The sequence below is a fragment of the Microtus oregoni genome, unplaced genomic scaffold, assembly GCF_018167655.1.
Source record: "Microtus oregoni isolate MIOR12 unplaced genomic scaffold, Mior012 000012F_ref0000307, whole genome shotgun sequence".
In the NCBI taxonomy this organism is placed as follows: domain Eukaryota; kingdom Metazoa; phylum Chordata; class Mammalia; order Rodentia; family Cricetidae; genus Microtus; species Microtus oregoni.
In genome coordinates this window covers 54,136,618-54,277,943 of record NW_024543071.1, presented here as the reverse complement: position 1 = coordinate 54,277,943, position 141,326 = coordinate 54,136,618, and the positions used below count along the sequence as shown (strand labels likewise).

At 51.8% G+C, this 141,326-nt stretch overlaps 5 protein-coding genes and 1 long non-coding RNA gene across 6 annotated transcripts; 3 read left to right on the top strand and 3 right to left on the bottom strand.

The window, feature by feature from the left end:
- Positions 1-5,870: 5,870 nt before the first annotated feature.
- Positions 5,871-36,630, bottom strand: Tpcn2 (two pore segment channel 2). Its single transcript, XM_041661683.1, has 25 exons — positions 36,532-36,630; positions 32,863-32,927; positions 31,991-32,067; positions 31,446-31,623; positions 30,348-30,464; positions 27,288-27,394; positions 26,498-26,573; positions 22,900-22,999; positions 22,053-22,118; positions 20,517-20,581; positions 19,924-20,024; positions 19,398-19,479; positions 19,170-19,256; positions 15,015-15,134; positions 14,826-14,885; positions 13,785-13,913; positions 12,800-12,849; positions 10,660-10,759; positions 10,005-10,076; positions 9,380-9,453; positions 8,933-9,014; positions 8,726-8,808; positions 8,129-8,210; positions 7,322-7,416; positions 5,871-6,448 (listed from the first exon to the last, which is right to left on the bottom strand). The coding sequence occupies exons 1-25, from the start codon at positions 36,587-36,589 to the stop codon at positions 6,370-6,372; spliced, it is 2,205 nt and encodes a 734-aa protein (XP_041517617.1). The 5' UTR covers positions 36,590-36,630; the 3' UTR covers positions 5,871-6,369.
- A 20,917-nt stretch (positions 36,631-57,547) lies between these two features.
- Positions 57,548-67,090, top strand: Mrgprf (MAS related GPR family member F). The gene is made up of 3 exons (XM_041661554.1): positions 57,548-57,764; positions 60,763-60,877; positions 65,277-67,090. Exons 2-3 carry the CDS (start codon positions 60,830-60,832, stop codon positions 66,258-66,260), a joined length of 1,032 nt encoding a protein of 343 aa, XP_041517488.1. The 5' UTR covers positions 57,548-57,764; positions 60,763-60,829; the 3' UTR covers positions 66,261-67,090.
- A 9,720-nt stretch (positions 67,091-76,810) lies between these two features.
- On the top strand, positions 76,811-77,773 carry Mrgprd (MAS related GPR family member D). The gene has a single exon (XM_041660766.1). The coding sequence runs from the start codon at positions 76,811-76,813 to the stop codon at positions 77,771-77,773; it is 963 nt and encodes a 320-aa protein (XP_041516700.1).
- A 19,525-nt stretch (positions 77,774-97,298) lies between these two features.
- On the bottom strand, positions 97,299-122,308 carry Ighmbp2 (immunoglobulin mu DNA binding protein 2). Its single transcript, XM_041661720.1, has 15 exons — positions 122,075-122,308; positions 120,784-120,953; positions 118,785-118,974; positions 118,529-118,626; positions 115,754-115,917; positions 112,673-112,873; positions 111,075-111,222; positions 108,688-108,862; positions 105,427-105,609; positions 105,066-105,184; positions 104,299-104,393; positions 103,426-103,549; positions 101,793-102,641; positions 98,987-99,156; positions 97,299-98,053 (listed from the first exon to the last, which is right to left on the bottom strand). Exons 1-15 carry the CDS (start codon positions 122,158-122,160, stop codon positions 97,850-97,852), a joined length of 2,976 nt encoding a protein of 991 aa, XP_041517654.1. The 5' UTR covers positions 122,161-122,308; the 3' UTR covers positions 97,299-97,849.
- An 83-nt stretch (positions 122,309-122,391) lies between these two features.
- Positions 122,392-131,778, top strand: Mrpl21 (mitochondrial ribosomal protein L21). Its single transcript, XM_041661721.1, has 7 exons — positions 122,392-122,544; positions 124,248-124,305; positions 126,244-126,329; positions 127,759-127,922; positions 129,179-129,231; positions 130,122-130,225; positions 131,574-131,778. The coding sequence occupies exons 1-7, from the start codon at positions 122,445-122,447 to the stop codon at positions 131,636-131,638; spliced, it is 630 nt and encodes a 209-aa protein (XP_041517655.1). The 5' UTR covers positions 122,392-122,444; the 3' UTR covers positions 131,639-131,778.
- Positions 131,123-140,707, bottom strand: LOC121454401. The gene is made up of 2 exons (XR_005975232.1): positions 140,566-140,707; positions 131,123-132,128 (listed from the first exon to the last, which is right to left on the bottom strand). It is a non-coding gene; the product is annotated as an uncharacterized LOC121454401 (long non-coding RNA).
- Between the last annotated feature and the right edge of the window lie 619 nt (positions 140,708-141,326).

Genomic DNA, 141,326 nt, shown 5'->3' with positions numbered 1-141,326 from the left:
TTGAGGCTCTTGGGGGCAGCCTGACTCCCATCATGAGCTACCAAGCTTGTCACCAGGAGAGGGGGAGGAAAGGAGAGCTTCTCCCATCCTGCATCCAGCACGAGTCTAGTGAGACCACCATGGATCAGTTCCGACAAGAGTCCAGGGTTCAGCCCATTTGGGCCACACAGCATCAGCAGCCTCTCTTCTCTCTGGCCTCAGTTTCCCTATCTGGAAAACAAGGGTTCTGACCTTGGTTTCTTGGGTACCTCCATACAAAAGGATGCTCTGGGTGAAGCTGTTGGTGCAGAATTGCCATCCCTAAGTGCACCAGGCCCCTCCCTCAGCCCTGTCCTTGTTCTCTTCAGTGGCAAGCAGAACTCATACAAGACTACCAGGGTGTGTGGGGTAACATAACCCCTGCTGCAGAGCCTGGCTAATCAGCCTGGCTGATCCTGGGCTCTAATCACAAGTGAACAGTTTGGTACTGATGGCTCCCAGCCCAGGGTAGGAGGTGCGGAGACAGTGGACCCCAGCATCCCCCTCCATCAAGAATGGTAACAGTCCACCCATTACCAAGGTCTGGAAACCCAGGCACCACCTGCAGGAAGTCCCTGATCGAGGCTGGGCTTCTCTACCACCTACCGCCTCCTCCAGAAGAGGGACAGCTAGGAGACATGCTCTGAATATCTAAGACCAAGGCAGGAAGCAAGTGGACCCAGGCCGTGGCCAGCTCAAGCACGCAGCTTCAGGTAGTGGATGAGCCGTGGGATTCAACCTCTACCCAGAAACTTGAGTCCCTCTCTGCCCCTGCACAGGACATGCTCCAACCAGGTTCTCCATGTACAAGTGGGAGGCTTGAACACAGATCCTCGGACAAGGCAATAGAGAGGACGGTTTCCTGCTAGGACTGCGCTGACTGGGGCACAAATGCCAACCTCACTGGGGAGGGGCCCACAGCAACACTCTTCCTTGATGAACCATTTGCTTCGTCTGACCTCTGGGGAAGGGCCTGAGTTAACTGTGCCTCTCCGAGTCTGCTTTGAGAATAAACCCAACAGAAACTGTGGACGTTCCTTCTGTTTGCTGAAAATAAGCAAGAGGCAGAGGAGGGGAGCCAGGTACACTCCAGGAAGGACCCCTGGGCCACCTCCTCAATCACAAGTTCTGAGGCAGGGTCCTGAACAATGCCCACACAGTCCTCCTCTTGGTGACTGCTAGGCCTTGGACTTGGGTTTGGTTAGGTAGAATGTTCTTGGCCTGTCCTCTGTGGAAGACAATGCATGTTAGCTGTGCTCCAAAAGAAGAGGCCACAGCTGGTGCTGGGACTTGATTGGCGGAGTACTGGTCTAGCATGCATGAAGCCCTGGACTTGATCCCAGCACTACCTACCTAAGCTGGGCTTGGTGGTACAGGGCTATAATACCAACATTAGAGGGGCAAAGAAAGGAGGGCCGGAAGTTCAAGGTGAGTACAAGACCAGCCTGGGCTATATGAGAACCCCTACTTCCCATTAAAGGCCAAAGGTACAGGGCCGAGGAGGAAGACCTGGCTAACCTAGAGACAGGTGCTGCTGGGGCCCCGGTCCCTGCATGGATTAACCAACTGCTGTAGGGCAGGTGCCCCACAGGTGTGTGTCCTACTCCTGCCTGGTGAGGCTCTGACTGAATGACCCAGAAGAAAAGCTCAGGCCCCAAAGTGTGATTAGAGGGCAGGGCAATGCCCGCCCGCTGCCCCCAGCGTCTGCTGGCCACTTTGATGTGAGGCGAGTCACCTGAGCCCCACGCCTGCTCTAACTTTTAAGAGCAGTGGTGTGCCCAAGCCCCACGGGCTTTCTTTCTGAAGCAAGGTGCTGTTCTAACCTGTGAATAAAAACCGCCAATTATCTCCAAGGCTGGAAACTCAATCCGGGCTGGTCTAGAGAGAAGCAACTGCATCTAGGAGGAGCGGACCAAGACCACATCAAACGCCCTGCTCCTGGGCCCCAGCGACAGATCAGGCATCGGTCCTGGATCCCAGCCAGCCACCGAGAGGAAGATATCAGGAGGCAACAGGAAGATGCCCAGTGGCCACCATCTGCTCCCACAGGTGACACTTCTGGAGAGAACAGCAGGATTCCTGCTCCAGCTAACACTGCTCTGACCCCAGGTGCAGCGGATGATATACATACTCCAACCCCCACCAGGCTACCCTGACCCCATCCAGATGCTGCCCCGACACTCTCTCCTGCCACCACCTCTGTTCCACAGCCCTGGTCAGTCACACACCACCACCACAGGAACACCCAACCACACCCTCCCCAGAATGGCCAGGTCACCCCCCCCACACTCCCCAGGAGGGCCAGGTCACCCCCAGTCACACATACCCCCAGGAGGGCCAGGTAACCCCCCAGCCACACCCTCCCCAGGAGGACCAGGTCACCCCCAGCCACACACACCCCCCAGGAGAACCAGGTCACCCCCAGCCACACCCTTCCCAGGAGGACCAGGTCACCCCCCACCTCAGCAGTAGACTCAGTACCAAGCACACGATCTGTCCACACAGCCACCCTTGGAGGAAAACAGAAAACTTAGCCCAGCTCTGAAACAAAGCTGCCTGAGGACCCAACCTCGCTCCCTGCCCAACACCTCTCTTGTTCCCCTTTCTGTCCCATGTTAATGTTCAACGTGTCACAATAAAGCCAAACACATGACCACGCATCAGGTCCAGAACCCAAGGCTCCTTCTCCCCAGCCCTATCTCCCCAAGAGATGAGTCCATCCTTTGGTCACCTTCTGTGGCACTTGGGCAGGGGTTCTCTTGTGGCCAGGATTACTGGCATCTCAGTAGCCTCAGGGTACGGCTCCAGGATGGACCCAGTCCCACCCAGGACACCAAGATCCACATTAAGTGATCCAGTGAGTGTTCTCATGTCAGCCTGCACACTTCAAACCACATCAAGAGGACATCTGCAGCTCACCCTAGCTTACTCAGTGCCCGCCGTACGCCGTGGGGCAGCAGCAAGACCTGGGCATAGTCAGCCTTCAAATATTTGTGACCGTGAGCTAAAGCCAGGGCAGAGCACCCAGTCACAGAGACCAACTGCACTGTTAACACAGACAGGCCGAACTACCAGCAGCTCTCTGGAGACTCAGACCAGGGCTCACAGTGTCTCAGCAACGGGGGTGCTGAGGTGAAAATTCCCAACAGGAGTGGAGGCTCACACAGTGTCTCAGCATGTGGGGTGCTGAGAGAGGAGGACTGCCCTGTGTCAATTAACAACAGTAATGATAATAAGGAAAAGATAAAACAGAGAAGGCTAGCGTCTTCTCCCAAGGTGGGGTTTGTTTGCGTCACAGAATTGCTCTATGTAGCCCTGGCTGTCCTATGTAGACCAGGATGGCAGCTCAGAGATCACCCACCTCTGCCTCCTGAATATTGGGATTAAAGGTGGGTGCCACCTTTCCCATCTGGTCAGAATTTAGAAACGCACGTGATCCCATGGCAACAAAGCAGCTGAAACCTCCCTGTAATAGTGCTGGCGTTTCTAGCCACACAGCAAAGATCTGGAGCAGTGGTTTTACAGTTCCTCATGTTGTGGTGACCCCCCGCCATAAAATTATTTTATTGCTACTTCATAACCATAATTCTGCTGCTATGAATCGTAATGTAAATATCTGGTATGCAGGATGTGTGATATGTGACCCCTTTGGGGGGTCACAATACACAAGTTGAGAACTGCTGATGGAGACAAAGGTTCCCAAGGCCACCTTTAGAGGCTGATGTGACCCCCCAGGATGACACTTGGGGTAGCTCTGCAAGGGAGGGGGTAGGCAGTGGGCAGTGACAGGAACCAGTAGCAAGTGTTCACTGCTTAACTGTTTTTGAAAATGCTCAGAGACACACATTAAGGAGGGTAGCAACCATTGGGAGAAAGAAGAAACCAGAAGATTCCTTGTGTAGGGCTGACCCTGGAAGTGCTAGGCTGGAGAGAAGGCTCAGCAGTAAAGAGCGCTGGCTGCTCTTCCAAGGACCTAGTGAGGTCCCAGGTATAGCCTAGAGGGCTCGCAAAAGTCAGGGAGGCAGAGCCACACCGTCACACAAGTCCTGGCAGTGCTTACAACATGACCTGGGATTGGGTGCCAAGGACTTGCAGGAGCCCCTGGGATCAGCTACTGCCCAAGATATCCAGTGTAGAAAATGAAAATGTCTCAATGTTCAGGTCGCAAGCACTAGCTGGACCTAGTCACCCAGGTGGATGTGGTCTCCACGTGTCCTCAGGTGCCCTCATTGTCTCCCAGTGTGCACTAGACATGTCTGACAACTCACCCCAGTGCACTACAGAAATGTGAGCAGTCCAAACTCAGGGTTCAGGCCAAGGGTGCCCACTCTACCCCACCATGAGCTCACTGTTGCCCTGAGAGGCTCAGCCTCCCGTGCCTCCTGCTGACCCCAGGATACCCTGGCCATAGGGACAAAAGGCCCCTAGTGGGACTCAGACCCTAGCGCCAGGCTCTTCGGCCTCAGTCACCCCCCACTCCCACCTTCTCTTTGGACAGCCATCAGGGCTATGACACCAGTTCTGTCTACGCTGCGTGCTTCAGGCTCCCAGCTTTTGTACCCAGTACCAAAAGGTGACCACAGAAAGCTGGGGGGAGTCCGCAGAGCCACCACGATGGCACCCTGAGAAGCGCAAGCCCACACTCCTCAAACAGGTTGCCCCCATGGCCATCCGTGCTGCACAAAGCCCCCACAAGGCCACTGGTGACTCGCAGAATTTGAAATGGACAGGACAGTGAGCCGAGGCGGCCCCCAGAATATCGCTGGGGTTCCTCCAGTCCCTCTGCACACACTCCAGCGATGTCATCTCAGCTACCCTTACTGCAAGCAGGGTAGTCTGAGTGGAAATCATCTCCCAGCACCCAGCTCTGCCCGATTAAAATGACCTGCAGGGTAGATTTCTGCACAAAAGCAAGGGTGGTGGTACGGGGTGGACTGGGCAGCACTGGACAGCAGAAGCAGAACCAGGGCACTGCCATCCACCCAGCAGGCACCAGACCAGGCTTACTCTGAGGTGCTGGCCGGGAAAACCAAGGAGCAGCCTCTGGGGAGTCCCAGAGGCCACCAGGCATTGGTAGCATCGGCAGAGCCCATCTCTCCAGCAGGTGGCACCCAAGGCTTAGAGTCAAGGTCGGGAACAGAGACACCACTGCCACATGTGGCCCATCTGGTCCAGCTCAGGACAATTGGGTATGTTCTCCAATCCGGCCTCCTGGAAGGGGCAGGTCTCAGACTGTCTTCAGGAGTTCCAAAGGCCCCACAATGAGGATGTCAGGAAAAGAACCAGGATTCCCAAGTCACCCCTGAGCTAGGGTACCCTGAGCCTCCTACAGGGAGCCAGCACCTCTCTCCAGCACTCACCGCCTGAGCACTGTGCTTTCCTGGCTTTTTTGAAGATTCCTCAATTACACTTCCCGCAGATTCCTCTCCCAGACCATGGGAAAATCCAGAGGCTCACAGCCCCAAAAGAGTAGTACCCAAGCCCCAGATTCCTTATCATTGCCCATGGCAGACATCACTTGGAGCCAGCCTGTCGCCTGAAAGATCCCAAAAAAACTCTACCACCAACCCCCAGAGTTGGCATCTGAAATGAGAAAACCAAAGGCCAGTCTAGTGCCCTGAGTTAATGAATTCCCCTACCTTCCTACCCCAGCTCCCTCTGCCACAAATTCTGAGGACACACAAAACAGAACCACCTCTGGCTTAGACTTTGTGCACTAACAGGTACGTCTCACACAGGTAAGAGATCACGCCTCACAACCTGATGCTCTTGTGTGGTCCACAAGCTAAGCAAGCCTACCCGACAGCCCCAGGACAGAGAGAAGCAAGGACAGAATAAGAACAAACTCATTCTTTACAAAACAGAAAATGATTGGCATTGCGACCCCCAGGCATACCCGATCACATTCACAGACACTGTGAAACAAAACGGTGACATTCTTGACATGTGAAACCACCCTGATGCCCCAAAGACCTGCCAGCTACCCCCCACAGGCCCTCTGCAGGCTTGGGTTCACAGAGGCCACCAACGCTGAAGACACAGATAGCCTGTTGGGGACAAGGGGAGCTGAGGCCTTCTCACTTCCTGGGCTTTGAGGTCCCTGCAAAAATCACTCTCTTTCCTTAGTAAGTCTCACCAGAGCAGCTTGGGAGAGCAGCAACTGGAGGGAGGCTGCCCTGCAGTGACGACCACGGCCTGCCAAGGCCACAGACTGCACCCACGTCCATCCCCAAGTGGTCTGCCCCAGGCACCGTCTTTTCTTGCTTGGTCTCTACCAGCTGCTGCCTCCACAGCATGGGCCCTAGGCCAGCATCTCTGTCCTGCCACCCTGGCTGGGAGGCCGTTCTGATGTCACCTGTACAGCTGCAAGTGCGGGTGCTTGTGCAGCTTCTCCATCAGTTCCTCCTCCTTGGGCTCTTCTAGGATGTCCCTGCAGAGTAGGGACAATCACACAAAAGCTTCAGAGAGAGAGATGTGCCTGGGTCTCTCAGAGGCTGCAAGCCAAGCCAGCAGGCATAGTCTACGAGTACCCAGGACTCAGTCCCCAACCAGAGGGTACTTTCAAAACAGTCTGTGGCAGGGCAGGGGGACATCAGCCTATAGGTCCTGCCTCAGGGAGATGCAGATGTTAAAACCTTCGTGTGCAGTGATGAGCACACGAGAGGAGGCTAAGAAGGGTTCAATGTAGAGAGTACCATGTACACAGCCTGGACTCTACCCTGCCCCAAAAAGAGTTAAGTGAAAGCCTGGAACCTTCAAGAGTCCTTCTCACACCCGCTGCATGACTACAGCTGGCACACAGCCAACGCTGGTGAAAGGCCATGGAGCCCATGACAGATGTCCTATGCAAGCAGAGGACAACCTCCATGATGTCACAAAAGGAGAAGGTGTGGCTCCTTCAGGCCACCTGGCTGTGTCCCATGGCATCTATATGAAGCTATAAGACACGGGAGGGTAGATGGTCCCTGCTACATGCTAGACCCCAAGCAGAGCAGAGTCCACGACCCTGGTGGAAGCACAAGTGTCCACAGTTGTGTTAAGCTGTGAGCATCTCTTGCCAGTTCAGCGGCAGCCCAGGGGACTGGATGGAGGCTCAGCGGCAGCCCAGGGGACTGGATGGAGGCTCAGCGGCAGCCCAGGGGACTGGATGGAGGCTCAGTGGCAGCCCAGGGGACTGGATGGAGGCTCAGTGGCAGCCCAGGGGACTCAGTGGAGGCTCAACCCAGGGGACTCAGTGGAAGCCCCTTCCCCCACCCCTGCCCCGTCAGCTCCATGCCTGGAGGCACATTCCCAAGGCCCACACCTGAACATGAGCTCCACAGACATCTGATAGGTGGTCTGCCGGGTACCAACAAGGAGCTGATTATGACTTTGAGGGTCCCATCTGTGGAGAAAGTTCTGGAGCAAGAGGAAAGATATAAGTATGGCACCAGCTTTGGAGCCAGAACCCCATTGCCCAATCTAGAGTCACAGTACAGTCACTGTAGGGAGCAGCTCACCCTGGACATCTGGATGCAGAGCCTATGAGATCCACACCAGTGAAATAACAAGATGCCCGACTCCATCCTCAAAACAGCTTGGGGTCCTGAGAACCCCAAGACCTTGTACTTGCTAGTTTTATGTGTCAATTTGACACAAGCTGGAGTCATCAGCTGAGGGAACGCCTCCATGAGATCCAGCTGTAAGCCATTTTCTCATTTAGTGATCAGTGGGGGAGGGCCCAGCCCATTGTGGGTGGTACCATCCCTGGATTGGTGGTCCTGGGTTCTATAAGAAAACAGGCTGAGCAAGCCACTAAGCAGCACCCTCCATGGCCTCTGCATCAGCTCCTGCCTCCAGGATCCATGCCCTGTTTGAGTTCCTATCCCGAATTCCTTCAGTGATGAACAGTGATTTGAAAGTCTAAGTCAAACCCTTTCCTCCCCAACTTGTTTTTTGATATTTCGCTGTAGCAATAGGCACCCTAAGACAGATGAGCCAAGACAAGCAGCTCAGAGGCCCCCAGCCAGGTTCCCTTCCGCCTGTAGTCTTGGTCAGTAGTGGGACCCACCCACCAAGACGCTAGACAGCTCAGTAGCCAATCTCAGGCCTGGACAGAGATATCAGGTACCTCCAGAAGCAGAGCCAGAAACAGGTTGACCCAGATGACAGAGGACACCAACCACCATAGCACAAAATACACTGTTGACCACCTGTGAACGACAAGGAGGCCAGGACTCATTTTGAGTGGGGTAAGATCATTCCAGATGGTCAAACAGCTCCCAACGCACATCAGTAAGGGCCTCATCACACCCTGCTGCTAACTCCAGTGTAGAGTGTAGTAATGTCCCCATAATGCCAGGACTTGGAGGTGCCAGAGACACCAGAGAAGCCTAGCATGAGGTGAAAGTTAGATTTAAACCCAGGCTGCTCTGCTGAGCTGGTCAAAGTTCTCCAAGCTATGAGCTAAATGAGTTACCTCGCTGTTCCCCTAGGACTCCACCCCATGGAAATCCCCAGAAACCCCAGGCAATAATATACACCATTTATTTCTCTCACACTTGCACCCCCAGAGTGCATGAGCCCAGGACTCTGGCTATCTCCCAGTGTAGTGTGGATGAAGGCTGAAGCCTGCCAGGACACGGCTTGGCCAGCCTTCTAAGGTCAGGGACTAGTTCCCTCCACAGTCTGCCCAACTCAGAGCCAGCACTGGGGCAGACAGACTTACGGGCCTGAGTAGCGCCGATAGGCGTCCAGGAGTACCTGCCAATTGTTCACCACCATCACGTTCCACAGCGTGATCAGAGCAGCCTGTGGGGCAGCAGAGGTAGGGTCCAGGAAGGCCCAGGACAAGGCACAGGAGGAACCCAGGGAACGGGCAAGACAGAGGGGTGTTCCAGGTGAGCTGGACCAGGGGACAAGGCAGAGGACTCACAGCAAAGTCATCAAAGTTGTTGGACCAGTAACCTAGCTGCTCGAAGCTTCCACACGGGGCTGAGCTGTTGTTAGGCACCAGGCTGGAGACACAATGTCCCTTGGTTAGAAGCTGTAGCCAGGGGCCTGCTCAGCCAAGCACTGGCCCATTCTTCAGCCCAGCATGGACTATTAGGTCCCAGGGGAAAGGCAAAGGAAGATGCTACTTTCCAGCCACACAGGGAGAGTATATAACATGACCCAAAAGGCCCCCATCCCTGCAATCTTTGACTCCAGGTTCTGAGGATGGCACTCTACCCCCAGTCCCATTGCAGCACCTTCATAGCCTAGACCCTCATGAAGGGGACCCTCAGGAGACCCAGGACAGGACACCTACAAGAGATGTTTAAGGAAAAGGCCCAAAGAGGTGCCCATAGGCTAATGGCCTCAGGCACAGTCAGTCCCTTACCTGCTGTTGCCAGGAGGCACAATGACACCTCGGAATAGGTTGATCCCAATGATGGCGAACACGTAATATACCACCTGGAGGAGGAGCTGCTGTCAGTATAGCCAAAGGAGGGGAGTCAGGGGAGCACACAGACGACCCTGTCCTAAAGATGGAAGCCGGGGAGATAGGAAGCACCAGGCTAGCTCTCCAGGAGATCTAGGTGCTTCTCAAGTTCCACAGTTGTAGGCCTGCTATCAGAGAGGACAGACCAGGCCATCTGGCCTCAGCCGAGGCCCAGAAACATCTCAGCTTCTGCCTGGCACACAGGGCATCAAGCCCTGAAATATGTCTACAAAGAGCATCTTTCAAAATCTCAAGCTTGGGCTTATGGGGGCTGTGTGGGCCCTGGTTAGGCCATTTGTGATTTTCTCACTGTTTCTTACTGTGGTGCAAGACCCAGGAGTTATGAGGGACTGGGCAGTTACCACAGGACCCTGGAACAGAGTGGGGATAGTAACCCCAGGTCCTCTTTGGAAGGAAGGGACCAAGTCTGGCATTCTGGCACTGCTGTGAACTTCACCAGAGCGAAGCCAGGCCAGACACATGCCACTTAAGACTCCACAGAGCCAACCCAGCCAGGACTTACCACCAGGATCCCACCAAATGCCCTCAGGTTCTGGATCAGGCCTAGGATGGTGCTGGCTACTATGGCCACTGGCTGTGGGTAGGAAGAGGGTTTAGTCTAACTCTTCCTGCCCCGGAGACAACAGTGCACTCCACAACACACACCCTCGCCCTGATTAGGAGAGCAGGGGGGACCAGCAAGCTACCCCATAGCGATCCACACACACTTGGACACCACCTCAAGGCCACCTACACTCCTACATACATCATACTCCCTTAGATGCCCACACTACATACATCCTGTACACATCCACCACAAAAGAAACCCTACATACCCATACACGTTCACACCCACACTCACACACAAGCTCACATATCCCCCAAATATGCCCAGCCTCCTGTGGGTGCTGAGTCACAGGTCCCTTTTAGAGCCGCATCCAGACCCTGTGACCACCCTCTGCCTGCCCGCCCAGTGAGACAAGATTTGCATCTCTGTGACCCAGAAGCTAAAAGAAATGGAAGTATGAGCTCTTGATCCAGTGACCCCACCCCAGCAGCTCAAGAACGCTAAGGGAGCTTGAAGGTGTGTTTTCTGGAGATGGGTGCCCCTGCCCCAGATCACTGTGTGTGTGTGTGTGTGTGTGTGTGTGTGTGTGTGCGCGCGCGCGTGTACATACCTTCACGTTTGGGATGATGCGTAGGAAACGGAACACAATCAGTGTGTTTACCAGCCGTGTCATGTCCCAGAGCGACAGTGGGCCATACTGCTTGGGCTTCCTAGGAAGACACAGGAGCCATGTTAGGAGGTCCAGGGGAACGGAGCAGCCAGGTAGCAGGGGCAAACAGACAGCAACAATATCTGTATGGACACTAGGCAGAAAAAGCTCTCAGGAGGTGGGAGACTGAGCCTGGCCACACCCTTCTCACACCTAGTGCCCAGGTAGCCAAAGCCACAGCCACACGGTAACTACAGCCATACTTAGCACAGACACAAACACATCCACACCTCCCAGCACTGTTACAGCCACAGTCACGGTCACACCTCCTAGAACAGTCACAGCCACGGTCACACCTCCTAGAACAGTCACAGCCATGGTCACACCTCCCAGCACAGCCACAGCCACGGTCACACCTCCCAGCACAGTCACAGCCACGGTCACACCTCCTAGAACAGTCACAGCCACGGTCACACCTCCTAGAACAGTCACAGCCATGGTCACACCTCCTAGAACAGTCACAGCCACGGTCACACCTCCTAGAACAGTCACAGCCACGGTCACACCTCCCAGCACAGTCACAGCCACGGTCACACCTCCCAGCACAGCCACAGCCACGGTCACACCTCCTAGAACAGTCACAGCCATGGTCACACCTCCTAGAACAGTCACAGCCATGGTCACACCTCCCAGCACAGTCACAGCCATGGTCACACCTCCCAGCACAGTCACAGCCACGGTCACACCTCCCAGCACAGCCACAGCCACGGTCACACCTCCCAGCACTGCTACAGCCACAGCCACGGTCACACCTCCTAGAACAGTCACAGCCATGGTCACACCTCCCAACACAGTCACAGCCACGGTCACACCTCCTAGCAGTGACAGCCATGGTCACATCTCCCAGAGCAACCCCATAGCATGAAGGCAGAGATGGTATTCAATGCCCCAGGTCCCAGATCTGCCAAGCTCAGTTCCGAAAGGACTAACAGAAAGCTTGTCCCAACCTCAACCTATTATCTGACCTTTGGCTCTGTCCCATCACTGACCCTGTCCCATCTGGGCCTATGACTTCTGGCCCAACCTCCTATTCTATGATCTAGTCCTGACCCAACTCTGGTGGTTGCCACTGGGCTCCGGTGTCCCCATGGCTTCTCTGAAGCCATTCTTGCCCCAAATGTCACCCTCACAACTCCCAAGGTGATGGGACAAAGCTTGAGGAGGGCTTGGCTCACATCAGAAACAGGATTACTGCTCTCTCACGGCTCCTGCCTGGCAACATGGGTGGACTGTCCCTGCCCATCTCCAAGCTATCCCAGCAGACACCCCAGAGGCAATTCTGCAGGTCTATGCTGAACCCCCAGCCCTAAGAAGTTTCTCCCAACTGTGTTACTGTCTAAGTCAAGGCAGGGCAGGGATCCAAAGTAGACAGAAGTGGCTACAGGCCTATGCTAGCCAAGTCTTGACTCATAGGAGCCTCTCATAGCAATCTAATGTGCCATCCTCGGCACAGAGCAGCCTCACCCACCAAGGCACCTTGCATAAGCCTAGCACCCATTGACTATGCCAAAAGTCCTCGGACCCTACCCAGAAGTCTGTCAGTAGAGTAAGAATGGGTCTCAGTGGACTCAAACAATGTCCTAACACCTCAGGAAGGCAGGGACACCCTTTTACAAAAAATAAACAGACACTCAGAGCACAGGGATGAGCCAAGGTCACATGCTGGGCAGGTACTAGCAAGGGGATCTTCCCACACTACAGCCAAGGGACCCAGCCCAATCCGTCTTTGACCCCAGACTCCCCAGACCTGAGTTGGGCCACATTTTCCATGCTGGATGGCAGGGAAGAAGGGACATGGCCACTTGTTAGAATACCTTACAAGGGAACACCACTGCCCAGCAAGCCACTGCAAAGGGGACTGCCTGAACGAGGAGCGGTGTCCATCTCTGCATGTCCCCCACTCAGGGCAGACTCAGCCCACAGTCCAAGAACTCTATGGTAAAATGGCACATGCTCTGTGTGGTACTGGAATCTGTCACCAGGATGCAGTGAGACAGGTCACTGCTCAGGTGGTATCCCCAGGTTCTCTGCAATCACATACCATCCTGAGTGTGGCAATCGGTATACAGCCAGAGTAGAAATCTCCAAAACCTAAACCACAGAGAGAAGGGGGCTTCGTCCAGCAGTGCCAACCCAGGCGGCACCTGCAGCAGTGCCATCCCAGGCAGCATGCAACAGAATCCCAAGACTTCAGTGCATCTCCTGAGCATGCAGTGGAACTCGAGAGCTCAGGCCTGGCCCCATACATCCAGATGTCAGACTTCTGCCAGCCAGAACACTCAGTCAGGACTTCAGAAGCCACTTAGTCATAGATGGACCAAATTTCCTGGCTCAAGTAAGTCTCTCTATGCATGTCCTCAGGGGCCACTGGTTCTCGAAATGTCACACACCAAGTGTGAGCCCCTCACTCCCAGAAAGTGGGGAAAAGAAAGTTCATGGAGGGGCTGGAGAGACGGCTCAACGGTTAAGAGCACTGACTGCTCTTCCAGAGGATCTGGGTTCAATTCCCAGCACCCACATGGCAGCTCACAACTGTCTGAAGATCCAGTTCCAGGGGATCTGCCACCTTCACACCAGTGCACATAAAATAAAGTAAACAAACAATAAGAAATATTATTTTTTTTTAAAAAAAAAGAAAGTTCATGGATTTTCAAGGGCATCCTGGGTAGCTGAGACCCCTGACACTCACTTTACAGGCTGCACTGTGAACCAGTGGCACTGGAGGGCTGCGCCAGGGGCTGCATTAGCTGCCGATAGCGCTGGGTCCTGCTGGACCTCCCTCAGGATGAGAAGTGGTAGTCCAGCCCCTGTAGCACTCGCACACAATGGGATCAAAGTTCCTGCATCCAATCGTGCACTTCACCCTATATCCCTCAAGCCAGGAGCCCCACTTTCTCCTGGGTAGTCCATAATACTATCTGATCTATCTATCTATACTACACTATAAACCCAAAGGGCCCAGACAAAGCTGCCAGCCAGGCTCACGCAGCTGCCAGGAGAGGTACCCCAGCTTGCACGGACTTTACCAGTAGGACGATGGTGAGGATGCCATCAAACACGTTGCTACAGTAGGACAAGTAGCCCCGCAGGCCCAGCGCGAACACCTTGCACAGCAGCTCCAGCACGTAGTACAAGATGAAGACGTAGTCAAAAATCTGAAGAGGCAGAAGAACCCAGCACCAGCCTTACCTGCTGCATCCCAGAGCTGATCCTAGGACACCAAGGCCTGTGGCCACAGCATTCCCCCCCACCTCCGCTGCTGCCCTTCCGGGACCCCGTCCCCCGTGCTTAGGGCATCGCTGGCATTTCTGCTTCTTGTTTTGTTCTATTTCTGAGGTCCACAGACACCCCAGGAATGTAGATCTGCACCTGACCCGCACCTCCCCAACCAATGGGCAATGAAAGGGAACATTCTAGGCCAGCTCTTGCCTGGGAAACCTGAGCTTGCAGAAGTTTCTCCCCAACAGGACAGAGAGCTTGGGGTGAGAACTCATCAAGGAAGATGGCCTCCACCAGGAAGGAAACACAAGCAACTCTTCCTCTAAAGGGAGTCATATAGACTCCCCCCCACACACACACAGGACAGACCGAGGGGAGGCTCACTCCCCAGGTGTACACAGTTCTGTTCATTCTGAACTGTGAGACAACCTCCACACAGGCACAAACAGAATCTAACATAAACAATAGGCTTCTGCTTAAAGTTCCAAGTGGAACGCTTCAATTCCCAAGGGATTTGACAGACCCTTTCAACATAAGAGATCACGGTTAATTCCTGGAGGCAAGGCCCAAAGCCTGAAGCCACACAGTTCATAGGACCCAGTCGGCACTGCAGCCCAGCTGGTCTCCTCTCTCTACAAGACCCAGGACCCTCAGTTTCCCACCCCTCTAAGCAGGGGCCCATGGGAGTCCCCACCCAGACACTCTGCCTATCTAACCAGAGCCTCCATCCCCATGAGGGATCTCTGCTCTGGACTCAGCCACTCTGTCTCCGCCCTGTTCCTCCTCCTCACTGCTCTGCCCCAGCAGAGCTGACAGTTCCACAGGCCAGCAGGCACCCTTGAACTCACCCCCAGGACAAAGTCATCACGTTCCCCAGGCAGCAGGTCTGAGTCCAGCACCAGGAATACCTGCAGAGCCACAGAGGAGGATGGCTTACCACTGTGGCCAGTCACAGTGTTAGCGGGGAGGCGGGCACAGGGGAAGGCTGGCTGCAGGAGAGGGCCTCCCACACCACCACAGGGTAAGCCCCCACTCACACAGATAGACAGGAGGTTTCCCAGAGCGATGACATTCCCCAGGTAGTCGAAGTAGCGGTGACTGAAGATGAACTGGACGCTCTGCAGAAACGGAGACTGGTACTGGGGCTTCGGCGGGTGCTACAAAGGGAAGCCACACTCTCAGAGCTGTGGTGAGGCAGGAGACATCCTCCTGCCTTACCTCCTGCTCTGACCCATGTAGCTTCAGAAGTAATCCCAAACACACGAGAGCCTTAGCACAGTGACCTTTATAGCAGCGGTCTTATATAGCGAAATGACCTAAATGTCTAATGCCCTGTATGTAACCATGACACATGAGTCATTTGAAATGTATGCTTGCAGGGGGAGGGGGCACTGGAAAGATGACTTAGTGGTTAAGGGGACAGGCTGCTTCTTCAGAGGACCCAAGTTCAATTCCCAGTACACACTTGGTGGCTTACAACTATCTATAATTCTAGTCCTAGAAGATACAACACCCTCTTCTGGCCTCTGGAGGCACCAGCACACATACGGTGCACAGATATGCATGCAGACAAAACACCCATACACATAAAATAAATAAAATAGTTTTAAAAACAAGATGCATGCTTGGGAGCTAGAGAGATGGCTCAGCAGTTAAGAACACTAGCTGCTCTTGCAGAGGATCCAGGCTCAGTTCCCATCACCACCATGGTACTTCACAGTCATCTATACTCCAGTTCCAGGTGATCCAGTGACCTCTTCTGACCTCCACAGGGACCAAGCACACAAGAGGTATATACACATACATGTAGACAAACCCCTCATGCACAAAAAGGCCTTGTTGCCGAGCCTGTCGAGCTGAGCTCTACCCCTAGGACCCATGTGGGAAAAGAACAGCTTCCCGTAAGTGGTCCTCTGAGTGGCACACACCTTTGATCCCAGCACTTGGGAGGCAGAGGCTGGCGGATCTCTGAGCTCCGAGCTCGAGGCCAACCTGGTCTACAGAGCAAGTTACAGCACAGCCAGGGCTACACAGATAAACACTGTCTTGAAAAACAAAAATAACTGAATAAATAAACAAATAACCAAAACTGCAAAGGCATACCGAATGGGCAGTACTTTGTGAGACATTCCTAAACCTGGCTCGCCAAGTGCTAGGACAACAGAACGACAACCCAGGGGCACTGTGGCCGTCCAGAGTGGACAGTAGTGGAGGGCGGCCTCACAAGACCAGTGTTTTCTGGGGTCCATGACTTCCTGTGGCACCCCTGGCACAGGTACAGGGAAAGAGTGGGAGGTGGCGCGGCAGACTGACGCAGCAAACCACGGGAGCAATGCGCAGCTGCTGCAGCTTCGGGTATCGTGCAGTGGTGTGGCATCAGGACACATGGTGACTCTGCAGACATGTAGTCCCGGCACCTAGAGCTTCAGCCTGACCTGCTGACAAGTGAGCTGGTGTGCAGGGGCTGGCTGCCCAGAGGCCCTTTAGTGCTCTGCACACCCTGGCCTCTGTGGCAGATAGCGTGGTCCCCGCAGCTCCCAATGCAGATGCTCTCACTTTGCCAATGGCCCGCAGAGCGGCACTGGCTCAGGCAGGCCAGAGGTCTGCTCCCCAGAGATCTGCGTCATCTTCTGCACAGGAATCTCAGCCACATTCTCCACCGATGTCTGGAAACCTTCCCCAAAGAGCTCTGGGCCACCTTCTTTCTACAGGTATGAGCCACACTTCTCCACGGAGGCCTGAGTCCAGCCGGGGAAGGTCCCCTTCTAAAGTCATCCTTGCTCGGGCACTGTCCCTCAGCCCCAGGGCTCTTCCTTCTCTACCCAGGTCTTTCATCACCTCTGAGACTTCCTCCTAGGGATGGGGTCTTGTTTACGCTCGCTCCCCTGTGGTTTCTGCCTGACTGGAAGCACACTGACACCTTGCTGAGAGAGGTTCAGCATCTCCATCATGTTCAAACTTAGCAGAACATAGCCATACACTCCTGAGAGCTGAACCAACCAGTGCCCACGTGACAGCGGCTGCCTCTGGGGAGGGAAGAGAGGGGGTTTTCTAGTCTTTCACATCTACAGTGGTGACTACACTCACTGAAGGACTTTTTGGAAGCTGCACAGCACCTGCAGCCACCAGCATGCACCCGGCGCCTGCAGCCACTAGCATGCACCCAGCCCTCTGCTGACAGGCAAGCAGATCACGCAAGCTGCCACAGCCCAGCCTACAGCAGGGCACCTCTCAGAAGGGGCTGCCCCTAAAGTTAGCAATCCCCAAATAACTGAACTCACTCACTCAGTTTTGGAGGGAAGAGGGACATACTATAAGGGCAAGGACCCAAGGCTCTCAAAACTTCCAGATTTGAGCACATGTCTCAAGACCCAATCCTAGTCTTCAAATCTTGGACCACCAGTAACAGCATGGGCCACAGAGCAGGTAAGTCACTGGGAAAGCTGAGCAGTCATACATTGCTTTAACTCCACTCAGCATTCTTGAGCAACGACAGTGAGTTTCTGTGAGTTCGAGACCAGCCTGGGCTACATAGTAAGTTCGAGGACAGCTATGGCTACACAGGAAGACTCCATCTCAAAGAATCCAGAAAGCAGCCGGGAAAGGGGCCAGAGGAGGGCTACAGCTCAAGTGCTAGGCTGTCCCCAACCTGAGCCTGCTCTACTGAGCCTCGATTGCCAGACACAGTCTGTGTGTCTTTCCTCGGCAGCACTGCAACAGGATGCCAAAATACCCTGGCAGCAGGAGAGAGGAGTCAAGTTTGACAGCTGCTATGCTCCCCAGAGGTTGGCAAGCCCCAGCATTGGGAGAAGGGGCAGCCCAGCAGGCACCAGGCAAGACTAAGGAACAGAACCTAGATGGAGACGGCGCTCTTGCCAGGTCTGACTGTACCTAGACTGAAGGACAGCCAACCCAGCCCGTATGGATTCTCACGGCAGCCTCCTGAGGCAGCAGACCTCCTATCCAGGCAGGGAACCACCACCTGAGCCTCCCAGGCTCTAATCGCTGCAAGTCTGCATCCAACAGCATTTGTTTCACACGCCCCAAATCGAGGGGACCCTCTGACACCTCAGTGTCCACCTGGTCCAAGCAGAGGGCTGATGGCAGAGTACATGCACAGTGCTCCCTGATGATACGTCACCTTCACCAGACTCCTGTGTCCCAAGGTGGGGGCAGAAGCAACACCCCCAAGGACATCAGCAACAAGTGCATGCCTCCTGAAGGCCTGGGGAGGCCTGAGGACAACCACCGTGATGGCGACCAGGTCACGTAAGCCAACAACCCTCCCAGGGCAGCTTACAGAGAGGCTGATCCTTCATGCGCCACAGAATTCTCCACCCAAGCCCAGCCCTACTCCTAGAGAATGTGATACATTTGTAGATACTGCCTCTCTGGGGTGACTGACCATGGAAAGGTAGGGTGTGGGGAGGGTTTTATTCCATATGACTATGTCCTTGTAAGAAGATGATTTGGGGACACACACAGGGATGACCACCTGAAGCCACCATGGGCCAGCCACACGGAAGAGGCCTTAAGAGGTACTGGGCCTGGAATGTCTCCGTGAGGTATTAAATGTCCGTTGCTGTGGCTAAGGTGTGTCCTAAGGCAGGATGAGCAGCCAGGTCACACAGCCCTGGAACTGCCAAGGCTTCGAGCAGCAGGACACATCTGACCCCACTTTAGCCTGTCCAGCCCGAGACCTGCCCTGGTCCTCTCAGGGAGGACTGGCAGGGAGAGTAGTCCCTCTGCCTGCCTGGGTACCTGAGCTATGCCCGGCAAGGCTGCTCACCCCAGAAACCCACACTGGCACGTGCAGACATTCTTGTCTTCTGACTGGGGCTGAAGTGGAAGCTAAGACTCCCAAGGGACAGTGCACAAGCGTCCAGAGTGAGAGGCAAAGGCCTTGGAAAGGGTTAGCATTTAGACCTCCCAGAGGAATGGCCAAAGGACTTTGTTTCTGACAGAAGAATGCTGTGGAATGTTCCTCTGGTCAGGCTTGCCCAGGCCACTTCCCCAAATGATAAATGTCTCCAGCCAACAAATTCAGCCCAAATTGTCAAGAGCCAAAGGATTCCCACTGCCAACCCAGGGACCCCAGGGCAGGCAAGTCCTGGCATGGGTCATTAGAAACAATGGGAAATGGAACCCCACTAGCCCAGACTGGACAGGTGGCACAGGCCAGACCTAGTTACCTCTTTGATCACACCCTTGTCAACCTCATCGAAGAGTTTCTGGAATTCATCAGCAAGCATCGGGCGGCCGTCATAGGAAAGCACCTTCTGCAGAAGAAAAGTCAGGTCTGCCACTGGCAATGGGAGAGCAATGCCCAATGCCTGGGCCCCTCCCGACGCGTGGGCGGTGAGCACTGGGCTGACGACCCACCCAACAAGAGCTGGGGCAGACCCAGGAGGAGCAGCAACCTGCATGATGGCCTCTTTGAAGATTTTGGGCAGCTGGGTTTTCTGAAGTACTCGCAGAAAGTCCTCAGGATTTACCCCAACTCTGCGGCAAAGAAACCCCACCACAGTGAGCATGTCCAGCACCAGTTTCTCCGGCCTGAACTTGGTTATGACTCCACCCTGCTGCATGCAAAGGAGACTTGGTGAGCTTCCAACATGGGGTGAGCTGAAGGGTCCTACAGGCCCCACCCGAGATCCCCTGGAGACGCCCCTGGAAAAGAGGGAAAGCAGGCTGTGCTGCCACTGAGCGGTTAAGCCCAGAACTTTCTCAGTGACACACCAGAGCTGTCTGTCTCCTTTCTCTGCCCACCTGGCAGTGTGGATGCCTGCCTTAGTAAACAGGATAACGGAAGCACTGACGGCTTGGCAGTTTACACAGCTCCAAATGGACTATCCAGTCTGGCGCCAGTCAGCAGGGGCTACTCGGGAAACCCCTAGCAAGCACCCAGCTCCCCTTCCCAGAAGGAGGACCCCACCCAGCACTCACGCCTCAGGGGTGGCTCCAGTCTGCCCTGCCGTGGATGCAAGGACTTCATAGGCTGCACGGGCCCCCAGCCGCCGCCGGAACAACGAGGTCTGTAGAGACTTCTGTAAAGAGGATGGCTCTGAACACCTAGCTCTGGCAGTTCCCACACACATCTCTATCCTCTTCCACCCTGCCCTGGGGAGTGGGCTAAGGGGGAGCCTAGGGAGCAAGCCCTTCACTCCTTGGGCACCACTATAGGGGACAGTCCTCAAAGGACAGGGCCCAGCCAAGGCAAGGCAGGGATGGCTGCTGACCACAGCTCACAACAGAAGCCTCCAAGACGTGCACTTCTTTCTGTGTATTTAGGGTGCAGATCAGACACCCCAGAAGCTGCACTCCATGGGTGTTTTCCTCTTGTTATGAAAAGGCAGGGTAGCCATGGCAATACCTGTGCTCGTGAAATGACCCATAGCAGAGACAGTGTGTCTGAGCTGGTCCACAAGCAATGACAAGCCGGCTCCCCGTCCCACAGGGTCAGGTGACTCAGGGCCCAACCCCGCCTTGGCCTCTGGGGCCAGCTCTGGCACAGCCCAGCAGGGCTCAGGGTGGCTCACCATCAGGTAGCCACGGAACTGATTGTAGATGATGGCCGTCAGCAGGTTCATCAGAAACAAGCTTCCTGTGAAAGTATAAAACAAGCACCTGACCAGAGGCCAGTGAGGCAGAGCCTGCAGCAGCTACGCCACAACCGTCCCCAGGCTCAAAGGTCTCAGCCAGCCTGGACATGGTGGCCAGGAGCACGAGATGAGCAACCATGGTCACATTCCCAGAGTTCCCTTCTGCCTGATAACAGGGGACACACACAACTCCAGACTCCTGCATCCGTGTCTACCCAATGGGGGAAGGCCAAGCATCCCGAGTCATGGATAGCAAGACAGACAGGGGCAGCAACAGTCACATATGGGGGAAGAGCAGAGAGGGCAGGCTAAGATGGAGCTGGGGTGGGGAACAGACTGAGTTAAGTTACAGGTGCAGGGGGGCATACGCAGGTGCAGGATGGGGAACTGGGGTGAAGCTACAGGAGTGGGCTAGACTGGGATGAAGGATGTGTCTGCGGTATCCAGAGGGGCCATGCTGAGGAGACAGGACAGAGCAGCGAAGTATATGGGGGGCACGGTGAGGTAAAGATAGCAGGGTGGGAAGCAGAGATGGAGCTACAGCTGGACAAGCTGAGATGAAGGATAAGTTGGGAGCAAGCTGAGGGAGCAGGCTGAGGTGAGAGTATGGCAGGACAGGCTGAGGTGAAGTCATGGCGGGACAGGCTGAGGTGGAATTACAGGGTAGGGACACACTGAGAAGTCAGGTGAAGGTGAAGGTCTAGGGGATGAACTGCGGTAAAGCTATAAGGAGAAAACAGGTTAAATTTAGTCAAGTTAAGGGGTGTGGGGGAGGCAGGTGGACGCTGGGGACTGGTGTGGCTTCGGACGACTCGTGGGGGCCGCGGGCGGTGGGGACCGGCGTGCAACACCGAGAGCAGGTCCCTGGCAAAAGAGGAGCCGGGTCCTGTTCCTGAAGACCCTTTTGAGGGGTGAGAGGGATCGTGGCCCCTGGCAGGAGCCAGGAAACAGAGTGAGGGCATTTTGTAATAAGAGCCCCTGGCCAGCAGGGAAACCTGAACCAGTTTTAAAAGACCCATTAGATAGCATCGATGGGAGGAGATGGGCAGGCACCAAGGCAAAAATTCACCTAATAATCTCAAAAACAACATGAAAACACCAGAACCCAATGATCTTACAACAGAAGGACTTGAACACCCTAACACAGAAGAAGTGGAAAAAATTGACTTTATGAAAGCAATAGAGTCCCTTAAACAACATGTGAAAAACGCCCTTATAGAAATGGATAAGAAGTATAACAAAAAGTTTGAAGAAATGAGTAAATACGTACATGATACCCTGGGAAACCAAGAAAAAACGATCAAACAGGTAATAGAAACAGTTCAAGAATTGAAAACTGAAATGGAAGCAAGGGGTGTGGGGGAGGGGAAGTTATAGGGTGCAAGCAGACGGAGGCAAAGTTCCAGGAAGAAGCAAGCAGAGGAGCATGGGTGAGTGCCCGCCTGGTGTTCACGCAGACCCACCTGCACTTACCTATCAAGGTGAAGAGTATGAAGAAGAGGGCAGAGACCCGGTTCTGGGTATATGCAGGAATCATCACTGAAACAAAGGAAGAGTCAGAGGTAAGCACACACTGCAGCAGCTGCCCCCACTTCCATCTTGATCCTGCATCATCTGCCTTCCCAGAGGGACTGAGGACTTCATGTTCCATTACTGGTACCCTCCGGGATAGATTTTCACCCCTTCACTGTGACCACACCCCAAGCTACACAGCTCTCCTCACAGAGACCGGCTTAGGGTCAGGTGCACAGCACTTCTGGGGTGGGAATTGCAGGTTGCCCTCAGGGGAGGTCTCCTAGAGACCAGGATAAAACCAGCAGATATCGGGCTGCAGCTTTTCCATCCAGGCACAGCCCACACTAGAGTACCCAACCACGGCCAGGTAAGACCTGGGATCTCCCACACTTGGTGCTCCTGCATGGCACACAGCTCACAGCAGGCCTGGGTGGTGAGAGGAAGTGTGGCCAGGCCCCAGAGAGGCAACGATAGGAACCACTGACCAAGGCCACCGCACCACATACTGCCACACACTTCCAGTGTCCCCAAGGAGTAAAGACAAAGGGAACCAAAAGAGAAAGAAGGGATTGGAAGGGACCAAGAACACAAAGGGGTGGGAGGAAAGGTAGAGGGAGACCCCAGTATCATATCCCCATGCTAATGAAAAGCGCTCATACACTCAAGACGGGTGCCATAACTCAGCATCCCAACTGGTCCTCCCAGGCCAGGCTCTCTGCCCCTCTGCTCCTTCCAGCTCCCACACTCCACACGTACCAGGCCAGGCTCTCTGTCCCCCGCCCCAGCTCCCACACTCCACACGCACCATCTGGGTTGTTGGAAGTCGTCAGTAGCACCAGGAGTGAGGTCAGCGCCTCTGGAAGGTTCTTGAAGTAGGTCAGCCTCTCCTCATTCTGTGCTTCATCCTAAGAGGAGATGAGGGATCCACCTGGACCTCTGTCCCCCAGCTAAGGTGTAGTCTGACACAGCTCCCCCTCAGACCCACAGCCAGGACCACACAGAGGTTCGGGGTGGAAGAGGGGTAAGCACCCCTGACCTGCATCTGCCCATCACTTCCCAGCAGGCTTTGAGCTCAGGGCCTGAAGGCACACACACAGGCTTCTGACCACCATGGCCTATCCAGAAGGAAACCCTGAGCAGCCTAGCTGAGCAAAGCAGCCTGGCAGCCAAGCAACAACATGAAGGACCAGTCAGCCTCCTTGAGCTGTGTGTACAGTGAGGAAGAGCTGGGGCGGGATGAGCAAAGACCCAGACTGGAAAGTGTGGCCTTAAGGAAGCTGCCACAAGGTAGTGGGGTGTCTCTAGTAATCTGGGTGGGACCCCCTGGGAGAGACTCACTGCTCCTGGTCACTCACAGCACTCAGATGCCTTATCCACACAGCTGTGGATGTCAGCAGGGGTAGTCATGCCTGGACTCCCAGCCTCTGTCCTCCCTGACACAGAGGGCAGCAAATACAGACTCCCCAACTGAGGGTTGTCCCCTAGAGCTACCCTATGTCTACCAAGCTGCAGACTCCAGCCAGAAAATGGGTGGCAATGCAAACAGGGCCGGTGACATATAGGAAGCAGACTTCATGCACACAGAACCAACTTTTTCCTAAAACAACTTCAAAGAAAAGTTCCTCCTGCCACCCAAAGGCCAGCTCTGCCAACAGCCCAGCAAGTAGCCACCTGATGCAGTCTCTCTGCCACACAGGCTCCAGGACAAGCATTAACCATAGAACCTACTTGTCTCATCTACAAAATAGCACTGCCACCCATGAGCGACCAGTGGTAACAGATGCCACAAATGACCAGAAGTGGGGGACAGGAATGTCACAAGTAGCAACAAGGCTGAGAGACCTGCTGGGCACGGGGAGGACCAGGGAGCCCTATATGGGTTCAGGACAGGACAGCAAACACCTTCAAAGACACTGCTCAGCTAAGGGATCCAGAGGATAAGCCATCTCCCAGGGACATGTCCAGGGACAGTATCAGAGGACTGAAGTAGCCCTCCAGGGCCTGAATCAATCCCCTAACTGAGTGAGCTCAGGGAAGGCTTCATGTTGGCTGAGGAAGGTTCTAGCACTTGCGTCAGTTTCCAGACAAGGCAACTAAGGTTGGGGGACAAGGGAATGAGAAACCTCCAAGGCAGGAGCTCCCAGCCTGGCCCTTCTCCCAGCAGGTCTCTTGCAGCAGCCCCACAAATCTACTCCTTCCACAGGCTGCATAGGCTCTTCTGAGCCATGGGCCTGCAGCAGCAGAGGGAGCACCCTGGCTATGGGAACCTGGTTCCTATCCAGCTCACTGCCAACACATGGCCACAGCCCTGATGGGGCACACAGCCCGTGAGATACAATGACAGCACTGATGTTAGGGAAAACATGCCCCAAATCTAGCACCATGTGGCGAGGAAGATGTGGGTATCAAGCGAGCCAGCTATAGACAACGCCTACAGACGGGCTCAGACAAAGTTAGCTACTGTGTCCTCAGCTATTAAAGCCTGGAGACACCAGGCTGGGCCATGGGGACATGCAGCAGGCTTTCAACTTGTTCCCTAGGCCAGGCTGGCAAGGTTGGAGATAACCAGGGACAAGGAACTCAGCATGGGTCGGTCCTACATCCTCCCCATTACAACAGAAGACAGGGAATAGGATGATTGTCAAGACCACGCGATGCTTGTCATGACCATGACAGGAAGACACCCTCAATTACACAACCCTCATCCTGCTCAGCCTGCTTCCCCTTCCCGGGGCAGAAACCCAGTCTGTAGGAGGAATCTTCTGGTACCACTGGATATAGCACTCTTGGGGAAAGGCCCCCACATTCACCTTGCGGTTGAGGCTCTAGCCACTGCCAACCCCCACACTGCCTGCCTGCTTAGCCCGAGCTCTGAGAAACAGCAGTGACCATAGTCATATGACAGTCACACACAGGTCTCAGGGGTGCGGAAGGCAGTCCAGTCCCTGCCCCTGCCCACCACAGGCATGATACATAGACCCAGGCACTCGCTAGACACATCATGCAGACACTTACAAACAGAGATGGAGACACACTACAACAGGGCTGGAGAGACGGCTCAGTGGTTAAGAGCACCACTTGCTCTCCCAAAGGTCCTGAGTTCAACTCCCAGCAACCACATGGTGGCTCACAACCATCTGAAATAAGATCTGGTGCCCTCTTCTGGCCTGCAGGCAGAGTACTGAGAATACTGTATACATAAAAAATAAATAAATCTTAAAAAAAAAATTTTAAAAAAAAGAGACATACTACACAAAGACACAGACATGGAGACACATCCAGACTTGTACATAGAGACATAGCCATATACATACATGGAGACATACCCAAGATATGCACACAGACACACCCATATACACACAGAGAGACACAAAGAAACACACTCATACATAATAAACATGGAGACACACCCAGACACAGACATGCATACTCACATACACACAAAGAGACACTCACAGACATGCCCACAGAGAGATGTCAACAGACACACAACACATGGGACGCAGGCAGGCAGGCATACAAATGGCACAAACAGACTCACAGACCTGCACATGCCACAAATGACTAAGGGTGGAAGACACGGATGTCATAAGAAGTTACAGGGTTGGGAAACCTTCTGGACACACCCACACTACACATCCTGAATCGCCCACAGACAAGAGTTTTCCAGAGAGTCATGCAGCCATGACAGGCACACATGTACAGAGACACTCACATGCAGGAACACACGGGACCACCCCAGCACCCCATGTTTGGAAGGCACTATCTTGCCTACTCCTGCCCTGGCAGCACAACTCCATTCTATCACTTCAATGTCACGAGGTGACCAGCTGTGATCACACCAGCCACCCCCCAACAGATGCAGAAATGCAGGATGGACCATGCTGGAGGACAGTGACCTGGCCTGGACTTACCCCTTGCTAGATGTGAGGCGAGACATACAGAACTCACAGGTGAGCAATCAAGGCAGATGTCCCCACAGATAGACAGGTAGACACCTCTCCATGGCATCAAGTTGCTAGGGTCAAAGTCTCAACTGCAGCTGGGCAGGGCAGGGGCCCAGAGTCAGAGGCCAGGAACTTAGCCAAGCATTGCTGGGGCTTAGAGCAGGCACCAGGAAGGGCAGCCCTGGCAGAGGCATAGTCAGACTGGAGAGGACTCTTCAAGCCACCCTCCGTGAAGAGCCTGTCATACAGGGACATGAAGAAGGTAACCAGCACAGAGGGCAGGGGTGGACAAAGGCTTCAGTGATGGGAAGTTTGGATATGCAGAGACAGCCCCTCAAGAGGCGTCATGACCCACTTCCTGGTCTGTCACCCTTGGTCACCCCGGCTACTCCAGACCAGGTAGGCTTTGCAGGACAAGGGCCTATGAGCCTCACCTATAGTCAAGGCCATACTCACCTTCTCACCAATGGTGAACAGCAGCATCCCAATAATGGTGAAGAGGCACAGGTGGATGGTCAGCAGCAGCCCGACACTGGGAGGAAGGGTGGTGCTCAGCCTGGCACGGCACAGGCCACACATCCCAAGAGGCATGACACCATCCTGCCCACGTCCTTGGGTATGAGCACAGTGCTCCCTCCTCTCCTTGGAGACACTGAGTATTTTTAGCCCTGGGATAGGGACCTGAAGCCTGGCCTACCCTGGATCCTCTGTTTGTGGTAGGATACAACCCGTGGGGCATGCCAGCCAGGGACCAGTACACAGAGGACAGAGGTCACTTCTATCTTTTGGGGCCAGACAGGCAGTGCCCTACCAGAGAAGGGGCTGGAAGCAGAGGAAGGGCATGGATAATATTTTTTCTGGCAGGAGCCAAGAGGACTGGGAGAGGGCTCGGGAATTGAAGCTCCATAGCACTGAACCCAAGCACTACAGGGCTTCCAGGTCAGCACAGCCGCAAACAGTGTAAGAGGCAGCTGAACTAAAGCTGCAGGTGCAACCAACCAATGGGAGACCCCAGAGACAAGAAATGAGGCATCTGCTCAACTCAGCAATGGGTGTGGTAGGTATGAGTCTATAGTGTCTGACCAGGTCTGACCAGGACCCCAAACACTGCCCACTGACTCCTGCAGGATGCTGGGCTGGGAGTACCCAGAGGGCTGCCCCAACCATACCCACATAGGAGCGGGCCTACCCTCTGATCCCTCTGGTCCCTCTGGCAAAGCTTGCAGCTTCCAGCCCCAGTGCTCACCTGGCCATTTCTGGCAGTGACCACCGTATGCACTTCAGGGTCTTCTTCATCATGGAGGAATTCTGGAGCAGGAAGAAGGGACGGAGTGACCGCCGTACACGCAGGGACTGGAAGACAAGAAGCCAGCCACTGAACCAGGACCACGCATCCCTTCCTTTCAGGGATCCCAGACCCTGGAGAAGGGAGTAAGTAGCCCTGCCAACCATTCCAGCCGTCCTAGGCCTGCTGGCCCCAGATGACAGCTCGCAGCATTCCTGCATCCTGGCCTGATGCCTCCCATCCCCTGCCCACTGTCCTGTTCCTCCCCATCACAGCACCTGTCAAAGGCCTATCAGCTGCCTCTTTCTAGCACCTGGTAACACAGGACAATGGCCCACGCGTACTCACACATGACAGCTCCCAGGGGACCTTGTGAGGACTTTCTGGTCCTCCTGGGGTGCACTCACACAGAAGCTTGGAACAGAATGAGAGGAGAACAGGAACCACAGCAATCAGAAAACTGCTCAGGGCTCTGGTCCAACCCGGATGCCCTGCCTGACTCCCGTGACTGAGAGGTCAGTGCCCTCAGCTCCCTGGACCACCACATACCACCCATGGTTGGCAGGCCAGAGCCTAGGTCTCCAGTCCTCTGGAGCCTGGACCACCTCCAGCCATACGGGGACACAAAGGTTACTTATGGTCTTGCTGGCTGTGTGGGCCTAGCAATGCCACAGACTAAGGATGAGAGAAAACACAGCCAGGCGACCATCTCCAAAAGTGGCGACACTGAGAATCAGAACCCAGATCCCAGAGTGGAAGCAAGCACCCGGCGATAGACAGTGCATGCAATCACAACCACTAGTGCCTGGCAGACCTTATGTCGCCCAACCCTTTCACCATGAGGACTTAACTGGGCAGAAGCCAAACCTGGTCTGGCAAAGCAGGCCAGGTGCCTGGCCCTCCCCATCAAGCCACTCGGCATCTGTGGGGGTGCTTCAAGAGGGCCCTGATAGCTACAGAGGTTCTGAGTCACACACAGCCACCTAACCAGAGACGGACCTTGTGTGACATGACCGCCTTAGGTGGGAAAGTCCCTTAGAAAGGTGGCAGGCAGGGGTCTGCTAACTGAGCATGATTCCTGAGAGCAGAGAAAGTCATAGAAAGAGCTGAAGGCCTGGGAACAAGGAGTTTAGAGGGCTGTGGGGACAGGTCCCTCCAAACAGGCACAGGGTGCTGAGGGGGTTCAGGCTCCAGAAGTGTGTAACCAGCACATCAACTCGGCAGGTCCTACAAACACCCTGAGCGTCTGACCTCAGCTACACATGAAGCAGCCACCAGGACAGGAGTGAAGGCTCTACCTGGGGACAATGAAACACTCACTCTGCAGAAGCAGAGCCTAGCACAAGGCATGGCTCCTGGTGACAGATGGCACTGTGCCCTTCCCCGTGTGGGACACCGATCCATCCCTGGACAGACAGCTATGCCAGTTAAGCTCTGTCCTTCTATCCACCCCCATCCTAGAGCCTGGAAATGGCCCAGTGAGCAGGTCTCACTACCTCAGTATGACACATACCCCTGGAAGGCAGAGGAACCCTCCTGTCCTGTGGCTACCAGATCTGGAGCCTACAGGAAGGGTCCAGAGTTTAAGGGTTCAGGCTCATGAAGCTGGGTTTCGGTGACCACATGGCTACATTCATCTTGCCGTGCTGGACCCTCTTAGTCTGGAAGTACCCACACAGCACACAGAACAGGACACTGCCACTCAGGCGTGATAAGGAGGCCCCAAGTCCTCCAGGGAAAACTATAGCTGCGGGGCCAGGGAGTGACTCAGCGGGGAACATCGCCCAGCATGCACAAGGCCCTGGAAGGGCTGACACAGCACTCAGCTATGGGGGAGAGGGAGAGGCAGAACTAGAGAATCTAGCTCTCGGGGTGAAGGTCTCAGTATCCACAACAAACCTGGCCAGCTAACAAGGACGAGGCACAGCGACAAGAGCAGGCTGCCGAGGGACATTATATAGACTACATAAGTTGCCAGGCCGCTCTGTGCCCCAACCCTGGCTCATTTACCGGGTGGACTCGTTCGTGCATCACAAAGAGCTTCTTCTCCTCACCTTCCTCCCTCCTGGCAGCACATAAGAACCCCGGCAGAGGCACAGCTAGGAACCAGCCAGGTGCGGAGACCCATGGGAAGCTTCAGTGAGAAATAATGGCTGTAGGGCCATCTCCCTCCTGTTCCAGGAAGGCATGGGCGCCTCTTCCTCAACAGAAGAGGAGCTGCATCTTACGGAGGGTGGGGGTGACAACACACAGGAAGTGGAAGGTGCCAAATAGCTGTAGAACTGTGCCTCTGTGCCCCTCAGTATCTGCTGGGTACAGAGGCAGGGACTCACCGCCCACCACTCTCCCACCAGCTCCCTGTAGGGCCTGGGGGAGGCTGCAGGCTGGTGGTGAGAAACAAGCTTTCCTCCTTCCCATCACTGGCTGTCCTTATCAGGCAGGACCCACCCAAAGGGCAGAGGACAAGCCAGCTCTGCAGCTGGGATTCCAAGTGTAGTTTCCCATCAGTCCTTTAGGCTCCACTAAGTCTTAGTCCCTCTATTAAGTTCCCACCCATCTTCCCATCACATACTAACAGATCCATGAAGGCCAAACCAACCTGCCCCTGCCTCAGTGCCCACACCACCCCCCAGAGTCCTGGGTGCTTCCAAGGAAGCACGGCACTGTGATCAGTGCTGAGGCAGTGGATGAGGCTTGTTAGGGCTGAGCTCAAACAGCTATGGGCACAGTGATGCCCTGGGATGGCTCTCTTATCAGGGACCTGACCAGGTGCGTTCACTGCAACCTGAAGGATAAGGAGTCACAGCAACTTCAACCCTGCTTCCAGGTCCTCTCCCCAATGGGTCACCACAGGGAAAACCTTGGCTGTCGAGCCCCAGTCCCTTTCCTACGATGGGGGAAACCAAGGCCCTCCAGGACATGAACAGCACCAGGCAGACGGACACATGGCTCAGGGCTCAGCTGCACCTGCACATCATACCCACAGGGCTGCCTCGGTCTCAGAGCTGACACACCACCTACCTCCTCACAAGCCAGGCTCAGTGAAACAATCCAGTCCACCACGGACACAACCAGCACCACGAAGTAGGCCAGCAGCCACAGGTTCTCCTGTAACTGGGCCTGGCCCACCAGGTAACCCTGCAAGAGACGGGGAAGGGTGAACAGCAAGCCAGGCAGACAGGTCTGTAGCCAGGCAGAGGACATCGGTGCACGCACAAGGCCATGGGCAACAGAGTGGGGGGTTCACAGTTCAGTCTCCGTGCCCTGCTGGCGGGGAGTGAGGAGCTGAGCAGGGTCAGGAAGCATGCATTCCTGCCAAGGCTGCTAGCGACTCACGGCTGTGACCCAGGGGTGGTACTCAACCTCTCTGGTTCCTCATTGGTATCACGGGTCCCACCAGCTTTGTTTATCTAAGCCACCGGTGCGTGCCGAGCAAACAAAAGAGCATTCAAGACAGGAGGACTAACGGACAAGCACCGTGTGGGCTTGACAGCCACTCCAGGAAGGTGATGCAGGAGTGGGGGTCCTGCCCATCCTGCCCTCTTGATGTTCCATCATCATGCCTGCCTCCAGAGTAGATAACAATCTCTGCTCTCTTTCACCTTGAGAATGCACTCACACCAGGTCATTTGGACCAGTGAATACCAAATTGGCTTTTTTTTTTTTTTTTGCATACCAAATTCTTGCCAGTTAAAACCTAGAGCTGCACCTGGTGGGCGGTGGTGGTGCACACCTTTAATCCCAGCACTCGGGAGGCAGAGGCAAGTGGATTTCTGTGAGTTCGAGGCCAGCCTGGTCAACAGAACAAGTTCTAAGACAGCCAGGGCTACACAGAGAAACACTGTCTCAAAAAACAAACAAAAAACAAAAAACAAAAACCTAGAGCTGCCCATCACATCATGGGCAAGGATAGAAAAAAACGAGAAACCACACTGAGCACACCAATCACACACACACACACACACACACACACGAATAGATATAAACAACCTAAGAGAGCACAACACACCACGCCTTCAGTCACGTGCCAAGGCTCCCAAGCAGCCCCACAATGATAGCTCAGGCCATCTGGACAACACCAGGAGCTTTGTGGGTAGGACCTGATACCACCCACCTCACCTTCACAGAGAGGTCAACCAGGAAGATCAGCATGCAGAGAGCCTCAATGGTCTCCGTCAGGCCACAGGGTGGCTGCCAGGGCTGGGAGCGGTAGCGCACATCTGCTGTTCTTGTGAATGATGACGGGAACTCCACAAAAGCCAGGGCCAGGATCAAGAAAATGGTGAAGCCCAGCACTCTGGGAAAAAGACAAACACTGTCAGTGGGTACAGGGCTGCTGCCTGTTGGGCCGGGACGCCAAATGGGAGGTGCACTGGGGTCCAGGGGCTAGAAGGCAGCAGCTGGCATTTCTTGGCTGGGTTTACCATACTTGGCCAAGTAACACAGCCTTGCCCAAGACTCAGGGGCTAGGCTGACCCAGCATTCTGGGGAGGAAGCCCTTACCACCACTAACTGTCTGGCCACAGATGGCTCCTCTGTGGAAGAGGGACCACGGATCACCTATGTCCACGGATGGGGAGCACGTTTAGTCCAAGACAGTGTAGGGTTGGCCCACCCCACCATGTAGGTCTGCACAGCCCGGTTCCACTGGGAAGCAGTCTCACCGTTGGCACAGGTTCGAGTAGTACCAGCGGTAAAGCCACAAGGAGCCAGCATCCATGCGGTGGTAGATGGAGCGGTACTGGGAACAAAGGGCACATGAGCATGAGACAGGCTCTCCCGCCACACAGCCACGCACAGAGCGAAATGAGCAGGGTCCTCCAGTGCCACAATACAGGGAAGGGACTAGGGTCTCTGGCCCAGTGTCTCCCCAAGTCTATACACAAAGAGGTTTGAGTTGGGTCTCTCCAGCACATCACACACAGGGGTGTGAGTGGATTCCCCCAGTGCTGCACACACTGGGCTTGAGTGGGGTTCCCCTCAGTGGCACACACATATGGGAGTCGGAGGGGTCTCCCTTAATGCCACATATGTGAATATGTAGCTCATACATATATGTACCCACAGTCCACTGACTGTACCCACATACCACACGTGGCCCAATCCAATGACCCAATCTCCCCAGAGTCAGGCCTAATCTAGGTGTGCTATAGCGAGTCGGTGTCAGCCCCTCACTGGGTCTCAGGCTTAGACCAGTGCAAGCTACAGAGCTTGCCCAGTAGAGAGAGCTCCTCCCTCAGTACAGGCTAAGGCTGTGCATGGAAGGCCAGCTCCACTCTTCAACTCTATCCATCCTGTAGGTATCTCCCAGACTTGGGCCTAGCACAGGGTGGCCCATGACAGGCTTCAGTACATACTAAATCAACGACACCATGACTCCAGCACTAAGATGACGGCCTCCATCAGAGGACAAGGGAGAGCTGGGTCCAGGTACCTGCCATTGTGTCTGTCTTAAATGAAGGCCCCTGCCCCAGGACAGTAAGGGACAAAGGACAGGGCAGATTCCTGGCCAGTAGGGCAGCCACTACACACACACCTTTATGGCATCTTCAATGAAGACCACAGCCTGGTCTATGCAGAGCTCCTGTCTGGCTGTGGCACCTGCAGGTAGAGGGAACACAGCAGGTGAGCAAGGGAACATGGCAGCCTCCGCTCTACAGGACAAGCACATAGAGGACAGGAGCCAGGGCCTCCATTCTGCAGCAGGTACCTGTCCAGGCCAGAGCATCAAGCAGGGGGAAGAAAAACACATGGCATGGGTGGATGACATCAGGCCTGGAGCAAAGGCAGCTCTACCCCATGACCACCGCTGCCCAGGGCACAGCACACACAAGGACACAGAGGCAGTAGTGACCTGAAGGACCCTGGCACCATACTCAGAGCCCCCGCCCCCATCTACTCACATGGAAAGAACAGGAATGGTCACCCTTGCCAAGTGCGTGCCAGCGGCCACCTGCTTAGCTCCCGGGTGGAAGCCATGTGGCACAGGAGCCCCTGGTGCACAAGGGGGCTCAGTGAAGGGGCTGCCATCATCACCCATGCCACCTACACCTCCTGTTCAACCAGAATCTTCCCCTCTGAGTCGGGGCAGTCTCTATTCAAGGAACACAAGATTTCACACCAAAATGGGGAGCTATGGCTAGAATGGAAGGTATCTGCTCACTCTCCCGCCAACACCAACAACCACAGAGCTCTCATTCCCCTCCCCACCTTCAGGACCGGGTGGCTCCCGAATACAACCCTGAGCAGGGGAACCAGGGGACTGCACAGCTCCAACAGTTCACATCACAGCATGCTTGAAACAGAGTGAACCATCCAGCTATCTCACTATGCAGTTCTGGGTTTTATAAAATCTGGCCTCCCGGGACCCGCGGGAGCCATGCCCTGCTAAGAACAGAGCCGCCACAGCAAGAAGCCCTGAGGCAGTGCACAGCCATGTACGGAGCCCCAGCGGCAGCCTACACAGTGTGCCCTCTCTAAAGAGCCACCTGCTCTAGTTGTTGGGGCTTGCGTATAGGGTCACAGAACAGAGGCAGTAAACCCCAGAGGATGACCGGAGATGTACCTCACTCCTGGCTCTGTCCTTATCAACCAGGATCTGTTTCCCCGCATGTAAGCCCATGAGGCTTATCCTAAAGACACCCTAACTGCTTCTCAGAGAGGCTCTGAGGGTTGTGGGTACTGGCACTCCTGAAACCTTCCTGGGATGGCTATGAAGAAAAAGCCATACTGCTGTGTTCCCTGCATGGCAGAACTGAAAACCAAGTGGCCCAAAGAGAAAGGCAGCTGAGGGCAGCCTGGTAAAGTCTGGAAGCCCGATCATGCCCTAGAGAGTGTAGCCTGGGCCTAGAGCCATGAACCACAAAAGTTTCTCAGACAAGACACTAGCCGAGGCCCAGAACTAACTATAAGGACTCATGTCCACTCAGACAAGCCATCACAGGTGTGGGTCAGCACCCTAGGGCTCTGTACCAGGGGCCACTTCATCTAGCTTCTGCCTGCTGGTGGGAAGGTTCTGAGTCTCGCTATCTGAGCTCACCCAGGAATGAGGGGCCTGAAGAAGGCCTGCCCACTCCCATCAGCATTCTTCCTACCTGTGGCTCGAGGAAGCTTGTCACAAGCTCTAGGAAGCAGGTCATAGGTTTCTGGGGGTCCCCGATGCCCCAGGTCCACACTGCACCACATCCCAACACTTGGGAACCCATTCTGTCCACCCACTCTGTCTCCTGCTGCTTCGCGACCCTGCCCCATCCGTGCCACAGATTCTGAACTTGACCCTGTCAAGGCCTGGCTCTCCAGAACCTCGAAGCCCATGCCCAGGTTGTTGTCTCTGCCAGAGGATCCTCTTCCAACCTGAGGGTTCAGAGACTCCCCCAGGGCTACTTGTCCTGCCCTGAGCTCATCAACTTAGGCAGCAATCACCTGTTGCTACCTATAACTCCAACCACGAGGGCCAGGGGACTTCTCCTGAGCATATAGGGTCAGATGAGGCAAAGTGAGGGACGATGACAGGGGCTCAATCACTGTGTCCCCCACAATACCTATGGATATCTACTTCCCGACAGCCAGGTCTAGGCTTTCTCTGCCTCTCACTCTAGACTCTACACAACCAGTCTGGACCCCTGCCTAGCATGTTGTATGACCTGGGCAAGTCCCTTACCTCTCTGTAGCTTCCTCTCAACCCTTTCCAGCAGGATCCGACGACGAAGTTCCCCCCTTTGCAATTAGCCCACAAAGTCTATAAGCACCCTCGTCCTTTCTCATACGATCCAGGAACAAGACAAAACTACTCTATGTAACATTTGGCAGAGGGAGGGGGGAACAGTCAGGTAGGCCTGACTCAGCAGGTCACAACTGCAGGAACCACTGGGGTCCTTGGGGAGGCCTGCAGCGACAGCTCCCGGCTCTGAGGGTCTGATTACAGAACAGCCAAACCCAGAGCCTGGAGACCATCTCTCACCCACAGGAAGCTGTGTGGAGACTAAAGATGTATTCTCATGGACAGCCCAGCCCAGGAGATGCAAACACCAAGAGCGTTGTCTGGGTTCTCAACAGCCTCAGCCAAAGTCACAGTGTTTGGACAAAGAGCCCTCAGGGTCTCTCATGTGATGCTGCCCCAGCCTTGGGTCTTGTCTCAACAGAGAAGACTGAATCTGTCACTTGTCCATTCTTCAGGGCCAGAACTTACAGACATCATGATGTTACCATCCTCGACATCTGTCAGGACCCACACACCAGACTACAGCATCTCTCTTTGGATGCCCAAAATGTGTCCCCCACCCCACCAGTCCATTACTACCCCCTTATATTGAGACTCAAGTTAAGCAACCTGCCAAAGTCCCACACCCAGAAAGGTCCCCAGATGCCCCCACACAAAGCAGGTGTCCCTGAACCATATACCTCAACACTTGGGATGGGAGTTGGGGGTTAGATGTGTGGTCACCTCAGCTTCTGACTTCCTCATCTCCATCCGTGGCCTCATTATTCAATGGCTAGACATGAGCTGTGGGCAGACAGGGACCACTGTGCCAATCTAGTCTGCTCCCAAACAGAAGAGGGAAGGAGGTCCAGAAAGAGAAGTTTAAATGGCCAGGCGTGCACACACAGGACAGTGTACTGGCAGTGACCACATCAGAGGGCAGGACTGTGACCTTAGGTAGGTCAGAGGTTGGGGGGGGGGGGGGCTCCTCTCCTTTCCTCTCTCTCTTGGCCTCAGTTTCCTCATCTGGAAAATGAGAACAAGAACCTTCTGTCTCTCAAGCATTAATCACCTAACCCTCTGAAGATGGCTGGGAGGATGATCTCACTCTCCCTGAGTTCACCAATGTCCCTGACCACAGGAAGGGAAGAGAAGGAGAAAGAGGATAAGCCCCCCCCCCTCACTTAAGAGGACAAGGAAGGAAGTTACCCTGGCCTGGGGACACCAGTTTCAGTCCCTAGCAGCCAGAGCAAAGTCACTCCCAGAAGGATATTCTGCCACTCAGGCCTGGGTACCGTGGGTTAAAAAACTCTTCTCTAAGCCTCAGTTCCCCCCCCCCCCCCCCCACCGAGGAAGACGGTGAACTGGTGGTGCAGGAACCCCCTCCCAGCACTGGATTAGTATAGACAAGAGGATCTGGAGTTCAAAGCCAGCCTGGCTACTTGAGATCCTGTCTCAAAAAGTTAGGAGAAAAAAAAGTAAAAATGAAAGTGCCACCTCACTCACCAGAGCGGGCTCCACTACCTCGATCCCTGACCAGAAGGGGCTGCGTCTCGGCCGCCATCCCACCACCCACACAAGCAGGACTTGGCCCCAGCACCGAGCCCGGCGTTCCGGAGAAGGAGCGACCGTTCTGTGATGACTTCCAGCGACAGCCAATGAGAACGGAGGGATCGTGCTGGGAGGCGGAAGCAACAAGCCCCGCCTCCAATGGGTGGAGCTCCGTTTTCTTCCAGGAGGAAAGGACAGAGGTGCGGGAAGCTGAGCCCTAAGGAAGTTTTTGTTTGTTTGGTTGGTTGGTTGATTGGTTTTTGTTTTTTCGAAATAGAGTTTCTCTGTAGCTTTGGAGCCTGTCCTGGAACTAGCTCTTGTAGACCAGGCTAGCCTCGAATTCAGAGATCTGTCTGTCTCTGTCTCCTGAGTGCTAGGTTTAAAGGCACGCACCGCCACTACCGCCCTGCCCCAAGGAAGTATTTTACCAGTGCAAATTACTGCTGTCTTCTTCCAGCTCTAGGAACGTCCAACTCTCTGGGCTGGACCCAGGAGTCTTGTTTTGTTTTGAGATTTCCTTGCTTGTTTGTTCGTTTTTTATTTCCAGGTCCTTATAACACGCCAACAAGCCATCTCCCTCTAGCTACTCCCAACCCAGAGGTGTTTAAACAAGCATTTTGCATGACTCTGACACACGTGAGTATTGTGTACAAGAGACTGACCACAGAGGTCACTACCACTACCACCCCCACCCCAAAGGAGTTTGTGTTTTCCTCTAAAATTAAGAAAAATTAATATAATTAAGGGTAAAATTGAAAACGTGAAGCTGGGCGGGGTGGCGGTGGCACACGCCTTTATAATCCCAGCACTCGGGAGACAGAGGCAGGCGGATTTCTGTGAATTTGAGGCCAGCCTGACCTACAAGAGCTAGTTCCAGGACAGCTAGGACTGTTACACAGAGAAACTCTGTCTCAAAAAACTAGAGAAAGAGAGAGAGGGGGGGGGGGGAAGGGAGGGGGGATGGAGGGAGAAAAGAAAGAAAGAAAGAAAGAAAGAAAGAAAGAAAGGGAAAAAAACATGAAGCTGGACATGCTGGAATCCAGTCACAGAGAGAAGAGGATTGATGCCAGTTCGAGAACAGTCTGCTATTAGCTAGTTCTGGAGGAGGGGTGCAGACAGAGACAGCTGTCATCTGTTGCCTGTCAATCTCAGAGGTCAGAAGTCCAAAGACAGAATGCTTCTCTCTCTTGGGGCCTCAGAAGGCTGAAACCAAAGTATGGCCACCATGCTGGGATCTTTCCCAATTTTTTCTTTTCTTCTTATTTGTTGCTGTTGTGTGATGTGTGTGATGTATGGTGTGTGTGATGTGTGTGTGGTGTGTATTTGTGATTTGTGTCACTGTGTGAATGTCAGTGCAGATATGCTCTTACATACCACACTGCACATGTGGAAGTCACAGGGCAACTTTCAGGAATCAGCTCTCTCCATTCCGAGTGTTCCTCTGGTTCCATGGACTGAACCTGGGGTGTTACCACACTTGCACAGTCAACACCTTTAACCAGAGGGCCCTGTCTTCAGCTGCACTCCGGGATATTCTTCAGAGATGGGGAAATCCACTTTGGACTCATACTGGAGACAGACAGGGGTAAGATCCATGCTCACTTGCTAGATGTATGACTGGGGTGCCTGGGGTGGCTCCCAGCTCCTCGGGTCACTATATCCATGCACAGACTGAATTCTGGTTCCAAACACACCACCTCCCGTTTGACACAAGACATTACAGCCCTCTGACTCACCATTTGCCCATTTCTGCAAGTTGGCTCCCTGAGGAGGGCGGTTAGGACACACCTGTCTTTTGTCCTTCTTCTTCTTGTTTGTTTGTTTTGGTTTTTTGTTTGTTCGTTTTTGAGACAGGGTTTTTCTGTGTAGCCCTGGCTATTCTGTTTTGTTTTTGTTTGTTTGTTTTTCGAGACACGGTTTCTTTGTGGTTTTGGAGCCTGTCCTGGAACTAGCTCTTGTAGACCAGGCTGGTCTCAAACTCACAGAGATCCGCCTGCCTCTGCTTCCCAAGTGCTGAGATTAAAGGTGTGTGCCACCACTGCTGGGTTAAGAAATCTTGTCTTGAAAAACTGGGGGGGGGGGGGGGGTAGGAGAGCAAGAAAAAAAAGAAAGGAAAAAAAAACAAAAACCCGAAAGCAAAACAGTTTTTCATAAAGTTTACCACATTCAAGTTCACGAGTCCACAGCGGTAGTGTAGAGCCATTCACAATACTGCGCAGGGTCATCCCGCTCTTAGACCACGTTCATCTCGAGATACTGACGTTCCACCCTGTCCTCAATCTGATTTTATAGTTTAATGGTATTTATTTAAAAACCATCTTGCTGAGTGGCCCAGGGTGGCCTCAAGCTTATAATCTTCCTGCCTAGATCCAGATAATCTCTGTCTCTTTAAAGTTTATTTATTTATTCATTTTGACTGTGTGTGTGTGTGTGTGTGTGTGTGTGTGATTTTTTTGCTGTTGTTTTTTGTTTTTCCAGACAAGGCTTCTCTGTTTAACCCTGGCTATTCTGGAACTCACTTTGTAGACCAGGCTGGCCTCACACTCAAAGAAATCTGCCTGCCTCTGTCTCCTTAGTGCTGGGAATAAAGGAAGGATTAACCTCCACTCTGTTGTTGGTTATTTTTACTCTTTACTCTTTAGGGACCCAGCACCCAGCTCCCAAATAATTCACACATAGAGAATTATTCTTTCTTTCTTCTTCTTCTTCTTTTTTTTTTTTTTTTTTTTTTTTTGGTTTTTTGAGAAAGGGTTCCTCTGTAGCTTTGGAGCCTGTCCTGGCATTAGCTCTTGTAGATCTTGTAGACCAGGCTGGCCTCTAATTCACAGAGATCCGCCTGCCTCTGACTCCCAAGTGCTGGGTTTAAAGGCATGTCTTACCACCAGCTGGCCGGAGGTTTATTCTTAATTATAGATGCCTGGCCTTAGCTTGGCTTGTTTCTAGCCACCTTTTATTAAATGTATCCCATCTACCTTTTGCCTCTGTACTTTTTATTTTTCTTCTGTATATCTTACTTTCACTTTTACTCCGTGACTGACTGTGTAGCTCAGTGGCTGGCCCCCGGTGTACTCTCTTTTTTCTTGTTCCTTCCTTGATTTCTCCTCCCATTTATTCTCTCTGCCTGCCAACCCCGCCTATCCTTTCTCCTGCCTTGCTATTGGCCGTTCAACTCTTTATTAGACAGACCATCAGGTGTTGTAGGCACAGTAACACAGCTTCACAGAGCTAAACAAATGCAACACAGAAGAACGCAACACATCTTTGCATCATCAAACAAGTGTTCCATAGCATAAACGAATGTAACACATCTTAAAATAATATTGTACAACACCAGCCAGCTCTTTAATTTTTTTAAAACCATCTAACCTAATGCAAACAGGATCACAAGGAGTAAGAGTCTTATGTAGTCCAGGCTAGTGAGATGGTTTAGCAGATGAAGGCACTTGGCACCAAGCCTGACAACCTAAATTTGATCCCTAGGACCCATATCCTATCCCATGTGGAAGAAGGAGAGAACAACTCCTGAAAATTACCTCCTGACCTCTACACACACACACACACACACACACACACACACACACAGCAAACAAAATAAATCTAATGGTTTTCGAGATCAAATTTTCTGGGTCCTGGAGAGGTGGCTGAGTAGCTAAGAACACTTGTTCTTTCAGATCCAAGCACCCACCTGTCTGTTCACAACCATCTATAACCCCAGTTCCAAGGGATCCAACACCCTCTTCTGATCTGAGGGCACTAACGTGTGGTGCACACACATGCAGCCAAAACACTCAGGCCCAGAAAATAAAGTTTAAAGATAAAACTGTCCCCAATAGGCCCAATGAACCAGATGCTCAAAGGAAAGAAATGTCAGCAAGAGGCTGGACTGTAGCTCGGTGGGAGAGCATTGGTCCAGGATGCATAAGCCCCTGAATTTGAACCCAGCGTCATCCCCCACCAACCCCCACCGCCAGGCAGCTCTGCCTCATTAGAATACACTCATGCAAATTGATTCCATGGAGCCCATCAGCACATGGGGTAATTCAGTTCTTGAAGGCTGGGCTGTGGTTATCCCAGGGCAGGTAGAAAGAAGCCATGATTTCAAGGTTTTCTGTTTGTTTTGATTTGTTTAAACAAGAGCATGCATAATAAAGCCTGATAAAAGTAAAAATTTATTATTAATTCGGTTTAAACCAAGTCTCACATAGCTCAGGCTGCCCTCAAACTCACTGTGTAGTCTAGTTCTCCTTGAATGGAGCCTCCTGCCTGCATTTCTGAAGTGCTGGAATCACAGGTCTGCCCTACCACACGGAGTTTACTCAGCGCTGGGTGGAACACAGGACTTAGCCACTGAGCCACCTCTCCAGCCCTAACTTTTTTTTTTTTTAAGGAAAGGGAAATGGGTTCACACAGCCTCAGGGAAAAGTCTATTGCAACTAAAGAAGGTCCTAGTTACTTCTAGAACTCCCAGAGACTGGAATGGAAAGTGGCTGTCTTTAGTCATCCTCCACTGGGGGCCGCGGGGCTCACAGAGGGGCTTTGTCACAGATAGGACACAGAAATAAACTACAAGGAGCTTTGTGGCACCACAAGAGGGCTCTGAGTCTGACACAGCGTGTCTTGTTCCTAGTTCAGCTAGAATGTCCCTGGTGTGCAGACAGACGGCATCCGGGAAGTCAGGCTTGGAGTTCTCACAGGCCGTGGCAGATTCCTACCTGGCCATTCTTCCATATGACTCTGCTAGCCTGGCTTAAGTGGGCCGTGCTGGCCACGGGGTTTGACCAGGGGTCTATACTCCCTGGATGCCCAATGGTGCCCTAAAACACAGTTCAATTCTGACACTGTTTCTACAGTAGAATCCACAAGTTAAACCTCAGTAACCAAAAACTACCACTTCCCATGCTAAGAGCAAGACTCCCTAGATTTCAAGGTAACTGGTTATAAACAGAGGGTGCCCACTACCCACTCTCAAGTTAAAGAAAAAAAAAAAAGCTAGAATGGCTAACAGAATTTTTTTAATATTTATTTGTTTATTATGTATACAATATTCTATCTGTGTGTATGCCTGCAGCCCAGAAGAGGGCACCAGATCTTATTACAGATGATTGTGAGCCACCCTGTGGTTGCTGGGAATTGAACTCAGGACGTTTGGAAGAACAGACAATGCTCTTAACCTCTGAGCCATCTCTCCAGCCCTGTGGACCACAGAATTCAGGATGCTATTTAACTGCATGCGTATGTGAGCAGTGCCCGAGGAGGCCAGGAGCAGCATCAGACCACCAGAGTAAACATCAGATCCCTTCAGGCTGGAGTCACACTAGTGAGCCACCTGATACAGGTGCTGGGAACTGAACTCGGGTCCTTTGCAAGAGTGGGAAGTGTTCTTAGCCACTGACCCATCTCACCAACTCCTACTGTTTGTTTTATTATAAAAGCACAGGCTCTGGCCCAGCTGGAAGGAAGAGGCCCAGAAGATGAGGTCTGGCAGGGGCCTGTGCTTTCTCAAGACACATCATCTTCCTGACACTTCCAAGGTTTCTTGATCAGACTTGAAGGTGTCTGTACCTGTTGTTCAGGTCAGAAATCAGGAGCCAGATTAACAGGAGACAATTGCATTTTATTATATTACAAAGCTGTGCAGCTCCTCTGGGCAAGGCCCTCTTCCACTCACACTCTGTAGTGGCTGGCTATACCGCATCCTTTCTAGACTGTACGCTGAAGGCCTGGTTCATAAGCAGCTCCCAACAAGACAGCCAGCTCTATCATCAGAGAGAGCCAGCAGGACCGAAGGACAGCCCTCATAACCTAGTCAAAGAAGCAATATCCGTCACTCTCCCTGTGTCCTGTGGTTAGCTGCAAACCAACTGCTAATCCCAATGGTGGGAACAAGACCACTACCACAACTGGAGCCAAAGTTGAAGCAAGCTTGATTTTTATTGGGGTGTACTCAAGAGCTGGCCAGCCACTGCCTCCTAAGTCGGGTTAAAGAGAGCAACCCCTAATCCACCTCTTGGGCCCCTTTTAAGGAGTAAAATCACCAGTAGTTTTACAGAAGGGAGACATGGAGCAATAAGCAAATACAAAAAAGAAAAAATCTTTAAATAAAAACATGTGGTCACCCACCATGTGATTAGGGAGGGGTCAGGGAGGGTCAGGGTATTCTCAAAAACAGATCCAGGTCATGGGTTGGGGAAGTTCAGCTTCCAGGAAAAAGAGCAACTCAGCCCTCACAGTGTATAGATACTTACATTTACCAATAGAGCATAATAGCTCCTGCCTTCAAAAGGGACTCAGGCAGGTTCCTCAATGTAGCCCTGGCTGTCCTGGAACTTGCTCTGTAGACCAGGCTGACCTCAGAAATCCACCTGCCTCTGGCTCCCAAGTGCAGGGATAAAGTATGTACCCCTACACCCAACCTGCGAATACATCTCTAACACAGGGGTTCTTGGAAATTGTCCTGGTCTATGTTACTATAACTGAGTGAGGCTGAGTAAATGAAGTTTCACTGGACACAGAGGCATCTCAATGCCACCACTCAGGAGGCAGAGGCAGGGGAATTGAGTTTGCTCATCCACACTGGAGGCCAAGGGGCCTGTCACTCCTGAGTTCCCATGAGGAAACTGAGGCCGGAGGGGCTCTGTAAGGCTCCTCGCCAAGGCTGGATCACTGGATGGACTGGACCAAGGTCCCGCAACAGCTGCAGCCTACCTCCTACTCAGCCCACAGCCCCAGGCGCAGCAGGCGAGCTGCCCCTAGCTCAACAGAAAGGGCTGTCCAGAGCCGCAGCAGGATGCTTCCTGTCACTGTGCAGGGCCAGAGGAGTTCAAACAGCCTGAACCAGGAGTTCCGAGGTGCAGATGAGAAAGAGGACCTTGCTGGAAACTCCCTTCCCTGCCCCCCAGGCATGCAAACAGACTGGAGATTCATGCTGGGACCCAGCCCCCCCTCCCCCGTTTCCCCGTGGGCACCACACAGTGCACCCTGCCACACCCACTGCACACAGCTGCACTGCCCGTGAGGTACTTTTGTGACCTGCGTCTTGGATCCTGCAGTGTAGAGAAATGACCTCTTGGTGGAGGCACTGGCTTGGACTCAGGCCCTCCGACACTCCTACCCTCCCAGAGTCCCTGCAGGAATCTTGCTTGCCCAGCCAGGGCCAGCCTTCTCTCCCAAGGGCCCTGGAGACCATGCCAAAAGTGGCTCTAAGTCAGAAACACCCCCTCAGACTCCCATCACTGCTGGGGTGTTACTCAGAGCACGCCCACCCCCTCAGTGCCTCTGAGTTTTAAAGGAACCCTCCAGAAATGGAACCAAACTCACCCCCAACCAACTTCACAAGTATTCCTAGAGAAAGGGAAAGCTTGTGGGATCCAGGGAGGCTGCACCCTGCAGGGTCCTTCCAAAGGGACCCAAGCATCCTCATGACCTGGACTGACAGACTAAGGTTCAAATCATGCCTGGTCCAGATGTTCCCCTCCCAGGTACACTGGGGCCTCCTGCACACTAGAGCTGGGTTTCATGAGTGACCTAAGCAGCAAGCATGTACCCATACGGATCTAAACAGGTAACTTTGTTTTTGTTCATTCATTCTTTCAGTTATATGAGCATTTATTGAGCACCTATCTTCTGCACGCTAAGAACAATCCCAACACACTGTTGAATAATAATACCTATACTCTGTTCAAGCAGAGTGGAACAGCATCAAGTGAATTCCAAACTCATTACTTCTTATCAAGTGGACAAGTTGGGGCCATTATCACCCCTAGTCTGATGCCTTGAGGACCCTCAATTCTGCATTCATAAACCGGGGAGTAGAGGCCTCAGTTTCTAAGCCTGTCCTCCCCGCCTCCTTCCCTTCACACCCATCTTGGGGCAAACAGTCATGAGAAGTTCTAAAATCATACTCTCAAGCCACATGCTTGTAATCCCAGCACTCTGGAGGCTGAGGCAGGAGGATTACCATGAGTTCCAGGCCTGGTCTATATACCAAGACTCTGTAGCAAAGAAACAAAATGGGGGTGGGAGGCTGAAGAGATGACTCAGAGGTTAAGAGCACTGACTGCTCTTCCAAAGGTTCTGAGTTCAATTCCCAGCAACCACATGGTGGCTCACAACCATCTGTAATGGGATCTGGTGCCCTCTTCTGGCATATAGGGGTACATTCCAGAACACTATATACATAATAAATAAATCTTAAAAAGAAAGAAAAGAAACAAAACAGGGACTGGGGATAGAGTTGGTAGAGCGTTTAGCTAACATGAAAAATGCCCTTGCTTAAGTTCTCAAGACCACATAAACCAGGCATGTGCTGGGAGGCAGAGGCAGGAGGATTAGGACTTCCAGGTCATCCTCAGCTACATAGGGAGTTAAAGTGCTACCTGTAGCACAAATTCTTGTTGGTTATAATAAATAATCCCCAGAGTCAGATATTAGGGGTGAAAGCTGAAGGATCAGAGAAGCAGAGCAGCCACTAGAGAGACCTTTCACATCTACCGCATCCTCACACTGAGGGGGCAATCCTGTCTACTAATCCTCAGTCTGCTGCCTCAGACTGCATCTGAGCTTCTGTCTCTTCCCACCTTATATTCCTCTCTTTGTCCAGCCATATCCTTTCTGTCTCTTCCTCCTAGTGCTGGGATTAAAGGTGTGGGACTCCTAACTACTAGAATTAAAGATGTGAGCCACCCCTCCCTGGTCTCTAGTGACTTAGCTCTGCCCTCTGATCTTCAAGCAAGCTTTATTTATTAAGATACAAACAAAAATATCACTATAACTACCCGAGACCCTGCCTCAAAAATAAACAGATTCCCTTCTCTAGTGCCCTGTTTCACTTCAGCCTTTAAACCACCCCCACAGGCTGCCAGAGATGATCCGTCTCCTGTATTTGGGGAGACTGAGACTCAAGTGTCCCCAAGCTTCACATGGTGGCTCAGCAGACACACTGCCTAGCCTATGCCTGGGGAGAGCACGTAGGCTGGGCATAGAACCCAAAGCAGGGTGTTGGTAGCAACCCATACATCCCTGACCTAAGGACTGACCCTTGCCCCTGATGACTGACCCCCTGGGAAAGCCAAACCCTTCCCAGGCCAGGCCTGGAAGTGCGTGCTATTTTGGGCTCCTTTGCCCATGACACTAGCAATGGGAATCTGGGGAGACACCCAAATGGCTTGTTTAGTTGGGAACTTGCTGATGTGATGGCTGCTGAGGGAGAACTGAAGACATGGGCATGTTGTTGGTTATTTCTTTGCTCTTTGGGCTCTTTACTCTTTTGGGGAGCCTGCCACCCAGCTCCCAAATAAATACACACAGAACAACTTATTCTTACTTATGAATGTCCTGCCTGCCTAAGCCTGGCTTATTTCTAGCTAGCTTCTCTAATCTAATTGTCCCATCTACCTTTTGTCCCTGGGCTTTTATCTTCATCCTTTAGACCTTTCTTTACTTCTCACTCCGTGGCTTGCTGTGTAGCTGGGTGGCTGGCCCCTAGAATTCTCCTCTGATTCTCCTTCTAGATTTCTCTTCCCATTTATTCTCTCTGCCTGCCAGCCCCGCCTATCCTTTCTCCTGTCTTCCTGCTTTTTATTAGACCAATCAGGTGTTTTAGACAGGCAAAGTAACACAGTTTCACAGAGTTAAACCAATGCAACGAAAAAGAACGCAACACATCTTTGCATCATTAAACAAATGCTCTACAGCATGCACAAATGTAACACATCTTCAAATAATATTCCACAACACAAGCATGTCAGAGGGTGAACATAATGCCTGGTCCTTAGTGATATGTGCAGAGATGCAGGGGTACCAGGTGGAGGCAGCTGTCCTAAGTGAGGCTGCAGGGGCAGCACCAGGCCCCGCCTGCCCGCAGGCAGGAAGCACTCAGGCCCCCTCAGACCTGGATGTTGCATGTAGCTCATCAGGGGATGCTCTCTCTCACATCCCTGTTTCCATAAGGCTTCCAGAGCTGAGCAACCCACAGCCTCTGCATCCTTGAGTTCAGATCCCACAAGCCTTGAGGGTCTGGGTATCTGAGGATTCTGGGTGGGTCTTTGTCAGATGCCCTTGGGTGTTTTTCATGTTAGTGAATTCTGTGCTTAGGGTTGGGATTTGCACTGTGCTTGTAAAGGCCAGAGGACATCTTCCAGGAGCTGTTCTCTCGTCCCACCCTGTGGTCTTAGGGACTGAACTCAGGGCAGCAGCCTTGGCAGCAAGCATTTTACTCACTGAGCTGTCTCTTTGGCACAATAATTCTCCTTCTAAGACCAACTTTTGCCTTTCCGTTGGGCCCTGTGTGTGACCCAGTGTGACCGTGAAACACAAAGCTGCCACAAGCTCCTACTGCCCTTTCTGACTGGGGGATGCAGCTCAGTGGTGGGGCACCTGTCTGGCACGTGCAAGACCTTGAGTTCCATCCCAGTCTATGACCACAATAAATTAAACAAACAACAACACCAAAGAGGCAGGTGTCAAGCCCATAGGGGCATAGCTCCCACAGACAGCAAGTTGGGCTCCCTCTGACCTGGTGAAGGTGTCGGGAGCCAGAGAATTTGGGAAGGAGATAGAGGTGTCTTGGGATCATGGGACCAAGGCTGCCATGGCTCCACATGTTTCTTTCCTGGATCTGCTGTGAATGTACTTGTATCAGTCACCGCACTGAGGACTTTCTCAGTACTGAGACAAAGCTTAGTGTAAAGTTTTTCCAGCCCCATAAGCCTCTCCGCCGACGCAATAATCCAAATCAGACCAAATCAAACCTAATTAGAAAAAGTCCAGGTTTAATGGATGCCAGCGCTCCCAGGTGGCCCTCTGGGAAAACACAGAGAGGGCAAGGAGAATCGGGGAGACCATGTGTTCGTTCTCGGGGGGGGGGGAGCAGTTTAAATAGCCTGTGGGAGTGGTCTGACCCTCTCTGGGGAGGGGGGTCACCATTTGGCAGACTCTCTCAGAGGTGGAGTCTGGCCTGCGGCAACTCCCAAAGGAAGGGGGCTTGGGGTGGAGCTTCCAGCCAAATGTCCCAGACTCCTTGGATAAAGGGGTGCCAGGGGGCTGGGTGACACTGCTAACCAAACACTTAGGGGAGGGTGGGTTTATCTTCCAGTGTGAGAGGGTCCCGTCTATAATTCAAGCCATTGTCTCAGAAGAATTATCATGTTAGAGAGATGACGGCTCAAATGCTTGCTGCCAGAGCACAGCATAAACTTGAGGCTGTTGGCTCGTGTCTGAGTGGACCACGGTGCAGAGAGCAATGGGTGTTGATGCTTAGTGGGTGTGGTGGCTTGAAGGAGAAACCTCCCCTCATAGTCTGGTCCCCAGTTTGTGGTGATGTTTGTGGAGGTTCAGGAAGTGTGGCCTTGTTGGAGGAAGTGGGTCACTGGAGGTGGACCCTGAAAGTCATTCCTCATTCTCTCTTTCTGTGTTGTGTGTGTGGTTCAAGATGTGAGTGCTCAGCTTCCTGCTCCTGCCACTCACTGTCTCTGCTTCAGCATCATGGACTCTGTCCCTCTGCAGCAGTAAGTCCAAACAAACTTCCGTCCATAAGTCACCTTGGCCACAGGGTTTTCTCACGGTGATGGGAGGTGACAGAACAGCTGGCTTTCTTCTTTCTCCCTTTTTATCTGGCCCCAAACTCTAGCCCATTCATGGTGTTGCAATTCAGAGCGGGTCTTCCTCCTTGGTGCCCTCCCAGATACAACTCCAGGCAGCCGTGGAAAGTGCTACTATATCTAGACTGTGGGAGGCTAACCAAAGAGGGGGCTCCACCTGCGGAGCTACAGAGCAGGCATCATGTGCACTGAGTGAGACTCCCAGTGTAGATGCTGTGGGTCACCCACAGCCCTGTAAGTAATTTCTTACCCATGCTCTTTGTTGTCATTTGGTCTTGTTTATTGCTTTTGTTTGTTTGTTTGTTTTTTGAGACAGGGTCTCTCTACAAAGCCCTAGCTGCCCCGGAACTCACTAAATAGACCAGGCTGACTTTGAACTCAGAGAACCACCAACCTCTGCCTCCAAAGTACTGGGATTAAAGGTAATGCACCATCATGTCCCACCCTCAGTCATGTCCTTTCAAGTATGCCCAATAGACTCACTGGTTCCCCAAGTTAGATTAGGTGGTGTCCTGCTTTGGTTTGTCCCTGGAGCCTTATAAGGAGGGAGTAGGCATTTGCTCGTGTCTTCTTGGGGAAAGAATTCTGGCAAAATGCAACCTCATCCCCAAAATAAAACCCTATTGGAAGGGAAGGAATAGAATGGAGAAGAGAGGAAAGGGAAGAGAAGAAAGTGTTCAGGGAGGAAGAGGAAGAGAAGGGAGGAAAGAGAGTAAAGAATGAATGACAAAGGAGGGAGAGAGGCAGGAGATGGGGGGAAGAGAAGGGGTAATGGCACAGATGCAGGAGAGGACCCCACAGTTAAAGGTAGACCTATTTGGACCTCGATTCCCACATAAATTGCAAAGATAAATGGATAAGGACAATGGCCAGGTATTCCAGAGTTTTAGGAATGACTAGCTGACATTACCAGGAATACTAAAGCTTCTGCGGGCTTTTCAGATGTGACTCACACTAGGTGCATGCCAGAATGGTTACAGATTCAACCAAGAGAACACTAATGACGCATGGACAGCAACTGGGCTGGTGCTCTGTCCCCTCACAGGAACTCAGGTGACCTGCCTGGACAATCTGTCATGACGCGCCACCTCAAGACTGGAACTCTCCACGCCTGCAATGTCCCTTTGTCTATGTGTCGGGCCACTTAGTCTCAGGATCTGATGAGGACATCAGCATCATCAGGGGACTGTTATTTAGCTTACCTCCTTCTCCCTCCCCTTCCACATGTTTTCATCATCAAGCTCGATTTCCTCATGGCACAAACCCCTAGTTAGAACTGTTGTGTTCATTTGTTTTCTGTTCAAGCCCCTGATTACATTTCTTCATTTCTGGACTTTCTACAGTTCTGTCACCAGAACCAACATTGTTGATGTTCACTGGTCAAATGCAGATGATAATGAATCCATAGGTGGATGGGCAGATAGATGGGTAGATGGATTTGTGCACAAACACATGGGTTGGTGCATATATGTGTGGATTCATCCACTTACTGTCTGTTAGAGGATGGATGAGTGAGGGATGAATGTGTTAGTGTGTGGATGTATGAATGGGTGGATAGATAGACAGATGGACAGATAGACAGAGAGATAAGTGCATGAGTGTGTGTATGGGTGGATGGGCAAGAGAGGTGTATATGGACAGATTTGGTGGCTTGAATAAGAACTGTCCCTGTAGGCTCTGTTATTTGAACACTTGGTTCCCAGTTGGTGGCACTGTATGGGGGAGTTTAGGGAGTGCATCTTGCTGGAAGAAGTATGCCATTGGACAGATTCTGAGAATCTGAGGCTTCGTATCATTTCTAGTTGTACTTTCTGCTTTGCACTTGTGTTTAATGATGTGAGGTCTCAGCTCTCTGCTCCTGTGACCAAGTCTTCTGCTTGCTGCCATGCCTTCCCTTCCCCCATGATGGACTCTAACCTTCGGGAACTGTAAGTCCATCTAAACTCTTTCTTTTTGTCTTAGCTAGGGTTTCTATTGTTATGAAGAACTTCTATGACCACAGCGACTCTTACAAAGGAAAATATTTAACTAGGGTGGCTGGCTTATAGTTCAGAGTTTCAGTCCATTATCATCATGGTGGGACATGGCAGCGTGCAGGCAGACATGGTGCTGGAGAAGGAGCTAAGAGTCCTACATCTTTCAGGTAGCAGGAAGTGGTCTGAGACACTGGGTGGTATCTAGAACATATATGAGATCTCAAGGCCCACCCCCATAGTGACACACTTCCTCCAGCAAGACCACACCTACTCTTCCAAGGCCACACCTTCTAATAGTGTTACTCCCTATGAGATTATGGGGGCCAATTACATTCAAACTGCCACACTGCTATTTGTTGCCTTGGCCATGGTGTTTTAGCACAGCAACAGAAAATTAACAAATGTAATAGTGTACAGTTGGACAGAAGGGTGAGTAGATAAATGTGTGGGTAGATGGATGGGTGAGTCCATGAATACAAGGAGCAATGAATGGGAAGGAGGACAGGTGAATGAATGAATATGTTAGTGGATGGATGGATGGATGGATGGATGGATGGATGGGTAGACAAATAAACAAATGAACAAGTGAAAGAATGGTCTCTCACATGGAGGACAGAAGGAAACAGAGGCTTCTGGATTTCCAGAGCTGCACTCTTCTTCACTGGAGAGCCAACCTCACTGCAGAAAGATATCCCGCACTCTCTCAAAACTAGGAAAGCCAGAGTGACCTGGGAGAGGACTTTTAATCTTGAGGCTTGAAAGCAAAGCACTTCAAGGGTCATCCTAGGGAACAAGAGGCAGCTCTCCCCAGGAGAACCTTGACTCTTCAAGGGTTAAGTCAAGAGAGGAGGGCATTCAACACAGACCCCACCTGACCCAGCCCATCACTATCAAAAGGGATGCAGCACAATATGTGTTCTACTTTCCCTGGTCCCAGAACTCTCGTGCTCAAAAGACCACATCTCGAGGGCCTTGCCCCATTGCTTCTGCATAGCAGGTTCACATCCCAGGGTATCTGTCTGACTGTGACCAGCTTCCTTCCCCACTTGGCTCATTTCAAAGGGCAGGAGCCTCAGCTATCTTGTTCATTTACCCAAAGCCTGACTGTGACCAGCTTCCTTCCCCACTTGGCTCATTTCAAAGGGCAGGAGCCTCAGCTATCTTGTTCATTTACCCAAAGCCCAGAACCTGGTACCCAGCAGGTCTCTGTAAATACCCACAGTGTGGAGGTGATTTAGAGTGCTCTGCTGTGCGGCTGACTGTAGAAGGGCTTGGGTTAGCAGTTCATGCCCGTCCTACCATAAATCAGGGTCAATCATAACAACAGAAGCACACTGAGAGATGCTGCCTGTGCCTGAACTTGTGATGTTGGATGTCCTTCTGTATATGTGTTGCTTTTATTGGTTAACGAATAAAGCTATTTCAGACAATGGCTTAGCAGAGCAAAGTCAGGTGGGAAATCTGAACAGAGATAGAGAGAGAGTAGGCAGAGTCAGGAGACACCATGTAGCTGCCAAAAGAAAAAGATGCCCACCGGAAGTTTACCTGTAGGCCATAGCCTCAATGGCGATAAATAGATTAATAAAAATGGGTTAATTTTTAAATATTTATTTGTTTATTATGTATACAATATTCTGTCTGTGTGTATGCCTGCAGGCCAGAAGAGGGCACCAGACCCCATTACAGATGGTTGTGAGCCACCATGTGGTTGCTCAAGACCTTTGGAAGAGTAGGCAATGCTCTTAACCTCTGTGCCATCTCTCCAGCCCCTAAAAATGGGTTAATTTAAGATGTAAAAGTTAGCTAAAAACCAGGCAGTGGTGGCACACACCTTTAATCCCAGCACTCAGGAGGCAGAGGCAGGTGGATCTCTGTGAGTTCAAGGCCAGCCTGCTCTACAAAACCAGATTTTGGGACAGGCCCCAAAGCTACAGAGAAACCTCATCTTAAAAAACAAAACAAAAAAACAAAACAAAAATTAAAAATATGCCTGAGTGATTGGCCAAACAGTGTTGTAATTAATATAGCTTCTGTGTGATAATTCAGGCCTGAGTTGCCAAGAAACAAATGAGTGGTCTCTGCCTACAAAATGGTGCCCAACACGGGGCAACCACATCCACATAAAACCCGAGAGATCTTGAGAAAAACAAAACCCAGAGCTAAGCACGGCTTCTTGTAGCAGCATTTTCTCAGGTGGACTCTGTTTGCTGACTGTGAGTTTGACTCCTTTTTTAAAAAGGCTTCCTGACTCAGCATTAGCAGCAAAAAGTGGGCAGCTTCTTTAGAAGTCAGCTTCCTTGTTCGTACCAGCATAAATGGTTCCTGCCTGTCAGAGAGGTCTTGCTACAGAGCACTTGGGGTTTGTGAGCAGCCTGTTACTAGTTCCTTAATGGTGACATAGACCCGCTGTGTCCCTGGAGTTAGGGCGGTGAGCATGGCTTGCAGAGACAGTGAACAAACCTCTGCCACAGGTGGAGAAACAAATAGGCAGGGCCACGGAGTTGGTCCTAGTCACACCTGCTTAGCATTTAAAAAAAAGTGCAGCCTGGCGGTGGTGGCAGCGCACTAGGGAGGCAGAGGCAGGCGGATCTCTGTGAGTTCAAAGCCAGCCTAGTCTACAAGAGCTAGTTCCAGGCCAGGCTCCAAAAGCTACAGAGAAACCCTGTCTCAAAAAACCAGGGAAAAAAAAACAGAAACAAAACAAAACAAAAAAAAAGTGCTCCTGGTCAAAAATAATTATAGATAAGCAATAAAGACAGATTCAGATAAACAAGACCTCTAAATGGGTCACAATGTTGGATAAATGTACATAAAAAAATAGGTTTAGCCAGGCGGTGGTGGCACATGCCTTTAATCTCAGCACTCTGTGAGTTCGAGGCCAGCCTGGTCTACAAAAGCTACTTCCAGGATAAGTTCCAAAGCTACAGAGAAACCCTGTCAAAAAAAAGTTTAAAAATAGGTTTAAAAAATAAAACAAAGTCTTTTAAGAGGCAGTAAAAGTAATATAAAAGAGTACAGACAGTCATAGATCAAAAGGGTAAAAAAATAAGCCAATGAAGATGAAACATGCACAGAGGTCAGGATTACATATATAATTGTGTTTTCTTAGAATTTCTTAACTACAGAGAGAGATTTCATTGTACAGGCTGCTAAGTTAAACCAACATAAAGGTATCTTGACTTCAAAATTTGGGTCTAAGGGTATGTTGCTTTGAAAAAGAGGTTCTACTTTTATTTCCACAGAATATGAGAACCTGTGTATTCCTTCAAAGCTAATGTGGTTTGATGGAACAAGATCCCCAAAAAGGTCCCTATGAACCCCTAAAAATACTTTGCCTAACAAACAGCAGAAAGCAGTTTGGAAAAAACTACACCTAAGTTCCCAAAATGATTGTTTACAAATGTTTATTTTCATTTAAAGGGGGTTGACTATAGCGGATTAATGGTCACAGTCAATTTCTAAAAAAAAAGGGAGGGATATGATATAGAGATGAATACTTTGATTGGTATGGATCTTGATTTATTGATACAAATTTAAGGTCAATTTTGTTATACTGTATATGTTTCTACCATTATTTAAGGTATGATGTTTAGACAGCTCATTTAAAAATGTAATATATAATTAAAATCGCAGATTAATAGATAGTCATTTATAATAGCCAAACTTGTAGTTGTGTTAGTTAGGTTTTCTAGATATATAGAGATATATTTCAGTTAGATATATAATCTTCAACGCTTCAAAGACCTACAGAACATGGAATTTTAAAGGTCTTAATAACTTAGACTCTTCTCGACAGAGAGACATGTCTGCTCCTGGCAGCACCAATTACCTCAAGAGGATGATGGGCATCAAAGAGGCTCCTTATGGAGTTAGTTAGCCATTTGGGCAAGAAACTGCTCTTGCCTGGACTGCTTGATGATATGCTGTATGGACTGGACATGCAGGACCCACAGAAAAGTGACCGCTGAACATTCCAAAAGATGGGATGCCCTTCAGGGTTCCTGCTTCACAGAAGAAACTGCCAGACATTCTGCTGGATACTGAAAAAAGTGACTGACAAACTGCCAAGAGAGGTAAAACAGTCTTTCAAATTTCCTGCTTCATGAAAATGTCTGTGAGATACTATGGGCCTATAGGCTGAAGATGGATGCCCCAACATTATAGAAGTTTGGGTGACTGTCCAGACAGCAAGATGTCTCTGTCAATTCTAGAGTTTTGGAAGTTGCACTTCCTGTTTACTTAGGTAATATTATATCCTTCTGGGGGTCTTTGAAGAATTGAAGACAGAGAGTTATAAATATAATTTTCCTTAGTTATATTTTCCTTAATTTGCCAAATGTAAATGGACTAAATATTGTGACTATAATTCTTGCTTGATAACTGTCTTTGTTATATGTGATTTTACTATGTTAAAGTTAAATCTTTCTTTTTATTTAGACAGAAAGGAAATGATGTTGGATTTCCTTCTGTATATATGTTGCTGTTATTGGTTGATGAATAAAGTTATTTCAGCCGATGGATTAGCAGAGCAAAGTCAGGTGGGAAATCTGAACAGAGAGAGAGAGAGAGAGAGAGAGAGTAGGCAGAGTCAGGAGACACCACGTAGCTGCCAAAAGAAAAAGATGCCCACCAGAAATTCACCTGTAGGCCACAGCTTCATGGTGATACATATATTAATAAAAATGGATTAATTTAAGATGTAAGAGTTAGTTAAAAATATGCCTGAGTGATTGGCCAAACAGTGATTATTTAGGCCTGAGTGGCCAGGAAACAAATGAGCCGTCTCTGCTTACACTCCTGTCCCCAGGACCCTCAGTAGAGGAGGATCCAATCCTGAAGCCTTGAGAGGGAAAAGCATAGACAGCTAAGTCCCTCTGTGTGAACTTTAACAGAGGACAATTAAAAATAAATTTCCCACTGGGTGTAGTGGTATGTGCCCATAATCCCAGCACCTGGCAGTACAGACAAAAATATCAGGAGTTCAAGGTTAGCCTTGACTACACAGACAGTTGAGGACAGCCTGGACTACATAAAACCCTATTTAAAAGTTAACTAATTTAATTTTTTTCCTTTTTACTGGGAGGGGCCAGGATGTAGCTTTTCAAGGTACGTGGGCAGGGTATTAAGAGCAAAGATCGCTCAGTGGGTAAAGCGTTTGCCACCAAGCCTGGTGACCTGAGTTCAGTCACTGGGACCCACTCAGCAGAAGAAATGAACTGACTTCAAGCTGTCTCCTGACCTCCACAGTAGTGCTGCACGCAGCAATCACACAAGACAAATACATAAAAATGCAATACATTTTAAGAAAGATCAAAAACCATGCCTGCCAGCCCATTTCCGCTCATCTCAAGTCTTCGTCCTGAGCCCTGATGATTGACACCAGTCACACCTAAGCCCAGGGCACAGAATTTTTGAGGTCCAGTAGGGGTGGTTCTCCAGCTATCCAACCCCTCACTGCCGCCCCAGAAGAAAACACAGGTCCAAAGTAAGATGTGACTTTTCCCAGGGTCTTCCAGGACGGGAGGCAGCCATGGGCCTCCCACATGGGGCAAGGTCCTCTCTGCTGTCCCTGCTGGAACCCAGCCTCTGGGTCGCCTCCCCACACAGCCTCACACCATTTCTACCGGGAGACAGAAGTGGTTCCTGTAGACTACTTGCCTGTGTCCCCTAAAACTCATGCTAAAATGGTTACCCCAATGGGGATGGTGATAGGACTTGGGTCTTTTGGAGGTAACTAGGTTATAAACATGGAACCTTCCTGAAGGGGATGGATGTCCTCACGGAAAGGGTCCTAGAGAGCTGCCGGTCCCTTGCAATATGAGGCCAGAAGGTGTGTCTGTGACCCTGGGATGATGGTGACCAACGCCAGTCTGTGGTGCTTGTGCCAGACTGTCCAGCCTGCAGCACTTGCAGAAGGAAGCTTCAGGTGCTTCTGGGTGGGGGTCATGGCCTTCTGTGGGTCCACAGCAGCCCCAGGAGACAGGGTCGGTGACTCCTGGGACTCCGCGAACTCAGGATAAGACAAGCTCCCTCCAGTAAGCACCTCTTCTCTTGTTTGTCAAAGAAACGCATTTCCATACCAAATAAGGCCGTGGATCCTCAGCCTCTGCCCACTTCACACAATTCCTTTTAAGTGTCCAAGCGCAATCACACTTGGACGGTGCTGGGATTCGGCCTCCCCCGGCCTCTCAGTGTAAACAAGTGGCCCAGCTGGGACACAGCTGCCTGCCTGGAGGAGGACGCTGGATCACCATCCTCCCTGCTGCCTGCCCAGCCTCTCCCAGCCTCCAGAATCCCAGAAAATCCCTGCCACCACCATCCCCTTCCCCCGCCAAGACCCAGGACACCAGCTGGTCCCAAGCAGGCACCCGTCCAAGGCTCCCTGCTCTCAGGTTTGTTCCGACCAAAGGACAGAGTGGTTTCTCCATGGGCAGAAAGAGGCAGCTCCAACACAGGTGCAGAGAGAGATCCATTTCTGGGCTCACTGCAGGATGCCCACAAGGCACACGTCCCCCAGCCTGGGCACTGCCAACTCCCATAGGAAAGCGTGGCATTCGTTCCCTCAGGCTTCTTGGGTCATGAGAAAGTTGGTCCAGGGCAGAAGGAGGCCTCAGCACCCCACCCTCATGGTCAACCCTCTGTTCCCTCTGTACCCACCCAGGCTTGGGCTCCATGCCCTGGCCACTAACTCTTTCCAGGACCCCCTCTCTGGGGGAGGCTGACTCATCTTTACTGAGGAGCGCACGCACCAGGGATGGTAGCTCGCCAACTTCTCTGCTCAGCCCAAGTGAGCAAGGGCTGTGATTTTCCATTTGCGACATCTGATTGTTATTAGGGCTAGAGAGAAGGGAATTCCTGGTTCCATAGGCCCCAGGAGGCCCCAAGGAAGACTCTGGGGTGGCAAGGGGAGAGCTGGTGCCATCTGGGTTGTGTGACCTTCTCTCTGCCAATTCTCCACCACTCTCCACGGGAGTCCCTCAATTGCTGTTCCTGGCTTCTCTGTGCCAGGCTTTGAGTCAGTTCAAACAAGGGAGTGGACATTCCCTTGCCCCTGCCCCTCACCACCCCCACTACCACCACAGGCCCTGAAATGCCCACTGGAAACAGGCCAAAGGCACCACCGAGTAAGCAACCTGGAGCTCCCTCTACTGGGGCAGCCCTCTGAAGCCGCAGGATACGGGAGGTGTTAACATCTGGACTCTGGCCCCAGTGCTCGGGCCAGTGTGACGTCACCAGGCAGCGAGAGATGAGTTCTCAGTGGGGATGGGGGGGGGGGGACAGGCTCCTGAACAGGCATTCCTTTCCCTAGCCTCACCACTATTCAGCTCCTCCTCTTCGTCCTTCTCCTCCTGCTCCTCCTCCTCCTCCTCTTTCTCCTCCTCCCGCCCTCCCTTCCCCCTTCTGCTGGGCCTGGAATTGGGTTTGGGGCGGGTTCTGTTTCCAAAGCCATCTCCAACAGGCCAGGCGGGTGAGGGCTCGTCCTCCACCCTGAGCCCAAATTTTCCAAGGCTCCAGGCAGTACTTGGCTAGCCTGCTGCCCCGTAGGTCAGCAATCGCAGAGTCCTGGGAGAAGATCTTCACAAAGGAAGGCTTCGGAGGATCAGGACAGCCACAGGTAGCACTCTGGGACCCAGGGACTGAGGGAGGGAGACTGGGGACAGGGGCTGCAGGGTAAAGGTTAGGCAGAGCAAACAAATGAGACTGGGGTCCTAAAGTCAGGGAAATGGGCATTGTCATGACAGCAGCTTGCAGAAGTCCCATCTCTCTGTGAAGGGAGCCCCAAGCCCTGCAGCGAAGCTGTCCCCAGTCTGAAGACCTGTCCCACCCCTTCCGCAGAGTATCCCAGGGATACTGGAAGGCTTTAGGAGATCCCCCGCCTTGTGTGGCACCCCCTGACACTCACTTAGCAGGCCTTACTCCTAGCCCCAAGACATCCTCCAACACCAGCTCCCACCCTGTCCCCGTGAGGGTGGGGGCTCCCTATCCTTTCTTCAACCTTACATCCAAGCCTGGTTTCTGGAAGAGTTTGAAGGGAACACCCAGTGGGCAATGATTCAAGCACGGAGCTGTGGTTCCCACTGCTCTCTGGCATGCCGTCGGCCATGAGGACTGCAGTGGACAGCTCTTTGGGGACCCTTGGAGATGAGCCACATGAGGTCAGACAGCCGATTGTTTCACCTTCTGCTCTAGCCAGTCCTGGTCCTGTCCTTGGCTTCAGATGAAGGGGTTGGCTGGGGGTCTGCCAAGTTGTCATTCCCCTTAGAGAAGCCTTTTCTGTCAAGTTGTGAGCAGGGATCTGAGCCCTAGGCAGAAACACAGACTTTCTATGTATCTGGGGACTGCAGCAGACTGGCCCCAATCACGGCCTGTGCAAAGGCCAGGTTGTAGCTAAGGAATGAGGGGAGAGGCTAGATTGTGGTTTAGTAGAAGTGAAATGAGTTGGGGAGCTACCCTAGGGCTGGACTGTCCCCCCATCAGGCCAAGCAGGTGGATGGGTGAAACACCACCGTTTTGAGGGGAGGAACCAATGATACAGACATGGTGGCCTTTTGAGTTCCTAGTGAAGTTGGTTCTGTCCCAGCTCAGATCCTGGGTGAGCACGTGCACCCACACGCATCCCCGTACACGTAGCACACATGTCTTCAATATGGCCCATCTGGGGTCCACTTGGCTTCTGGGTCTCTCTGCGTGAGAGGATCACTTTGCAAATGATCTAGGGTAGGAGAGGGACCAGGGATAAAGATCAAAGCAGTCACGGAGGTGATCAGGGAACATACTCACCTGCCCCAGAGGGCCTGTGTCTAGTTGGCCTGAAGCCTGGTGGGATGAAAGGTTCCCTGGGTCAGAGCATCACTGGGGAGAAAGTGGGAGTAGCACGGGTCTGGAAGAGTGACAGCAACCGAGGGTGCAGGGGGTGTTTAACTCTGGGGGTGCAGGTGCCAGGAAAACCCCGGCTAGCACCATTGCATAGCAACGAAATGACACCTGGGTAGGAGGGGGGCACACTTTGCAGCACCAGCAATCTGCAAGCTCTCTGCACAAACATCACTCAGGCCTACGTAAAACGTACTCCCCACTTGGGATGCCCGCACAGGCCCCACGATGAGCCACTGTTAGTCGGGGTACAAACGTACCAGAAGGAGCATGCACACAAGAGGGCCGACAGGATAAGGGGGGGGGGGGGGAGGTGGACAGGGGCTCTGCGAACCCTGGTCAGGAGTGTGCCTCTGTACACCATCCAATCAGAATGAGGGCCTGAGGGTGTGGCTTAAGACCCCAACCAGTTCCTTGGCCCCTGCTAAGCAAAGTGGCCAAAAGTTAAAGAGGGGGCGTGTCACTCGCGGGGACCGTACACCCTCGGCAACCAATGGTGGGCGCAGCTACCAGGGCCACATACCCAGGAGGGAGGAGGCAGTGGCCACGCGCCTGGCGACTGGGGATCCGCCCTGCTCGAGGAAGGAATTTATGAGGGGTGGAGCAGGGCGCTGCCCACATCCCTGGGAGGGGAGAGTCTAATAGCCTGTAGCCAGGCTGTGTCCTGAGTCGGCTTCAAACGTCCCACCTGCTCTGTGGGAGGGGTAGGTGCTTGCCTGAAGGGCAGAGTGCAGGCTCGGGGTGCGCAATTCCAGAAGCCCCAGAGTGGGTTTATCGATTCGCTGTTGCTAGGGTGGACCAGTCCAAACAGGGTCCCCGCCCTAGCTTGTCACCCAACACACCCCCAGGCCTCCGTATTGGCTGAAGAAGGCTGAGCCCCACTTCCCCACATCCAGTCTGGCACCCAGGGCCACCTCAACAATCTCTCGACTTGCTTCCTCCTAGTGAACCTTGCGGGGGGGGGGGGGGGCAGCCATAGGGTCTTTAAGTACACAGATCTGTGAAGTTGTGTGCCCTCGTTAGGAGTGCTCCCTGGGACCAAGTGCTCCATCAAAAGGGGATAATGGGCTGGGAATGTGGCTCCTTTGGTGAATGCTTGCCTAGCATGCACCAAACCCTGGGCTGGAGCCCAGGTATGGTGGTTCAGCCCACAATCCCCGTAAGATAGAGATGGAGGCAAGATGATCAGAAATTCAAGGTCATCTTCAAGGGCAGCCCGGGGTTGCCTGAGACCCTGTCTTTTACCAAAAGGAGGGATGCACGCCCACTCCAGAGTAAAGATGAGGACCATGATAAAGCAAGACCCAGACAAAAGCCTGCTGCTCCAGGAAGCCCCTCTGCCAGAAAGAATCTGCCTTCTATTACCCGTTTCTAGGACTGACTGAGAGACCCCTATCAGAACACAAAGGAGATGCTCCAGACGCGGATGCAAGGGAGCCCACCATAAAAGTCGCTAGAAATGTTCTGGCCCACACACCTTGCAGTTCAATGAGAAGAGAAAAGAGCATCTTCCGCAGGGAGTGGCGGTGGGGCTCCAGGAGCCAGGCAGGGTCTGAACGTGAGTCTGCAGACAGGATGGGCAGGACAGGCATAAAGCCCCCGTCTCAGAGGGAGCCAGGCTAGCCCTTCCTCTGAGGTGAGAGCCACAGGCCTGAAGGCCTAGGGAACTAGGGCTGGTGGGCTGGGAAATGGAGGCTCTTGGGGGGACTGGTGCTGACTTCACTCTCCCTTCTCTCTAGGCTCTTGACAGGCAGGGACATAGGTTTGTGAGCTCCCAACAGGAGCCTGGACCCCGCAGTCCTGAAGATGGCCGGAAACTGCTCCTGGGAGGCTCATGCCACCAACCAGAACAAGGCAAGTGCCATGGGCAGGTCTGGGTCTGTGGGCGGGTGTAGTTGGGAGGGGGTCACAGTCCACTTTCCAGGCCGCCCTCCGGCTCTGGGTGCTAGTGGGCAGCAGACACATCTGGACTCTGTGGCCTGACCCTGGTTAACTGGTTTCTCTGAGGCCAGTGTCGTCATCAGTGAGGAAAATGCAGGCACTGGGCATCTTGAAAGTCCCTTTCCATGCCGTCTTTGGGTCATGGCTTGTCAGCTCTGGAAGGTCTCACTTCCTCCCTGTTTCCCGACAGAGATGGGAAAATCGTTATTCACTATGGTCAGACCACGTCAGAGAGACTCTGCTGGTTCCATGGTGGCCCCATGTCCATTGTGTGTACTACTCTGAGCCATCCAAGGCCAGTGTTGCCCCAAGTCTGGGAGCATGAGCCATGGATGTAAACCTGCAGATGGTGCTAGCCTCACCTAAAGCTTGGACAATGTCCTGGGCTGGCCCATCACTTTCTGTCCTGCCCTTGCTTCTCCCTAGAAAAGTGTGGACTTCCCTTCCTAAGCTGGGAACCCCTCTGACTTATTTCCTTATTCCAGCTCCTCCTAGACTAGAGAAAACCAAGACTTATATCAGGGTAACTGACTCCTTCCCCACTCCCACCCTCACTCCCTATCCCCACCGTGTCCTTGGTCCTTTCCTTCCTTCGGTAGGGACCACAGTGGAATGGTGGCAGCCCAGGAGGCAGTGCCTGGGCATGGAAGGGGCATCCCAAAGTCCCTAGAGAAGAGGGAGGCAGCAGCAGACTCCAGAGCTGTGTTTCACACGGTAGTGTAGGGCTGTGAATAGCAGCTCCTGCCTAGTGACTCACCAGTGCCTGCCCAACACCCAGTGGAGGACTGTAGACTTTTTCCAGCTGGGTGATACACAGAGGGCCCTGCCCAGCCCAGCAGGCCAGCGCCCAGTGCTGAGCTGGTCCTTATGGGACAGGGCTCTGCAGGCATCTGGGCCCAGAGCAACAAATGATCAACTCCCAGAAAGGGGAGCAGAAGGAAAGCTAGGCAGGGTTAGGGGTGGGCAGGAGATGTTAGCCGGTGAAATCTTAGAGGTGGACAGGTAGTAAGCAAAACCCCATAAAGAACTTGTCCTGACAAAACAGTGTCTCCCCAAGTTTAGCCAGCACCCCTAGTTTGTAAACAACTCTTGACACAGCTAGGACAGAGGATACTTCTCTTCACTGGAGAATAGCAACACAAAGCATTTTCTCAGGGCCCAGCTAGAATCTTCCTACTTCTCTGAACCATAAAAACAGATACCAGGCTTAGGGAGAAAGTCCTGGGATAGATTAGTGATGTCTGCAGGGAGGAGGGAAGGGAAGCAGTGTGCACAGGACAACTTTGCCACTGAGAAAGAGGGATCAAAACAACCCTGAGAGGGCTTAAGAGATGGCTCAGTGGTTAAGCGCACTGGCTCCTCTCCCAAAGGTCCTGGGTTCAATTCCCAATGCCCACATGGCAGCTTACAGCTGTCTATAACCCCCATTCCAGGGGATCTGATGCCCTCACACAGACATACCTGTAGGCAAAACACCAATGTACATAAAATAAAGATAAGTAAATTTTATAAAAAACAAAACAGAGCTGAGACAGAATAGCGTGTAGCTGGCTTGTGTTATTGGCTCCCACAGTTGTTTAAATGTTAACCCAGAAATATCCAACTCTTTCATGTTGTCACATATAGACTGGCTTCCCTGGGATCGAAGGGAGGCACTATCACGCCATCCACAGGTCCTGCCTGGAACACAGAGGCCTCTTACTTTGCTAGGAAGGGTTTCCTTGGTTTTGCTGCCACGTCTCTGCTCTCAGTTTCTGAGCTCTGACCCAGCCTCACACATTTATGCCCCAGCTCAGCCCTCAGGGCCAGGACTGGTGTTCAGCTGCGCTGATCTCTGCCCTGCCCAGCTGGAAATGCTGAGCCCCTCCCTGAAGCTTGAAGAATGACCACCTCCTCAAGCCTCTCCCTCCCGGATACCCCAGGAGCCCTCAAAGGCAGCCCTGGTCCAGTAGAGGGCAGCTGTCTCTTATCCCCATGCCCTCTGGTCCAACTCTGGGAGAGTCCTACTCCAGCTATGGCCACCCCACACCCCTTACCAGGAATTTTATTTCTTTAGGAATAAGTATTTCCGTGTTTTAAAGGAACAACTTGCTAGAGAATTGCAAGAACAGACTGCGCACACATCTACCATCCATGATCTGTTATTCACTACTGGGGATTGGACCCTAGGCTCCCGCATGCTGGGCAAGCACTGCTACCAAACTTTATCTCCAGTCCTCTTTAAAAATTGGGGGGGCAGTGTAGTGTGTGTGTGTGTGTGTGTGTGTGTGTGTGTGTGTGTGGTGTGTACGTGTATGTATGTGTGGTGTGTACGTGTATGTATGTGTGGTGTGGTATGTGTGTATGTGGTGTGTGGTGTGTGTGTATGTGGTGTGTGCATGTGTGGTGTCATATGTATGGGGTGTGTGTATGTATGTATGGTGTATGCAATGTATGTATGTGTGGTGTGGTGTATGTGTGTATGTGGTGTGTGAGTGTGTGTATGTGTGTATGTGGTGTGTGGTGTCATATGTGTGGTGTGTGTGGTGTCTGCATGTGTGTGTGGTGTGTATGTGGTGTGTGTGGTGTCATGTGTGGTGCATGTGTGGTGTCTGCATGTGTATGTGGTATGTGAGTGTGTGGTGCATGTGTGGTATATGTGAGGTGTGTGTGTGTGTGGTTTGTGTGGTGTGTGTGTGGTGTGGTGTGTGTGTGGTGTGGTACGTGTGTGGTATCTGCATGTGTGTGTGGTGTGTATGTGGTGTGTGGTGCGTGTGTGGTGTCTGCGTGTGTGTGTGGTGTGTATGTGGTGTGTGTGTGGTGTGTGGTGTGTGTGTGGTGTTGTATGTGTGGTGCGTGTGTGGTGTGATGTGTGAGTGTGTGCTGTGTATGTGCTGTGTGTGTGGTATGTGTGTGCATGTGGGAATGCCATAGCACATGAAAAGGCTGAACCTTTTCATAGATGAACTTCCTCCCCATTATTACTTGCAAATAAATTGTGGATACTAGGACCCCTTCCCTCCAAAGCGTCTGAGGACAGGGCATTCCCGTCATCCCACACTGATGTCATCACCTTCCTGCTGTCCCGACCACCCTAAGTAGTCACTGTCCCTTCCCACATCTAATCTCTGCTCAAGCCCTGCATGTCTTGTCTCTTTGGTCTCCTCCCTTCTGAAAAAACTGCTTAGCTTTTCCTCTGTGTGTTGGTGTGTGTGTCTGTGTCTATGAGAGAGAGAGAGGTGTGTGAGTGAGTATGGTGTGTGTGAATGTTAGTGTTTGTAATGTGTGGTGTGTGTGTGTGAGTGTGTGATATATGTGTGAGTGTGGTGTGTGTGTTAATGTGTGTAGTGTGTGCTGTGTGTGAGTGTGGGGGCATGGGAGTTATGAGGATGTGGGGTGTGTATGTGATAAGAGTCATGTATGAGTGGGTGTGTGAGTGTGTGAAAGTGGTGTATGTGTGTACTTGGTGTGTAGTGGGGAGTGTTGTATAAGAAAGAATGTGTGTGCCGGGCAGTGGTGGCGCACGCCTTTAATCCCAGCACTCGGGAGGCAGAGGCAGGCGGATCTCTGTGAGTTCGAGGCTAGCCTGGTCTAAAAGAGCTAGTTCCAGGACAGGAACCAAAAAAAACTACAGAGAAACCCTGTCTCGAAAAAATAAAAAAATAAAAAAGAAAGAAAGAAAGAAAGAAAGTGTGTGAGTGGGAGCATGGTGTATGAGTCTGTGTGAATGTGTGTTCAGCTGTGTACGGGCACATGTGTACATGTTGGTGCATGTGGAGGACTACGGCTGATGTCCAGAGTCTCCTGATCCCTCCCAGGCCCTTTATCCAGAGTCTAGGGCTCTCAACTAAAGCCAGAGCCAAGCCGCCTGTAAGCTAATCTCACCAGCTTGCTCTGGGAAATCCCCTTTCTGCCTTTCAAACCTCAGGAGGGTCACTGTGCCCACCCGACATTTACAGGGAGACTGGGGATCTGAACTCTAGTCCTCAAGAGTGCTCAGCAAGAACCTTATACGCTGAGCCATCACCCCACCCTCTGCTTGCTATTGTCTTGCACTTGGACATTTGGACCCAGCTGACCCTTGGGCAGCCCAGAGCCACTGTCTGGTCACCCTGTGGTGATACTGTCCTGCAGACTCTAGAATTGAGAACCAGTATTCACATCAGTTGGGATGGGGCTCTTTCTGCTCTGGTCTCTGTCAGTCATTCCATAGCCAGGGAACTGGCAGACTCTGCCTCCTGGGTAGCAGATGGAAGCAGGTACAGGAACAGGCCTGCTGAGGCCCAGGGACGTGCAGACAGCCTTACAGATGTGTCCCTCTGCACCCACACAGATGTGTCCTGGTGTGAGCGAGGCTCAAGAGCTCTACCGCAGAGGCTTCCTGACTATTGAGCAGATTGCCACGCCTCCTCCGCCTGCCATCACAAACTACATCTTCCTGCTGCTCTGCCTGTGTGGCCTGGTGGGTAACGGCCTGGTCCTCTGGTTTTTCGGCTTCTCCATCAAGAGGACACCCTTCTCCATCTACTTCCTGCACCTGGCCAGCGCTGATGGGATCTACCTCTTTAGCAAGGCTGTGATTGCCCTCCTGAACACGGGGGCCTTCCTGGGCTCCTTTCCAGACTACGTGCGCAGAGTGTCCCGGATCGTGGGGCTCTGTGCGTTCTTCGCCGGTGTGAGCCTCCTGCCAGCCATTAGCACTGAACGCTGTGTGTCCGTCATCTTTCCCACCTGGTACTGGCGTCGGAGGCCCAAGCGCCTGTCTGCTGGGGTCTGTGCCTTGCTCTGGCTGCTGTCCTTCCTGGTCACTGGCATCCACAACTACTTCTGTATGTTCCTGGGCCGCGAGGCCTCAGGGACAGCGTGCCGCGACATGGACATCTCCCTGGGCATCTTGCTGTTCTTTCTCTTCTGCCCACTCATGGTACTCCCCTGCCTGGCACTCATCCTGCATGTAGAGTGCCGGGCACGGCGCCGCCAGCGCTCTGCCAAGCTCAACCATGTGGTCCTGGCTATTGTCTCGGTCTTCCTTGTGTCTTCCATCTACTTGGGGATAGATTGGTTCCTTTTCTGGGTCTTCCAGATTCCCGCCCCCTTCCCCGAGTACGTCACTGACTTGTGTATCTGCATCAATAGCAGCGCCAAGCCCATTGTCTACTTCCTGGCTGGGAGGGACAAGTCTCAGCGCCTGTGGGAACCTCTCAGGGTAGTCTTCCAGCGGGCTCTACGGGATGGTGCAGAGCCCGGAGACACTGCTAGCACCACACCTAACACAGTCACCATGGAGATGCAGTGCCCCTCTGGGAATGCATCGTGAAAGGCCAGTGTCTAGGGCAAGGCCGCTGCAGAGAGCGGCCAGTAACTTCCAGAGACGCTCTGCCCAAAGGGCAGAAGCAGGGCAGCTGTCCCTGTGCCGCCAGGGAGAAGAGCTTCCTCTAGCACAAAGCATCTGCCTCTGGCCAGGCGTGGCCGAGAGACTGACCCTGTGGCCTCTGATCCCCAGCCATTCTGCTTCTGTGAGTCACTGTACCAAAGTTGCCCTTACCGGTGTGGTGGGGTCCCTCCTCAACAGAAGCTCAACAGTGAGGGAGATGAAGGCCACCTCTGCCTCTTCAGCCGTCCCTCCCCAAACATGACTTGGTCATCATCACCACTACTGGGCCCCCAGCCTCAGCTCTACCTGCAAGGAGTTGTTCAGTCTCCCAAGGCAGCATCTGAGCAAAGCTGAGAGAATGGTGCTATCTGGAAGAGGGTCCTGTCTACCTGCCTTGTAACCTGCAGACAAGTCCCTGTCCCTTTGATGAGTCATTTGGTGACTTTAACGGGGTAGGGTCTGACCCTGGCAAACCACGAGAGACAGGAAGGGACCTTTTGCCGCTCTGGGTAGCTGACTGCTTTTCTGACACCCCCAGCCAGCTCTGGGCAGCTGACCACGCACTTGGTGTCTTCCAGGTCACTGTGGTCCATTGCGGCAGCTCCTTACTAGTACCCGATCTCCAGTGCCCATTTCAAAGAGGACTCTGATTCCATTCTGGTCCCCTGGGGGCTGCCACCACGGTGCCATTTGTCATCCTGCACAGTGGCCTGTGTAGCCAAAGGAAGTTTTATAACAGATAATAAAGTATATATCAATACACATTTTTAAATCTTGCAACGAGGAAGCAGATTCAGTGCCCAGTGTCTTCTCTATATCTCCATGTCCCACAGTGAGAGCAGCCAGGGGCAGCTGGAGTCCAGGGAGGGTGGCCATCAGTCCTTTTCCTCTTACTCTGATCTCTCCTGGTTGTCTGGCCACAGCTCTGGGATGCCTTCTGCTCTGCCCGAGTCTGTCTATATGTAGACATCTGTGACCTGTAAGAATGTGTCACTGAGGGAGCTGCGTTCCTTTACGAGAAGCCAAGGAGGGCAGGGGGCAGAGAAGGGGTGAGCAGCATGCCCACCCAGTGCTAGGCATGCTAGCCACACGCCCTGAGTTCACCGAGCTTCATTCTAGGCCGCACAATCCCAGGGCAGAGACTGTGGCACTAACCCTGGAGGGGAGCATCTAACTCCACAAAGGCGTGTCCCCAAGTGGCGCATCACCCCAGCTGCAGGGGTCGGTTCCCTCCAGGCCACAAGCCACCTTTGCTCCTTTAAACAAAGAGAGCTCTCTTGGTGGGACAGAGCAAGTGACTCCAGGAGCTTCAGGTAGGCAAAGCTATCTGCCCCTCCCCTGTGCCTGGCTGAGAAAGTCTGCTATCCTCTGCCCCTCCCCAGTTCTGCTCAGAGACTCTGAGAGACAAAGGAGGGGCTTCTCTACCCTTGCAATAGATCTCTGAGAAGTGCACAGACCACACCTCCGGAAGTGCCATGTGGGTAGAAACTACTCAGAGTCCTGGGGGTGCCTAGCTGGGGGGCCACCTAGAGTCCCCTGGCTCCCCAGAGCTCGGTCAATCCCCATTCCTGGGAAATCTCTCCTTAAACGTCCTCACTCCTGAAACCCTGGGAGTGAGCTGTGCCCCTATAAGGGGCCTTTCCACCTGGATCCAACTCGGGTTCATAACCCGGGGCCTGTGTGCAGACAGCACCCACCCTGGGGATGCTGCAGTGGTGGGTGGGGTGATTCTGTGCCGTGGTCCAAGTCTTGTGGGAGAGGAGGCTTTTCTCTACTCCCCCACCAACCCTTAGCCCTAGAGCTCCTCTGCCCTTCCCCAGACCCCCTATTCTGTGCTAATGGAGAAGAAGCAAGAGGACTAAGTGGATGGAAACCACGGAGACCCACCCCTTTCCTCCACCCTCCCCTGGTGTTTAATTATTTAAGTGGGTTGCAAAGAGGCTGGGCAGGGGTGGGACCAGCAGGTGCATGAAGGGTCCCCCACAGTTCTCCCAAGCCACCTTCTTTCTGGGTGTTTTACAAAGGCAGGACTCCCCAAATACTGCAGCCTTTTCTCCCTGAAAAGCAGGAGTGAAGCCATTCTCCACCACAGCCCAGCTCCTATTAAGGTACTGCCCAGCTGTGAGGGCTGTTACTCAGCTGGACTTCCTACCAGCACGTGACTCGGAGACGGGTGGAGTGGAGAGAGGGCCACAGGGCCGACAGCACTCAGTGCTTTTTATGCTTCCTGCTCCCCAGCAGCTCTGCAAAAGCAAACAAGAAGAGGGTACACTGTCAGATAGCGCAAGGGAAGGACAAGGGAAGTGAGAAAGGCCAACAGTGAGCTCAGGAAGGTAGAGACCTGCCACCTGCTAGTCACAGGACCGTCCTCCGCCCATGCCAGACTCCAGGAGTGGTGACATCCAGCTGAGCACACACAGGGAAGGAGAAGTGGGGATCCATTACCACACAGCAGCTCAGTTAGCAAAGTTCTTGCTATAAATTCAGGTCTCCAGCACCCATGTCAAGAGCCCGGCATAGTGGGGTATGCCTGTGACCCCAGGCCTGGGGTGGCAGAGAGGGAGGATCCTGCTCCATGGCAGGTCAATCATCAGACTCCAGGTTCAGTGGGAGATCTCAGATAAAGAAGGCGGAGGGTGAAATAGGAAGGCACCACACGCTGACCTCTGTCCTCCACACATGCACGTACGCGCATACACATGTGCACACGTACACACACAGCTGACGATCAGGGCCGGCTGTGCTTACAGGATGATCATTTCCCATAGGTTTCTGCGTGTCTCTACAAGGCTGCTCACATCAGTTGCAGGAAGTCAGAGCTCTTCACTGTGACCTCTGACCTTGATGTCTCTTGTCAGCAAAGTGTTAGGAGTCAGATTCTGGGAGATGCTAGGAGTGGACTTGGCTATCACAGCCCCAGGCGAACCCAGTTGGGTTTGGCTGGCTTGCAGACCAAGAACAGAGTGTTCTGCAAATACAAATGGCTGTGAGCTGCCTCTGCCCTCTCTTTAGCTCCCACCACACCAAGGGATACTAGTGCTTCTGCAGCCTTGGCAAGGCTTTGCCACATCCCTGCAGGGGCTCCCAGATAACTTGGCTTCATTCTCTGAAAACTCACCTCTCTCTCTCTCTCTCTCTCTCTCTCTCTCTTTCTCTCTCCCTCTCCCCCCCCGTATATGTGTGTGTGTGTGCATGAGCATGTGTATGCGCGCATCCGTGCATACATCCACATCTGTATAGAGGCCAGAGAGCAACATTAAGGGTCTTCCCCTACCACTCACCATCTTTTTACATTTACTTATTCATCTGTGGGTGGGTGGGTGACGCATGTGTAGGTCGAATGACAGTTTGTGGGAGTCGGTTCTCTCTATCATAGGGGTCCCAGGGATCACGTTCAGGTAATCATCAGACTTGTCAGCAGGCTCCACCTCTGCCCGCTGAGCCATCTTGTCCACATATGTTTGAGATGGGCTCCTTTAGAGGGAAGGAGAGATGAAAGCCCGGAGAAGGGGCCTTCTAGCAGGCTGGCAAGGAAAACGCTCTGGCAAACTTCTGACATCGAACCACAGAGTGCAAAAACATTCTGTTGTAAGCCAGCAGGGAGCCAAAAGTTGGAGAACTCAGAAACAGCCAGGAGCCGTTTACAAAACCGAAACTCAGGGAAAACTGGATGAGTCAGCTGCCAGCTCGGGGGTTTCCTGACAATTCAGGAGACTCACCTACTTGGGCACATGATTTTTTAAAAGCCTTTGTAATTAATTAAACTGGAACTTTACTGAACATATGATCAAATCCATCCACACCTCCTGAGCCACTGAACAAACCCCCAGTGCCTGGGCCCAGGGTGCCCACACTGCCTTTCGCCATTGTCAAGCAGCCCAGTCAACAGGCCTTTCTCTGCCTCAGGATGGAAACATTGTTAATGCCTCTTGGTAGTGCATGGGATTTGTGTAAAGAAATTTAGTGATCCCTATCCAGAAAATTCCAGAAGGGACCCTGGCTTCAAGACTGCTGAACCAGCTTCAAGTAACATTCTCTAAGTCCCTCATCTTTTTTTTTTTTTCTTTCCTGCTTGCTCTAGAAACAGCTTCTTTTCCTTCCCATTAGAGGAGCCCTGGGAAGGAGGCATTGAACTGACTGAAGTTTCTTTTTTCTTGTTTTTTTAAGGATTATTATTTTTTAAATGTGCCTATGGGGGAGGGGCTATGGATGTGCGGGCAGGTGCCCTAAAAAGCATGGATTGCCCTGAGCTAGCGTTACAGGGGCTGTAAACTGCCAGACACGGGTGCTGGGACCAAAGCTGGGTGCTCTGCAAGAGCAGCACGTGCTCTTAACTCCTGAACTGTCTCTCCAGGCCATCGGTTAAGGATTCTGAACCAAAAATGTGCCGATGTGGAAAAGGGGGTTTAATTTAAGAATTCTAGCACAGGGGGCAGGAAGGATGGTGGCTCGGTGGTTAAGAGCATCACTGTTCTTCCAAGGTCTTGAGCTCAACTCCCAACACCCACATCAGCTGAGTCACAGCCAGCTGCAGGGGAATCTGCTACCTCTGGTCTCTGTGGCCATCTGCACTCAAGTGCACACCACCACATACAGATAGACACACATACACACATTTAAAAATAATGTAAATAAGCGCCAGGCGGTGGTGGCGCATGCCTTTAATCCCAGCACTCGGGAGGCAGAGGCAGGAGGATCTCTGTGAGTTCGAGACCAGCCTGGTCTACAAGAGCTAGTTCCAGGAAAGGCTCCAAAACCACAGAGAAACTCTGTCTCGAAAAACAAAAACAAAAACAAAACAAAAAAAATAATGTAAATAAGCGATAAATAACAGCTAAAATAGTTCTGGCCTAGAATATGAGCCCCAGGGCTGGAGGGATGCGTCAGTCAGTCGGTACGGTTCCCGCTGTGCAGGTGTGGGAACCCGAGTTCTGTTTCCCAGCACCCACGTGCTCCCATGGAAAAGGCCAGGCACCAGGGTGTGAGTCTGTAAAGCTGCTGTGGAAAGGTGGAGAAGGGTGGCTTTTCAGTTGGTGTTCCATTTTGTCTTAAAGATTTATTTAGTTTGTGTGTGTGTGTGTGTGTGTGTGTGTGCGTTCATATTATTTGTGTGCAGCTCCCCTCAGAGGCCAGAAAAAAAAGGCATCAGACACTCTCGACCTGGAGTTGCTGATTAGTGTAAGACTCTTGATTCTGGGCACTGAACTCAGATCCTCCAGCAAGCATTCCTTTTGCTTTGTTTTGTTTTTCAAGACATTGTAGACCAGGCTGGCCTTAAAATCAGAGATACACCAGCCTCTGCCTCATGAGTGCTGGGATTAAAGGTTTGCACCACCATTCCAGACCAGCAAGCACTATTAACCACTGAGTTATCTCATCAGTCCTACACACACACACACACACACATACATACGTACACACAAAAACACACACGAACGCATAGATTTAGACTACTAAAAAGTTCAGGTGTGGCTAAGTGCAGGTGTTCCAGGAACTCCTGGACCCCAGTTCCGTCAGCCTGCATCCTGCCTTCTGGGGTCCAGCAGAAAAATGGAAGTGGCCAATGTAAGAAGGGGTCACCACCCAGAGCCAAGAGCAGGTGTGTGATCTTCACGTCTCACTGGGATTTGGAGGTCAGGGAGGAATACCCAACCTATGGTGAAGACTCTGAGGCGCAGTGAATTTGCCTGAACCATATAATCCCTCACCTCACAAGTGCCAGAATAAGATGGCAGACTTCCCGTTGAGTGCTTCTATTTCCCCGCCTTCAGCAAGCCCAGCTGGCTAAGTCTATTAGCTGAGCATCTCTCCACATGGGTGCCCATAATGGTCTTTCCCAGCCCGCAGAACCCCTTCTCTTTGAGGCCCCACCCCAACTCCCAGACCCATGATGCAACTCCTAATGCTCTGAGGCATTGGGAAGGGAGGGGCGGCCAGGATGGTGCTAGAAGGGGTGGTCCTCGCCATAATCCCCCAAAGCCCCCAGCCTCGGGGGGGCCTGGGTGGAGTAGGGGGCCATGCCGGGAGGCCCATTAGCCTTCAGCTAGGCTCCTGTGGACCCAGGTCTCCAGAGAGCAGGCGGGCATCCTTCCTGCCTTTATATCTGGAGCTCCTTCTCACACTTCTCAAAGGGAGCCAAGGTCCTTGAGGATGGGATCCCCCAAATCAAGGCTTTTATGAGGTTTGGAGCAGTGGAGACAGACAAGAGTATCCTTGCTTAGTGGAAGAGACACTGAGCCAGAAAAGCACCGAAGCAGCTGAAACCCCCAGTCCAGGGGAGCTGTGGGCACCTCCAGGGACCAGAACCAAGAGGAATCAGCACCCTTTTCAGAAGGACAGATGAACACATCCAGGAGCAGGTGAAGGGCTTGTTTCTTTTCTTTTCTTTTTGTTGTTATTGTTTGTATTGTTTTGTTTTTTGTTTTTGAGACAGGGTTTCTCTGAGTAGCCCTGGCTGTCCTGGAACTCGCTCTGTAGACCAGGCTGGTTTCGAACTCAGAGATCCACCTGAAGGTTTGTTTCTTTTTATGGTCTGGGTGGAGCTGGGAGGCTACAGCAGTGCAAGACCCACTAGAGTCAGTGAGAGCCTGGCTCTGCCAGGGCAGTTCGGAGACCCAGGCAGGTGTCTCAGCCTTTCCAGTCGGGCTTTGAAAACTGGATCAGGGGCGTGTGAAGTGAGACCAGAGGTAACCGCAGACCAAGGGCAAGTGCGGGAAGAGCAAGACACCAGGTTAGGGAAGAGACAGACCTGGAAGCCCATGAGCTCAGCTTGACACTGAGGCTGACAGGCAGTCCTGAATCTTAATGCTCAGCTGACAAAGAACAGGTGAAGGCAGAGCTAGCTGACCATGCTCTCCACTTCCCCGCTAGACCACCTGCTTCCAACACACACACACACACACACACACACACACACAGAGAGAGAGCGAGAGAGAGAGAGAGAGAGAGAGAGAGAGAGAGAGAGAGATTCCAATGTCAAAATGAACTCTAAACTCAGTCTCATTTTGGAGCATAAGGCTGGGAACAGAGAAAATACTGTTGTTTGTTTTGAGACAAGATCTCATATAGCCCAGGCTAGACTCAAACTCCCGAAGTAGCAAAGGATGACCTTGAACTTCTAATCCTCCTGATTCCACCTTCTAAGTGCTAGGATGACAACTGGGAACCATCACACCCAGCTTTTGTAAGTCCAGAGTGGAACCCAAGGCTTTGAGCATGTCAGGCAAACACATCGCCCACCAAGCTACATGCCAGGCTCTTTCCTTTCTTCTCACTTTTTCTTTCTTCCTTTTCTCTCTTCTTTCTTTCCCTTCTCTTTGCTATTTTATTTTATTTTGTTCTTTGAGACCTGGACTATGTAACCCAGACCTGGAATTCTGTTTTTGGTTGTGAGCCTAATCTTTAACAGCTGAGCCATCTCTCCAGCCCAAAGCCTGGAACTCTATAAGAAGCCCACACTAGTCTCAAACTAGTGATCCCCCTGTCTCAGTCTTACAAGTTTTAGGATTACAAGCATGCACTACCACTCCAGCATGGCTCCAGAGCTTCCTGCATGCTGGCAATTGCTTTGCCAGTGAATCGTGTCCTTAGCACAAGAAAATGCTTTCCAAATTTATTTATTTGTTTGTTTACTATGGCCCAGAAAAATTTTAAATCAGACATATTTTTAGGGACGCTTCAACCATGATACCTCAGCCATATGGCTGCCTAAAAAAGACATGAACAAGGCAGATACCAGTGGACATGCTAACGTGGAAAGGAGAAGTCTCTGGGGCCCCATCTCTAGACAAAGAACTACAGGCATCTAAGGGATGCTGAGAGAGAAAAACACTTTCCCCAAGGGAGGAGCCCACTGATGGGTTGTCTGACACCAAGTGATCAGACCCCAAATCACTTACATGCAAACAACACTGAACAAGCTCAGCGGATTGTGTGTGTGTGTCTGTGTGGTGTGTGTGAACGTGGTATGGTATGAATGTATGTGTGAGTGTGTGTGAGTATATGTGGTGTGTGAATGTGTGTATGTGAATATATGTGTGTGATGTATGTGTGGTGTGCAAATTTGTGTAGTGTGTGTGACTGTGTGTGGTGTGTGTGTGAATGTGTGTGTGGTGTGTGTAAGTGTGGTGTGTGTGTGCGTGTGCGTGTGTGTGTGTGTGTGTGTGTGTATATAACAACAGCAATTAGAGAGAGGCCAGGAAAAAAATCAGAAATATTTATTTGAAGCTCAACAGCTAAGGAATGGAGACACATGAACAACATGGCACTCGTATCTGAAGGGAAGATCAGTGCTATCAGCTTGTCAGAGCCAAGAGACAGGGCAGCAGGGACCATTCCCAAGTCAGAAGGACAAATATCCCAGGGACATGGTGGCACTTTCACAACACAAGCAGTATCCCATTCTTCCTGGAGTGTCTCCCGGAGGCATGCTCACCCTCTGCTAGGAGAGCAGCAGCTTGCATGGGTCAGGGTGGTTCTCAGCTCTGCCTCAGGTTCAAAGTTCTTAGAAGAACCCCAAAGTTAGCCTATAGGCCTCCCAAAAGCTGAGTGATCCATGGTTCCACAAGAGTCCAACAGGCACCCACAGGCCCTGACCAAGACCTAGGAAATGAAGGCCATTGAGGGTGGCTCTACCCACTCTCACATCCCCACTGTGCCTGCTGCTGGGCTCACTGGTGAGGGCACATTCTCCCCTCTCCCCAGCTCAGGGGGAACTTCCAGAAGTGCAGCTGTGTGGCCGTGACAAACGTGGCATTCTGCTTTTGCAGCAGGTGCTCCCTGTGATTGCTGTGACAGTGACCACAAACCCAATGGCTTCAGAGAGTCTGAGGCTGGGCCAGTGGAGTGGCTCCAGGGTTAAGGGGCTTGCTGCACAGTGTGCTAGCTTAAGTTCAATCCCAGGATTTACATGGTCAGAGGAAAGAACAGACTTCAACACAGACCTGCCGAGGCACGTATAGTCTCTCTGTCTCTTTCTGTCTAGAGAGTTCTAAGAAGGGTAGGAAGTCCCCCCACCTCTTGACCCTGGCAACCCACATTGTGGAAGGAGAGAACATCCCCTGGAAGTTTCATCTCTGACCCCCCAAATACATGACACCCCCACACACAATAAGAAAACAACTGAATGTAAAAGAAAATGTTTTATAAAGAGTTCTTGAAAAACAAACCTCTGGCAAAGTAAGAAAGAAAACAAGCAAATTAAAAAAAAAATGGCAGAAAACTGTGGCTTTAAAAATCCTGAGTCCCTGGGTAGGTGGTGCACGCCTTGATCCCAGCAGTCGGAAGGCAGAGGCAGGGGGATTTCTTTAAGTCTGAGGCAAGTCTGATTTATAGTAAATTCCAAACCAGCCAAGGCTGCATAATGAGAATGCATCTCAAAAATAAAATAGTGGGTGGGGCTGGAGAGATGACTCTGCGGTTAAGACTGCTGCCTGCTCTTGAATAGGACCCGAGAGTGACAGGGAGCTCACAACCATTTGTAACTCCAGTGTGGGGGGATTTGACAACTCCTTCTGGTCTTCATGAGCACCTACAGACATGTCTTACACACACTCAGATATATACACATAAGTAAAATAAAAACAAAAAATAAATCTTAAAATGTTCTGAGACTCTAGGAGAGTACTACAGTGAATTTTATACTGACAAGTGGGAACCCAGAGGGCAAGAGTATTTTGATATTAACAAATGGCACACTCTAAGCAATGGCTCTCAAGCAGAGATGATGCCTGAATAGTCCTAATACACTAACAATTGGATCTGGAGCTTCGTTTTGGAGCTCTGAACATCCAGTCCCACACACAGCAATGACCAGATGGTTTTGCCTTCTGCCAAGCCTTCAAAGAAAGCAGGGCTTGCAGGGCACAGACTGCTCTGGAGGCAGAGGAACAGCCACACCTCCAACCCGTTTTTTAATTGCAATAACGACAGACAAAAGCAGAAGCAGGAGCACAGCGAGTGGCAATTTCATCCATGAGTGGAGACAAAGGTACCTGAAACAGAATCAGGTCATGGTCAGGTGCAGAGACACATGCCTTACCCAGCGACGGGGAGTTAGAAGCAGGAGAATCAGGACTCCTAAACTAGCTTGGGTTATATGATACCCTGTTTCAGAAAAAGAAAGAAAGAAAGAAAGAAAGAAAGGAAGAAAGAAAGGGGAGGGAGGGAGGGAGGGAGGGAGGGAGGGAGGGAGGGAAGGAGGGAGGGAGGGAGGGAGGGGGATCAAGAATTCAAGCTCCTCCTCAGCTACACAGGGAGTTTGAGGCCAGCTTGGGCTACATGAGACCCTGTCTCAACAAAAAAAGACACTCAGGCCGGGAGGGAGTGGAACCTGAGGAGTGTATTTAGCAGGTAGGCAGGTGTCTGTCTGGTCCTTTGCCGGATTCAGCCACAGTGGGAGCCTGGGGATGCCTGAAGGAAAATTTCAGCATTCTCACAGGTCCAACGGTCCAGCAACACAGAATGTAACCCAGGTCCCTTTTCCTTCCTTATGAATGAACGACATTAGCAACAGCAGCCCGGCCTCAGGTCTGACCTTCAGCCCCAACATGGACTCTGTGACCTGGGTCTACTTTTCGGTGACATTTCTTGCCATGGTTACCTGTGTTTTGGGCATGGCAGGCAACAGCGTGGTGACTTGGCTGCTGAGCTTCCGTGTGCAGAGGTCCCCCTTCTGTGTATATGTTCTCAACCTGGCGGTGGCTGACCTCCTCTTCCTGTTCTGCATGGCGTCCATGCTCGGCCTGGAAACAGGGCTCCTGCTCCCAGCCAGCACCTCCACCAAAATCTACGAGGGGCTAAGGAGAACCAAGTACTTTGCCTACACTACCGGCCTGAGTTTGCTGACGGCCATCAGCACCCAGCGCTGCCTCTCCGTGCTTTTCCCCATCTGGTATAAGTGCCACCAGCCCCAGCACCTGTCAGCTGCAGTGTGTGGTGTGCTCTGGGTACTGGCCCTGCTGATGAACTTCCTGACTTCATTCTTCTGCGTCCGGTTCTGGCATCCCAGTAAGAAGCTGTGCTTCATGATGGACATGGTGGTCTGGGGTATTATCCTGGGGGTTTTCATGCCCATCATGATCCTGTCCAGCACCATACTCCTCATCCGGGTACGGAAGAACACCCTGCTGCGGAGACGGCGGCCCCGTCGGCTGTTTGTGGTCATCCTGGCTTCTGTCTTCGTGTTCCTCACCTGCTCACTGCCCCTGGGCTTCTACTGGTTCTTTCTCTACTGGGAGAAGCTGCCACAGAATGTGGTCTCCCTGTATGTCTGCTTGTCACGCTTCTCTTCGTGCTTGAGCAGCAGCGCCAACCCAGTCATCTACTTCCTTGTGGGTAGCCAGAAGAGCCACCGGCTGCAGGACTCCCTGGGTGCTGTGCTGGGGCGGGCACTTCGGGATGAACCTGAGCCAGAGGGCAGGGAAACACCGTCCATGTGCACCAATGATGAAGTCTGAAGGCAGCCCACCTAAGGCCTCCCTGCCAGCCCCTCCCAGTCTTTCCCTATGAGTATCCAGCTGGCCTTCAGTGGGTGACCCCAAAGGTCTTGCAGCTCACCATTTGGGGTCACTTTCCTCTATGCCAAAGGGCTCACCACTATCACGTTGTGTTCCTAATCTAAACTGGGAGATGAGGCAACATTTCTTTCCATTTCACCTGTTTAGACACAGATCCTAGCTTTAGACTCCATCTTGTGCAAGGTTGTCTGGGAAATAGAGTCTCCAGGTGGAGACAGCTTCTCATGTGGGTGGAAAAGAACAATCCTAGCCACCTTATCTTTTTGAGATGGCATCAATCCTACTTTCATTTCAGTTGTTGTTAGAAATTCCCTGACAAAAAGCAACATGGGAAAAAAACAGTTTATTTGACTTACAACTGCAGATCACAACCCATCATTTCAGGGAAATCAAGGGAATAATTAAGGCAGATAGTGACATCGTGTCATGACGAAAAAAGAAAGAAAGACAGAGAGAAAGAGAGAGAGAGAGAGAGAGAGCAAGCAAATGCATTTATCCATCCCTGCTTGCTTACTCTCAGCTAGCTTTTTTCTCTCTTAGTCTGTCCAGAACTCTCTGCCTAGGGAATGGTGTTGCCCACAGTGGGGTGGGTCTTCCTGTGTCAATCAACAATCAAGACAATCCCTCAGAGACATGCCCACAAGCTAACCTGATCTAGTTAATTCTTTACTGAGGCTTTCTCCCTAAGTGATTCTAGGTTGTGTTGGGTTGACAGTTAAAGCTAAATAACACAGCACCTTGGACTTGGGAGTATACTGGTGACATTACTCCATGCTCAAGGCGCTAGCTTTGATGCACTTGTCATTGAGTGTGCCTGCAGCAGATTGTGTGACTTTTCCTGGGGTGACATGGACACACATCTATACATCCCAGACGGGGCACTGATGACAGACCAAGGAACAATCTCATCCAATCCCAGTCTGATGATCCAGTGAGTTATTGGCTCACAGAAGTGTGGATCAAATTCAAGAACAATTGCAGTGGGTTTTTGATCCTACTGCACGTACTGGCTTTGTGGGAGCCTAGGCAGTTTGAATGCTCACCTTACGAGACCTGGATAGAGGTGGGTAGTCCTTGGGCTTCCCACAGGTCAGGGAACCCTGATTGCTCTTCGAGCAGATGAGGGGGGGGGGACTTGATCGGGGGGAGGGGGAGGGAAATGGGAAGCGGTTGTGGAGACGAGGCAGAAATCCTTAATAAATAAATAAATTTAAAAAAAAAAAAAAAAAAAGAAGTGTGGATCAGAGGTTACTGATAAAAATGTAGGTGACTCTAAAACAGCAACATCTCTGAAAAGTCCCACCCTAGCATGGATGACAACCCTCAGAGGCTGTGCAGATGGAGGGCTCCCTTACTAACCGTCTACCCTCCTCATGCTAGCATTTCCCCAAACCAAGAGCAGCTGGAATGGGGTTATCTCCAGTGGAGGGGAGGCACAGGAAGAGGGGGAGGAGTCTCAGACTCTCCCACCCTCTTTTCTTGAGAGGACCCCCACAGGCTTCTTCATGAAGTTCTCTGGGGGAGCTTACAACTGCTTGGTCATGGTGGCAATGGTTGTGACTGATAACCAGTGAACAGAACTCCACAGTTCAGCCAGCTGTGTCACCGTCTCTGACCCACATCTCACTGCCCTCGTCCTCCACTTGACCCCTGGCCCACCCACAGGCTCTGACTTGACCTGTGGTGTCCTCTTGTATCCCTAGTTCCCTGACAGGCCCATAGGCTTTTCCTCAAGATGCCTGCACCGGTTGGCCTTATAGCAGCAAAGGACAGAACCTGGCAGTCAGAGGCTGGGAGGAAGGAAAGAGGGGCAAGATGGAAAGAGGTTGCTGAACAGACAAAGCTCTGCGGGAGGCAGGGACAGCAGGGAGCCTGGAAAGCTTTAGCAAAGGCCAGTGTACCATGTTTGAGATGACAGAAATGCTGGTCACCCCATTGTGTATATATATGCATCGAAATGGCACCTTGGACCCCATAAACCTGTATGATTCTTACGTGTAATTAACAATAAAAGACAACAGAAAAGAAGAACAAAACAAAAGACACAAAAAGACCTCTGTGTTTCTGACCTAATTGCAGCCTTTGAATCTTGGGTATTGCCTTCCACACTATTCAGTAAACAATCTCCAGCCACTGCCCTCCAATTGAAGGGCAACTTAGTGGCCACTTCAGCCCAGTTATTGGCCTAGGAACCCTTCCTGGAATCTCCCTGGATTGTTTAGCATGTGAGGTTTGTTTGGTTTGAGTTTTTTGAGTTTTCCCCCTGAAATTGAGAAAAAGATTCCCCTTGGAATCAGATCAAGGGGTATTGCATACCTGGCTTGATCGTACCTGGCTTGATCGCCAACAGTGAGCACAGCCTCTATCCTTGTCTTTTTAAAGGGTTATTTGGGCCCTGCAGGCCTTTAATCCTCGGCAGGCCTGGTCTACACAGTGAGTTCCAGGACAACCAGGACTCTGTAGAGAGACCCTGTCTCAATGCCCTCCAGCAAGGATTACCCCCTCCAAAAAAATCATTTATTTTATTGTGTACGGTGTTTTTGCCTATATGCCTGTGTACCATGGGTGTGCCCAGTGCCTGTGGAGGCTAGAAGAGGGCGTCAGATCCCCTGGAACTGGAGTTACAGATGGTTGTGCGCCATCATGAAGGTTCAGCCTTCTTTTTTACTTTTTGTTTTGAGACCGAGCCTTGCTATGTAGCCCCAGCTAGACGACTGGTATGTAGCCCAGGCTGGCCTTAACTGTGTAATCCCCCTGTTTCAGCCTCCTGAGTGCTGGGATTACAGCTCCTTCTCACTCTTTGTTGAAGATGGGGTCTCCCTCTGTTGTTCAGACAAGCCTTGAGCCATGAGAAATGTGGAGACGGAGAGGCAAGTTTACCTCACGACTTTGCATAGCCTGACGCCAGCACAAAATCATCGGCCTTATACTCCAGCGTAGGCCGCTGCCTTCCTCCCACCAACAGAGCGACCAGGAGGTCACACTCTGACATGGGGGCTCAGTCTTGTCTTTGTTCTTTGGTTTTTCTAGACAGGGTGTCTCTGTATAGCCCTGGCTGTCCTGGAACTCACTCTGTAAATCAGACTGGCCTTGAACTCACAGAGATCCTCCTGACTCTGCCTGCTGAGTTCCGGGATTAAAGGTGTGTGCCACCACAGCCTGGCTGTAAGCTGAGGCTTCTGTTCCTCTAGTGTCTAGGTTTGACAACAACAACAAACACAGTTGGACTTCCCCTATGTTTTTAACCTGTTTTATAGCTTATTAGACAAAGGATCTGTTCACCTCTGGATGAAGGTCATTAGGCAGGTGTGCCTGTTAGTGATTTTCAACTCTAAACTATTAGTTTGGGTGAGTAGCTAGACTAGCAGAGTTTGAGTAGAGTGAGCTTAATTTAACGGGATACCAGAAAGGGCCCCATATATAATCTTCCTGCCTCTGCCTCCAGAGCAGCTGGGATTGCAAGCTGGTCTGCACTTGTTCTTGATCCAGGTCCATAAGTGGCCTGAGTGGTTTCCATCGCACTGTAAGGGAGAGGCCAGAGGCGCATGGGTCTGGCCACATAGTGCTGCGAGACAGATGGGAGCTTTAGTCACAGCCCAGACCTCTCAGAAGTTCCCAGCACTAAGTATAGTAGATGCTACAGGGAACTGGAACGGCTGAGCAGAGGGCGAGGGATGAGGCTAGAGTGCCAGAGGCTCCCTGGAGGGGCTGGGTGCTGTCTAGGAGTGCTGGAGGCTCCCTGTGTCCAGGAGTGCAGGAGACTTCCTGGAGGGCTGGGTACTATCCAGAAGTGCTGGAGACTCCCTGGAGGGGCTGGGTGCTCTCCAGGAGTGCTGGAGGCTCCCTGGAGGGGCTGGGTGCTGTCCGGGAGTGCTGGAGGCTCCCTGGAGGGGCTGGGTGCTGTCCGGGAGTGCTGGAGGCTCCCTGGAGGGGCTGGGTGCTGTCCAGGAATGCTGGAGGCTCCCTGGAGGGGCTGGGTGCTGTCCGGGAGTGCTGGAGGCTCCCTGGAGGGGCTGGGTGCTGTCCGGGAGTGCTGGAGGCTCCCTGGAGGGGCTGGGTGCTGTCTGGGAGTGCTGGAGGCTCCCTGGAGGGGCTGGGTGCTGTCTGGGAGTGCTGGAGGCTCCCTGGAGGGGCTGGGTGCTGTCCAGGAGTGCAGGAGACTCCCTGGAGGGCTGGGTGTTACCTGGGAGTGCTGGAGTCTTCCTGGAGGGCTGGGTGCTGTCCAGGAGTGCTAGAGGCTACCCGGAGGGACTGGGTGCCTGAGGTTAGAGAGGAGAAGCAGGGGCTCAGCAGATAATATCCCTTTTAGGTCAATATGAGGTATGATGGAAAAATGAAAAAAATCTTGAGGATACAAGACAGGAACCAAGACCCTCACCCAAGAATCTGGTTAAAGCCTCTTGCCAGTAAAGAAGTGGAGATTCCAAAACTAACTGTCCAGGCCTTCCCCTCCCAGCTGTGAATCTGCAGTTTCTCATAATCTCTCAAAAAACCCCGTTGACAAGAAGGATGTGTCCTAAACCCCTGGCCAATCTACAGGCTTCCAGATTCACCTTACCTGGCTTAATACATTCAAAACATCACCAGAGTCACCTTATAATCTCCCTTATCATTGGGGGTGGGGAGAGAGAGAGAAAGAGAGAAAGAGAAGGTAGAGGAGAGCCCTTAGCAACCATTAAGATGTAACTTGAGGGGCTGGAGAGATGGCTCAGTGGTTAAGAGCATTGCCTGCTCTTCCAAAGGTCCTGAGTTCAATTCCCAGCAACCACATGGTGGCTCACAACCATCTGTAATGAGGTCTGGTGCCCTCTTCTGGCCTGCAGACATACACACAGACAGAATATTGTATACATAATAAATAAATAAATAAATAAATAAATAAATAAATAAATAAGATGTAACTTGAAGCGAGCAAAGGAATGTGTGCAGCTAACGCTGGGACTTCACAATAGCCCTCCCTGCCTGAGGTGCTCTGACCACCTGTGGACACTGGTCTTTCCATCTGCTACTCTCTTTAGAAGTCCACACCCACATCTCGGGTGAATGTCACTTTCTCCCAAGGGTCTTTCTTTCTCCTAACTCTAGTGCTAAGCCTGCATTAAAAAGTTTGGAACCAGGAGGTGGCTCAGTCAACTTCTTACAATCCCAAAGACTTGAGTTCAGATCCCAGAACCCATATAAAAAGCTGGGCACAGCGATCACACATTCCTGTGATTCCAGGCCTGCGGAGAAGGGACAGGGTGGAGACAACCAATCCCTGATATGTGGCAAGCCCTGCATGAGGTTCAGACTTAATAGACCCCTTCCCAAAACAACGGTGGAGCCTAGTGGAAGAAAGACACTAATATCGACCTCCATATTCACACCCACACATTCACACACCTACACCAACAAGCGCATCCCTCACACAAAAGCTACAACTGCTTGTAACTTCAGATCCAGGGGATCCAAGGCCATTCTGTAGCTTCAGTGGGTACCCACACTCACGCACAGAGAGAGAGAGAAAGAGAGAGAGAGAGAGAGAGAGAGAGAGAGAAAGAAGAGGATGAAAGGATGAAGAGACAGCTCAGAGGTTAAACACACTGGCTGCCCTTGCATAGGATCCAGGTTCACTTCCAAGCACCCACATGGCAGCTCACAATCATCCATTAGTCTAGGTCCAAGGAATCTGATGCCCTCTTTTGGCCTCTGAGGACACCGCTTGCACATAATACACACAAAGACACGAACACATACATGCACCTAAATAAAAACAACAACAATTTAAAAAATTATAGTAGCTGGCCAGTGGTGACACACACCTTTAACCCTAGCACTGAGTAGGCAGAGGCAAGCAGATCTCCATGAGTTCAACGCCAGCCTGGACTACAAAGGAGTTCCAGGACAGACAGAGCTGTTACACAGAGAAACCCTGCCTCAAAAAATCAAAATAACAATAACAACAACAATAATAATACAGAACAAAGTTGGGTCAATCATGCCTTTAAGTTTGAATTATAATTCAATTTTCTTGCCAGAAAATAACCAAAACTGCTGATCTATGAGAAAATTCTCAGCATGCACGGCCTAAAATGATTGAAAACCACATCACAGTTTGCTGTTTTCTGGAGTCTTCGCAGTGTCTGTTGCTGTCCACAACCTACAGCCTGCCAGGATCTCACCCCTCGTCTCCAAAGCTGGAGTCGACTTCACCTGTGTGACTTCACTCTCTCCCTCAGCATGTCTCCCTTCTCAACTGAGAAGCTTAGGATCACACAAAATGTCAGGGTACAAGAACCCCCATTTCAGCTCCAGCTGGTCACCAGACTCACAGGTCAGTCAGGGACAGATGGCAGGGAGGGGAGGGTCCTGTAGGCTGCAGCTACTGCTCCCAGCAGCCAGACTGACATCTCAAACGCTAATTCATCTTATTTCTGAGCTGAAACCCCAAGGGATCTTCCTAGCCAAAGCTGAAAGGACACCCCCACTCCCAAAGGCTAGTCTAGGGGAAAGAAAAAATCCCTCACAATGCACTTCTGTAGTTTGCTAAATTAGAGCATTTTTTGGACTAAGATGGTGACTCAGTGGTAGAGAACTTGCCTAACATGTGTGAGGCTCTGTGTTGGATGCCAGTACCACAGAAATTGGGGTGGGGAGAAGGGAGGGAGGGAGAAAGAGAGAACTTTTGAGTTTTCAAATGCCTAGGTCTGCTGTTCACTTAACAACCCTCCCTGAGCGTTCTCTGTGAGCTGGGTCTTGCTCCCAAGCCACTGCAGAGCCTACTCTGGGAAGAAGAGACCAGGAAAGTACATAAAGGATGGGGGAATGACAGCCCCAGCAAGCAGACCCTGTGCAACCACCCACGGGCTGCTCCTGCCTGCAGGAACCCCCCTTGCCTCATCCACTCTGGAGTCCCTGCCCTCTGAGGGGACTCTCTGCAGAGACTAATTTCCCTCCCAGATGGAGGAGAGAAAGAATGCAGGCTTCACAGTTCAGTGTTTGAGGAAACAGGGTCCTGCACCCCAGCTCCCATGCCTGGTGCTCAGATGTGTTCCTGAGGCTCTGCAAGCGACTTAACCAGTCTCCAACTCACTCAGCCCAGGGCTCCTGTGGCAGAGCTCTGGGCCAAAAAGAGATGAGATCAGGGGAAAGGAATGAGCTTGGCATGGCTCTTCCTCCCTCCCACTTCACACAGTCCAGAGAGACCCAGAGACTCTCTGCCAGGGAGAGACTCAGGCCGTACCCAACACAGGGACACCAGGACGGTCTCAGATACCCTCTGTGAGCACATGAGTGTGTCAGAAATATGTGCGAGAGGGGCTGGAGAGATGGCTCAGAGGTTAAGATGGCTGCTCTTCCAAAGGTCCTGAGTTCAATTCCCAGCAACCACATGGTGGCTCACAACCATCTTTAATGAGGTCTGGTGCCCTCTTCTGGCCTTCAGGCATACACACAGACAGAATATTGTATACATAATAAATAAATATTAAAAAAAATTAAAAAAAAAGAAAAGAAATATGTGCGAGAGAAAAAAAAAAGCCTCAACTCAGTGACTTAGGTCCTCCCCTGGTCTGGCAGCCAACATCCTCTTTTCTCTGCTCCTTCCTTCCTTCCTTCCTTCCTCCCTTCCTTTCTCTTTCTTTCCCTTTCTTTCTTATTTTTCTTTTTTTCGACACAGGGTCTCTTATAGACCAGGCTGGCCTTGAACTCACTATATCTAAGGATAGTCTTGAACTCCTAATCCTCCCACCTTCATCTCCCAAGTGTTGGGATTACAGGCTTTTATTACTAAGCCTAGTTGTATGTAAAGCTGAGCATGGAACCAGGACTTCGTGCATGCTGGGTAAACACTCTACCAACTGAGCCACAGCACCTTCCTAACTCCTTCCCTTTTTTCCTCCCTCCCTCCCTTTTTTCCTCCCTTCCTTTCTCTCTCCTTCCCTTTTTAAAAAGTGTCTTTCTATGTTACCCAGGCTGACTTTCAAATTGTGGGTCCAGCAATCCTCCTGCCTCAGCTTTCCAAGTCAGCTAGGAGTACAGATGTGTGTCACCACACCCTGCTTACCCAGCTTCCCACCTTTTAAAAATGATTTTTATTTGTGTGCATGTGTGTCTCTGTGTGTACTATGTGTGTCCAGTGCTCTCAGAGGTCAGAAGAGGGCTGTGGGTGGATCCCCTGGAGCTGGAGTTCTAGTGTCATAAGTTACCCAATGTGAGCGCCGGGAACCAAGCGCTGGTCCTTTGCAAAAAGCAGGACTCCCTTTTAACCACTGGCCATCTCTTCAATCCCCAAATCCCTTTCTAAGCATCACTACATCTTTGGTCCCCTCAGGAATTGATGGGAAGTAAACCCAGTCTTTCCTCTCCAAATGCCAAGTTCAAGGGCAGCCTGGGCTATTTGAGACCATCTTCCCCCAGAAGTTCTTGTTGCTATGCTCTTGGCAGGTGTAACTGGCGAAGGCAGGATCCTAGTGGGTTAGGGTGATTGCTAATTGAAAGTGGCTGGTGTCCTTACAGAAGGTGTGTGCAGGGACAGAGAGAGAGGGGAGGAGCTTGGAGTGATGACCAAGGCAGACACCACTGATGCTCCTAGGAGGCCGAGCTGCTAGAAACAGGAAGGGACACTGTCCCATAGAGGGAAGAGGAACTTACTGTTCAGTTACTGAAAACTCCAAACATGGCTTCAGGCTCAGGAGGACACAGGTGACCAGAGCAGGTCCTCAGGAACCGCTTCCTTCCCAGGGCTCAGCTGCCCCACGATTTGGCTCTCAGACAGAGTTCTCTCTCTGCTGGAATGATGGATTTCTGCTTCTCAGATTCCATTCTACCAGCTCAGGGGCCCCAAGAGAAGGATGGATCCTTCTCTTCCGTGTTTCCCATGAATCTCCTGGGCCTGACAGCTGCTGATGACCTGGACGAGAGTCCACTTGGACCAAACTCATGCACTTTTCCCAAGCTCACCAAGAAATCCAGGGACCGGGATCTGCTGATGGGGAGCCTCAGGCATATTATACAGAACCAGCTGTGGGGTCAGAACCACATCCCCGGCCCCCAGCCCCCACCCTGAAAAACACCTGGGCTCCTCTGCTTGGGACAAGCCACGGATCTTGGCAGGCTGGGCCTGAGGTGTGGCTAGCAGCCAGCTCCCTTCAAAGCCAGTCTCCTTGTGGGAATCTGCATTCCATCAGCTCCTGAGTTATAGCCAAGGCCCAGTGGAGTCGGGGTCCTTAAGTGAGCCCAGAGGGTTGCTCCTCCCACTGCCTCAGCCCCACCGCTGGCCTGTTGTTTGCTGGGGTGAGGCACTGTGGGAGCTGAACAGAGCCTGCTCTCCTGAGCAGCATAAGGAATGTGACTAGCCTGTGCACACACCAACCACAGCACCATGGTGTGAGGACAGGGGAGGGAGGGGGCACAAGAAGCCGGAGGTCACAGCTACCACCAAGCCAGCTGGGACTAAAGCCAGTTATTTATTCAGGGTGTGGTGACTGGGTGGTAGTTGTCACCTTCATTTTCTGAGGCCTGAAGCCCCGCCATCCCTGATCTGTGGGGTTCCCAGCTGTGGATGCGACTGGAACCTGCTATCTCTGCATTTACTGGAAGGTGTTTTCTGTCAAGCGTTCATTTGTGCATCCCCACGAGGGCTCCTTTGATTGTCCTCCATTCTGAGACTCCAGCCTAAGAGACACATGGTACCTGGTTCCTTGGGCAGGAGCTGTGTCCTCTGCCATTACTGGAACTGCAGGATGAAGCAGGGATTCTGATTCCCCGGAGGGGGGGGGCATTGAATTAGTTGTTCCTTAAGACACCAGCAGAGAGGGCCTTCTCCCATCCATCCCAGTGTCACTTTGAGATACTGGGTTTGTTCTTGGGAGATTTTCCTGAGGCTCCCAGGATCAAGACTCTGTCATGGGCCAAGTATGTTTCCCCAGCTCACATTTGAAAGCCCTGCCTGCCCCCAGCACACCAGGATGTGATTAAGCTTGGAGTGAGGGTGGGGTGGCTACATTAATCTGGCCCCAAGGAGCCTCCTCTGAAGCCACTGGGGTCTTCAAAGAGGAGGATATAAGATACAGGCAAGTAAAAGGACATCTGAGAAAGGAAGCGCCCTGCAAGCCCAAGAGAGAGGCCTTAGAAGGAGCGGAGCCTGGGTACCTGAGGCCTCGTCCACCTGTCTAAGCTGCCCTGTGCTAAAAAGCAAACCATTCTGAGGCTAGGAAGGTAGTTTGGTGGGCACAACACCTGTCGGTTAAAAAGGAGGACCTGAGGGTGCATACCAGAATCTTAGCTCTGGGGGAACAGAGACAGGAGGATCCCAGAGTTTGCTGACCAGCAGCCCATGTGAATCAGCAGGTGCGAGGTTTCCCGAGGGTCCCTGTCTCCATAAATGGTGCACAGTGACTGAGGAAGACACCCACTGACACCGACCTCGGCCTCCCCAGGCGCCTGTGCACACCCAGCCACTGTCGGAGTCCTGTGCTTCTGTGACTCAGCACCATGAAGCCGAGGCAGGGTGGTGAGCAGGCCAGCCTGGGCTACATAGCCAGCTGCTCTCTCAAACACACACACACATAAACACACAGAAGGAAGAAAAAAATCAAAAGGGCAAAATAATACTTTTCTTTGTTTGCTTTATTACAAAACAACAGATGGAAGTCTTGGAAAAGCCCCAAACTGTTTTGAGGTAGGCTTTGTCCTTTTGAAATGTCGCTCTTTGTGAGCACAGATGCAGGATGCAGGACTCCCTTGACCAGGGGAGGGGTGTCGGGGGTGTGCTTTCTGAGGTGGTTGTGTATCTTGGAAGACAACCGAAAGGCATGAGGCCAGCTCCCTCAGCCAGCATGGGTGGGGGGCCGAGAACATTCCATCAGAGTCAGTCATGAGGCTTGAGGCGGGAGGGGTCCTCTTGGCAGGGACCCCACAATCTCTGTTGCTTTAACTCAATAGTGTAAGGCTCCATTCCGGGCAGACAAGCCCACTGTGGCCCCTCCAACTCTCTGGATCGTGAAGGACACCATATAACCAGTTACATACACACATTTGAGGTTAGTCACCTGTCACCTGTGAAGGGACACAGATGAGGGCAGGGATGAGGCAGGATGAGGAGGATCTGGGCTGGACAGGTGTGGCTGGGACCCCCTTAGTGGGGTGAGGGGTGTCCTTGGGGCATGTTATTAACAGGCGGGAGACACCTCTACCCACCTACTTCACATCGGCATGTTCCCACTTCTCTTCCTTTGCGTTGCTACCTCCTATCACTGGCTGAGCAGTGCCCCCCCAGCCCCAACCTTTGTGCAGGACGTTTTATAGAAAAAGGGTCTTTGCTGATGGCAGCGGTTAGTTCCATGTGCTGGCCTGGTTGGGTTAAGGTAACCTGTGAGACATCTCTGTGGGCCTTCTTGGGAGGGATTCTGAGCAAGGTGAGCTTTAGACTCGATGAGTGACATAGGGCAGATCCACCCTCCTCAGTGGGTGTGGGGACACTATGCAGAGGGAGGGGTAACTCTCCCCATCTCCTGCTGGAGCTGCAGCTGAGGGTCCCAGCGTCTGCTTTCTCCTCTCGGCATCAGAGCCCCTGGTCCTCTGGCTTTTGGACTCGGGCCCCACCACTCCCCCCAGCAGCCCCTCCCCAGAGCCTGCACCACACTGTTTAGCTACTATCCTCCAAAACCGTGAGCTGACGTGCCTCCTTCGCTTATAAAGCATCCGCCATTGGGCATTTCATTCCAGCAATGGAGATGGGCTGGCAAAGCGGCTCTGGTGGATCCATAAGTGCTTCAGAGTTACCCCAGCCTCAGGCTGCACCCCAACTCAGCAGCCCTGCTCCCACCCTCCCAATACAGCTGCCAAGCAATAGACAGGGACTCTCTCCTGGGTATCCCTGCCCAGGGCTCCTTCTGTCCTCTGATCTCCTGCTGGACATACTGACAACGAGCCACCCAGCCATCTTCCCTCCCACGGTGACCTCAGGAACACTGTCCTCTCTGGTGCCACACCAGAGCCTGCCCCAGTCTTGGCTTTGCCCTGGTGTGAGCCTGACCCTGACCCTGTCTGCGCTCCTGTCACTTTCTCAGGCCCTCGCTGACCTAGAAATAAAGCTGCCCCCATCCCCCTGCTCCCCAGGCTAAGAGGGGGAGACAGAGCACACAGCCAGTGACTTTTTCCAAGGAACTCACCCAGGCCTCACGCTGACCCTGCTGCTTGGCTCTTTTGACAAGTAAGGCAACCCCATACTGACCTTCCTTTGGACTTCAGCTATTTCTGTCATGGCTGCTTTTGGAGTTGGGGGATCACTATGTAGCTCCAACTGGCCTCAAACTCATGAGCCTCCTGCCATGGCATCCTGAACTGGGACGGCAGCACCAGGGGGGCTGTTTCTTCTGAGGAGATACCCAGAGGCCTCTCATATTGACACCACAGCCAAGATGGATACCAGGGACAGTTTTCTTGATGCTTGACCAGGGCATCATGAGGCCTGCCTATGTGGCCAGCTCAAGGGGCTGTACATGGAGTTTACAACTGTGTGGGTAGAGTCCCACAGATCCTCATAGCCTTTTCCGGGTGTCTAAGTAGAACCCACTCGGTGTCTGTGAAGAATGTCCTGGAACCTAGGGTCCCCATGCCTACATGGACCTACTCCCGGTTCCCTAGTTATTCCAGTCCCTTCTGTGTACTGAGTCCCTGGAGCCTTGCATGGCATCTAGGTGGTTCAGAGGCATGCAGACACTGAGGGCTGGGCAGCACAATGCCTGCGAGTGTGTTCTGGCCTCTATGGCTACCTGCAGACGAAGCAGGGTCTGCTGGGGGCAGGTCATTAGCGACCATCAAGCTTCCAATGATGAAGAGTCTGGATCACAACACAGTTGGGGTCCCTCTGCTCTTTGTACTTAGGTGGCTTTCATATCCTGATGGCCAGGGAGCCACACAAGCTGGCAACCAGACTCCTGATCCCTGCACAGGTGCTGGACCCTGTGTGAGATGCTCATCCCTCGGTTCCAGGATCATGGAGAGATCTCGATGGTCCTGAGAGAGTATCTGGGAAAGGGCAATCGGTGAGGGGCTCTAGGTATCTGCCAGTGCATGGGGGAGGAGCTCTAGGTATTGGCCAGTGCAGGTTCATCCATCAGTGGCCTCCGGGGCCTGACCGTCAGCCAAACGGCAGTGCAGGAGAGCAGCCAAGAACTGGCACTGTGTTCAGTCATCTGAGTGTGACAGATGGCTGCACAGGGGGACAACAGGGACTGGCAGTGGCCTGTGCAGGCAGTGGACAGGCTTCGCTGGCCACTTCACTTACCTTGCATGAGAGTAGAGAGGGGCAGGATGGGATCTGTGTTTTTGAACAGCCAAGACGTGGAGAGGCCAAAAGAGAGGGTCTCCCAGGCCATATATTCTACCAGGACCAGCCACGGCACTGCCAGCTCCACCCACCAGGATGCCTGCTGACCAGGAGCAAGGCAGCTGGGCAGTGGCTCCCAGGAGATATGCCATAACCCACTAGGCACTTGGCACCATGCACAGGCCGTGCATACAGCAGGCATTTCATGTGTTCTTGAGTATGTAAACATGATGCCCTCCCGGGCTAAGCCTGAGTGCTTGCGGCCCATTTGCACATGGCCTGTGAATTTATATCAATATCTTCTTTGAAGTCCTTCTTGTCCCTTCTGCATAGGCCTTGTCTGCAGCCTGAATGGTCTCCCTGTACCATCTTCTACCACTTCCTGCTGCCTCCTACCCACCATGCCTCAGGACCTTTGCACTTGCTGCTTCTACTTCTCAGCATGCTCCTCCTGCGGGCACAGCTTCCATCCTCACCTTCTTCCTTGTTTGTGTTTGTTTTCGAGACAGGGTTTCTCTGTGTAACAGCCCTGCTGTCCTGGAACTCGCTTTGTAGGCTGGTGCTATGATTAAAGGCATGCATTACTACATCCAGCTCCATCTACCAAGGATGGGTTAGAGGACACCAATGTCAACCCAAGGGTGAGAGTTTGTCCAAATCAGCCTCAGGGTGCCGGCTCTTCCTGTGCTTCCTGTAACTAATTACCAGGAGGGGCTCTACTTAAGTCGGGACCTGGAAATCCTCTTCAGACATGAACAGCCAGGATGGATAGGGAGACCAAGGAAGGCTGCATGTTGTCTGTCCCAGCCCACAGCCTCCCATATTGCCAAAGGCCATCAACCTTATTGACATCAGTGAACAATCTGGAACCTTCACACTCACCTTTGGGGCTGAGACTTCCAGGCAGCAGTTATGAGCTACATAAAAAGTCATACAGTCCCTACCGCAAGTCCCATCCCAATCACAGGTGCACAGCTTCCAGCCTCCCCACCTGCTCATGGGGACAAGAGGCTGATCTGTCAGTCCTGAGCACTCAGCAGAAGGCCCTCCTCATCTATCTGGCCTGGTCATTTCCTCGGACTTCCTGAGTGACAACCTTCTCCACAGGGTGGTCACCAGGGGTTTTCTGAAACATACTTTCCTCCTCCCCTTCCTGCTCTCTGTGAGGCCCACAGGAAACAGTCTTCTATACACAGCTCAGTAATCAACCTCCACCATTGAAGGCAGCATCAGACTGTGGTATTATAGAGCAGAGGAGACTGAGGGCGATAGGGATGGGCGAGAGCCAGTCAGAGGCTGAGTGAAGATCAATCGGAGAAGAGGAGGCCACATGGGGGTTAGGACAGAGAGCTTGAAGTCTTGGCTGGGACAGCAAAGTGAGTTGAGGTATGTGGCTCGGGTCTGGTGGCCAGAGCAGAGCCTGTGTGGGTGACTGACTAGGAAAATGGCATCAGGATGGGCACCAGGCACTGTTGGGCAAAGACATGGTCTCAAGCCAAACCTGAGCCCAGCCTGACCCCATGGCAGCTACAAGAGACACATTTCCCTCTCTGGGGCAAAATGCCTGTCATTTACCCACTGAGCATGAAACACGGTGTTTAGGGCCAGTGCTCAGCTGGGGATGGTGTTATGCTGCCCTGGTAACAGCATCACCTTCCTTCCCGTGTCTGGTTCCACCCTGGGGACCTGAGCCTCTTCCTTCTCCCAGATGGCCTCATCCATCCGTGGCCCTGTTATCCACAGGGGAGAGCCACAGGGGAGAGCCACAGCTCTAGGCCGTGCCAAGATCCAGATGCGGATGGATCCACAGCCTCAATGCTGAGATTCTGAGTTCTGGGATACCGAGCCTTCCTTCTCAGGAGCAGCTACAGGCTTTGTGGACTCCTTCATCCACTGGGCATGGTAGCACACAATTTTGTACTTCCAGCAAGCAGGAAGGAAGGCAGAAGGATCAGGAATTGAAGGCCAGCCTGGGCTACACAGCAAGGTCCAGGCTAGGCCTATCTCTATCTACATGAGATTCTGTCTCAAAATTAAAAATAAGAGTTTGAAAGTAAACATTCAGAGCATCTCTGGTTCTTGACAGCTCCAGAGAAGAAGTAATCCACTATCCACCCAGAGGTGGATGAATTAAAAAACTGTGCTATGTCCATATAATAAAATGCTATTTGGCAATAAAAAGGGACAAGACTGCTGCACACAACCTGGGCACACCCCGAACACAAGACGCCAAGTAAGATGTCTGAGAGGCAAAGGTCTGTATACTTGAATGAAGTTTCCAGAATAGGTCAACTTTCAAGTACAGAAGGTGGATCCACGGTTCCTGGGACTGGAGGAAGGCAAAGGGATTAAGCACGGACCACTCCAGGGAACTTTTGGCAGAGGAGGGGATGAGCTGGAGTGACCAGGACTGTATCTACTAACTCCTGTAGGATCCTGCACTCTCAAAGGGTGCAGTGTGCTGGGGTCACTGCCCCTTGGTGAAGCTTTATGACAGTTACTTCTGGCAGCAGAGGGTAGGGAGAGGGCTGAGCTGGGGATCGAGTGGGTGAGGGCAAAGACAGCCAGCCCAACAGAAGCAGGGAAGGGTCTGTCCAGTCTCGTCTGCTTTCAGACACTAGGAGCGTTGGGCCTGGTAAGCAGTCAGATGGAGACTCTGCTATGTCCAGATCCTGTCCTGGTAAGAAGCCACATCTCTGCCTGCCCGCTAGAGGTCCACAGGCCTGTTCCGTATTTCCTCCACTCGGAGAAGTTTCCAGACCAAATAAGGCTGCGGTTCTTGCCAAGCTCCTGGCACAGACTGCAATTCCCTGTAAGTGCCAAGGTTGTCACTTGGGCCCAGAATCTTCTGAAGCAACTGGGTGCCCAGCAGCCGACTGGGCCACCTCTCTGGGTAATGCCAGAGGCACACTGGTGATCCTTGGCCAGCAGGGGCAGCATCGTATCTTAGAACTGGGGCTGCCCCAACCCCCTGCATAGAGGTTTGGCAGCCAGAGATGCGGTCACCAGAGGCTTGCACTAGATTTTCTCTAACCTTCACAACTATCCTATGAAGACAGCCCTGTAATGGCCCATTTTATAAATGAGGAAACTGAGGTACAAGTCCAGGAAAACCTGGGGCTGTAGTATGACGAGTAAGTCCTGCCCACCAAGGAAGCAGGGCCAGCCAGGGTCACCTGGGCACCTCCACAAGAAACTTCTCACTCCTAACAAATCTAAACCTGTGTGAGTCACCCACTCCTGGGAAGCTGTCCCAGCGACTCAGAGCTCACAGTGGCTGGATAACACATCTGGCTGCCTTTTCCATTTCCTGGGCTAACCTTGCCCAGCGAGGCTACAAGACATTTTCAATCAGACACAAACATTTTCCTAACGAGGGCTCTCTGGGATGAGACATGGAAACTTTGAACTCAGCCACCTTTGATGCCAGCATTTTAATGGAGCAGCAGTCAGGGTGAGGAAGAGCCATGAGGGCTTTTGTGGGGTGTGGAGATTTGGTGTGGGCACTGGCATGGAGACCTGCGTGCAGGGACCAAGCCTCGGCTGTTCACTTCCAAGAGTGGCATGGTCATTTTCCTACCCTGCTTAGTAAATAGGCTTGGGGTGTGTGTGTGTGTGTGTGTGTGTGTGTGTGTGTGTGTGTTTGTGTGTTTGTGCACGTGCGCGCGTCGTGCATGGAGGTGGGGGAGGGAGTCACCTGCAGAAGCCACATGCTAGTATGATGGTATTGACATTACTAGGACTCCAGATCTCAAGCCTTAGCCTGTGCTACTGTAGCCCTTCCAGGAGGGCCACTCATGGGAGCTGCTCCCAGTGGAAATACGAGACCTGGTCTCTCCTCAGTGGACAGGGACACTGGATCAGCACCACTTTCAGAGTGCACAGATCCTGTAGGATACAGATGTGTTGGGCTAGGGAAGCAGTTCCATGGATTAACTGTTTGCTGCTCAGGCATGAGAACCTGAGTTTGGATCTCCAGAACCAATGTAAAAGCCAGAAGGGAATGGGGCCTGCCACCAAACCTGTGACCTGAGTGGCTTCTGGAAGCCACATTATGGGAGGAGGGAACTTCTCCGGTCGTTGCGCTTACTTTTTTGGTATGTTACTGTCATCTGTGTGTGCACCCACACACACACACACAAGGAGGGAACTTCTGCTGTTGTGCTTACTCTTTTGCACATTACTGTCATCTGAGTGTTCACCCAGCCCCCCCCGCCACGCACACACACACAAGGAGGGAACTTCTGCGGTTGCGTTCTTTTGCACGTACTGTCATCTGCGTGTGCACCCGCACACCGCACACATACAAGGAGGGAACTCCTGCAGTTGCCCTTACTCTTCCACAAGTACTGTCATCAGCGTGTGCACCACACACACAAGGAGGGAACTCTTCCTGCAGCTGCCCTTACTCTTCCACAAGTACTGTCATCAGCGTGTGCACCACACACACAAGGAGGGAACTCCTCCTGCAGCTGCCCTTACTCCTATACGTGCTGTTGTCTACATGCGCCCCTCTTCCTCCACCTCCCAAACAAACATTTTTTGTTTAAAGATGTACAGCTGCAGGCACAGCTGGACCAGCAAAGCCTTTCACAGCAAGTGACAGAAACCCAAGAGGGACTTATTAGTTTAGAATTCAGGGAAGGATAGAGGTCAGGGGTGGCTAGAGCCAGGGGCTCCAATACCAGGTCAACCCCCAGCCTCTCTCTTTGGATCCCTTTCTTCTACAGACAGGCTCTGGAAGGCAGGCAGGGTAGCCACTGCCTCTAGCACAAGAGCCAGTATCTTTCCTCTGGCCTGCACATCAGCACTGGAACAGAAGTGTTGGTCCTGTTGGATTCTGGCCCATCCAAGTCTGCCCTATTTTGGCAGGGCTGAGGAGATGCCATGTCATCCAGGCAATTGCCTCCTGAGCTCAATCCTGGGGCTCCATCAGGGTTCATACCCATGGGCCAGGGGGGCCAAGCAGCTTCTACGATGAGCCCCACAGCCCTGGAGTGACACTTCCACTTGGCACGGCATTCCCACTGCATCTTGTGATGTATGTAATGCCCGACACTGCACCCATGGCAGTCCACCTGCAGTTCCAACACTACCTGAGCACAGCACTGGGGTATAACTGCAGCCACAGCCAACAATCCCGTCCAACCACCATGCATGGATGCAAGCAAGGAAGGTGACCATGAGAGTCGGAGGGGGAGGCGGCATTACATGACTTTTTCTGAGATGGACCATCTCACCCCAGAGAGGGAGGTCACTGCAGACCAAAGGAAGGATTCTGTCCAAGCCCAAGTGAATGGGAGACTCTGTACTGCCTGGAAGTTCCCTGGGCATGGGTGACTCGGGAGCAGCTACAGTCCCCCCTTGGGGGTATGTGGGCAGTTGCATTATCTAAGGGCACCCCTACAAGCCAACTGTTTGTCTCTCAAACACCCTCAAAAGGGAGGGTCTTGGGGGACCTCAGGTAGGGGACTGTTAAGGAACCCAGTCTCCTGAGGTTTTGTGCACACATTACAGCTGCTCTGCTTCAGATGGCCATGATTGCGTTCAAAGGCAGGACACAGCCACACAACAGAGAGCAAGGATGGTCCTACCCTGGCAATAGCAGAGAGGTCAAGGTCTGCAGCCACTTGGGGGACATCAGTGTGACTTTAGCATGAATAGGCTCCCAGGAGGGGAACCTCAGTCCCCAGGCCAGGAAAGCCATGTTTCCCTTTGCTTGAACAAAAATAACCCTGAGGGAGAGCCGGCAGACAGCAGGGCATGAAGACCCCCGTGGAGGGAGGATTCAGAGCCTGGCTCCACCAGGAAGCAGCCCACCCAGTCATTCTTGAGATTCCCAGCTTCTTCCTGCAGCCTGGGTTGACTGTCCAGTTACATGGTGCCAAACCTCCCAATCTGGAACTCTACCTGCCCTGCTAGGAAAGTCAGCTGAGAGGGCACCCTCTCCCTCCCACACATCACAAAACCGCCCCAGCAATGACCTTGCCTTGTCCACGCTGCCAGACATCACCCACACCATCACTCTTGGACGCCCTGGGGGAGGGGCTACCACTGCCCATTACCTCAAGCACAGGGTGAGGTCTGAGTCAGAGGGAAAGGATGCTCACCTCCGACACAAGCAAATAGACACCATGTGCACACTTTAATTTGTAAATAATTTATATTCTCTTGAAACAAGAGCCTGAGGCTAAAATGCATCTGTCGGAGTTCCCATGAGAAACTGTAACAGAACGCTGGAGAGGACACAGTCTGAGGTAAGCAGTGAGGTGCCCTGGGTCAGCTCCTTCCCGTCACAGTCACCAAGCAGCAGAGGCCAGGCAATCACAGGCTAGGAGCTGCCCAACCCTGAGGTAACACCCTCCCATCCCTAGAGCACACACTCTACGTCCACTGTGTCACTGAAGAAGACAGGATGAAGGTGGCTACAGTCAGCTAGCAAAGCAAGGCACTCACTCCTCAGGACATGCATCTGAGCAGGATTAACAGGCTAATGGGGCCTGGCCAGTCAGGGCAGAGTCAGTCTGATGGTGTTTAAGACCAGGCAGGTCTCCCTGCAAACAACTCTCTTATCATGGGAGGAGCAGGGACACGCCAGGTCGAGCAGAGAAATGGCCAGTACCAGACTGTGACTGCTGACTCTGAGGAAGCTGGGCCCAGGGCCTGGCCCTCTGCTCCACACAGCCCTGTACGAGGACATGGCCTCATGTTCCCCTCTCCTTCTCCTTCCTCTTGCTTGTCCTCTGGCTACTGAGCTCGCCCAGTTTCTTGTCCAGCCTCCTCTGCAGCTGGGCCCTCTTGGCTGGGTCCAGAGCCCTGTCCCTGGTCCCACTGCCTGCATAGAGTACTCCTTCCCGACTGATCCTCTGCCGGGCATGGGCGCGAGCCTTTTCACCGCAGCCATGGATCTGAAAAGATACAAGAGTAGTCAGGGTGAGCTGTGGACAAGGGAGACTGCAGCCAGCAGATGGACATCAAAGGGACGACCTAAGGCTGGCCTTTCACCTCCCCCGAGTCCATCCTTCATAGCTATCCAGTGAGTGGCCGACACCCTGAGGCTGGAGCCCTGGAGACTGTGGATAGGAGACAGCACCCCTTGTATGAACAGAGTGGTCAATATGGTCCCTGCAGCTGCTTCTACCCACCAGCTCCACTCCCCAAGCTGCTGCCCGTCTGGTGCTACCATGGCCCTGGGCACACCTTGTGCTGCTCATACCCGACTCTGACAGCCCAGGCCGTCTGCCCAACCCAGCTGACTCTGCTGGGGCCTCTGCTCGCTAAAAAGACAGATTGCTGTCACTCCTGTACTCCTCGTCACTCCTGTACTCCCCGTCAGTCAGGCCCACCTTCCCACCCGTCGAAATCAGCCAAACAACCCCAAACTGTCCTGGTTCCTGCATTTCCTCCTGGGAGCACTCAGTAGTTGGCGTCCCCTATTCCATGCCAGTCTCTTTCTCAGATCCCCACCAAGCCCAGGTGGCCTGGGGTAGTCAAAGCTTGCTCTGCCCCAAGTCCTCAGAGGTCCTATACCTGATCCTGAGGATTCTAGAGGTGTCACTCAGGCTGCAAGTCAGAGCCCCTCCCCAGCTTCTGCCTGGAGCTAGGTTAGTGGATCTACAGAGTGCAGGATGGACAGAGCTCCTCTCCATAGCGTTCCCACCACTGTGCCTGCCCCTTGGCAAAGGCGCACTTTACTCCCCGTGCCCCGAGTGTTCCCATAAGACCATGAGTAGCATCTGCTTTGGCTTTTACAGAAAATGGGCTTGGGGGAGGGCTTAACTGGTCTGGCTACTCCCCCCAACAAGTGTGATGCCCCCACACCCTCTGGGAGGAGCCGTCACCTCGGGCAGGTGGTGGCTGAGGCAGTAGCGGCGGCTACAGTGTATGCAGAACTGGCCCAGTGTGGTGGTGCTGGCCGAACACTTGGTGAAGCTACAGGTGTTGTCAGCCTTAACCACAGCTGACACCAGGGCATCAAAGTCCTCCTCGCAGGGCAGAGCCGGGGCTGGACCTGGGGAGGAATGAGGCAGTGCTCAGGCAAAGGGAAGGCTGGAGATCAGACGCTACAGACAGCAGACACCCCATCCCCAGAGTCTTTGGTGGGATTCCCCATCAGCCTAGGAAGCCAGAGTCCTCACCAAGCTGACAGCCTGCCCAACACACCGACCACCTCACAGTCCATTCTCAAAGGAAGAGGACATGGCGCAGAGCTGACAGTCTGCCCACTCCACTGCCCAGCCTCAAGGGAAGAGGACGCCGCGCAGAGCTGACAGTCTGCCCACTCCACTGCCCAGCCTCAAGAGAGGAGGGCAGGGTGTAGAGTGCCCCTAAAAGTTCACCCTTTCACCCAGAAAATCCTTTTGGGGTGAGCTCTCTGAAACACCAACTGCAAAAACAGAAACCAGGCCAGACAGCAGTACCACCAGGGAAGGAAGCTGCCCAACTCGGGGTCTAGTAGAAGCCCCTCAAATTCTTAGCCAGGGGCAGGAATTGTTCAACAATGAAGTGTCTAACTTAAACTGTAGGTGTTCAGGGGTCAGGATGGAGCCATGAAAAATCTAGCACCTGTGAAAGGCTCCAGAACACACAACGAGCAAAAATCTATTCAAAATCAATGTGTGCTGCATGGTGCCCCTGCTGAACACGCAATACATGCGCTTAGTACTGTCGCCACGTCACACCACAAGTGGCCAGCCTCTGTGCAGATTCCAGCCACAGTTAGGAGCTGGCTGCTTCACTGTATGTGACCCTGTTCTCACAAAGGCATCTTGCTCTAACTGCAGACACCAGACACAATGGGGCCCTTTCTGCCCAGCGCGTCTCAGAACTTACCAGCTGCATCTTTGAACTGTGTTGTGTTAGACTGACTGGAGGCAAATTTGTTCTCATCTTTAACAAATGCTCAAGTTCTACGTATACCAAAGAACTAAAATGAAATGTTATGACTTACTATCAAACGTTTGATTTGTATTTTATATATCCACATACTCAGGGCCAGGTAAAACTTTCTCGGGTGAAGGCAGTGGGATGGCTCACTCATTAAGAATACTGGCCTCTGACCCGGGCGACCTGAATTTCATCTGTAGAATGAAGAATACTGACTCCTGCAAGTTGTCCTTTGGCCCCCATGTGTGCTATGGAACATGCACCCACATATACACAATAAATAAACATAAAAGTTCTAACAAAGAGCCTTGGGTGATGGGGGTATGAGTGTCAATATTTAAGAAACCCCATTTCTGCCACAGAGAAAGCTCAGGAGCACAGAGATGTAGTAGCAACACGCTGTGGAACTCCACAAAACACACATGTGCGTGAACACAGGAGACAGAGTACTGGGAGGAGCCTACACACGCACTGGCAGCCGCGGCCCTGGTCTCTTCCTGGCTCCATGCACACATGTGCTGGTAGGTGCTGCAGTACCTAGGCACACTAGGGTCAGGTGTGACTGACACCAGACCGAGGTCTCCCAGAAGCCCTGCCTCACCTCTGCCCATCTAATAATAGCTGCTTCTGCCAGTTGTGTCTGTCTGTCTGTCTGTCTGTCTCTCTCTCTCAGACTGTATAAAGGGGAAAATGAAGCCACCCAGTCACTGGTCCCTGCCACATCCTAAGTAGAATCAAGTGACTTAGAGAGGGCCTTGGGAAGGGTTTATCCCATGCTGGCAGCGCCCTCAGTGAGCATGCTCAGGAGACTGACAGGAAACTAGGACCCGGCAGAGCAGTCAGACCTGATGGAGGGTTCTACCCAACCCTCCTGCCTTCGGCTCGTCATTCCTGTCAGCTACCTGTCCACGGCCAGGGTCTTGAACCTTTGCAGGTCCTGGGGACTCTGAAAGATGGTGGCCTGAGGTAATCCTAGAACCCCAGGAGTAGATGGGGCTCCCAGGCCACCTAGGCCTGGTGGCAGGAAAAGCAGACGTGGTTAGGTCCAAGCTTGCCAGTGCACAGACACAGTGCTTTTCCGTTTGAGGTAGGGGTCATCTTGGGGTCGCAAGCACATGGCCTGACTACAGGAGCCATTGTACAAGTGCTATAGCATGCATGGAGCAGTACCACAACCCTGAAGCTGGTTCTGAAGCCGAGAATGGCACTAACCGGAACAATGCCCCAAAGGGAGCTGACCTGTGGTCCTGCTGGCAGGGGCCCACTTCAGTGTTCAGAGCACCTGTACCATGCCCACCAGGTCTGCCCTCACTGTGATGGAGCATGTGTGCCAACTCGGGGGCTGGGGTCACTCAGGGGACAGCAGGCCCAGCGCAGGCTGCGTGCAGAGCACAGTCTCCTGGGCCCTGGCACGGGGCAAAAGAACAGTGGGCTCAGCAGGCCTGCAGCTCTCAGACCTGCCCCTGTGCTGCCAGTCAGAACATGCCCTGCCCCAGAGGGCCCCAACTGCCTCCTTTCCCCCTTGGGACAGCAGCACTAAGCACGCCAGTGCTTCTTTCTCCTGCTCCTACAGGGCTCTGGGGACCCACAGTTGACCTGCCTGTTACTACCCCAGGAGAGGCCAGGCCAGGGAGACAGGAGTCATGGGAAAAGCAAAATCCACATAGACAAGAGTCTAACTGGCTCCTGAGTGGAGGGGTGGCAGGTGGCAGGAGACAGGAACCAAGTGGCACCGTGACCTTGAGAGAAGCTGTGGCTCACCTTTTGTTTCTTTTTTCTTTTTCTTCTGTGGAGCCTTCTGTGGTCTCGAACCCACACCTGGCTGAGCCTTGACTGGCTGCGCTTGGCCGCCCTGCTGTCTCTGCAGCCTCTCCAGATGCAGGGTCTTCAGATCCAGCTGTGCGGGGTCATGTGACTGCCCAAGGGGCTGTTCTGCCAGTGGCTCAGACTCAGCCTGCGTGGGGCTGGGGGGTGAGGGAGGCTGTGGGGCTACACCACCAGAACCTGCAGGGCTCTTCCTGCTCACTGTGATGTGCCGTGCCTTCCCCTCCCCGGAGCTGTCGTGCCTCAGCCCAAACTCCTCAGCTATCTGGTGAACTCGCATCCTGTCATGGGAGCTCAGGGATGCAGGGAACTCCAACTGGGACTCCTTGCTGGCCACAAACTTCTCGATCACAGCCCTAAAGTGCTCTATGAGGTCTGGGCCTCCAGTTCTGTCAGAGCCTCCTGGACTGGAGCTGGGCTGGGAGTGGACTTGAGAGCCCGGCTGCCTCTCACTTGGCTTCCTGCGGCCCTGTCCGGCGGTTGCTCTGGCCTCTTGGCCCCTCTCCTGCTCACTGGCAGGCTTCTTGATAGAGGTGGCAGGGTCCCTGGGCTTGGGGGTGCGGCCATGGCCCTGGGCACCCTCATGGGTATAGTTCTCAGGGACGATGTCGTCCAGGTACTCAAAGGCTGTGCGTACCTCCCCGTGCTCTGTGAAATAATTCACCAGGGTCTTCAAAAAGGCGTGGTTGTTGACAGTGCGGGAGTCACAGATGACTGCCACATGGCGCCGGGCACGGGTGACAGCGACATTGATTCGCCTATCCTCAGCCAGAAAACCAACTTCACCTGAAAACAGGCCAGAGGTGAGAGAGACAGAGATCCAAGGCAGGGAACAGGACGCTTGTCAGTGACAGTCACACGGGTCACGTCAGAGCTACAGCAGTCTCCAGCCGCCCCTGCATTCCCTGCACACACTACCTGGCCTGCCATTGCCAGGGCGGTCAGCACATCTGCTCTGATGCTTGCCCCGCTGCTGACCTGCGCAGTCCAGGCAGTGTGGGAACTGAGAATGTACCACTGCCTGGCAAGTACAGCTTCCTCCCTACACCTGGACTCAGGACTCCATGAACAGCTGCTGTGGACACAGGACAGAGCTCTGTGCCCAAGCCATTTCCCTCCTCCTCCATCCCCAGCCTGCTACCAAAGCCACTCTCAAGTTCACTGTCTAGTGCCTGGGTGTAGCTTCTCACCGCATGGCAATCTACAGACACACAAAAATCAAATCATCCCTCAAACCTAAAAGATAGGCTCTAGGGCAAGAGAGGGGGGTTCCTCCTGGACAGGGTGACCACGTCACCTGGGGCCTACTATGGCCCAGTCTGCCTCCCAAGTCACCAGTTCCCTGATCAGACTGAGTCCATTCCCTCTGCTGAGAACACCATGCCCTCCCCTCCCGACACTAGGCTGTCTTCCCAGGATGCTCCCTGCCCGCCAGGGCTCAATACCATGCTCCTTGCTCTGAACACTGATGCTGCCCATGTGGGAAGTTCCACATGTCTTCACCATCAGCACTCACTCCCAGGCTGTGCCCAGGCTGTGCCCAGGGCTCCATGGGGGCTACGCCACATACCTTTCCTGTTGGACCTGACGAAGGTCAGGATTACAGCCTCCTTCTCTCGGCCTTGGAAGCCATCAACAGACTTAATCTCGAGCTCAGGGTGCTTGCTGGAGAGGCTCTGCCTGAGCAGATCCACCTGAAACAGAAGGCAGGGCTGAGATCTCATGGCCAAGTCAGGGACCCCATCACACCGCCGTGGGCACCCTTCAGTGACAACAGCAGCAAACTGTGTGTCCCGGAGGCCTTAGCCTATTTCTCTTCTTAGCCTGGGAGTGAGTGCTGATGTGAAGACATGTGAAACTCCCCGCATGGGCAGCACCAGTGTTCAGACCAAGGAGCGTGGTATTGACCTCTCCGGGTCAGCAGAGCCCAGGCAGACAGGGAGCATCCTGGGAGGACATGCGAACAGAGCAGTGGAGACTGAGCTGGGAAAGGGTCTCCACTAAGCTATGTGCTGAGAGGGTGGTAGCACTCTCTGAGTTACGACATCTCCTTGCCTCTCATGGTCTCCTATGAACCAGAATGGGGTGACACTGTTTACGAAGACCTTGCAGCAAGCTTCTCCTACCAAAGCAGACAGGAGCAGGGGTACAACTTGGGCTAGGCTGATCCGTCAGCATGGCCGCTAGGACTATGTCCACCTGAGAATGCTGGCCTCAAGGAAGGTCACAGCGGGAAACCAGGCTGAGGTCAAGCTTGTAGCAATATGAGATGCATAAACACATACAGTCTCTTTCCGGTGTCCTCTGGGCCCCAGACCTGGTAACAGTGAGGTCCATTCTAGCCCTGGACTTTGCAGTCACAGATGCCCACAAACTACACTGTCCTCTCAGTCTCTAGTCAGCTGAGTCCAATGGCACAAAGAAACAAAGGGGCCCTTCACACCTGAAGGTTGTAGGGTGCGATGACAGCAATGTCACTTGCATGGACCCCAGCATCCACCAGCGCTTGGACGTGCAAAGTGACGAGGCGAACTTCACCTGGGGAGGAGAGACGGCAGCGTTCAGTGAGGGCCATGCTATCCAGCCTCCATTACTGAGCTGTGGGAAACACTTTCTGTTGTTATGAGCAGATCTTATGCTGGGCCACGAGCAGGGAGCATCCTGGGTGCTAGCCAGCTGACCAGAGGGTGAGCAGGCTGGCAGATGAGCTTCACAGGACCTGGGTACTGCTGCTGGCTTAGGGAGCTGAACCAAGCAGCCAGGTTGGTGTTCAGAGGACTGTGGGAAAGGCTACCAGGCCCAGGAGCCCAGGCATCAGCTATGCCCAGGAAGAGCACACGGATGCTGCCCTAGCCCTTGGAGTCCAGACAGGCCCACAGTTCATCGGGAGCCTGTCCTCATCTCTGCCACCACTGTCTCGCTAAAGCAGACACCTGGAGTGACCCATTTTACTTCATTTTTAAATATGTATTTCCACTTATGTGTAGATGTGTATGTCTGAAAGCATGACCACACGTGCCTGGGTGCCTGCAGGGCCAGAAGAGGCCATTAGCTATGTTGAGCTGGAGTTAAAGGCAATTGTGAGCTGTCTGATAAGGGTGCTGGGAACTGACCTTGGGTCCTCCGAAAGAGAAGCAATGCTTTTAACTGCTAAACCGCATTTCCAGCCCATGGAGTGAGAAGGACCAGGGATCCCGGCTGGTGACTCACCTGGGTTTCCCTTGGACTGGCTGTCCTCCTCGTCCAGCTCCAACAGCCCACAGCCGGCCGTGTCTATGAGCAGCAGGGGGACACTTGTCTCCTCTGTGTTAGCCACACCTGGGAGGTCCCTGGCACAGGGGTAGGGAGAAAGTAGGACCAACCTCCTTCACAAGAACACTGGTCCTTCCCACCAAAAAGACAGGAGGGTTGCCCAATGGGTCCAATGCCAGGGAGACCCAGTCAATATCTAGAAGGTGAGTGTCAGCAGCCTCTGCCACCCCAATCCCCTAACAGGACAGACACACTTGCCTCCCGCAGAGGGACAACTGGGGCTGAAAGATCAGGGGAAGCAAGAGGCCAGGTCACTCACTTCAGGAGGTGTCCCGCCACAGAGGGATGGGCAGTAAGCTGCCCGTGGTACATGGCCTCCGAGGCCCAGCGTGTGATGGCCTGGTGCATTCGGTACTGGACAGTCAGCATCCTTACCACAGCAGAACCATGCTTCTCTGCCAGGCGCTCCATCAGGCTGCGGGACAGCCCAGCCAGTGCTGCCCTGTGCCCAAGAAGGAAAATCAAAAACGAAAGAGTGCTGAATCCAGACGTGACACCATGGGAGGGCAGGGAAAACTGTCCTCAATCTCAGGACCCAGGACCTCCCCAGCTTTCCACATGATGGGAGGGAAGGCTGGGCTGGGCTACAGTATTCAACATACCCACCACCACCTATGAGCATATCCACCCCTCAGAGCAGCAGGCACACAGCAGGTGGCAAAGACACAAGAGGGAGACAGGGTCCAAGCAGATCTGAGGGCTCTGTGCTGCTCAGATGATGGGAGAAGAACCCTGAGCCACCATCTGCAGTGGCCTTGAAGGGCAGATAAGGCAGATACGGGTCCTCCCTGAAGCCTGGAGACCATGCAGCCCCTTTCAGAACTGAAGTCCCAGTGCTGTGAAGTAGCCTGGACCCAGCACTCGGGAGGTCATGAGTTCAAACCACCTTCAGCTACATAGTGAGCCCAAGGCCAGCCTGAGCGACATGTCCCAAAACAAATAAACAATCTAACTCAAATGCGTTCCCCAGGCCCACACTGTCCGGGGATAAACACACTCATTCTTTTTTTTGTTTGTTTTTGGTTTTTCGAAACAGGGTTTCTCTGTGGTTTTGGAGCCTGTCCTGGAACTAGCTCTTGTAGACCAGGCTGGTCTCGAACTCACAAAGATCCGCCTGCCTCTGCCTCCCAAGTGCTGGGATTAAAGGCGTGCGCCACCACCGCCCAGCACACACTCATTCTTTACAGCTGATCCATTTCTACTTTATCCAAAGGAGGGTGAGACCTGAGAGCTTAGGTACAGTCTGAGGCTGCCCACCTACGGAGACTGGCACAGTGCCTCTCTCCACATTAAAATGTTCAAGACCATGTGAAAGCTCCCCCATTCCGTCTTAGTGTGTCCCTGGGAATTCATGTGGTCCTTCAAGTTGAGAATCAACTGATACTTTTAAATATGTATTTTTAAATTTTATGTGTACAGGTGTTTTGCCTGCACTTTGTGCTGCCTCTGTAGCCCACATGTGCCTGCAGAGGCCAGAAGAGGGCACTGGATCCTTGGGAACTGAAGTTACAGACAGTTACGAGCTTCCATGCAGCCACTGGAAACTAAACCTGGGTCCTCTGGAAGAGTAGCCAGTTCTTTTGATCACTGAGCCGTCTCTCCGGCCTGTGATTCAATTGATTCTTAAGGACCACTGTTACCTAGGTAACTAAGGTCAATGTTAAATAATCTTTTTGTACACTGTGAAGATGTGGTGCTCTCATTGGTTTAATAAAGAGCTAAATGGCCAATAGCTAGGCGTGGGGAGGTACATGAGTGAGAGAGTCAGACAGAGATAACTCTGGGAAGAAGGGAGGAGATGCCATGAGATGCAGAGTGAGCAGGATGGGAAGTACGCAGATGAGGTAAACGAGCCTCCGGGCAGCACAGAGATTAATAAATATGGGTTAATTTACAATTTAAGAGTTAGAGACAAGTCTAAGTTAATGGCCGATCATTTTTAATTAACAAGTCTCTGTGTGGTTATTTGGGAGCTGGCTGGCAGGACAGAAAAGTTGCCTACAGGCCAAAGGCAGGGCATATGCCTGTCATACCCCTATAAAACCAGAAGCGCACAGTACAGTCACTGACATCACCCAACTTTTCTTGCTTTTTTTTGTTTTTTTTCCGAGACAGGATTTCTCTGTGGTTTTGGAGCCTGTCCTGGAACTAGCTCTTGTAGACCAGGCTGGTCTCGAACTCACAGAGAACTGCCTGCCTCTGCCTCCCAAGTGCTGGGATTAAAGGCGTGCACCACCACCGCCCGGCTAACCCAACTTTTCTAAGGTATGCACACGGTCCATCTTTTCACAGGGACAGCCCAGATTTCACCCTCAGTTCCCTAGAGGACAGGGTCACCTGCTGTCACACTCTGAGAAGCTACCAGGCACACACCCTGAGCCTTCTCACTCCTGCTCAGACCCCTGCCCTTCCCATCAGGACTTTCAGGCTCCCCAGAATCCTCCACTCTAACCCAAAGTTCCTCCTCCAAGCCTGGTCCTGAGGGACTGCTGTAGGTGCTTTTCTTCAAAAGACTCTTGCCTGAGCGCCCTACCTAGGGTCACCCACCCCTGGGAGGTTCCCACAGCACCTTTCCAAGCAATCCCTCCCCCACCAGAGTTCCAGCTGCACCAGGACCTCAGAACACATACAGAAAATTGCACCAGGAACTGGGGCAAAGCCTCCTCCACTGCAGGGAGGCCACAGTGGGGCTGAAGGCCCTGGCTTCTGGAAGTAGTGATTCTGCTAGTGATTACTCATATGTCAGATCCTGCACACAGACCCACAGTGGGCTTTCTAGATGGGATGCCAAGCAGATAAGACATATAATCACAAGACACTGGCAGGATTCAAGCTGAGAGAAACCACACGAACCCTGAAAGGGACTGACAGTACCAGCTGAGTAGACACAGTAAACCACATAGGATCCATCGAATGGAGGGTAAAGCTACTCAATGCCCAGGGATGCAGTGGTCCAGACAGAGGGGACAGTGAGGCAGGGGGCACATTGAGATCTGGGGGAGGCAATGTGGCCAGAACAGTGAGTGGGATGAGAGGGTAGATGATGTGAAGGGCTGGCCAGCATCACTTCCTCCACCCAGGAGAGGCTGAGCCGAGCCACTCCACCAGTCCTGGTGAAGGTACCTAACATGCACACTGCAGAGCCCACAGCAGGCTGGGAGCTAACTGCCGCAGGCCAGCATGCCCAGCCCAGAGGGGTTTTCCTAGCTCCACCATTAGGCCTGCCCATCCTTCACAGGCTCGCAGAGCAACAAGCATCCAGTGAACACAGGAACAAGCCAGCTCCACGCTAGGACCCTAGGCCACAGAGACGAGGGTGACCCAGCCCTCACCCTCACACAGCACACACTCCAGCTGATTAGCTATGTAGACACCCCAGTTAAGCACAGGGAGGAGGTACAGGTGAGGGCCATATGACAGAGGAACACCGAGAGCTCATGGTGAGCTTGGGCATGGAGGCTGGTCCTGTGGGACAGTAAGGAGTTAAGGGGCCTGCAGTGCAGGCGGGCAAGTGTCTTACTTGTGAGAGACGGTGGTAGGTGGCAGCTGTTTATGGTCTCCGGCTAGGATGCACTTTGGGGCCTTCAGCAGGGGGATCCAACAGCTGGCTTCCAGGGCCTGGGCACACTCGTCCACCACCACCACATCAAAGTGGTTCTCAGGCAGCAACTTCAGAGGGCCATCGGATGATGCCCCTAAAAGGAAAGGGAACCAAGCTGGCTCATTCATTTTTGCTTCATGACCTACAACTACTATGTACAAGGCCTCGGAGAAGGCTCAGTGGAGAAAGAAGCTTGCTGCCAAGCCTAACGACCCGAGTTCAAACCCTGAGACCCACATGCTGGAAGGAGAGAACTGACTTCTGCAAAATGTCTTCCGACCTCCACACATGTCCACTCCCACAAATACACACACGTACATAAAATAAGTAAATAAAAATATCTTATTTAGGATTTCAACTAAAATTTAAAAGGAAGAAGAAAACAATACTAGCAGACATTAAAGTGGAAGAACACACATCCACACAAGAACAGTGGTGCACACCTGTGATCCCGTCCTTGGGAAGTGGAGGTGGGAAGATAAGGAATTCGGGGTCATCTTCAGATAAATCAGGTTTGAGGCAGCCTGGAGCCACATGAGACCCAGTCTCAAAACGCACCAGAAAGTTGGGGGTTAGAGAGATGAGTCAGCAGTTATGAGCATGTGCTGTACTGCTCTTGCAGAGGACCTGAGTTCGGTTCCTGGCACCCACATGAGGTGGCTCACAAATGAAACTCTATAACCCCAGTCCAGGGGTTCTGTGCATGCATACACACACAAAACACACCCACCCCACACACAATTAAAATAAAACTTTTTAAAAAAAATCAAATCCCCAAACAAATAAATAAAACCTCTTTGTGATGGTAAACTGGGTAATTAATCAAGGAGACAGGACCTGTCATTCACATCTCTGAAGGTGGATTCAAAGCAAGAGCTGAGAGCTTGGAGAAGCACACAGTTGTACACTCTGAATCTGCAACACTGTCTCTCTGTGACTGAGCCAACAGAACAGGTGATCAACACCCTGATTGACAGACATTCATAACTATAGCTCCCTTTCCCATGAAGTACACACAGAACATTCCAGATGACTGATCATGCTCTGGACCATGAAGCAAGTGTCTCAATAGACCAATCAAGGCAAGGCATCACCTGGAATTGGATATCATACACAAGGAGCCAAACTGAAAGCCAGATTCAGGAAGGTAGTGCAGGAATCCCCGACTATTTAGAAAGGACAAAACACTGCTAAATAACAGAGTCAAAACAGAAACCAAGATTTCATGACACCCCCTCTCTCCAACAACAAAAAGCAAATCAGGAGTGAGAAGGAAGCTAGTGCGATGGCACACACCTACAACCCAGCACTCACAGACTCAAGCTTCACTGGGGCAGGAGCATCACTCAGAGTTTGGGGTCAGTCTGAGCTACACAGTGAGCTCCAGGCCAGACCGGGCTTCAGAGTGAGACCTTCTGTTGCCTCTTCTAAATAAGTAGGAAGAGGGTCAGAGAACATTGCTGTGGGATAATGCTCTTGCACACTGGAAAGATTTGTCATTCGTATTGGTTTAATAAAATGCTGACTGGCCAGTAGCCAGGCAGGAAGTATAGGTGGGGTGATCAGACTAGAATTCTGGAAAGAAGAAAGGCAGAGACACAGTCACTAGCCAGCCACAGAGGAAGCAAGATGAGAATTACTTACTGAGAAAAGGCACCAAACCATGTGGCTAAACACAGACAAGAATTATGGGTTAATTTAAGTTGTAAGGCCAGTTAATAATAAGCCTGAGTTAATAGACCAAACAATTTATAATTAACATATGCCTCTGTGTGTTTCTTTGGGACTGAACGACTGCAGGACCGGGCAGGACAGAAACTTCTGTCTACAGAAGATGGTTCAGTGGGTAAAAACACTTGCTGCATAAGCACAAGAACCTGATTCAACTGCCCAATGCTCATATAGACAGCAGGGAGTGGCCAAGAGCCTATAGCCCAACACTGCCAGGGGTGGAGGCAGAAGCACTGCTAGGGCTTGCTGGTTGCGAGCCTAGCTCCAGGTTCGTGTGAAACACTGTCTCAGATACAATGCAGAAAGCAACAGAGCAGGACATCTGACATCTTCCTCTGGCCTGTGCTTGGGCATTCATACCCATGTGTGCACACACGCACACAAACACACACACACACACACACACACACACACACACACACACAAAGAGAAGACGCCCAGAATAGCCCGTGTCTGTGAAAGACATTGATTTCGTAGTTACTAGACACAGTAAATCCCAGCCCAGAGGCCCAGGAAGGACAGCAGCTGTCGCAGACTCTGGCCAAGGCCGTGTGGCAGGAGGGCTGCGCTCTCACCTGTATTGGTGGCTAGGACCACATCTGCCGCAGTGAGGCTCTGGACCATGGCTGCTGCTTCTCTCTCCTTCAGTTCCTTCCTTAGCAGTTTAATTTCATTCCGAAAATTACTTTTCTCTCTCTTATCCTGGGTCTTTTTGTTCTTGCCCTAGGAGAAAAATCGCTAATTATTCCAACAAGACTCTGCATTTCTTTTCTGTACGCGCTCCCGGGCAGTCAGAGATGCAGCTCAGCAAGTTCCTGGGGTGGGGCTAAACAGCCGGATCTTCATGATCTTCATGAAGGAAGCACACAGTCCACCTGCCGGAGGCCAGTCCCCACCAAGGGGCATGAAGGGACAGTTAGCTGATAAATTGTGACCATGACAACAGACAGCTGGTGCTCCGACAAGAAAGTGTCAGGCTGGACTTGGGTGGAAACTTCAGTCAGAGGCTAAACTCACCACTGTCACATGTAGACAGGGGTGACGCCTGCACTGCCTGAGCCCCACAGCACACTCACCGCCGTCACATGTGGACAGGGGTGACATAGTGCACTGCCTGAGCTCCACAGCACACTCACCGCCCTCACATGTAGACAGGGGTGACGCCTGCACTGCCTGAGCCCCGCGCAGCACACTCATCCTTGTCCACCTCCATGTGCACCATCTGACCCCAGGCTGACACCTAGATCTGCATCATACAGTCTCCAATCTCCCAAAAAGTGGGAGGACTCCTGCCCTGACATCCTCTCTGCTGCCATCATTCCCCAGTGGTGAGGTCACCAAGGAGAACCAAGATGAGGCAGGGGGACTGCTGATGGGAAGACACAACCCATCCCAGAAAACTGAAATAAGAGATCCGGTTTACAAGCACCAGCTCCTGGAGTAGAGCCGCTCCCCTGGAGCCCATCGCCACCTTGCTCTCCAAGCCCTGGTGCCCCTGGTATGAGAGGTGACATGGACCAACGATTCCAGAAGGGACTTACTTTTCTGAGTATTTTCTGGCCAGTATTAGCCAGCCCACCTTCCCAGCACTGGGAAGGCACCAAGGAAATGGTTGTTTTGGTTGCTTTTTCTTCCAGGGCCAGAGAGGAAAGCGAGGGCTGTGCACACACTGGCACCTGCTCTGCCCTGCACCACTCCCAAGGCCAGGGAACACTTTCTTTAGGCCAATTTCTCACCTACTCCACACTCCCAAAGCAGCTGGATCCCCACTAAATGCTCCGAGCACTTCTCCACCACAGCAAGCCGTCCAAACTAAAGAGAGGCTCAACACTAAAGAGTGGTCCAGTTTGTCTCAGGTGGCCCAGACTGGTCTTGAACTCCCTAGGCAACCCAGGATGACTGTGAACTTCTAATCCTCCAGACTCTACCTCCCAAGAGCTGGGATGACAGGCCTGAACAACCACGCTCAATTTTATGTGGTGCTGACATTGAACCTAGGGTTTGTGCCAGCTAGGGAGGCACTGAACCCTGAGCCACGCCCATGGCCCTGGATTATAAAGTACTAAGTGAGCAGACAGATTAGGAGGAGGAACCTGGGCAGAAAGAACAGCCACTCTTTAAGGCTGAAGTTCAGACAAGCTCATGACAAGGACACTGGCTCCACGATACCTACAAAGACCTCGTCGATGTCCCTTCTGATGTCGGCAACAATCTGGGCATTGTCACTGCGCGCTAGCACCGCATCCAGTGAGTGCTGCTGAGCAGACTCCAGGAGGCGGGCGGGGTGCCCCAGGCGCAGAATCCGCTTCTTACACAAGGCCAGCCGCTCCACCAGATTGTCCACAGCAATGTTGGAGGGAGCACAGCACAGAACCTGGGGAGGTGAAGCATGCAGTGAGGCTTCTACCAACTTCCTTCCTTATTAAAAACCACATACCAACTAGGTGGTGGTGGCACGCACCTTTAATCCCAGCACTTGGGAGGCAGAGGCAGACAGATCTCTATGAGTTGGAGGCCATCCTGGTCTACAAAGTGAGTTCCAGGACAGCCAGAGATACATAGAGAAACCCTGTTGCAAAAAACCAAACCGAAAGAACAAAAACCAACAACAAACAAACAAAAAACCCACCTACCAACCCACTAAACAAAACATTAACTCCTAAAGGACAGAAAGTAGGCACTAAGGTGAGAGAGTAAATACCGTGGTGTTCAACCCAGGCACAGCTGGATAACTAGACCCTAGATAGCCACCATCTCTGCGTCCCCAAGCGCTGATACTGTCAGCTGACTTGTGACTGCACAGAAGACTCTAAAGTTGCTAGTGCAGCGGCACAGACCTGTGACCCCAGTGTTCAGGAGGCTGAGGCAGGAAGTCAATGTGGGTTCAAAGTCAGCCTGGGCTATACAATGAGGGGAGACAGAGAGAGGGGAAAAGGGAAGGGAAGAGGGGAAAGTGGGAGAGAAAGATTCAAGTGGAGGAAGGTCAGAGAAGCCAGGGAATTGTCCCTCCTCAGTTTTGGACAGAATCAAGCCATTTCCTTTACCAGCTCCTGTCCGCCAGTGTTTTGGTAAAATGGCCACTAACAGCACTGAGTTCAGTCAGTTTTGGCAAGCCTTCAGATAAGAGTCCCTCTCCCAGGAGTAGGTGGTTTTTTGTAAAGGGACCCTACACTTACAGCCAGTCAACAGTATGGGCTCTCTTGTCCCAACTTTTGGAGTTGGCAGCCCATGAGACACACCTCGCTGGCAACTTCTGGCTTCTGTAGCTTGTCTGTCTACCTTGCTTACACAGTACAAGTGAGACTGCAGTGCGCTGATACACTGGTAACTTCTGGCTTCTGTACCTTGTCTATCTACCTTGCTTACACAATACAAGTGAGATCGCAGTGCGCTGACATAGAGAGTCCTTGTCAGCTGTTTAAAGTCACAGCCAGGCTGTAAGAAGCACGGGACCTGTCCTGGGAGGTCAGAAAAACCAGCTGGGTGCTGACGGCTCCTGACTGGGACCTGACCAGGCTGTTAGAAGCATGGGGGGCGGGGGGGGGGGGCGGCTGGAGAGATGGCTCAGAGGTTAAGAGCACTGCCTGCTCTTCCAAAGGTCCTGAGTTCAATTCCTAGCAACAACATGGTGGCTCACAACCATCTGTAATGGGGTCTGGTGCCCTCTTCTGGCCTCCAGGCATACACACAGACAGAATATCATATACATAATAAATAAATATTTAAAAAAAAAAAGAGAGAAGAGAAGCACGGGACCTGTCCTGAGAGTCAGAAGAAGCAGCTGGGTGCTGACGGCTCCCGACTGGGACCTGAGAACTGGAACCCTGAGGACAGTCGAGGACTGACCCAGCATCATAATCTGGGATCAGACGCTTCACTCTGAGGTGAGGAAGTTGTCCAAAACAGGAGCAGCACCCGCAGGGTTAACTCCAGCATTTCTGCGACAGCTCCCTGTGAGCAAGTACAAGCATAGCTCGGCTTCCTGCCCCTTTTAATTATTTTATTTATTTATTTATTTACTTACTTACTTACTTACTTATTTTTGGTTTTTTCAAGACAGGGTTTCTCTATTGCTTTGGAGCCTGTTCTGGAACTCACTCTGTACACCAGGCTGGCCTTGAACTCACAGAGATCCACCTGTCTGTCTCCCGAGTGCTGGGATTAAAGGTCCACCACTGCCCAGCATTCCTGTCCCTTTTCTATACACTGTACATTGCCTTGGGCAAGGCAATGGTTGGCCATGTATTTCTTTCCTGAGCTCCAACAAAACTAAATAAACTATTTTTACTTAAAAAAAAAAAAATCCAGCATGTAATCAGGGCCCAGGGCACTGTCCACAGCACCAAATACACCAGTTTCTTGTCTGACATAAACAAGGGGGATCTCCCTGGTGGGCTCCATCTTGCCTTTGTAGCTGCAGCTGTTGAGTGCAGAGCCCATCGATCCAACTCCTACCCCACATGTTCTGACATCTCCACTGCCACTCCACAGTCCTGGTGTACCCCCTGTGAATACCAGTGAGCACTGAACTGGAAGGCACCAGCCAAAACCACCCCACCTGCTTTCCATCAAGAAGTCAGCTTTTCCTGCTGGTTCCAAACATCCACAAAGACACTGGTGGAAACACTCACAGGCACAGACTGTGGAGGTCACCCTGCAGCTCTGAGAGGTGGCCCTGCCAATCACCTCTGGCTCATGCAGTCACTGTTGTACAACTAGGCAGGCTCTATTTCCTGGTTACCTTTTCTATACAGTGGGTCTACTGGTCCCCAGAACTCGGGTGTCTGTGGGGTTACTGGCTGCATACACTGGAATGCCTGGAGGACCAGGGCACCCCATACTGATGTGTGCAAACAGTAGCATACGACGGTGCTTCATGGCTCCTAAAGGCAGGAGAGCATGCATGGTGTACATGGATCTTGTGGGTTAACTGCACATCTGATTGACCCACCATCTGCTGCAGGGCTCTCAAAGGGCTCTGGCCAATTCCATGGTACCATTGTGAACCTAGACTCTGAGCAAGCATGGAAATCAAGGGATCCTGGGCTGACAACTAAGGCTGAGCCATCTTAAGGGCTCCCAAAGCTTCCCTGTGCCTCCAGACAGGCACTCCTGCAGCAGCCCAATACTCAACCCGCAAATGCCTTGTCCCAGCCCTGACCAGCCACGCTGGACTGTGAGGGGACCCTGATGAGTGACAAGCACAGCACCCCAGAGCTCAGGGCTGGATGAGGAGGGAAAGCCCTTTGCCCACCTTTAAGCCTTGCTTCACAGCTTGGAGGATTATTTCCACCACGGTTGTAGTCTTCCCAGTGCCAGGAGGCCCGTGGATGATGGCAAGTTCTTTCTGGGCCAGTGCAAAAGACACAGCTTCCTGCTGGGAAGGATCCAGGGCCGTGTTGTAGAAAGTGAGTGGGGCTGTGGGAGAAGCACCATTGTCAGCAATCAGGAATACGGAGTGCACAGAGCAGGCTGGACCCCAGGCTGAGCTACACAGCACAAAATTGATCTGCTTTTTCTCATTTTTTGAGGCAAGATCTCACTATGTAACCTTGGCTTATTTGGGATTCACTATGTTGATCAAGCCAGCCTCAAAACTCAGAGGCCTGAGTTGTTTTTTTTAAAAAAAAAAAAAAAAGGAAAAAGAAAGAAAAGAAACAAACAAACAAACAAAAAAAAAAACCAAATAACCCAAGGTCTCCTATCACCCAGGCTAGCCTCAAACTCTCTAAGTTGGCGAAGATGGCCCTGACATTCTGATCTCCTGCTTCTACCCCCTGAGTGCTGGGATGCTGGACACAGGCTACACCACCACATCTGGTTAGTGGTGCTGGAGATGGAACCCAGGCAAGCACTCTATTAACTGAGCTACCGCCCCAAGCTCTACTTTTCAAAGCAAGATTTCTACAGAAACAAGATTCAACACCCAGTCTACTGTTGATTTTCCCTCATTTTACGAGAAAGTGCCATGCCATAATCCAGTCAATGGCGGCTGGGTGCCACAGCAGGGTGAGTTACAAAAGAGATCATATGGCTCTAGAGTTTAAGCTGCTTCTTACGAACTTTGCCAACAGACACGAAGGCAGCGTTTCTGTTTCTCGGGGCGTACTCATTTCCATCGCTTTATCTCTCTTAAGTGACCAGAAAACGGCAGAGACAAAGGATGGTGCCTTTATTTTGGATAATGGAAGACTCACATAACTAATGATGCTTTCTTAAAAAGCGTGTATATGTGTGCACACATGCATGTATATGCATTTGTGTGTGTGTGCATGTCTGTGTGTGTGTTATGTGTGTGCATGTGAGACAGTATCCTTGTGGAGGTCGGAGGACAACCCCAGGTGTCATCTTCATCTCCCACCTTCTTGGACACAGCCTGCTGTCCAGCACTGCACAGCCGGGTCAGCTGGCCCGTGTACGCCCAGGGACTTAGTCTCTAGCCCCTTCTCAGAGGAGCGCTAGGATTACACAGGATGACCATCTAGGTTCCGCGGACCTGAACACAGACTCTCCCCCTCACCAGCAGGCACTTGATCCACTGAGGCACCCCAACCCAAAAGGCCTCTTGTGCTCAGCTCCATCCCAGTGTCCACCAGAGACACCCGACAGATGAGTGCACCAAGCTCTCATGGAAAGGGTGCTGACCTGAACCTGTGAGCAGCAACAAGCCTATAAACCGTCAGAAGAGCAGGATGAGAGACAAAGCACACACTATCAAACTCCAAGTTTCTGGCACATTCTACATTCTAATTCTTGTCAATTAGATAACAGTTGCCATCAGGACACACCAGTCTTTAAAGACAGCTAATATATTTTTGAGGTGGGTATCATGGCATAAGCCCATAATCCTAGCACTCAGGAGCATGTCAGGAGTTGAAGGTCATTCTTGGCCATATAGTAAGTTTGATACTAAAACCAGCCGGGGCTACACAAGACCTATACAAACAAACAAATAAAAAGATAAAAGTATCCTTTTAAAATGTGGTGTGGTGCTGGGGAGACTGCTCAGTAGGCAAAGTGCTTTGCCACACAACCATGAACTCCTGAGTTCAGGTCTCCACCACCATGTAAACGCTGGGCACAGTGAAGAGCATCTGCAGGGCCAGCGCTGGGAAGAGGACACAGGGGGGTCCTGGGACTCATTGGGCAGTCAGCCTAGCTAGTCAGGGAGCTCCAAGCTCAGTGAGAGGCCTTCCCTTAAAAACTCAAACATAAGCTGGGGTCAGTGACAGTTCAGTGGGTAATGGCACTGTCATATAAACTGACAATCTGAGTTCAATCTCTAGGACCATGTAAAGCAGGAAGGAGACGTGTTGTCTGATCTCCACATGCACACACAACACACAATCATAAATAGAGAAAAATCAGGCGGAAAGGGATTGAGGAAGACACCTGATAGCAACCTCTGCCCGTAACACCCAGATGCACACTCACACAAACATGTATGTGCACACATATAACACACACAGTGTGCTGGCGCACATCTATAGCCACAGCACTCGGGAGACAGAGGCAGGAGGATCACATGCTAAAGGACAGTCTCGGCTATGCAGCAAGTTCTGCAATGAGAACTTCTTCAGTACTGCATTCTGGGAAGTTGGCCTAGAGTCTGCAAGTCACTCAGGGAAATAGCATCCAAAGATGGCAAGGCAGAGATCTCAAACTCAATGTAAATTCTTGCTAACAGCCCAAGGACACACCGTCCTACATAACTTCAGGTAAGAAATTAAAAAGTTGGGGCTGGAGAGTTGCCCCAGTAGTTAAGAGCATGCATTGCTCTTGCAAAGGACCCATGGTTGGCTCTCAGAAACCCTGCTGATCAATTCACAACCACCCCAATTCCAACTCCAGGTGATCTAATGGCTTTCTGAGTTCCCCAAGCACTGCATGCACGCACACACACACACACACACACACACACACACACACACACGTATGTACATGCACACACATGTTCTCTCTCTCTCTCTTTCTCTCTCACACACACACACACAAATAAATCTTAAAAAATAAATTAAAAACTCCTCACGTATTTCAGCAGTAGGACTTGGGGTGGAGCCACCCAAAAGGACGTCTATGAGTGAGGATGCTGGCCCAGAGTGGTACTTCTTCAGTGTCATCAGCGCTCTGTGAGGAACCACAGCCAAAATGAGGCGCTCTCAGGGACCGCAGTTCAGGGACAGCATCCCAGGAGACAGGCCACTCCCTCCCTCAACACAGATAAGGGCACTCATGAGTGGCATCCGAAGAAAACACCCGTCTGATCTTCATCCTGGAACACTCACTTTTTCAGTCGCTTGTAAGTGACATCGTTGGCGAGCTTCAGTAGTCTGTAGGTATTCTCTCGGTCCAGGTTCAACTGGAAATCATGGGACTCATCAAAGGCCACTGTGACTGACTTTTGGGTGATGCGGGTCAGAACCCCAGTGGCCAGCTGGCTGCTTTCATTAGCATCATATAGACCCACAATATCACCTGTGAAAACAAACCCAGCTAAATATTATGGCATGTGATCCTTTCCAGTATATTTCAAATAAATATATATGATCTCAAACAATATATATCATCCTGCATTTATTCATCTGTGGGTGTCATGGTCCTTATATGCAGGTCAGAAGACAGCTTGCAGCAGTTAGTTCCCTCTTCCGTCATGTAAATCCTGGGGACTGAATTCAAGCACCTTTCTCCCATGTGTGAGTTTCCCCTGTGCCTTGAATCTTACTCATCTCCTCCCTGACCTTAGAAAGACAAGAGGAATATGACAAGGATGCTCTTGGGGTGGAAGCTGAGCTGGGTGCCAGACTCCCTATACCCCACCCTGTGCAGAACCCCTCATCTCAAGATTGCTACTTCCAAGTGACTGAGACTTCAGACTGCCCCTCAGAAGACAGACAATAGCCATATCCCCTGAATTTGGTCAACAGCAATGTCCACAAAGCAGTACTCCAGCTTGCTGGTGTTCCACACAGAGGCCCAGTTCCCATTCCTACCACCCACAACACCAGTCACTCCACACGGCTTCAGGGAGGGCAGTGCACATGCTCCATCCTGCCCCAATTCCCGTTCCCACCATGACACCAGTCACTCCACACGGCTTCAGGGAGGGCAGTGCACATGCTCCATCCTGCCCCAATTCCCGTTCCCACCATGACACCAGTAACTCCACACAGCTTCAGGGAGGGCAGTGGACATGCTCCATCCCGCTTCTTCATGCCTAACTCTTGCTGGCTGAGCAGGCACTCTTGCTCCCATCTTGCAAGGGGGCAGACTAGATGTAGCTCCCTTAACAAGGTCAAGATCTCAAGTTCTGCTTGGTCTCACACCCATCAGCAGGTTCCTTCACTGCTTTCCCATTCCCCTCATCTTACCTTCTTCAAACCCAGCAGGGGAATTGAGAACTCTTGGTGGGACAAGTCTATAAAGTCAAAGGCTGCCATTCAAAACAAGACAGCACAGGGCTGAAGAGATGACTCCAGAGTTAAGAGCACTGGCTGCTCTTCCAGAGGACATGGGCTCAATTCCCAGCATCCACATGGCAGCTCACAACTGTCTGTATCTGTAACTCCAGCTCCTGGGGATTCACCATGCTCATACGGACATACATGCAGGCAAAGCACCAAAGCACATAAAAAACAAAACAAAACAAACCAGGACAACACAGGCAGCACTGCTGGTTCTCAGTTTCCAGGGCTGAGGACAACTTAGCATCCCTGGTGTGTGGTCAAAAAACTCCAGAGTGCAATGCAATGGCAGCATGCAGACTCAGCATGCCAGAGGCCTTGGGTTCCATCCCAGGCACTTCGAAGAGAAAGCTGTCAATCTGGGCAGCCAAAAAGCAGTGTATTAACAGTCAAACACGGCAGTGCATACTTGCAATTCCAGAACTCAGTAGGCAGACACAGAAAGCTCACCGCAACTTCTAATATAGTCTGGTCTACACAGAAAGTTCCAGATGGACCAGGGGTACAAAGTGAGTCACGTTCCTGCCTCCAAAACCAACAAAACGTCAGGCATAATGGCGTAGGCCTGTAATCTCAGCACTTGGGAGGGAGAGGCAGGAAGATCAGGAGTTCAAGGCTCAAAGTCATTCTCAGAGGCACAATTAACTTCAGACCCCATCAGCAAACAACAATACTAGCCATGCTAACTGTCAGATTTCTAAGTAGGAAATTTTCATTTTAGTGCTTCATATTCCATCTGGGTCTGTCCTCCAGCCTTTGGGAGAGAACAGGCCTTAATCTGAACACCAGCAATGGCCAATTCAGGCCTTCATCAGACACCTACCAGAAGTGAAGCTGTTGCTGGGAAGCACCACCACAGGCCCGAATTTCCTGGGCTCAAAGGTGACCAGTCGCTGCCCGTACAGCCCGGTGCACTGGCTGGATACCTGCAGTTTCAGCAAACACACCCCTCGGCTCTGGAGCTCTTTCAGAGAACTGTGCTCCTGCCAGGACCTAGAAGACAGCCAGGATAGCAATTTCACCGTTTGTGCCTGCACCCTTTCCTATTTTCACTTGTGCAGGAAAAGTAAGCAAGGAAAGAGTGCTGCTTACAGGCATCAAATAGGCCCCAGAGGAACTCGGAATTTGCTCCGCTCCAGCCCTGTTCTTCCCACAGCTCCCAGGACTGGTACTGCCTAACCTGCTCCCTGCGTGCCAACACAGTCTTCCCTGACTATACTCAATCTTTCAGCAAGTCCTGCAGGGCCTCCCCCTATACGTTACTCCCTCTCTACCTCTTACCCCCAACACCCTAACTGTGGCTCAAGGTTCTAGCTTGACTTTCAGTAAATCACTTCAGTCTCACAGTAAACACATGGTGTGGGAATTTCACTCTTCTACAGATGAAGTAGGGGAAAGGCAGGTACATAATTCCATAGTCACGCAGCCAGAGCAGCAAAAGACCTTCTTACTCATGACGACTGGCTGACTCTCAACCAATGATCTCATCTGCACTCGAACAGCCTGGCTTCAGGTCCTGCCTCCATGTAGGTTACCCTGGGCCAGTTATTTCGCCAGCCTTTGTCTTTCCTTAGGCAATGCACTGCGAGGATGGCACTGTGAGGTACAGAAGTGCAGGCTCTGCCTACTGCAGGCCTGTAGACGTTCTCCAGAAACAAGCCGGCTCTTCAGGAATGCCTCAGACACCATAACACGGGCTGCATCCACTTTCCTCTAGTAGGCTGTGCTCATGGAACACTCTCCTCTCCGGTTCCCGGAGAAATCTGTCCAACTCCATTTAGCTCGAATCAACCCCAAAACCCCAAAGGGGATCGTGTGATGTTTTCGTTCTCCCACCACCCCCTCTCGGGGCGGGGAGGGGGAAGAGTAGTGGCAAAGGGTCTCCGGTAGCACAGGTTTGGCAAATTGGCAATGTAGTCCAAAGGTGACCTTAAACGATCCTCCTGCCTCTAGTCCCGGAGAGATGGGACCGCAAACTTGCGGCCCTGACACCGCCGAAGGCTGACTCCTCTTGCTGCCCACTGGTCCGGCCTAGCCCGCCGCCAACACCAGACTGGCTCCGAGAGACCATGAAGGAGAGCTGCAGAGGCCCAGGGACCCGAGGCTGCACTTACCTGCGCTCCTCCACCTCGGCGTCCCTCTCCAGCTCCAGCAGCTCTAGCTGCTGGGTCACGAAACTCTCCACGGTGGACGAAGCCATCTCCTTGGTGGTGCAACCCCAGATCGGTGCTTCTTGCTCGGCCAGTTAATCCCGTGGGACCCGTATTCCCGCCAGACCCTGTCCCCCACCGGGCCAGTGTACCCAACGGACTTGTACTCCCTGTCGGGGCAGTGAATCCCGACGGACTCGTTTCCTGTGTTCCCCTGCTAAGTCAGTGATTCCAGCAGGACCCGTGTTCCCCTCTTACAGGTGTTCCCCACCGGGGTAGTGAGTCGACGCACGAGTTCGTGCGACTTCCGCTTCCGGTTGGGACTGGAAAAACAATGGCAGCGTACATAGCGGCCGCGGCGTTACCAGGAGCTTTCGGGCGGCTGGTGTCTGTATGTAGCCGCAGCATCCTGGCACCCTCAGGACCCGGAGCTGGTGAGACCAGGGAGTCCTGGGGAGGGAGAAAATAGAAGCGGTGCCCCCGCCGTCTGCCGCACGTGTGTCTGAGTCCGCCTTGGTGCCAGGTGTGTGTTGGTTGCGTGCGTGGTGAATAGTGCACCGGATTTGGAATACGAGAACCTGGGATGAGAACGCGATTGCTTCAATTAGTTGTTTAATAATGAAAAACGCTATTAAGCTTGTGTGTAGGTCTTATATTACAAAGATACAAACAGGCTCAGAGAAGTACCACCCAGGGTCATATAGAGGGGACTTAAGAGAGAAGCGATTCAGAAGCCGCTGTATGTGGAGGGTTTTGATGCCTGAACGTGGACATTTGTCCTCGGGCTGCTAGCCACCCTCGGATCTGAAAAAATGACGTCGAAGGAAGGAGTGAGTGGTTTTGATGTTAGGGTCTTAGACCATGGATGAACCATCTTGAAACAGAACTAGTACCTAAGTGGTGTGTCTTTAGTTTTTTTGGCCATGCTTTTAGCTTTGAGTATGTGTTGTGTGCATGTATGTGTGCAAGTGGCTGCACATACCATCGTGGAGACCGGATGACAATGTGAGGTGACCACTGTTTGTCTTCTACCTTTTCTTTTTTTTAAAAAACGACTTATTTTGATGTTTATTTTTGTGGGGGGTGTCTTATAGATGTGTTTTAGTAAAGGTGCTTGTGGAGTCTAAAAGAGATCAGATATTAATCCCATAGATTTGAGGAGAAAAACTACTAACCCAGATCATCATGGACAAATTAATTAAAGCAAACTTTTTTATTCATGCACACGGCTGCTTTCCCCAAGGCAGGGTTCAAGAGGTCAGCGTTCAGGCATGGATGAGATAAGGGTTCTTATAGATTAAATCTGTCTAAAAGAGAAATAGAGCTCGCACAAAGGTGAACTCAGCACTTGGGATCCCATGCCTTTAATCCCAGCACAGGAGTAATATGGCCGAGTGGAGAGAGGAGTATAAGGTGGAAGAAGACAAGCTCAGGTGCTTTCTGAGGATTCGTGGAGACTGATGCAGTCTGAGTATTCAGTCTGAGAGACAGCATTCAGTCTGAGGTTTCGTAGAGAGGATTTATAGAGACAGGATCGTCCCTTTGGTCTGAGCATTGGTAGAGGTAAGAACTCTAGTGGCTGGCCACTCTACTTCTCCCTATATTTGACTCTGGGATTTTATTATTAAGACCATAAGATGGATTTCACGCCTAAGATGGAGTCAGGCCGATTCTATCACAGATCCCCTGGAACTGGAGTTACAGCCAATTGTGAGCTGCCATGTAGGTTCTAGGAACTAAACTTTGTCCTCTCCAAGAGCAGCCAGTGCTCTTAACCACTGACCCATCTCTCCATCCCCTCCCCACCTTATTTCTGAAGGTTTCTCACTAATCCTGGAGCTGGCTCTTTTGGCTGACTTGGTTAGTTAACAAGCCCCCGAGATCCCTTTGTCTCTACTCCTGAGTGCTGGGATAACAAGCAGGTGGTGCTGTGGCTGGGTTTTTATTTTAATGCTGGTGATCCCAACTCAGGTTCCCTCACTATATAGCAGGCACTTTATCCAGCAAGCCATCACCAGTCCTCACCTGGACGTTTTCAGAGGCAGGTTGTGATACAGTAGGTCAGACCAGACATGACCAAACAGATCTGTGTATTTCATCACAGTAACTACCCACCGTGTTTCTCTTGTTCTTACAGCCTCCCTCTGGTCTGCTTCTCGAAGGTTCAATTCACAGAGCACTTTGTATCAACAAGGGTAATGTGGGTTTGATGGGTTTTCTATTCATCTGTAGAAATGTTACTTTCAAGTTAGAACTTCTCAAGCCGGGCAGTAGTGGCACATGCCTTTAATCCCAGCAGTCAAGAAGCAAAGGCAGACAGGTCTATGGGTTCTAGGCCAGCCTGGTCTACAGAGCAAGTTCCAGAATAGCCAAGGCTACATAGGAAAACCCTATGAGGTGTCTGGAGATATGGCTCAGAGGAATAGAGCACTGACTGCTCTTCCAGATTTCCTGAGTTCAATTCTCAGCAACCACATGGTGCCTCACAACCATCTGTAATAAGATCTGGTGTCCTCTTCTGTACTGCAGGATACATGAAGGAAGAAACCTATATACATAATAAATAAAAACCTTTTTTAAAAAAAAAGAAAGAAAACCCTATGAAAAATAAAACAAGAAAACAAACCAAAATGCTTCTCTAAATTTGAGGCTGGGTGTAATGGTAGTCTGTTAGCACATGCTTTTAATCGCAGCACTTTGGAGGCAGAGGCAGATGGATCTCTGTGAGTTTGAGACCAACCTGATCTACATAGCAAGTTCCAGAACAGCCAGAGCTACATAATAGAGAGACCCTGTCTTTAAAATTAAAGAAAACAACAACAAAAAAATTCTCTACATTTTGATGGGGTTGTGAGGACTGTAGCTCAGTGATAGTATGTTTGTCCAACATAGTTGAGGCCTTGGGTTCCACCTCCAGCACAAATGTGCACACACACACACACACACACACACACACACACACACACGTAGAGTTTGATCCCAAACAAATAATACATAAATGCATGCATAAGTTACATATATGCATACTCCAAGAACAGCATCTGACATACAGATTTGGCCAAAACTGTAAGGAAACCTGCTATGTGAATATTCTCAGCAGCAGAAGCTTCTTTGATTGTTAGAAGGACAAATTACAAAACAGCCCAAAAACATGAAGAACCCCCAAGTGGTATTTCACTGAGCGGCCTCTTCTTCCAGTTCTCCTGTGACAGGTCTAGCCCTTCTGCCAACTCCATCTTCCCAGCTCCCTCTTTCTGTATTCTTCATCTGGCTCTGTCCTGCACAGTCACTGAATCTAATGGCACCCAAACAGAGACTCTTAGAGAACAGCTCCTTCCAGCTAGTCCTGGTCCCCCAAGGTCACTGCCTGGCCACAGACTGATGGAGGAAGGTCATTGGCTAATAAAGGAACTGCCTTGGCCCATTTTATTGGTTAGAAGATAGGTGGGAGGAGTAAACAGAACAGAACGCTGGGAGGAACAGGAAGTGAGTTCAGACTCCACAGCTCTCCCCTTGGGAGCAGATGCCTGAGAGAGACACCATGCCCCGCTCCCGGGCAGACACACGCCATGAAGCTCCGACCCAGGATGGACTAGGCTAGAATCTTCCCGGTAAGACCGGTTCTCACAGATTATTAGAGATGGGTTGATCAGGATATCAGAATTAGCCAGTAAGGGCTAGAGCTAAAGGGCCAAGCAGTGTTTAAATGAATACAGTTTGTGTGTTGTTATTTCGGGGCATAAGCTAGCCAGGCGGCTGGGGTGCCAGGGACGCAGCCCCCCGCCACTCTTATTACTACAACAGACCATGGAGTTCATATTCCTAGAGACTCTGAGAACTGGTATGGTGGGAAAGTGTCCATTCATTGCGCAGATGTGCACCGAAATATTCTGTGTGGTTGTGAGTAGCATAGACAGACAAGGCTTAGGTCTGAAGTCTGCACATTCCCCAGGGGACAGAACAGCTGGAACTCCTGTGTTAGTCATCTAGAGCCAGCATTAGTGTTGTGGGTCTCATACCCCTCCATAGCAGCATGTGCATACACACCATTCTGACACCACACAACTGTTTCTTGGGCACTTGAAGCTGCCTTTCATGTGTGTGTGATGTGAGTTTATGAAATGGCTTTTCAGAAACGTCCCTAAGACCTCCCTGAGTTCACCACCCTGGGAAGAAGTGGTTCTGCCAGACCGTGCTGAAGAGACCAGACACCACGCAGGTAAGACTTTGCAGGGGCCGGGCAGAATGGCCTTTATAGTCCTTGCACTTGGGAGACCCAGGCAGGAGGATTACTGAGTATTCGAAGCCAGCCTATACTATATTTCAAAAGCCAGAACAAAAAGGGAAATGAATGGGTAGCACCTAGTGTCCATTCTCATGAGCCACTGAGTTAATCATTGCCATAGAGCAAGGTAGCGGGTTTCTGAGTGCTCTGAACCACAGCACATGTGAGCCCAACATTTAAGGTGCACGCTCATTTGATAAATAGTCCTCTGGCATCTGCGCGAGGCAGTCGTGATGGGAGTGGGGAGTGGATGCAACTCTATCTCCAGCTATGTCATGTGTTGGTGCACGCCTGGCATCCCAGCGCTCAGAATCACAAGTTTATGTCCATCCTGGGCTATGTGTCAGGAAAGGCAGCCCAGCTGTGCCAGCTGTAGTCACATCTGTATTTCCCAGAGTTAGAAGTGCCCATTGTTGCAGACAATCTTCTGGCATTTAAAATATTGTTTGAGATAGTCTTCAAGATAAATACAGTCCTGCTTAGGGCTCTTGTGGACTTGGTGCGAGGACTTTCCACAGCTATCAGAATCCATGAATGTCACCCTGGTGTAGAACAGCAAAGTGTTTGTGTCTGTCGCTGACCTATGTGCTCACTCTACTGCACTGTTCAGGGCACCACCACTAGGAGAGGGCTGCGTGTGTTTGGTGTGTGCACCCATTTGGTTTTGATGTTTTTGTTGTTGTTTTCTGAGTATTTTTGATCTGTGTTTGGCCAGTTCTGTGACTGTTGAGCCCAAGGACACTGAAGGCTCTTCCTCGTTGAGCCTTCACCAGTAATGTGAGGAGCTGCTTCTGGCCTTAGCCTGTCTCCAGGACAGGAATTGTCATGTCCATCCTATGTGTCCAGCCCTTGGCCTAGGGTGGGGTCTCAGTGCTCAGTTGGTGCCTTTCATAGCAAAGTTGAGGGCTAGGGGACTTGAGCCAGAGGGTGATAATGGGAGCAGAGAAGATGAAGTGGAGAGAGCTATCAGCTCAGAGAGACAGAATTCTGGCTCCTTAGCTGCAGAAAGACTGTCCTTTCACTTTTCAGACTGCATACATCGCCACCCTGGGGTGTAGCTGAGGCTAGACTCAAACCACTACAATCCTCCTGCTTCAGCCTCCCAAATACTGGGATTATAGGCATGTGCCATTCATGTTCAGCTTGCCCACCGTTCTTAATTGATTTAAAAAAAAAAACAAGCAAAACAAAGTGAGGGTTCTGCCCCAGAACTGCACTCCTGTCCACACTCCTGAGAGCACCAGCCTAACCCTGAACCTGCCCACTGGGTGGGTAAGCAGGGCTGACAGGCTGCAAGGAGCACCCCTCACAAGTGGATGGCCAGGGCCTGTCCAGGGAATGACTGCCATCTGCTGTCCTGCAGAGGTTGTGAGGAAGGTGAATGAGCTGATCGCCACGGGCCAGTACGGCCGGCTCTTTGCTGTTGTGCATTTTGCCAGCCACCAATGGAAGGTGACTTCTGAGGACCTGATTCTAATCGAAAACGAGTTGGACATCCAGTGTGGAGAGAGGATCCGGCTGGAGAAGGTGAGGTGCAAGTTGTTTGGTGGATTCAGGGACTCGGGCACCAAGTGTGCATCGCTGAGAAACAGGAGTCCGGTCACGGTGGATGGGGAATAGGATCAGTGCGGGGCAGAGCAAAGGGGAAACCAGGGCTGGTGGAGGGTGAGCAGGCCAAGTGTGCCTCCATAGAATTTCAGTCACCAGTATAAAACCGCCACTGGAGCTCAGAACAAGCTTTCCAGCATCTGCTGTTGCAGGGAGGCCGGGAAGTTCCAGCAGGATGCTGTGTGGGCAGCAGCGATGGCAGCCAGAGCCGCTTAGTGTTGTTGTTTTACTCTTTACTCTTTTGGGGGTCTGCCACCCAGCTCCCAAATAAACACACACAGAGGCTTATTCTTAGTTATAAATGCCCAGCCTCAGCTTGGCTTGTTTATTGCCAGCTTTATTTTTTTTTTTTAAACTTAAATTAACCTGACTGCCTTTTGTCTCTGGGCTTTTTCCTTTCCTTCTGTATATCTCACTTTTACTCTTACCCCATGGCTGGCTGGCCCCTAGCATCCTACCATCCTCTCCTTGTTCTCTCATTGCTCCTCCTTCTCTTCCAGATTTCTCCTTCTAGCTATACTCTCTGCCTGCCACCCCACCTAACCTTGCTCCTGCCTTGCTGTTGGGCCATTTAGCTCTGTATTAGACCATCAGATGTTCTAGTCTTACTCTGTGGCTGACTGGGTAACTGGCCCCTGCCGTCCTTCTTCCCTTGTTCTCTTGTTGCTCCTCCTCTTCCTCATGTCTATTTATACTCTCTCATCCTGTTTGTCCTCTCTGCCTGCTACCGCTGCCTGTCCTTGCTCCTCCTCACTGTTGGCCGTTATTAGACCAGCAGGTGTTTTAGACAGGCAATGAATCACAGCTTCACAGAGTTAGACAAATGCAGCAGAAACAAAAGTAACACACATTAAAATCATATTCCCCAACAGCTTAGTATGATCATTTAGTTTTTATTTGAGACAAGGTCTCCTGCATCTCAGGCTAGCCTCAAACTTGCTGTGAGGACAAGACTACTCCTGATCCTCTAGCATCCACCTCTCCAGGGGTAGTGGGGTCAGAGATCAGCTTGCAGAGGTCATTTATCTCCCTGCACTGTGGGCCCTGGGCCTCTCTGTGTTTTCAGTTCCCCATCCAGTTTCAGCCTGTGGGCATCACCCACTCCCTGCTCCCAGTGGTTTCTGTGACCTTGGTGAGGAGCCAGCCGTTAAACATGCTACATTTTATCCTCTCAGGTTTTGCTGGTCGGGGCAGACAACTTCACACTCCTCGGCAAGCCACTCCTCGGGTAATGAGCTGCTAAACGCTGGGCTTGGGCAGGGCCTGGGCTGATTGACAGACTGGACACAGTGTGGTGGGGCCCAGTGGGGATTACTGCACATCACTGTGAGAGCTATTGCAATATCCTGTTCCATTCTGGAGAGTGCTTGCTGACTCAGAGGCATCCAGCCGTCCATCACAGTGCAGCTTCTCTTTTATTTATTTTATTTTGGTTTGTCAAGATAGGGTCTTTCTCTGTGCCTGCCGTGGCTGTTCTAGAAGTCACTTTCACAGAGATGCACCTGCCTCTACCTCACAGCTGGGAGATTAAAGCCTGCGCCACCATAGCCGGCAGCCATGTAGTCTTTCAGATTGTCTGAAGGGCTTGTGGTTCAGCTTAAGGGGAGAATGCCTGCCTGTTAAGCTTGAGACCCTGGGTTTATGTCTCAGTGCCACAAACAAAATTTAAAAAAACAAAATAAAGGTTTTTTTGTTGTCTTTTTGAGTTTAACTGTATAGCCCTGGTTAGACTGAAACTTACAATGTATGCTAAACTGACCTTGAATTTGTGGCCGTCCTCCTGCCTCTGCCTCCCAAGTAGTGGGAGGCCATACCTGACTAAAAGACTTTTTAAATACTCTGCATTATGCTTTCTTACTATTTTCACGATGTTTACACTGAACAAACCAGATGTAGCGCACATGTCTGCTGTCCCTGCACAGGAAGCAAAGGCAGGAGGATCAGAAAGTCAAGAGTCACTCCCTGGATGTAAGGGGAGTTCAAGGTCGGTCTGGGCTGCGTGAGACCTTTGCAGAACCAGGAGTTCTCTGGGGCCCACCAGGGTGCCAGTAAGGCTGACGCTGCCCAGGAGGGGCACTCTCCGACCACCGCCCAGTTGTCCTTTCCTTCCTCTTCTAGAAAGGATCTCGTGCGTGTTGAAGCCACGGTCATTGAAAAGACAGAATCATGGCCCAGAATCAACATGAAGTTTAGGAAAAGGAAAAACTTCAGGAAGAAAAAAAGTAAGTGCAAAACAGTGAGTGTGTTGGGGCCCTGTGCTCCCAGCATAAATGGTTGTAGCCTATGTTCCCTGCCAGGTAACTGGGCAAAGCCAGGGTGATGTCATGCCAGTGTTTGTGGGGTGAGGACCCCAGTACTACTCACATTACCCCAATGCAACATAGCAGATGTGAACCCAGTGTGGCACCCACCTTGAGACACTGGGGGACAGCAGTGGTATTTTGGGTGGTTTTGGAAAACCAAAGCGGCTCCCACATGCGCCGGGTATAGTTGACACTCCATGGCACAGTGGGCTTGGGTATGTGGGGCTGAGGCCAGCTGAACTGTGCAGGGCAGGAGGGAGCACTAGTGCCTCTTGCCCTCCAGTCATTCTCTCTTTTCTGGAGTAAGGGGAGTTCCTGAGGGGAAGCACAGGGAACCCTCAGTGCAGATGCCACTGCCCCTCTTCCCTGAGGGAGCGCCTGGTTATTAGGCTCTAATAGGTGTGACCCATCCTGTTACCTGCTTTGATCTCATGTAGACATTTGATATTGTTCTCAAAGCATGACAGAGGGACACAGAACACCAATCCCTGCAAGGCAGAGGTGCCCCGAGGGCAGGGCCCAGGATCAGAGTGGCTGCAGAGGTTATGACCAGACATAGTGCTCAACCTGGGTTCCCAGCACTAAGGAAGCTGAGGCAGAGTGCTCGGCCAGCCTGGGCAACACAGCAAGGTCCTGTCTTAAACCAAGCCCAGGACCAGTGAGATGGCTTGCAACTAAAGACACTCGCCAACCCCAGAACCCACATAGGAAGGAGAGATTTTACCCATGTTGACTTACACACACACACACACACACACACACACACCACACACACACACACACACAGTGGCAACCTGCATGCACATACACAATAAACGCAATAATAAAATTTTTTTAATCAGCTTCCTCCCTACATCACTCCCAAAATAGTAAGAGTGGCATATGCGAAGCTGTCCTAGGCAGTGGGATGTTGTCTCGTGTATCCACCCCAGTCAGGAGTGCCATAGTCTGTGTAAAGAGGGAGGGAGCCTTGCCCATTCCTGGCCCTCAGAGTGAGTTGGTCCATCCTCCCCTCAAAACTTTAAGGCCAGTGCAGCTAGAGGAGCAGACCCTAGCTAGACCTCAGGCTGCTGGGGTTCCAACATCTGCAACTGTAGGTGGAGCCCCTGGGATGAGTGAGGTGGTCAGTATACATCAAATAAAGACTGGGGGAGAGGACATGGCCAGGAGACAGACAGCATGCACTGTTGGAGTGAGCTGGGACCGAGCTGGGAGTGAGTCTGCGAAGGAGATGAGGCCCAGCCTGTGACAAGGTTCTCTCTTTCAGTCATCGTGAACCCACAGACCATTCTCCGGATTAACACCATAGAGATTGCACCTCGTTTGCTGTGACCACAGAGCAGATATCTAAGAAGCATGAAAATAACCTCAGGTCTGCACTCAGGATGCTGAGGCAGGGAAATCACAGGTTCCAGAGCAGGCTGAGCTACACAAGACCCTGTCTGATAATAAAAACAAAGTATTTTGTAGGAAACTGAGCCAGTTTGTGCCTGATTATTAGTGGACATCCGCCGTGTTTGAACGGCCATCACCCTGAGCCATAACAGCAAACCTGGAGAAAATGACTGGCCAGCCTTCACTCCAGCAGGTACTGTGCCCACACCCCAGGCCTACAGCAGCTCCTCAAGATAACAGGACATTAGAAGGTGCCGTGCCCTTTGACACAGATCCTGGGTAAGCCCCATCCTGTATCTTGGTGGCTCAGCAGCTCCAAGTGCAGAGATGGGAGATGATGCAGAGGCACAGCTGACTTGGCAATACATCGGCTTCCTCTTCTCCCATCCAGGTGATGGCTTCAGGGAGACAGTTCTCCACTGGGGTCCTGGAGATCCAAGAACACAGGTATGGGTACCTCTGACCAAGCTGCTGGTGAATGCTTACCACATTGTCTCAGGAAATGATTTCTGAGCAAAGGTCATTGTGTCCTTTTAAAGTAAAAGCATGGGGCTAGGGACATGGCTTGGTTAGTACCCTGCCTGTCATACAACCATAAGGGTCTGATTGAACATCATCTACATGATACACCTCCAACATCTACATGAAAAAGTCTGGTACTGCCCCAACAACCTGAGTTTTATCCCCAGGACCCACATAGTAGAGAGAATTGATTTCCCCAGGTTGTTTGCTGACCTCCACAAACATGCCCTGTCACACGTGTGCCCACCACACATACATGCACACACTCACTCTCTAAATAAGTAGGTAGATAAATGGATGGATGTAATTTTTTAAAGAGCTTGGCAAGAGAGCATATCAGTAATCTCAGCGCTCATTGTGGAATAACTCCTCTGTACACTGAAAATGTGTTGTTCTCATTACTAATAAAAAGCTGATTAGCCAATAGCTAGCCAGGATTTCCGGAGCAGAGAGAATGCTGGGAAGAAGAAAGGCAGAGTCTGAGGAGTCTCAATTCAGATACAGAAGAAGCAGGATGTGCACAAACTGAGGTAACTAGCCATGAGCCACGTGGTAGAACTCAGATGAGAATTATGGGTTAATTTAAGTTGTAAGAGCTAGTGAGTAATAAGCCTGGGCTATTGGTCTAGCATTTATAATTAATATTGAGCTTCTGTGTCAGTATTTGGGAACTGGTGGGCAGAAAAGTTCACCTACAACTCAGGGTGCAGAGACAGGAGGATCCCCAAGGTTCACAGCCTATCTAGCAGAATGTGTGTGCTCCAGATTCAGTAGGAGACCTTTTATCAAAATAAAATAATAAAATAAAAAACAAGGCAGAGAGCTTGGTGTGGTGATGCATACAGCCAGCACTCAGAAGGCAGTTACAGATGGATCTCTAAGTTCAAAGCCAACCTGGTCTATATAGAGAGCTCCAAGGTCAGCCACCAGCCTTCTACATAGTGATACCCTGTCTCAAAAGGTGATGGGTGCGGGGCAGAAGCAGAAATCCAGCCTTGTTGGCCCCACCTTTAAATCTAACATTTGGGGTACAGAGGTAGATAGATTCCTATGAGATGGAAGCCAGCCAAGGCTACAAAACAAAAATGTATCATGAAACCTGCTAAAAAATAAAACCAAAATGGGTAGGCCAGTAAGATTACTCAGTGGCCCTGACTGTGCAAGCCCAAAGACCTGGGTTCGATTCCTGGAACCCAAGAAGGTAGGAGAGAACAGATTCTATTGTTTCTTCCAACCTCCACACCAACATGTGGCACATGCACACCTAGATGAACATGCACAATCATACACCACACACAGAACACATACAAAATAAGACATCACACTGTGGTGAGGCCACCATGCACACCAAGAGACAACAGAAGACCAGCGAGATGCCACCCTAGTACACAAAGGGCAGTGCCCAGGCTCAGGAGACCCCTGGGCACTGTGGGGGTTTTCCCTCCATCTCCTGGGAATCCTGGTCTTATCAGAACACATTCCGCATTTGAGGCTGGGGACTAGACAGCAAGCAGATGCTGGTCCATCAGACTCACTTCCCTCCAGCTCTGAGCTGAAGCACTGCCCATCTGCCTGCCCACATGGACAGACTGTGCCAAAGGCTCCAGCCCACCTCACCCCTGGCTTTCCCTCCAAACCCTGTCCCTCAGCCACTGTGACTACTGTACATCTTCCAGGGCAGGTGGTATACAACGGCTCTTCCTCCTTTTTCTGGCCCTAGAGCCCCTAAACCATCCTTTCCAGAAGGATGGGATTGTCTTTTGCAATCTGCAATGAGCCTGCTGTTGTTTGGGTTTGTGTGATATGGGGTCTTGCTCCATATCCCAGGCTGGCCTCACATCAGTCTTCTCTTCTCAGCCGGTCCAGTGTTGGGGCTGTAGGTGTGTGCACTGCCTTTGGCCACACCTGAGTTTATGGTGTTGAGGGGCTTCATTGGGTGGAATGGGCCAGGACCAAGGATAAGAGTCTTTGGCAAGAGCAGGATTGGATTAAGTTCTATGAAAATGCAGGCATGCATGTGCAAATCTCTCTCACACACACAGTTCTGTGAAAACACAGGCATGCGTGCGCATAGCACACACACACCCCTTTTATAAAGAGGCTACCTAACAAGTTCTCAAGAGTCTTTGGCGAGAGCTGCCAGCCACTGCTTCAAAGCCAGCATGAAGCCTGGCTGGGAGGGACTGGCTGTGCCAGCCGGAATGTGTAAACAAACCCGCAGGAAAGCTTTGTCTCTTTCACCTGGGTGTTTCTGGGAAGAGAAGCTGACTGGCTGAGCACTTCCCCCACCTAGTGCTGTAAAGTCAAACCCTGAAGCGGAAACCCTGGAATCCAGCGGTAGCCTGCAGAGCAGGTGCGTCTGGCCAGTTGGCTCACAGGTGAAGGCGTGCTTTTGGAGCTGCAATGTCCCCTGGTTACAGTGTAAAACACTAGCAGCTGTTAAAGACAAATGGCTGAGGTGCCTGTTAAACATATCAAAGTGGACCTGGCCTCCAGGTCCTCCCAGCATCCCTCAGTCCCTACCTGCTGCAGGTTATAGCTGGCGTACCTCACCCTCTACCCAGGGGCTGGGCTGCCCTTTCCCCAGAGGCTCTTCCCTATATAATGGAGACATTTTGGCTACCCCTCCCCCCTTTTGTACCTTTTGTCCTCTTGGTTGCTGCACCTGGTTACATCTTATGTCCTGGCCCCCCTCCACGCCGCACCTCCCCACATGGCCCAGCTCAGTCTGACCATGTCCACTCTGGACTCTCCCAGATGCCCCTGCCCTGACTATGCTCTTCACATATCTGCAATAACCTCTCTCTTTACCATACCTAGAAGTCAAGTCCCTTCCCTTCCCTTCCTTTTATTTCTTCCTGTCGTCATTCAGCAGCTTTCTGGTTTGACTCTTCCATGTCCCCTAAAGGCCCATGGACTAAAGGTTTGGGCCCCACGGTGGTGGCACTCTTAGGTGGGGCCTGGCAGGAGGAAGCTAGTGCCCTGGATGGGGGTCACATCAGTTAGTTACTGTGACAGAATCTCATACAAGGATTTCTTTCAGCCCAGGGTTTAAGGGACAAAGCCCATCATGGCCCAGAGTCACAGTGGCAGGAGCAGAAGGTGGCTGGTCACATGGCACCCTCAGTCAGGAGGCAGAGAGAGGTGACTGCCAATGCTCAGCTCATTTTCTTTTCTTTGGTGTGGAATCCCAGCTCAGGGCAGGCCTCCTCACCTAAGGAGGTATGTCTCCTATGTGGTTGGTTCCAAATCTTGACAATGACAGCTGAGGAGGAGAAACCTGCCTTTCCATCTCTCTGGCTTCTCTCCTCTGCTCTCACATCTTCTCCTCAGTTCTGGGAAGGGCGTTACCTCCTCTGCCACGGACTATCCTGCTGAGGCCTGGTCCCGGGGGATCTGATGCCTTCTTCTGGCCTCCACAGACACCAGTCATGAGTGTTGTGCACATACATACGTGTAGGCAAACACTCAAAAAGCTAAATCTAAAGTATTAAAATGTATTTATTTATGTGTGTGAGTGTTGTGTCTGCATGAATGTATTGCATTGTGTACACACCTGCGTGAATGTATGTACACCATGTACATGCCTGCATGAGTGTGTGTGTACCATGTACTTGTCTACATGAGTGTATGTGCATTGTGTACATGCCTGTATAAGTGTATATGTGCATTGTGTACACACCTGCCTGAGTATATGTGCATCATGTACACAACGGTGTATGAGTGTATATGTGCATTGTGTGCATGCTTACATGAGTGTATGTCCATCATGCACACTCCTAGGTGAGTGTGTGTGCATCATGTACACGCCTGCCTGAGTGTATGTGCATCATGTACACACCCGGTGCCCACAGAGGCCAGAACACCATGTCCGATCCCTTGGAACTAAAGTTTTAAGTAGTTGTGAGTCATCAGATGTGGGTGCTGGGGACTAAACTCTGGTCCTCTTTAAGAGCAGTCAATGCCCTTAACGGAGCCATCGCTCCAGCTCCAGGCCTGCCTTCATTGAGGGTATCTAGCTGCAGTCACAGCTGCTCTGATGGAAATGGTGATGGCTGTAATGCAAGGGGATAGTGTTCAGCTGCAGTCTCTGGGGTAGAAAACGTCAGTAAGCATTGCCCTGCCCCTGAAAAAGAGACAGACACACATGTGATGGCTGGAATTCTTTAAAAAAATATCTAAGTCAGGTGTGGTGGTGCACACGTTTAATCCCAGCACATGGGAGGCAAAAGCAGAGGAATCTCGGTGAACTTCAGGATAGTCAGGACTACACAGAGAAACCCTGTCTTAAAAAAAAAATTACTTTTAAGTTTTATTTCTGTTTGTGTGTGTGTGCGCGCGCGCGTGTGCATGCGTGCTCTATGAGAGGCTGTCTGATCCCCAGGAATCGTGTGTTGCTGGGTGTGGCTTTTGGGAACCAAGCTTGGGTCCTCTGGAAGATCCACCTCTCCAGTCCCATGGCTTTTCTGTTAAACTTCCGATACATCAGAATTCCAGAGGTCCTCACAGCACGTGTTATCCTCTCCCAGCTGAGAGCCTTGGGGGTGCAGGACTGAATGCAGCTGAATGAAGATGGGGTGCCTATTGGTCAAGGAGGCCTGGTCAACCAGTGCTGCCCTGCCTGCTACCTGGTCGAGCACAGTGGCCAAACTTGATGTCCCTCTGCATGGTTGGAAAAGTTGAGTCACATGGGGTGAAGAATCACAGCTCAGGGTAAAGAAATAGAATTGGGCATGTACACAGGGGCGTCCACTCTTATGTAAAGGCCTTGAGGATGGCTCAGGGAGGAAAGGCACTTGCTCCCTAGACTGATGACCTCGGTTTAACCCCCAAGACCCGCACGGTAGAAGGAGAGAACTGACTCCTGGGAGTTGGCCTCTGACCTCCACAAGTGCACCATGCCATGTGCATGTCCATATGCAGACAGACAGCAAATGTAATAATTTTTACAAAACATAAAAGAACTTTTTAGCTCTTTCCTGCCAGATTCTTCAGAAGGTGAAGGTCATGTATGGAGGGACCCAAGACGGTCTTTGAAACCTGATAAAACCCAACAGAAGCCCACAATTGCAGGTGATCCTCTCAGGGAACATGCCCGATACAATCACAGACTGAATTGGTGATTCCTTTTTGTTTGTTTATTTTGCTTTTAATTTTTAATTTAATTTAATTTTTTCAAGACAGAGTTCTCTGTGTAGCTTTCTTTGGTGCCTGTCCTGATACGAGCTTTTGTAGACCAGACTGGCCTCAAACTCACAGAGATCCGCCTGCCTCTGCCTCCTGAGTGCTGGGATTAAAGGCGTGCGCTACCACCACCTGGCTGTTTTTAATTTTTAAAAGACTTGTTTATTTTAATATATGTGTATGTGTGTTTTGTTCCCATTTATGTCTGTGCACCGCAAGTGTGCTTGGTGTCCTGGGAGGTCAGAAGAGGGAGTCAGATCCCCAGGGACTGGACTTATGGCTGTGTGAACGCCATGTGAGTGCTGGGAATTGAACCTGGGTCCTCTGATGGGACAAGTGCTCTAAGGTTTTGTTTTTATGAAACAGGATGGAGCTCATGTAGCCCATTGCACCTAAAACTCACTATAAAACTGAGAGTGGCCTTGAACTCCTGGTCTTTCTCCCTCCATCTTCCATGTGAGTGGCAGGTCACTTCTAGGCAGAGGAGAGAGCTGGAAAATCTCTAGGAATATTTTTTCAGACACAGATAGATAAAAGAACAGATGACAGATAGGTTGATAATAAGTAGATGGATAGATAGATAGACAATGGATAAGTAGACAGATGACAGATTAATAGATGATAGCTGGGTAAATGGGTAGATCGGTAGACAGATGGTAGATAAGTAGATATATAATGGATGAATGGATAGATGATAGATAAATATATGGATGGATAAATAGATAGATAGGTGGTCATATGGATGACAGATGGAAGGATGGAGAGATAGGCAGATGACAGATGGACAGATAGCTAGGTAGTCAGATGATAGAAAAACTGATGATATATAATAGATGATGGAGAGATAGATAGGTGGAAAGTGAGTAGATGATTGATAGTAATAGATTGTTAGGTGTTAGATTATAGATTGTGGGTAGACAAGTAGATAGACTGTAGATATAAACTGATGACAGACAGACAGACAATAAACACAGCGGATGCTGGATGCATGAGAGATGGCTGAGAGGCAGAAGCAAGCCTGTGTCTGGAGTAAACACTGTTATTTCGACTAAATAATAAAATTCTTTGATGGAACCAAAGAGCACGCGTCATCCTGGCCCAAGGCCAGCAGGAAGCAGAGGGCATCCGACCCTCTTTCCCTCTGCACACACCACCCCAGGCCCAGCACTTCAAGCTCTGTTTCAGAAAAGATTGATTCTTCAAGGCTCTGGGAGTGTTGTGGCTCCCAAGTGAACGTGTTTGTTTGTTTTGTTTTTTTCAAGGTAGAGTTTCTCTATTTAGCCCTGGCCATCCTGGAACTTGCTCTGTAGACCAGGCTGGCCTCAAACTGAGAGATCCACCTGCCTCTGCCTCCCAAGTGCTGGGATTAAAGTAGTGTGCCACCACCACCCAGCTTGAAGTGAACTTTCTAAAATTTCCTCCTGCAGGCTGAGGATGCTCCTTGGTCTGTAAAGCACTTGACTAGAATGCACGACACCTGGGCCCCAACCCCGGCACTGCATTAGCTACCTGGGTGTGATAGCTCACATAGTCATCGCAGAATTTGAGAAGTGGAGATCGAAGGACCAGGAGTTCAAGGTCACTCTCAGCTACTTAGGAAATTTTGAGGGCAACCTTGTCTGCATGACATCCTGCCTCAAATAACAAAGTGGTGTGTGTGTGTGCGTGTGTGCGCGCGCGCGCGCGTGTGTGTGTGTGTGTGTACATGTGTGTAGGGGATACATTCCCCTAGATGGGTGTATGTAGAGGCCAGAGATTGATGTGGGGGTGTCATCCTCAGTCGTCTCTCACTAACCAATGAGCCTCTGAGATCCACCTCCCTCTCCCACCCAATGCTGGGTTTACAAGCCCGCGCTGCCCTGCCCAGCTTTTGCTTGGCTGCAGGGATTCAAATCCAGGGCCTCAAGCTTCCATAGCAGGTTCTTCGCCCTCTGAGCTAGCTCCCAAGCACCCGCGGTTCGTAAGTGGCTTTCATTATTATTGGAGCTGGCAGAACCAGTGACCGAGTTAATGGGAAGATCCATCACGGCGTGTTCCAACAGTGCCAGGAGGAACAGGGAGGTGACCCTCCTGAGTACGATGGCAGGCCTAGCAGCCCTCCTACCTCGCAGCAGACAGTAAGGATGCTGACACCTGGAGGATGGCAGGAGGAGGTGGGGAGAAACACTCAGGCAGAGGAAGCAAGAGGCGGAACACTCCTGAGGCTGCAGACTGGAAAGGGCTCCCTATTGAAGGTCCTTGTGGGCAGTAGAGAGGAAACACCAGGTGGCCAAAGAAATGGCTATCCCTCAAATGGGACATGGGTTGGACTGTCCCTGTGGTCAGAACCAACATAGGCTTGGACGCTCATGAGTTTACCTATGTCCATCTGGTTTCTGTGTCAGGCAGTGCCTGGGTGGAGGTCTCAGGCCCACATACAATGACAAGCTGCTTGTAGAGCCCAGGGGACACAGCAAACTGAGTCCAGAGGCTTTCTTGCTTCCCCTGGAGCCCAGGCCCCAGCCTGTGATGGGCTCTCAGTAAACACTGGTTGGAAACCAGGCATAGGCTGGATCTTGTAATCCCAGCCCTCAGGAAGATGAAGTAAGAGGATTTCCATGAGTTTGAGACCATCCTGGGCTACACAGAGAAATCTCACAAATCTGGGCTACATAGAGAAATCTAGCCAACCTGGGCTACAGAGTGAGGTCCTGGATCAAAAAAACACATAGAATCTGGGCATGGTGGCATGCTCCTTTAATCCAAGCACTCAGGAGGCAAAAGCTTGCAGATCTCTGTTAGTTAGAGGCCAGCCTGGTCTGTATGTACAATTTCAGGCCAGCCAGGGTTACATAGAAAGACCCTGTCTCTAGCCTGGCGGTGGTGGCTCATGCCTTTAATCCCAGTAGTTAGAAGGCAGAGGCAGGCTGATCTTTGTGAGTTTCAGGCCTGCAGAGTGAGTTCCAGATCAGCCAAGGCTACACAGAGAAACCCTGTCTCTAAAAAGAACAACAATGGGGGGGGGAGAAAAGAAAGACCCTTCCCTATCTCAAAAACTAAAAACTAAAAGCCCCAAACCTGTACTAGGGTGATAGCTCACTGGGTTAATACCTGCTATATAAAGACCCCTAATCAACTCCCCAGAACCCACACAAAAGTCCAATCACGGAAGCACATACCTGTAATCTCAGTGCCTGAGTAGTAGAGACAGGTGGATCCCTGAGGCTCACTGGCCCACTAGCTTCACTTGCCAGAAAGTTCCAGGAGCCTTGAGAGATCCTGTCTCACAAAAGCAAAGTGGGCAGCTCCTGAGGAGGTAGTCCTCTGCCTCCACATGCACATACACACGCATGTGCATCTCCTCCCACACAGTTCCTCCCACATGCAAGCGTGTTGCTGCAGCTGAGCATGGTAGCCCCACATGCCTGTGTTGCTGGCGCCTGGGAAACAGGCACTGGAGGATTGGCTCACCATCGCTCTTACAGTTCAGAAACCATGCAGAGGAGAGGCCAGGCACAAATGCCACAGATTGTGTGTCTTCATTTCTATGAAGTCCATTCTATGGAATGTCCAGAATAGGCGAGTCCACAGGGACAGAAAACGGACCAATGGTCACCTGGAGCCGACAGAGGACAGAATATGGGAGTGACTGCTGATGGCAGGAGTTTCCTGTCCAGTAGCGAATGTTTCTGAAGGGGGTGGAGCTGATGGCTCATCAAATATCTCAAATCCCAGCCGTCGATGCACGGGTTGTGTCAGGTGCTGATCACAAGGTGGCCGAGGCCAGCTGCTTCTTTGGCTTGGTTTTGTTCCTGTTTATTCATTTTGTTTTGTGGTTCTTTTGAAACGGGATCTCTGTGGCGGGCCTCGAACTTGCTATGTGGGTCAAGCTGGCCTGGAACTTGCTATGTGGGTCAAGCTGGCCTGGAACTTGCTGCAA

Coding starts and splice junctions, on each gene's coding strand:
- Mrpl21 (XM_041661721.1), top strand. CDS start 122,445: ATGGCAGCGTACATAGCGGCCGCGGCGTTACCAGGAGCTTTCGGGCGG. Junction 122,545..124,247: donor ACCCTCAGGACCCGGAGCTG/GTGAGACCAGGG, acceptor TTGTTCTTACAG/CCTCCCTCTGGTCTGCTTCT. Junction 126,330..127,758: donor AGAGACCAGACACCACGCAG/GTAAGACTTTGC, acceptor GCTGTCCTGCAG/AGGTTGTGAGGAAGGTGAAT.
- Ighmbp2 (XM_041661720.1), bottom strand. CDS start 122,160: ATGGCTTCGTCCACCGTGGAGAGTTTCGTGACCCAGCAGCTAGAGCTG. Junction 105,185..105,426: donor GTGGCGGGACACCTCCTGAA/GTGAGTGACCTG, acceptor CCCCTGTGCCAG/GGACCTCCCAGGTGTGGCTA. Junction 104,394..105,065: donor CCAGTCCAAGGGAAACCCAG/GTGAGTCACCAG, acceptor TCTCCTCCCCAG/GTGAAGTTCGCCTCGTCACT.
- Mrgprd (XM_041660766.1), top strand. CDS start 76,811: ATGAACGACATTAGCAACAGCAGCCCGGCCTCAGGTCTGACCTTCAGC.
- Mrgprf (XM_041661554.1), top strand. CDS start 60,830: ATGGCCGGAAACTGCTCCTGGGAGGCTCATGCCACCAACCAGAACAAG. Junction 60,878..65,276: donor ATGCCACCAACCAGAACAAG/GCAAGTGCCATG, acceptor GCACCCACACAG/ATGTGTCCTGGTGTGAGCGA.
- Tpcn2 (XM_041661683.1), bottom strand. CDS start 36,589: ATGGCGGCCGAGACGCAGCCCCTTCTGGTCAGGGATCGAGGTAGTGGA. Junction 26,574..27,287: donor TCACTGCCAGAAATGGCCAG/GTGAGCACTGGG, acceptor CCTTCCTCCCAG/TGTCGGGCTGCTGCTGACCA. Junction 8,211..8,725: donor TATCGGCGCTACTCAGGCCC/GTAAGTCTGTCT, acceptor TGTCGTTCACAG/GTGGTCAACAGTGTATTTTG.